Source organism: Miniopterus schreibersii (genome assembly GCF_964146895.1).
Source record: "Miniopterus schreibersii genome assembly, chromosome: 7".
NCBI lineage: Eukaryota > Metazoa > Chordata > Mammalia > Chiroptera > Miniopteridae > Miniopterus > Miniopterus schreibersii.
This window is the reverse complement of record NC_138108.1, coordinates 38,218,600-38,339,335: the sequence shown is the minus strand read 5'-3', so window position 1 is coordinate 38,339,335 and position 120,736 is coordinate 38,218,600. Positions and strand designations below refer to the sequence as shown.

At 34.6% G+C, this 120,736-nt stretch overlaps 1 protein-coding gene and 1 pseudogene across 3 annotated transcripts; both read left to right on the top strand.

Annotated features, from left to right (window-relative positions):
• The first annotated feature begins 1,008 nt into the window (after window positions 1–1,008).
• AGPS (alkylglycerone phosphate synthase) lies at window positions 1,009–117,215 on the top strand. Of its 2 annotated transcripts, XM_081143240.1 has the most exons (20): window positions 1,009–1,339; window positions 25,179–25,268; window positions 32,137–32,227; window positions 34,701–34,821; window positions 34,918–34,992; window positions 39,188–39,259; window positions 40,782–40,861; window positions 43,613–43,693; window positions 50,133–50,258; window positions 53,745–53,853; window positions 63,087–63,214; window positions 72,392–72,443; window positions 76,689–76,765; window positions 78,815–78,927; window positions 83,153–83,222; window positions 85,670–85,731; window positions 90,208–90,297; window positions 95,656–95,755; window positions 97,839–97,896; window positions 115,221–117,215. In XM_081143240.1, the coding sequence occupies exons 1-20, from the start codon at window positions 1,092–1,094 to the stop codon at window positions 115,340–115,342; spliced, it is 1,965 nt and encodes a 654-aa protein (XP_080999366.1). In that variant the 5' UTR covers window positions 1,009–1,091; the 3' UTR covers window positions 115,343–117,215. The 2 variants fall into 2 exon arrangements, with proteins under 2 accessions (XP_080999366.1, XP_080999367.1); XM_081143241.1 differs by lacking the exon at window positions 25,179–25,268 and having other exon boundaries at window positions 1,064–1,339.
• LOC308559905 (dolichyl-diphosphooligosaccharide--protein glycosyltransferase subunit 1 pseudogene) lies at window positions 102,925–104,657 on the top strand (annotated as a pseudogene). The gene has a single exon. The product of its transcript is annotated as a dolichyl-diphosphooligosaccharide--protein glycosyltransferase subunit 1 pseudogene (transcript).
• Window positions 117,216–120,736: the final 3,521 nt, after the last annotated feature.

Here is a 120,736-nt window from a genome sequence, read left to right as displayed (position 1 = left end):
TGAAGCAGTAGCTAAACAGGAGTTGGACTCATTGGTTCTAGAGCTGGACTAGACATTTAATGCTGAACTATCTCTTAAGATCTGAAGATTTGGCATAGAAATCATCACAAGAGCCAGTGTTAGAAAGAAGGTGGTTATTCTGAAAGGTGACTTCACTGGGCTTGTAATCCTCAGGGCAGCCCTTTCTCTTACCATTCCTAAGACATTGTGCACATTATGCAGAAAGGAACTTTACTTCTGATGGTCAGGTCTGAAATCTAATCCACTGCTGAAAACGGTTATGGGGACCTGTCCTATGAGATCCTCCTAATTTCACCAAGTGCCATTCTCCAGAAATGAAGTCAATCTGTAGATAAGCAAGAAGTTTTAGGAAACATGTTGGAGAATTTTATCTGTAGCAATAAAAAACTGCCTGGCAGGAATGGAAAGAGAACATAGACTAACTCAGCTTTAGCATTTACTAGCTGCATGACCGACGTTGGACAAGTGTCTCTGAGCTTATTTTTTCATCTGTGAAATGGGGATTACCTACTTCAGATCTAGCCTCATGCACAGTGGGAGGCGCGAAGTAGGCGAGGAGAAGATGACAGCTATAGTGGCTACGGGCAACGAGTCAGTTTTGAGTTACTTTAGTGTCACGGCAGAGAGTGAAGGCAGAGGTGGGGCAGTAGGAGCTTATTCGGATGAGGCTGGTTCTGTCAGGTCTCCAAGCCGCCCACGCCTCCTGCTCCAAGGCTTCTGGCCCCGAAAGCTAATTCCAGAGGCCCAGGCCACACCACCTAGGGCACTAGGGCAACTCGGGGGCGTCTGTGGTTGGGGTCCTGGTCCAGCCCAGTCCGCGCTGGGCCAGTCCCGGGGCGGTGCAAACTCACCTGCTTGGCAGGTGCACACAGTCCGTGGCGGGCCCGCGGAGGCCGGCGGGCCGGGTGGGCGGGAGCTGAGAATGTAAAGCTCAAGGCGCATGGCACCCGCAGCCCAGTCGCCGCGGTGGCTGCCGGGATGCGCCGCAGCGAATGGTCGCGCCGGGCGCCGTTCTGAGTGACCTTTCACCCGCGCCCAGCGGTCCCGGACGGCGGCAGTAGGCGGAAGCCATGGCGGAGGCGGCGGCTGCGGCCGGCGGGACGGGCGCCAGCGCGGGCTCGGGCTCTGCGGCGGACCGGGACCCGGACCGGGACCGCGCGGGGCGGAGGCTGCGGGTTCTCTCGGGCCATCTGCTGGGCCAGCCCCGGGAGGCTCTGAGTACCAATGAGTGCAGAGCGCGGAGAGCCGCGTCGGCTGCCACGGCGGCGCCCACTGCCACTCCCGCCGCGCAGGAGTCGGGCACCATCCCCAAGAAGCGGTGAGTAGCGGCTCGCGGGAGCAGGCTGGCAGCGAGGGAGCAGGCCGCGCCCTGCTGGAGGGCACGGGCCAGGTTGGAAGGGGGGTGCCACGGGCAGGCGAAAGGTGTCCGGGTCCGTGACCCATCTCGCTCAGGAGAAAGCGGACGGGACCCGGGACTCCTGTCGGGATGGGGGCGGGATGGGATCGTGGGTTTGGGTCCCTATTGGAGAGTAACAGACCCGAACAAGTCTTACTGAGGAAGCCTTTAAGAGGCCCCCTTCTCTTAGCTTCTTAATGCCAGCAATTCATTCTCTATCTTGAATTAATACTTTGGGGCCAAGATCTTGGAATGCATAGAAGGGGTTCTTTTTTGATCCTTTGAGGAGATAAAGCTTGTACTCGATGATGGATCTCTTCTAACTAGCGCAAGGGAGAAGTGGTGGTTCTTGAAAGAAGGCACTGACTGGTTTCTGTGGGGTAGGTTTCCTCCTGCTTAGGGACAGGGTCTTCGACTTTGAGGGAAGAAACCGAGGGGTGGGTCAGAAGCAATAAACTTCGGGTACTAGTTAGTGATTTTAGGGCGTGGTGGTAGCTACTGAACTCTGAAGCTGAAAGATCTTGATTTCTGACTTTTTGGAGAAATCTTAAATCTCTGATGAAAGCTGGAAGGAGAAGCTATTTTCTGAGCTGTGGCTTTGTCAGCCTGGGATAAACTTTGAGAGTGAAAAAAAATGTTGCTAATGTTTAATGTGTACTTTCATTTCAGTGTGCCAGGGATTGTGCTAAACCTATTATTTCTTTTACTCCTCTCCAAACAATGAGGTAGGTGCAGTTTTCTCCCATTTTACAGATGAAGAAATTAAAAAGATTTACAATGCTGCTGCAGGCTTGGCAGGTATACTACTGTGTGGCAGGGTTAGAATTTGGAAGCACATCAAGTTAACTTCAGGGTCAAGTTCTTAAGCTGTACTGCTTCTGGTGAATTCATTAATTCAACACTTATTGAGTCCTTCCTCTACTACATACTCATTGTACTAGGAATATAGAGATTTGAGGAACTAATAGCCTTGTAAGATAAAGTTATATAATACAGTGTGATAAGAAACTAGCTAATAACCATAGCAAATGGTCACTTAACCCAGTTTTGGGTATGTATTTGTTAGGGCAAAGGCTTTCCAGAATAAGGACTGTGTGAGTAAATCTTGAAGTTTGTGTTGGAATCAGCGTGCCAAAGGAGAAAAGTGTTCTTGGCAGAAAAAGTGAGACAGGCTAGGGAACTGCTGGGAGTTAAGTGTGACAGAAAAGGGTGAGAATGACAGGATGAGGGCTGGAGAGACTGGGTCTTGTTTGCACCATTTTATGTGAGGTAAAACATTACCTTTACTTTTTGGAAAGGTTACGTTGCGGACTGAATTGAAGAAAGTTAAGCATGTGGAAACATAGACCTGAGTTTGAATTTCTACTACATTGACAGCTGCATGACTTAGGCAAGTCACAGCCTCTCAGAGCTTCTGTTCCCCCATCTGTGAAAATGAGGACCATAACCCCTGCTTGGTAGTGTTGCTGTGAGAATTGAAAAATACAGGGTTATGTGATCAAGTGCTTAGTGCAATGCTGGTTACATAACTCCTCAACAAATGGTAGATGCAATTTTCATTGAGTCCAAAGACAGGGAGACCAATTAGAAGACTGTTATCCTAATGAGAAATGCTACATACAGTTGGGAATAGGCAGCCTCATTGAAACAAATAATAGGAGGTAAATTTTCCATGACTTAGTTACTGAATGGCGGGGGAAGGAGGAATCAAGGATCATATCTTGGCCTCTGGCTTCACTTGATATTAGATTAGCCGTCAGTGGGTTTAAAACTTAAGTTTTTTTAAACAGTTTCATGTACATTTATGTCTTTTCATTTGTATGCAACTGTGTGTGATTGTACACTTATGCAGGTTCACACTCTTAGAACTAAGTAGGTAGGTCAGGTGTATTTCTTATGGTTGGATTTAGAGGTCTCAGTCTACAGTACTTGGAGAAGAATAGTAAGTCTTGTAAGGCACATTGGGATAATGAATGAGGCTTCCATGGCTGAAAGTGATTGGTCTGGGGTCCCCTGTGTGGCTGCTCCATGGTCTGAAGTCACAGCTATAACCAATTGATGGCATAGATTACAAAGGGTAGAAAGCTCTGTCTGGCCTTTGGTTTAGGGCTAGGTGTGGTTAGTTGTAAAATCTAGTCCTATACAACTGTTTTGAAGTTTGCATCAAAATCTGAGGGAACACAAAATCTTATATTAGATGGAACATCAAAAGTTTCCTCAAGGAGTGATCTACTTAATGTATTGTTCATGTGCAACCCAGGTCTTCCATTTAAGGAAGGCAAATGATGGAGCCAGCATGTATATCTAATAAAGTGTGAGTGTGACTGTATGTCAGTTGTTTTGGAATTGTTTGGTGATGTGGGTTCTTTGTATAATTCCTCTTTTATTACCTTGGATAATGTTATTGGCTGTAACTCTTTTATGGCTGATTGTCGTCATGGAATTGGAGGAGTGACTTCTTGAAACTCCATGTTTTCATTCCTCTTAACAGAATAGTCATGCATATATTAATTAACTCAACGTTTATAGAGTAGTTGTTTTATGACAAGTATTGCCCTAGGCAGTGGAGGTAAAGAGATAAATAATAGGCCTTAGCCTCAAAGAATTCACAGTCTAGCAAGGGAGATACACATTCCAGTACAGGTCGAGTAAAGCCACTGTAGATACAGGTATGTATGTAGCACAAAGGAAAGAAAGTGATATACTCTATGTAGGGGGTCTGGGGAAGCTTTCTGGAGATGGTTTTAAAATGTGGGTGATAAGTGTGGCAAGTTGATTGAATGGTGAGGAGAGTTTGTATTCAGGTAAAGGAAATAAATGGCACATAGCAAAGCAAAAGCGCATGAAAGTGCACGTTGTATTTAGGTAACTAAGCAGTTCAGTATAGATAAAGGTGGGAGTAAAGTAAAACAGGTGGCCTCTGGCACGTCATGGAGGTTTCTGGCCTGTAGGTAATCATTCATTCATTCACTTATTCATTCACTCAGTCATGCATGCATGTTCACTGCAGCATATAACAGTGAACAAAAACTCTGCCGTGGCCTTATATTCTAGTTGGAGTGGAGGTAGTGAACAAACAAATAATATAGTACTGTATGTCAGATGGTGTTAAATGTGATAAGGAAAAATGAAATAACTGAAGGGACTAGGTGATGGAGAACTCTTGAAGGATTTGAGCTGGGAAGGAATGTGATCAAATTGGGTTTGAGTTTGAGAGAAATCACTCCAGCTGAGTGTTAAGAATGGATTGGAGGAGCATGAGGATGAATGTAGGGAGATCACTCAGTGTGGGCTGCGGTAGCAGAACAGGTGAGAAATAATGAAGGACTGAACCAGATGGTGGCAATAAGAACAGAGAGAAAAGGATGGATTTTGGTTGTGAAAGGTAGTGCTTTAAGTGATGCTTAAAATTATGTCACTAAATGCCATAGGGTTTGGAGTTGGTGAAAATAGAAAAGGGATAACAGAGTTCCGAGGAGCATGAACGCTTAAGAGGGCTGACTGGCGAAAACCCGTTGCACTTTTCACATGGTTTCCTATGAGTTGATTCTAATTACTCTCCAGGAGCACGTATTTTCATTATTTGAAGTTGGTGCGCAGAGTTTTGAGAATGATGGTTTACTTTTGGACCCTCTGTTTTTCTTTAAGTGCATGTTATTCTGTAAACAGTTTCTTTTTTATCTTGCTAGTGAATGCAGTTTTAGATTCTTAAAAATCATAGTAAATGTCAGTTTAAGTATGTGATACCTTTATGCCTCAGTTTTGGATTTTTTTAGTTTTTTCTTTTTTTAAAGCTATTGTTATATTATAAAAAAGAGAAGAAAAAAATCCCTTGTTGACATCCTTTGAATTTGTATGCACAGTGACCTAAAAGCCTTTGCAGTGTTCAAATGTTATTTCTAAACTTACAGGATTATTTCTGAATTTACAGGATTTCAGCTTAAAATTACGTCTGAAGTTATTACTCAGTTATACATTTTAAATTTGTTACAAGTCAGTCATTTTGTAAGTATATAAAAGATCAATTTTTGTTTAGCTTTCTAAAAAATTAACATCTGCCTTTTGATTTTTTTTCTCTTAAGCATTTTTATATTTCTTTCTGGATCTTTCTGTAGTTGAAATATGCTTCCTCATTAAGGAAGGCTGTTACCATCCTAGGTAACTGCACTTACTTTTGGCAAGGGAGTTTTGCCTCTTGAGTGAGTGGGATTTGGAGCTCTTGGAATCATCCTATCATTTGGTGACTTCACACCAAATGGGGAATGTTCATCCCAGGCCCTTGTAAACAAATAATATGAATTATTTAATTTGCTATGTTCAGTTTGTAACTTTCACTCAGATTGATTGTGGTTGGATTTTGCCTTTCTTCTAAAGATGTTTGAATTTGACAGGAATCCAGCATCAGAGATATTAAAATGATACCCGCTTGAATTCTGTTCTTCTGTCAACTCAAATTTTCTAAATCAGAAGTGTCCACTAGAGCTTTCTGTGATGATGGAAATATTCTTTAATCTGTGCTGTCCAATATGGTGGTCACTAAACACATGTGGCCATTAGGTACTTCAAATACAGCTAGTGTGACAGAGGAGCTGAATTTTAAATTTAACTCCATTTTAACTAATTAAAATTTAAATAGGCATATGTGGCTAGTGATACCATGTTGTACAGCGCAGGTGTAGATTAAAACCTAACTCATTATCCTTTTCTGGGCTTTCTTCCTTCTCTTAGTATTAGTACCAATCCTATGGTCACATCCTTCAACTCTTACTCCTGAACTACTTTTCATTCTTTTCTATTAATATTAAACTGTCTTTTGAATTAAGTTATTCAAATTAATAATTAATTCTTCGTCACCCTGCTGCTCATGTTTATCTCATCTGATCTTAACTATCTGTTTTACAGATCAGTAACTGAAGCTCATAGACACTTGCCAGAAAATAGTCACTTGCTGGCTAGTAAGTGGTAGAGCTTAGATTTGAGTCCAGATCTTTTATCTCAAGTCTAGAGCTTTTTCCTTGATACTGTACTGATATCACCAAGGTCTGTTCATTTTTCTTCACAATCTTTCTCACATCCATTTTGCGCATGCAATAAGAATTTATCAATTACTTGTGTTCTAGGTGTTTTGGCTGCATCAATGAACAAAATGGGCAAAGATCTCTGCACTCATGGAGCTTATATTCTAATTGGCGAAAAAAATTAACCAAACATAATAAATAAGTAAATTATTTAAGTTTGTTAAAAGGTGCTAAGTGCTGTGGGAAAAAGAAAAAGTGGAGCAGAGTAAGGAGGTTGAGTTCAAATTTCAAATAGGAAGTCACTGGAGAACATGACATTTGAGCAGATATTTGAAGGAGAGAGTTTAGTTATGCAGATATCTAGTTGAATGAGTGATCAGAGCAGAGGAATAGTGTGTGCAAATATCCTAAGGTGGTGTATTAGGAGAGTAACAAGGAAACAAGTGTAGCTGGAGTCAGTTCATAACCCCCCACCCCCAACCACTGTTTAAAGTCTGTACCTCTTAAACTTCGGTTTCTAATTTACCGGTCTCTTCTGTTTTAGGTTTCATTTTTCACTCACTATCTTGTATATAACTTTCTATGTCAAGAAATATTAATGTGCAATGTCATCTTCAGTGACTCAGCAAGTATTATATGTAGGTACTACAAATTTAATCAGTACTGTATTATATTTAATTGTTTTCAATTTTTTCCTGTTATAAAGAATGTTATGATAAGCTTTTTATAATTAAATCCTTAAAAATTTCCTTAAGGCACATTTTTAAACCAAGTTTTAATGAGTCAAAGAGCATTGGAATACATCCTTCATTTATCTCATTGGGCAGAGGCAGAAATAAAGGACAACTGCTTGTTTGGACTTAATTCTGACCAAGAACAAAGAATTGGAAATTATTGGAATCCTAGGTAAAAGATTGAGCAGGTTTATATCTTATAATTTAAGAAAGCAGTTTTCTAGAATTCAGATTAAAAAGGAAATTAGATGCTTTGGCCTGAGTTGCTAAAGGGAAACCAAAACATGACCACAGGGCATCTAGGAAACAGTGCTTAACCTTGCCTGGGCCTTTGAGGTGATGAGGAGAGCTGAGGCAACTGGCTTAGATGTGCCAGTTTAAACCACTTATTGTTATCAGTTAATAATGTACACTCCACACTTACTTTGATGGCTTATACTTCCTGTTTGGGCAAATCCCTCTATATGAGGCGGTGTACTTTAAGGATTATAATGTCAGCAGTTTTCTTTTCCCTCAACATACTATTTTGAAAACATTTAAACATATTGCAAAGTTGAATATTATAATAAACACTATATACCAACCATCTAAATTCTACCATTAACATTTTGTTATGCTTGCTTATTACATAACTATCTATTAACCTGTCCTCTTCTCTATCCAATATTAGTTCATTTCATTTTTGATGAATTTTAAAGAAAATCAATAGCTTCATTTTTGAAGTAAAATCTCCTATATTAGCTTTCACCACTATTGGGAGAACTTTAGGTTAATATCTCTAACTCTTTAATCTCCACTTTCACATTTTTAACTATTGGACATTTCTGTCTCAATGTCTTGGTGTTTTCACATAGTAATACCTTCTCTTTGAAATAAAATCTATAAATTATATATTTTTGAAGTAAAAGGTTCTTTCATTCTCTTATATTGGGCTTGATTTCCAAATAGTATTTTGTCTGCTTTGCCTTCACAGAGTATTTGTACCTTCACAACATAACTATTAGCCTGCTAGTCTGATTTTGGTTTTATTTCCAAATTTTTACCTGCTTTCTGCCACTATTTTCAGAAAGTACATTTTAGTTTGCTGTACTTGCCTTCAGATTTCATATAAGTGGTAACCATTTTAAAAAGGACTTCTTGTTTTTTAGTATGTGCATTGATTGAGACATTTAGTTACAAATATTAATTAATTTGAGCTAGGTTAAAGCAGAATAGGGGAATTTATTATATGAGTAGAGGGTCACCAGAGAACCTAAGGAGTGGAGCCTGGCCTCCATATGGAATTAGAACTAAGAACGAGAAAGCTATCAGATTTCTTATTAGCATTACTTCTGCTAGGATCTGCTGCATGTTTCCCTAAGCAGATTAGCCTTTTCTGCTCTTCTGTCCAAATGGTAAAATATAGCCACCCCTCTTCTCCAGGATATTCACCCAGTAGCGGAGAATTATTGATCTCTCGTGTTCCCATACCTGGGTCACATGTCTACATTTCTCTAATCAGCTATTGCCTGGAAAGAAATGGTGGTGCTCTTAGTATAAAAATTGTCCAGGCAGCTAAATGAGCTGAACTAGCTCTGGCCATCATGCATTGAAAGATGTCACAGCCAGATCATCTGCTCATATTTTTTGATGATTCCTCCCTCAGAATCTTGCTCCATGAGTTATCCTGTTTATTTTCCTATTGAGTCATCAGTCTTTTTTCCCCTTTATTGACTTTTCCTGCTTCTTAAAAGCATGTGCATATAAGTTTTTGAAATTGTTTTCTGTGTATATCAATCATTCCTGGAAATGGCCCTCTTAAAAGCCATTAATAACCTAATTATAAAATTCGTAGTCATCCTCTTAACCAATTTCCCGTACCTGGTAGGTATTCTTATCTCTTTCCCATGCTATTGCACTATCCTGGTTTTCTTCCTTCCCTTCCTACTTTTCTGGGTCATGCCTTTGCTGACTTTTCTTCCTTCCACTTCCTAAATTTACAAATCCTTAAGATTAATTTTCAGTTCTTTTATATTTTCTCCCTTAATAAACTCAGCTATTTGGACTGTATTAGCTTTTACCACTGTTGGAATTTTTAAGTTACTATTTCTAACTCAACCTCCATTTTTGCATTTTTAATTGTTGGGCATTTCTGTCTGAATGTCTTGCTGGTTTCTCCAGCCTGGATGCATGTATAATGCCATTATTTCAGTCTTCAATTCGAGAATTCCACTATTTCCATTTACTTCCACCATTGCTTGGATAGTCAAGCCCAGTGTCTCAGTTATACACCCTGCTGAGCTCCATTCCCTCTTCCTTATCCAGTCTGTTGACAAGTCAGAGAGATTCTCCCTGTTAGTTACGATTCTCAAGACACTTTTGTGTGTTTTTTTCTTCACATTGACACCAACCTAGATGAAATCTTAATTGTATCATGTCTAGTCTTGTCTCCTTTTATTTTCTCTCTTCAGATGCCTCTCCATTGCATTACCAGACCAATTTGTTCAGAAAAAGTGTGAGTACGTGCTGTCTGCTGATACTGTGCTACATTTTAACATTGCAAAATTGATTGGCAGTCTGATAGAGATATATAGACATATAGAAGATATGATATTGTAAATGCTATAATCAATGTATACAGAAGGAGCCATAAATTTTTTTGAGGAAGATAGGAAAGGCTTTATAAGAAAAGTGATTTTTAGACTGGTTCTTGATGGATAAATAGGAGTTCTAATTTAGAGAGAGAAGCACATTTCAGACAGGACATATAGCAAGTATAAAGACAGGCAGACATAAAAGGGCCTGGTATATATAAGGAGTTGTGATAACTTTTATTGTGGCTGCAAGAATAGCTGTTAAGGAAAGTGAAAATATATTTTGGAGCCAAATTACAAAGGACATTGTATGCTGTGCTAAAGGATTGGGATTTTATCTACATTGGAGGGCAGCAAAATTTCAGTGCAGTTACTCTTAGATTTTTACTTTTGGTGAGAGCATGGAACATGAGAACTACTGTTATGATCCTATTTTTCCCTATTGGCTACTGTAGTAGTAAAGTTCAGTACCTTTTATTATTTGAGGCTCTCTGCTTTTCTCCACAAATTTCTTGCATATGCTCTATGCGCTAGCCAGTTTGGGCTGTTTACTAGCATTGGAAAAAATCCTTTTGCTCTTTTGTTTATGCTTGATTATTGAATTTCTACCATCTTTGAAAAAACAATTTGAAATTTAATTGCCACCACTGTGAAGCATTCTCCTCACAGCTAGAGATGAACACTATGTTTTCTGTTTTTTTAGAATACTTTGGACTTGTGTGGCAATCAGTGAGTATGTTGAAATCATTGCTTGGTAAGAGGAGGGAAGATTCCCAAGCTCATTTTATGAGGCCAGCATTATTCTAATTCCAAAACCAGATAAACACACTATAAAGAAAGAAAATTATAAGCCAAAAAGAAATGCAAAGCCCTAGCCAGTGTTGCTCAGTGGTTAGAGCGTTGGCCTATGCACTGAAGGGTCTCGAGTTCGATTCCCAGTCTAGGGCATGTACCTGGGTTGCAGGTTCGATCCCTGGCCCAGGTCGGGGCATGTGCAGGAGGCAACCAATCAGTGTGTCTCTTTCACACTGATGTTTCTCCCTCTCTCTCCCCTGCCTTCTCCCTTCCACTCTCTCTAAATAAAAAATGGAAAAAATATCCTCGGGTGAGGATTAGCAAAAATCCTCAACAAAATATTGGTAAACAGAATCTAGCAATACATGAAAAAGATCACACACCATTATCAAGTGGGTTGCAAGGTTGGTACAGTATTTGCGAGTCAATTAATGTGATACACCATGTAAAGAAAATGAAGGATAAGAATCATATGATCATATCAATAGATGCAGAAAAAGCATTTGACAAAATCCATCACCCATTCATGATAAAAACTCAGCAAAGTGGGAATAGAGGGAATGTGCCTCAACATAATAAAAGTCATATATGACAAGTGCACAGCCAATAGCATACTCTGTGGGGAAAAAATAAAAGCACTTCCCTTAAGATCAGGAACAAGACAGGGATTTCCACTTTCACCACTCTTATTCAACATAGTACTGGAAATCCTAGCCACCGCAATCAGACAAGAAGAAAAAAAGGCATCCAAATTGGAAAGGAAGAACTAAAACTGTCATTATTTGCAGACAATATGATACTGTACATAGAGAACCCTAAAGATTCCACCAGAAAACTACTGGAACCGATAAAAGAATTCAGGAAAGTTAGCAGGATACAAAATAAATGTTCAGAAATCGGTTACATTTTTATACACCAATAAATGAACTATCAGGAAGGGAAGGTAAGAAATCATTGCCATTTACAATTGTATGAAAAAGAATAAAATACGTAAGAATAAATTTAACCAAGGACTTAAAAGACCTGTGCTCATAAAATTATAAGACACTGAAGAAAGAAACTGAAGGATATACAAATAAGTGGAAGCATATACTGTGTTCATGGATAGAAAGAATTAACATAATTAAAATGTCCATACTACACAAAGCAATCTATAAGCAACACAATTTCCTGTCAAGCAAAAAAATTCCTATCAAGATACCAATGGCATATTTCACAGATCTAGAACAAATATTCCAAAAATTTATATGGAACCACAGAAGACCCCATATAGCCACAGCAATCTTGAGAAAGAACAAAGTTGGACGTATAATCCTACCTGATACCAAACTATACCACAAGGCCATAGTAATCAAAACAGTGTGGTATTGGCATAAAAACAGACACATAGATCATTGGAACAGAATAGAGAGCCCAGAAATAAACCCATGCCTTATGGTCAATATTTGACAAAGGAGGCAAGAACATACAATGGGGTAAAGACAGTCTATTTAATAAATGGTATTGGGAAAATTGGACAGATATGTGAAAAAAAAAAAATGGACCACCTTCACACACCACACAAGAATAAACTCAAAATGGATTAAAGACTTAAATACAAGACTCAAAACTATAAAACTTGTAGAAGAAAACACAGGCAATAAAATCTCTGACATTTCTCATAGCAGTATTTCTTCTGACATATCTCCTTGGGCAAGAGAAACAAAAAAATGGGACTATATCAAACTAAAAAGTTTTTGCACAGCAAAGGAAACCATCAAGAAGATGAAAAGACAACCCACTGACTGGGAGAATATATTCACCAGTGATACATCTGGCAAGGGGTTAATACCCAAAATTTATAAAGAATTCATATAACTCAACACCAAAAAAACCAAACAATCCAATTAAAAAATGGGCAAAGGACCTGAATAGACACTTCTCCAAAGAGGACATACAGATGGCCAAGAGACATATGAAAAGATGCTCAAAATCACTAATCAGAGAAATGCAAATATTTAAAACCACAATGAGAGATCACCTCACACCTGTCAGAAACAGAATGACTATCATCAATAAATCAAGAAACAGCAAGCGTTGATGAGGGTGAGGATGTGGAGAAAAGGAAAACCTTCTGTACTGTTGGTGGGAATGCAGACTGGTGCAGCCCCTGTGGAAAAGAATATGGAGGTTCCTCACAAAACTAAAAATGGAACTGCCTTATGACCCAGCAATTCCACTTATGAAAATATATCCGAAGAAACCGAAACACTTCGAAAGAATATGTGCACCCCCTGTGTTCATTGCAGCGTTACTTACAACAGCCAAGATTTGGAAGCAACCCTAGTGCCCATCAGTAGATGAGTGGATAAAAGAACTGTGGTACATATATTCCATTTACACAATGGAATACTACTCAGCCATAAAGAAGAAATAAATCTTACCTTTTGGGACAGTAGGGATGGGCCTGGAGAGTATTATGCTAAGTGAAATAAGCCCCTCAGAAAAAGACAAATACCGTAAGATTTCACTTATATGTGGAACCTAATGAACAAAATAAACAAAATAGAAACAGGCTCAGAGATAAAGACAACAGCATACTGATGGTTGCCAGAGGGGAAAAAGGTGAAGGGATTAAGATGTACAAATTGGCAGTTTTAAAATAGTCACAGGGATGTAAAGTACAGCATAGGGTATATAGCCAATACAGCGGTACTTCGGTTTTCAAATGTAATCCGTTCTGGAAGACCGTTCGAGTTCTGAAACGTTTTGAAAACAGAGGAATCAACAGCCGACAGGTAGGACTCAGGATCTTGCACTCAGCGGAAGCCGTGTGGCATGTTTGACTTCTGAGGCCTGTTCGAAAACCGAAGCATTTACTTCCCAGTAATGACGAACTGAGGTACCACTCAGTTTGAAAACTGAGGCACCACTCAGTTTGAAAACTGAGGTACCACTGTAATATTGTAATAACTATGTATGGTACCAGGTGGGTACTGGAACTATCAGGGGGAGCACTTTGTGAAGTGTGTTATTGTCTGACCACTGTGCTGACAATACACACAATACGAATTATTTTGTATTGTCTGAAACTAATACAAAATACTATTGAATGTAAACTGTAATAAAAAATCAATTTAAACTCTAACTCACATCCGTAGAAGAAAAAAGAAAAAGAAACCATAGCTTGCTAGTTAAGAAGTGTTGGAGCCAAAGACCAAGATTTAAATCCTAATTCTATCATGTACTGTTGGTGTGATCCTGGACAATCTGCTGTTGGTGTGATCCTGGACAATTTACTGAATCTTTCTGAACCTGTTTTTTCATGTTTTAAATAGGGATAATAACACCTACGTCACTGGATTAATGTGAGCAGGAAATGAAATGATTGTAAAGCCCTTTTACAGTATTATGCAAAACTATTACTATGGCAGTAAACTGTGTAGAAAGGGGTAATATAAATCTAGTGCTGAAATATTTCTGAAGGTGAAAGCACAGTAAGAAGTAGGAGGTACTCAATGGCTACCATGGCATTTTAGTATAACAAATTTTTAGTAAATATCACCTTATGTATTAGGGAGGAAAGGAAGAAACCAAAACATGAAGAGCATTAGCAATTTCTTATACTTCCTGGTTGGCTGATTGCCAATATCATGCACACAGTGGTCACGGTTGTGCTATTTTTCATTTGCAGCTCTACTTGGTGGCTCTTAGAAGTCATGGGCTACTTCTCCCTCTACTTGGTATGTGGCCTTGGTGACCATATATGTTGGAATCTGGATAAATATTATTTTGCTAAAGACAAGTTATTTGATAAATCATTGTCTTTGTTTTTATGCTTTGTAACCCTTTTAACGTGTATAAATGGGGGAAGTTTTATAACAGATAAACTTTCCTGAAATTTAGATTCCAAAATATCTTTGTATAGCCTTCATTCTCCCTTCCTGGATAATCCTTTGTAAAATAGGGTAATAGACCTATCTATCTCCCCTGTCATGTAACCAAATCTCTATTTCCTGTTACCCCTTCCCCCGTCTTCCAGAGGGTGAGTGCTCCTACTTTGCCCTCTTGCTGACCTGTTAATGTTGCAAAAAACTCAAGTCCATTCTTTCCTATAGTGCAGTGAGTTTATAGGTGTTTTTTTCTTGAGGGAATTCAGTTCCAATCCCTTCTGATTTTGATAGAGTAACTTGATTTTATTACATTAAGGCTTTTTATCTCTTTGTGGCTATTCAACAAATGAGGCTTCTACTCTCACCTTTTCCTCATGTCTTAAGGCAGTGCTTACCCAATTGTGGTCTGTGGATGCACCACATCAGAATTTTCTGGGAGTGCTTGTTGAAAATGTGGATTCTGGCCCGGCCGGGCTTGGCTCAGTGGTTGAGCATCGACCTAGGATCCAAGAGATCGGGGTTCGATTCCTGGTCAGGGCACATGGCCGGGTTGCGGGCTGCAGCTGATTAATGACTCTCTCATCATTGGTGTTTCTATCTCTCTCCCCCTCCTTTCCTCTCGCTGAAGTCAATAAAGATATCTATAAAATTCTAAAAAAAAAAAAAAAAAGAAAAAAAAAGAAAATGTGGATTCTGATACCCTGCTATCAGAGATTCTAAATATTGACTAGGTCTAGAGTGACATCCAGAACTCTGCTTTTAAAATGAGTACCCAAGGTAATTATTATACTCCTAAGAAGTTTGGGAATGTCTGTTGTTGTGACTGTGTCCTGATTTAATTTTTCTTTTTTTCTCTCCCTCCCTAAACTTTGTTGGGTTCATTTTTTTGCATGTGGGTTTGCCAGAAGCAAAGATAACAATTCCAACTACCTCTCATTTAAAGCGGAAGGGGCTGCTACTGCTTATCATTTTTAGCCTTTGTTTTGTTAATGTGCTGTATTACATTGATTGTGGACACAATTTTTGATTCTTAAATTCGAGTTTTAAAAAGTTTCTTTAAAGTGTCAATTTCTTGCAAACTATAAAAAAATGTTTTGGAAGTTAAATATCTATTTGGTTTGCTGTATATTGAAGCTGACTCATTTTTTTTTTTTTTTTTTTTAATTTATCTTTGTTGAAAGTTACAGGTGTCCCATTTCCTCTTCGCCGCCTTGACCCCTCCACCTTGCTCCTACCCCCTCCCCAGGCCCTCACCCTATTGTCTGTGTCCATAGGTTATGCATATATGCATATAACTTCTTTGGTTAATCTCTTCCCACCCCTTGCCCCCTTCCCTCTTCCCTCTGAGATACAACAGTCTATTGCATGCTTCAATGTCTCTGGGTCTGTTTTGTTTGTAAGTTTCTTTTGTGCATTAACTTCTCAAAGAAGACCCTTCAACATTTCATATAATAGTGGTTTGGTGGTGATGAACTCCTTTAGCTTTTTCTTGTCTGGGAAGCTCTTTATCTGACCTTCAATTCTAAATGATAGCTTTGCTGGGTAGAATAATCTTGGTCGTAGGTTCTTGCTTTTCATCACTTTGAATATTTCTTGCCACTCCCTTCTGGCCTGCAAAGTTTCTGTTGAGAAATAAGCTGACAGTGGTATACGTGCTCCCTTGTAGGTAACTAATTGCTTTCCTCTTGCTGCTTTTAAGATTCTCTCTTTAAGCTGACTCATTCTTAATGGAATTCTGTTATTTTAAAAAAAACTACACTTGTTGAGATTGCTAAGAAGCCCAACAGTGGGTATACAACAAACCACTATGGAATTACTGTATATGTGTAAAAGAAAGAATTGTTTTCTTGGAACAGAGAAACTGCACTGTGATTCAAGGGCTCAGCAGCATATTTGCTTCAGGTTTAGAGTTGCAGTAATCATACTTATTGGTTCACAGCATTTGTCTAAGCAAATGGTAGGCCTCGCTTACTTTTATTTTCCTCCTTCTCCAGTTCCTAATCATTCCATTTTCCCCTTCCCATGGGCACCCCATGAATGTTCTTGAATACATCTATGTGTTTTGTAAAACACTCAGTGTTATTTAGTGTGTGCATTTTTAATTTGCTTAAATGGTATTATGCTGTAGATATTTTTGTTTCTCCTTTTGTGTTTACCAGTTTTAATAATCTCATTTCTGTATATCTACCTCAGTGTTTCTGATTGCTGCATAGTATTTCATGAAGCCACACTGCTAGCTGTTCATGTTCTTGCTAACAACTTTCTATCTTAAATCTTGTAATTAATCAATTTTATACTATAACATTGGCAAAAATTAGAAAGTTGATTAATTTATTACACAGAAGGGTCAGATTTTTATTATGGCAACTAGAGTTTTAAAACTTTAAATGGGGATATTGAGGGAAGATTGAAGTGCATGTTGAAATTCAAAAGTGTTACATAGTAATGTCCAGGTTTTGCAAGAAGTCTTACTGTCTAGAGGGCAGGGATATTATTTTGTTGACCTGTCTTGTCCAGAAGCTTGATCTTGTCAGGGTCCAGCATCAGTCATATTTAGGTAGTCTGACTCAGTGTTAACTACCCTCACTAGTTACCAGTTAATTAGAATACCAATAGACTAATTCATGATGAAAAAATAAAATTGTCAAGCCTCCTGGCCATTTCAGTTGGCTGGTTTTTCTCTGCAGGGAATAAAGTATAATTAGAAGAAGTAGCTTGAGTGAGTTTTAATCAGGACCGGAGGAAATATTCCATGATCTAGGTGATTAATGGTATCAAGCTATCAAAGCCTAATGGCATTTATCTATTTTCTAAGTCAGATGTTTTAACATCTTGGAACTATGAGATTTGTAGCAGTGTTAATTATGACATGATAATCTATCCATGACTTTTATTTGATTTTTTCTGGTCTTTATTATAAAAGGGCTTTCTCTTATAATACACATAAATTATTGTACTTAAAAGTAAGCTATTTAGATTAACTAAACTATTTGAAAGAGACTTAATTTCACTGTTAGATTGAGTCATAAGCATTGTAAATAGTTTTATAGGAATTTTGCTTTTGAGTTTTTAGAATTAATTTTGTAGGAGCTGTTTTTAAACTTTAAAGTTTAATTTAATTTAACTTTAAATTAAATTTAGAGTTAAACAGCATTCTATAGTTTTCTCCCCTCATTGAACCTTTATATTTCTAATGAGAACTTCAATTAAAAAAAAAAAGCCAGTAGAAATATTATTTTATTTACAGAATTTTTTGTAGTAGATCTTTTCAGAGATATATCTGTTTATCTTGGTATCTTTCTCATTACTTATTTTTCACTTTACTTTAGGTTATCTGGACCTTAAAATCATTAAGCACACAACCAGATAATAAGGATTTTAATTAGTAAAAAAAATCCTTGAAAGATATTTTTAGTTTTAACTTATACATATTATACTACTTGTGGAATTAATTTGAATTTAACTGATACTGAGCATGGCAGTTAGAAATTCAGCTTTGTGGCTTAAGTTTTATACTTCAGTTTTTATTTTTCTAAAGTTCTAAGCTTATATGATATTTTGTTGTTGTTTAAAATATTACAGGTGTCCCTTTTTCTCCCCAATGACCCGTTCCACCCCGTCCCATACCCCTCCTCAGTCCCTCTCCCCACCATTGTCCGTGTCCTTGGGTTGTGCATAAATGCATATAAATTCTTTGGTTAATCTCTCCCCCTCCACCCACCAGCCCTCCTCCATCCCTCTGATATTCGTCAGTCTGATCTATGCTTCTGTGTCATTGAATCTGTTCTGTTCATCAGTTTATTAAGTTCTTTAGATTCCATATATAAGCAAGATCATGTGATGTTTGTCTTTCTCTGCCTGGCTTATTTCACTTAGCATAATATTCTCCAGGCCCATTCCGTACTGTCCCAAAGGGTACGAGATCCTTCTTCTTTATAGCTGCGTAGTATTCCATGGTGTAAATGTCCCACAGCTTTTTTATCCACTCATCTACTGGTAGGCACTTGGGCTGTTTCCAGATCTTAGCTATTGTAAATTGCGCTGCTATGAACATCGGGGTGCATATATTTTTTCTGATTAGTGTTTCAGGATTCTTAGGATATATTCCTAGAAGTGGGATCACTGGGTCAAAAGGCAGCTCCATTTTTAATTTTTTGAGGAACCTCCATACTGTTTTCCATAATGGTTGTACCAGTCTGCATTCCCACCAGCAGTGTACTAGGGTTCCCCTCTCTCCACACCCTTGCCAGCACAAGTCATTTGTTGATTTGTTGATGGTAACCATTCTGACAGGTGTGAAGTGATACCTCATTGTGGTTTTAATTTGCATCTCTCTGATGATTAGCAACATTGAGCATTATATGATCTTTTCTTATTGTTTAAATTGGAAAAGATAGACGAAAATTTGGTTTTCATCTTAACTGAATAGTGAAGTGTCGTTTATTAGAATTTCAATTATTGGGATTGTATTGGGGGGAAATTCCTTTTTTAAAGTTATTAGCTAAACATTTTATTGCTAACCCAAAATAAAAGTTGGTTAAAGCATATTTTCTTTTTTCTTATTTTTTAATGAAAAATATTATGACTAGAAATAGTAATGGTGGAAATAAATTATGCATTTTATCAGAGTGCTTGCTGTTTAATATTTGACTATTCTGTATATGTACAGAGACGTAAAAGTGAAAATTTCCCATTTTTAAAATAAAGAGGAACTTTTTATGGTTTTCATAATAATGATGCTGCTGCTACATCTAAATATTTCAGGTAAAAGTTGTGTAAATAGCGCTGGGTAATGCAGAATACTAAATATATATATCATGGGAGAATACTGCCACCTTGTGTTTATGTGATGCTATTTTATTTCTCCATAAAATAAATAGCTGGCTTTTGTTATGCCAGCTCATACAGTTTTTTTCACCATTCGGTTCTGTGTTTAGATGTGTAAATGTGTTTAAAACGAAACAAAGCCAACACCACCAACAAAAAAACCCCACTGGGGTTTTTTTTTCATCTAGTAAAATCAAGCCAAATATGTCTTTTTCTTGCGAGGAGGAGGAATCTTACATTTTGAAGACATTGAATTTGGTGTAGTTAGATCTAACCGTTGGAAGATCTGAGATCAGCCTGGTTAATTGGTTAATTGATATCTGGGGTCAGTTGAGAATTTAATCCTTTTTTTGAGAGAAAGGGAGAGGGGGAGAGAGAGAGGAGAGGGAAACATCAATGTGAGAGTGAAACATTGATCGGCTGCCTCCTGCATGTCCCCTACTGGGGATTGAGCCTGAATCCCGGGCATGTGCCCTTTCCCGAAATTGAACTGGTGACCTTCTGGTGCATGAGATCCACTGAACCACACCAGCTGGGTGAGAATTGAATCCTTTTATTTGAATCTTATGGAAAGTTGGTGATTCTTTTATCATTCTTTTGTTCAGTGCTTGCAGTGCTTTGGGATCATTATTTTGAATGACAGAATTCATTATACTGTAGATAAAGGAAGTACAGGGCACTGGGCTTACCGCCACAACCATATTTCTCGATATTTAAATGTTTTTCTTTAGGTCAAGTACAGAACAGCTGTAATAAGGACATGTAATAGTGCTTTGAAAAATATTGATGTGATGAAAAAAGGGCTTCTTTAAATCATTTTGGTTACCTGGGTGAATGACTTAGTGGGTTTCAGGTATTACCTTTCTAAAGAGGAAGAATCACCAGACTGCAGGTTCACTTTCTGATGCTCCCAACTAGCTGAGTTGTGTAATCATGTGTGCTTCCCTGGGCACATGTGTCTCCATCTGAAAAATAAGCAGTTGAACTGGGTGGTTTCTAAGAACCTCTTTAGGCTTTAGAATTCTATGATTATGTAAAGTTTTACTCTCTTTTTAAAATGTTGATGCTAGCCTGGCCGGGCGTGGCTCAGTGGTTGAGCATCGACCTAGGATCCAGGAGATTTCGGTTTCATTCCCAGTCAGGGCACATACCTGGGTTGCGGGCTAGATCCCCAGTCGAGGGTGTGCAGGAGGCAGCCGATCAATAATGACTCTCTTATCATTGATGCTTCTATCTCTTCCTCTCCCTCTCCCTTCCTCTCTCTGAAATCAATAAAGATATAATAAAAATTTAAAATGTTGATGCTCTAGTACCCTTCAATGTACTCATTCTTAGTAGTTTGAGGGGATACATGTGTGTAAAAGTTTAAAACCTGAAGTCTAGGAAATATGCCTACTTTTTATTTAACACTGGGTACTTCAAGATTGGTTTTGGAGTAACGTAGATATTAATTGTATGCTATTCAAGCAATATAACACTTTTTGGGGAGTACAAATGCATTCCAAATACCTACATTTCAACTTCTGGGAAGGCTCTAAAAGTTGGTATAAATATGGTAAGGTCCCTATAGGCAGGTTTTTCAGATTGAGATGAAAAGAGTGAAAAAGGGATTTTGGCCTACAGGTAAAAACTTGGAAGTTTCTTTAGGATGTTAACCAAATGGAAATTTAAGGCCAGTGATTCTTCAGTATGTAAATCTCTTCATTTTTTAGTGTACAGCAGCAGATACTTCCTGCTTATCTTGATTCATTTTTCCCATCAAGTGCTAAGAGTGAACACATGTAATCAGGTTTAGGTTTTCACTTTGAGGCCATCTGGGGAAAATTTTTAAATTTAAATTCTAGGCATAATTTTAAGGAAGATGATTCTCATTGTTAAGCTATATAAACATGCCAAATTCAGTAGCTGTATTGAAATAATTTCCCAGTGCCTAGTGGTAATAATATTAAAGCAAAATGACTCTATAGATATTTTTGCATTTATTTTTTGTGTATGGGGCAACCTTTCAGTGTATGGGGCAACACTCCAACCAATCAAGCCATACCAGCCAGGGCCCAAACTACTGTTTTATAGAGTACAGACTTCATGACAGATTCACTACCTAATCAAATGCATTTCACTAAAAAAAATTATGCACATAGTATAAACCATTAAGTAAAGATGTTAATTAAAATGTACACATTAGTCTTGTAATGTAAATTGTTATGGATATGTGATAAAAATAAAATATTAAGTAAATTATACTTCATTTTATAAATGTGAAGAGAATATAATCATGAAAAAGCAAAGTGGACGATGACTTAATCTTTTTCTAGGAGGTGTAACATTAAGAAAATAAGTGTATCAGTGGTGACATTATTCATGAACTTTTCTATAGAGATTTTTTCAAAAGGTTTCTTCCAAAACTTCCATCTACAGTGCAGTAGGAATGTGAAATTAGAAGAAAATATTGGTCAATAGTTTGTAACAGTCTCACCTACAAATCTAACTGCTGGATTGTTACTCTTGAGACATTTTTGAACAGTTTATTTTTGTATACGCACTTTAGTTTTTCTTGATAGCAAACTATAATTTTAAGGAGAGTATTCCTAATTTTTTTCTTAATTTTATGTATAGATGAAGATTTCAGTACACAATTAATGACCTACATTTGGTTCAGTTGTATTGTGTTAGTGTTCCATTTGTTTGAAAAGCCTTTGAACTGGATGAAGAATTACGATTGTAATAAAAAATTTGCATGTAAGTTGTCATTTTCTTCATTGAGAAATATGAAGAATTAGAATGCATTCCAATGAGTATGTATATCTTTATTTTGAAATTAAAAAATTGAGATATAATTGACATGTAACATTATACTAGTTTAGGTGTACAACGTAGTGATTCAGTATTTGTATATATTGTGAAATGATCACAGTAAGTTCATTACCACATATATTTTTTCTCGTGATATATTTTGAAATTTAATGTAGTAAGTAAATAACTTTCTGTATAGGGAAAAGTTTTCTTTTAATTATTTTCATCAAACTGCAGAATTCAATTTGCACTAAGAAGATCATCATCACTTTATTTCTTCTTAAAAACTTTTTATTGAATTTAGTCAGGTGACATTGGTTAATATTATATAGGTTTCAAGTGTACAATTATATAATACATCATCTGTATATTGTACAGTGACGTTGAGAATCTTTTCATATGTCTCTTGGCCATCCGTATGTCCTTTTTGGAAAATTGTCTATTCAGGTCCTTCGCCCATTTTTTAATTGGATTGTTGTTGTTTTTTGGTGTTTAGTTGTGTGAATTCTTTATAAATTTTGGATATTAACCCCTTATTAGATGTGTATCATTGGCAAATATGTTCCCCTGTTCAGTGGGTTGTCTTTTCATCTTATTGATGGTTTCCTTTGCTGTGCAAAAACTTTTTAGTTTGATATAGTCCCATTTAAAAATATATATATATCTATTGATTTCAGAGAGAGGAAAGGAGAGGGAGAGAGAGAGATAGAAACATCAATGATGAGAGAGTCATTGGTCAAACCCACAACCCGGGCATGTGCCCTCATCGGGAATCGAACCCCGATCGCCTGGATCCTAGGTCGACGCTCAACCGCTGAGCCACGCCTGGCAGGCTTAATAAAGTCCCATTTAAAAAAAAAATTTTAATTTTGTTTTCCTTGCCCAAGGAGATATATCAGAAAAAAATACTGCTATGAGAAATATCAGAGATTTTATTGCCTATGTTTTCTTCTACGAGTTTTATAGTTTTGAGTCTTATGTTTAAGTCTTTAATCCATTTTGAGTTTATTCTTGTGTATGGTGTAAGAAGGGGGTCTAGTTTCATTTTTTTGCACGTATCTGTCCAGTCTTCCTAACACCGTTTATTAAATAGAGTATCTTTACCCCATTGTATGTTCTTGCCACCTTTGTCAAATATTAATTGATCATAAAGGCATGGGTTTATTTCTGGGCTCTCTATTCTGTTCCAATGATCTGTGTGTCTGTTTTTATGCCAGTACCATGGTGTTTGGATTACTGTGGCCTTATAGTATAGTTTAATATCAGGTAGCATTATACATCCAACTTTGTTCTTCTTTCTCAAGATTACCATGCAGGTGCTGACCACATGAACAGGAATTCACCTCAGCAGGATCTGGTTCCTGCTGAGATCTTCCTTTGGATATGCCACTTGTGAAGCTAGTTGGATCCTGCTCTGTTGTTGTCTGAAGCTGGCAACTGGATGTATTGGTTCTGGGGCCTCTTAGCAGGACTCTGATGCAGGTCAATATTAGATGCTGCCTGTGACTGCTTCTGGGCAACCTGTTTGGAGCTACAAAGTGATGCACAGTTTGTGGCTGCCTCTGCTGGGCCTGGTGTACATGGGAAAGACCAAACTGTGCACTAAGGCCAGCTGAGCCAGGGGTCAGGTCAGCAAAAGGCCCAAGGCCTCTGCCTGCCTCCACCTGCTAGCTCCCTGTTAGGCTTACTTACTGAAAGAGACTTTGGGAGTACTTGAGTTGCATGAGGTAGGTTCTCAGTGAGTCACCAGATAGGGGCGAATGGTGTTCACCAGATTGATACAGGTTCAAAGTCTCTTCCAGTTCTGGGTCTGAAGCCACTCAGCAAAAGTGCCAGGGTATACCAAGTCTAACTGCCACCCACTGGGTGCCTGCAGACCTTTGTTTGGGGCAGGGTCTGAAGGAGTCATCAGGGTGGGTCCAGCAGAATTTATCAGGCCCAAACAGACCAAGATTTGGCTGTATTAAGGGAGGGCTTCGCACCGGTTGGGCCTTCTAGGGCAAAATGTCCCCTGTCATGTAGCCACACAACTCAGTCTGTTTTAGATTCTGCTGGGGCGTCCTGTAGAGCCCAGCTCAGTAGGACGGGGCCCGTAGGAGTCAGGTGGGTGAGGCTAGTAGATGTGGCTTCTTCTGTAAATCCTTGGTTGTAAGACTTCTTGTTCAGCTAGTCTTCAATTGGTTATTCAGGTTGATTGTTCTATATTTTAGTTGTAATTTCAGTTTGGTCTTGGGAGGAGGTGAGTGTAACTTCCACCTATTCTGCTGCCACCTTGGATCTCTGACTGATAATTATCATCACTTTATTTCAGTAGCCCAGATATACTAGGGCACCATGCTAAAACATAATAAAATCTGACACAGCACTGAAATATGGTTGCCTGTTGTGTTCTGCACAGGCCTAGACCTATATATTCTTCTGTAATGTGCAAAATTGAATAAGTGAACTCTTTATTTTGATGAAAATGATTTTTAAAACTATGAAATACTGCATTTGGAAATTAAAAATACCATATTGTTTTGGACTACTGAAAACTGGTATAGTTATTGACTGTTACGTTAACATTAATATATAAGTCAAGGTAGAGATTGTAATTACATGGAAGTTGAAGTATTTAGAATGGTTATAGACACAGCACTCAGATTTTTAATATACTTTATTAAAATTTTCTACTACTAATAATGTCATTATTAGTGAACGTGCTTTGTAAATTGGTCTTTTTCATCAAAGCAGAAGGTTAATAATTATCATTTTTTTAATACATGCAAAAATTTGTTTCCTATTCAAGTAATTTATTTTAATTGTAAATTTTTTTAGGCCTCCTGTAATGTAAGCTTAGTAATGTACAAAATAAAGCATATTTTACTCAAGCCTACTTTTCTTCTTTGTTTTTGCTTCCTCCTTTTTCCTTTGAATGCATTAAATTTAGTGGTTTTAACCTTTTGTGAAACAGGTGCTGCTCATTAGAGTGATCCTATATTTGGAAACATTAATACATAAACATTGTGATACGCGTCCATTTTATTTAAACAAATATAATAGTGGGATAAAGTCTTTTGAATGATTGTGAAAGTTAATAGTCAGTGTTGCACTCTTTAGTTTTGAGATGTTTAGCATCGGTATCATTTATATATATTTTTTCTTATTAGGCAAGAAGTTTTGAAATGGAATGGTTGGGGATATAGTGATTCCAAGTTCGTCTTCAATAAGAAAGGCCAAGTTGAGTTGACTGGGAAAAGGTAACTCTGTTTATTCTTTCTTTTTTTTCCCCTCTTTCTATGAAAAATTTAAAACATAGCAAATATAACATGTTCAATAATAGACATACATAACAATAGAATAATATAACAACTCCTTCTTCAATTTAAAGGTTACTGGTGTTTTGCCATAACTGCTACTTTGTTTTCTGCAGTATTTCAAATTTTGACATTTTCATGGCACTTCTAAATATTTACATATATATCCCTTAAAAAAATGAGGCCAGTCATGTAATACCATTATCATACTCCGTAAAATAATAAATTTTGTAATATCTGATTATCCAGTCCACATTCACATTTTCCCAGTTGTCTCAAAATGCCATTTTTGTAGGTAGTTTGTTTGACTCAGAATGCGGATAAGCTATATTATAATATGTTCCAGTATTGTACTTCGCTTTAGTATCTATTGGGCATTAATATACTTAGTTTAATACATTTTAAACTTATTTAATATGTCAATATATTGAAATATCAGCAAGAAAACTTTTATTCCTTTGGAGAAATTATTCTTCTTTGCAACATAAGCCTTCTATATTTCTAACTTAAATATACTTTGTACCTGAAACAAAACCTCAGGAATAGTAATTAGGAACTAATTTTAATAGAGAGAAGGCAATGTGAGAGAGAAATATCAGTCAGTTTTCTCCCATGTGTGCCCTGAACTGAAATCAAATCCCTAAACTTTTTGTTGTATGGATGACATTCCAACCAGGCCACCATTGCTTTTTAATAAGAAAAATAAATATTATCTGCATTCTTATTTCCATTCCTTAATTATGACTGGGCAGCATGCTGATTAGAGGCTTAGTTGAGAAATTGTATATAATTCAGATGGAAGGAATTTCTGATGAAAATATAAATTTACCAGTGTTCTAGATGTTGACTGTTTTATGTTTTAAATGGAATAATGTCTAATACAGTAGAAACTTATCTATGTAGAGATTGGCTTTACACAATCTTCTGTGGGGGAAAAAGTGAATCTTCTGAACTTAGAAAACCAACTCTCAGACAGTGTCTTCATTTCTTTCTTTCTCTCTTTGGACCTTGAAGGTATAGCATCTTTGTTTTGTAGAAGGGGACAGATAGTCAACTTGTACTCCAGGAAAGTGCCATTGAAAGCAGAGAATTGATCAGATGGCATTAGACATTGGAAGATTGCTGCTAGTGCCACTCTAACCAGGATGGATTCAATAAAGGCCTCATTTCTGTGCATGGTTTACTCTTGAGTTAGTCTAGTGGGGGAGGGGGAAGAGAATGGGATGGTAGGGGACAGTTGCATCTAACCGGCAGAACCTGCAAAGAGAGACCAGGAAAGTGAATTTAGGGCACATTTGACTTACTGAAAGGCAGCCTTTGGTTCCCACTGAGACTCATCCAGAGGGTAATTCTCCATATACAGAAATGGAATTTAGATGGTCTGATACTAAATATGTACTACATAAAAAAATTCAATAACTAAAACTAAGTATTAGCTAAATAATATTTAGTTTTCATTTTGGTACTTCTAGAAGTACTATTACCTTGTCACAGATAGGAAAAACTGGAAATGGGTCATAGTTCTCTATCTAGTCTAGGTTCCTAGGGATAGTGGTTGATTAAGTAGATTTCTTTGATTTTTATCAGAAAACATTCATAAACTTAAAAAATATATATATATTTATTGATTTCAAAGAGAGATAGAAACATCAGTGATGAGAGAGTCATTGATCAGCTGTCTCCTGCATGCCCTCTCCTGGGGATCGAGCTGCAACCTGGGCATGTGCCCTGACCGAGAATCGAACCACAGTCTCCTGAATCATAGGTCAATGCTCATCTGCTGAGCCACGCCTAGCCGGGCCATAAACATTCTTGAAAATAATAACAGCTATTATTTATTGGTGCCTACTAAGTTATCTTAAAATAATCCAAAGATGGGTAGTCATATTTTCTTTAAAATAATGAGGAGATTGAGGATGAGAAGGTTAAATAGCTTACTTGAGGTCTCCTGCTCAGCGGGAAATTGGGATTAAAAACCAAGTGTTTCTAAGCTTCATTTTCAGACTGTTTCTATTATGCTATGCTTGTGAAGTACTTCTGCACATCACCCTACTCATCCATTGTATTGAGTTTATTCTCTCTCCAGCCTCTGGGGGTACTTCACAGTAGCCCTTTACACAGTATACGCCAGCATAATAGAGTTAGTCATCTTATAAAAAGTTACTGTGTGACAAAAATTTCCTATTGTTCCAGTAAGAGGCAAAGGGCAAAGGCATAAGAAGGTTATGATATTCCTAAAAGAGAAGATGATATCTGTGACTAGAAAGGATGAGTAAAAGAAAATAATGATTTGGCTGAACAGTATTAATTCACCCTTTTGTTATTAATACTAGATTGTAAGGAAAACTTTTGAAATGTTTTGTTAAGACTTTTTATTCTGGCTTTGTAGTGGACTAAACAGATATAGACACTTTGCCCTCTATAACTACACAGAAAACATGGATAAAATATCACAGGAAAGAAATATAACAGAGTCAGAAAGAAAGGAAGGGAAATCCTTAGGTGCCAGAAACTAATAGTGACTCTCAATGAAAATTTATGGAGATTCCCTTATTTCTGAGCCAATAAACATTGAAAAGGTAGGAAATGTGGTTGATTGTATATTTTTGGGGGAGGGTAACTTGGACATTTAAAACCTAGCCATTATATTAGAAGCAATTATTATAAGGTATTTTAGATCTTTGGGGAAAATTAGTTTTTCCCTGAACATAGTCTGTCTTCTGAACAGATTTGTAATTTGCCAGTTTATAAATCCCTAGATTTATAATCTTATCATTTTTATTTCTTTTAGATGTAGATGAATTTAGTCCTGATTTTAAGCAGCAGATGGTAATACTTCAGAACCAGTGCTATACATTCTATAAACTAAGATTTTTGAAAAATGTCATTCTTTGACTTTAAAGGTTGTATACATTAATTGATACAGAACACAAGTTAGTGTTTAAATGGAATTTGTTTGGGTTTGTTGCACATTGCATTTTCAGTGGCATATTTTTTCATTAAAGTTTTATCTTCAATTCTGAAAAGGCTATTAAATTGCTTAGCAGTTGTGGAACTCACTCTGATCGATGGTTGCATGTACTATTTTGCTGCCTCTGTGCACTGCCCCAGAGTGAGTGTCTCCCTGTCTAAGTCATCATAAATGCTGACATGTACTCTCTTCTTGGATATTTATGTCCAAAGAGTTTTCTTTCTATGTATACTGATTTCATTGGTCTTGAAGGCTTGTTCTGATTCTGTATCTTCTACATTATAGTCTACCTTGGTTTTAAGGAAAGGTGGTAATTTGATCTTTGTATTTTACAAAGAGACCATTTCTTAAAATTCTCAAACTAATCTTCAACCATGGTAAAGATCTATTCAGTAATCTGTTTCAACAATTGGTATAGGCATTTGGCTTTCTTCTTATCACATTTCTGATAAAAGTTATGTGTTTCCTGCTCATATGTTCACCCTACAAATTAAATGTCTTTGCAGCTTTGACTGAACTGGGTTGTAAGTTTCTTAAGAACAGGAGTCATAAGACCAGTTGTATCCTACAGTGCATAGTATAGTCCTATTAGTGTTAGATAAATGTTTGTTTATAGTTCTAGATATCAATCCAAATTATATTACTATAATACTCAAGTCATTTCATAGCTGTTTCTTAAGTTAAATACCTCTCATTTCTTTAACTTTTCTTATAATATTTCTAAAGAAATTGGAATGAAGGTATGGGACTCATAGATTAAACAACTAAAGATGAAGCCACTCAGCATAGCAAATGTTCTTCATTTTAGCTAAGGTAAAAGTAAATTCTGGGGGGTTGGTTATAATACACGTGCTACTACATGTTAATAATGTCCTTCAAAGCGACCAACTTTGGAACTACTAGGTCTTAATTACATGGAAGGTTTACTTTGTAAAAATTCATTCAAATATATACTTATTTGTTTTATGTATGTTATACTTCAGTATAAGTAAAATATAAAATTAAACAAAAATAGAACAGCTATAATACAGGGTGGGACAAAAGTAGGTTTACAGTTCATATAGAAAATAATACAATAATTAATAAACAGTAATACAAGAATAAACTGTGTTTTGTGTACTCACAACTATAAATCTACTTTTGCCCCACCCTGTATAGTAATTTTATTTGGCTGACCCATCATCGATTTTGGCAGGGGGAAGGGGGAGGAGTAAAGAAGATGCAAGAATATTACAGTAAAAAAGTTTACTGAATAGAGCTACTGTGATTTTATAAATGTCACTCATAAAGAATTTTAGTTTAATGATCTTACTAGGAATGGTGGCAAGGGAAGAGTCAGACTAAAGGCAGCATTGTATAGTGGTTATAGCACAGACTGACTCAAGCCTTATTCATAGTCTGATTCAGATCCCAGTTTTGTAATTTACTAGCTCTGGAACCTTGAGTAAATAAATTACTTTATTCCTTAAAGTTATTTAAGTTATTTAAGTTGTTTAAATTCTCTGTGCCTTAGCTTCCTCATTTATTAAATGAGGATAATAATACCAAACTCATATTATTATTATTATTATTATTATTATTATTATTATTATTATAAGTTAATATACATAAAACACTTAGAAAAATGCCTGGCACATGATATGCAATGTGTTTACTTAATAAAAAATGTAAAGTGCTGTTTTAAAACATTTAGACATTTGTTTTGATCTTTTACTGCTATTATAACACATTGGATTATTACTGTTTGCATATCAACCTTCTTCATTATACTAACCTGGGGTAGGATACTTACTTTATCTCTTTATTTCTAGCATTTATTGCTAGTTCTTATTTTGCCACCTTTGAGAAGTGAAAAGTTGAATCTCTAAGCACTTGAGTTTTCTGCATCAATCTTCTCATATAAAATTGAGGTTTTCTTACATATGTGAAATAATGTTGATGTTTTATATAAACTATTTAAATAGGGATTGAGATAAAAGATGTAGGAAACAAAATCAGACTAGCAAATTTTGTTTTTTTCATACTATATGCCCTTTATAGTGCTCTTTTGTGTGTTTTAAATGTGTTGTGCCAGTTCATGGAAAGCCTAAGAACCTTGCAAATCTACAGGTTTATTTTCTGTTCCCTTTTCTTATTATAATTGTCACACCATAAACTCCATGATACAACATTATGATTTTTTTTTTAAATTATATATTTTAAAGAAATTAATAAAGAAATAGTCACTTACATTTACCTACATATTTACTTTTTCTGGCATTATGTATTCCATCTTGAAGATTTGAGTTTATATTTCATGTTATATTTCCCTTCAGACTGTAGAAATTCCTTTAGCATTTCTTGTAGTGTAGATCTGCTGGCACCAAGTTCTCAAGGTCTCTTAGTTTTCATCTGAAAATGTTTTTATTTTACTTTTGTTTTGAAGGATATTTTCACCAGATACAGATTTCTAGGTTGATCTGTTTTTTCTTTTAGCACCTTAAAAACGTTGTTCAGTTGTTTCCTTATCTTATTGTCTGTGATGAGAAGTCAGTCATAATTTTTATTGTTATCCCATTATATATAATGTATCATTTTTCTCTAGATGCTTTTAAGATTTTCTTTCTCCTTCCCCTTCTCTAATTGCAGATTGGCTCTGTTGTACCTAGTGCGAGTTTCTTTGCATTTATCCTCTTTAAGTTTTCTGACCCTGAATTTCTAAACTTTTTCTCTTCATCAAATTTGGAAACTTTCATCCATTACTTTTTCAAATACTTTTTTTTCTTTCCTTCTTAGGACTCCATTTATATGTATGGTAGTTTTTTGTTATTGTTCCATAGGTTCCTGAAGCTCTATTTATTTTTTCAGCCTTTTTCTCTGTTCTTCAGATTGTATATATTTTATGGCTCTCTGTTAAGACATCTCCAATCTGCTCTTAAGTTCCTTCAATGAATTTTTATTTCAGAGTTTTAATTATAGAATTTCTGTTTTGTTCTTTTTGTAGTTTTTATTTCTCTGCTGAGATTTCTGTTACTCACTGGGAATATATTTCCCCTTTTGTCCTTCAGCATAGTTATAGCTGTTTAAAAATTCTTGTGTTCTATTTCTGGAATCTTGGATCATCTTGAGTAAGTTTCTGTTACTTGCCCTCCCTTGATTATGGATCATACTTTCTAATTTGTTCATGTCTAGTAATTTTGGAGTGTATCTTGGACATTGTTAATGATATGTTGTAGAGACTCTAGATTCTGTTACATTCTTCTGAGAAGACTTTTTTTTCTACATCAGGCAATTAACTTGACTGATCTCAAATTCTCAGTTTTCCTCTGTGGTGGCGAGCAGCTGAGTTATCTGTTTAGTTCTTTTAAGCTTAGTTGGGCTGCTTAGCGTCTGCTCCATAGATGTGTAATTCAAAATCAGGCAAACAGAGTTTATATATAGGTTCCTCTCCAACTCTTCTTTTCTGTGGTTTCCCTGTATGTTTTCCAGATTCTGTGCTCACTTCAAACACTATCCTCTAATTCTTCAAGCCAGGAAGACTAGGTCTTCTGCATTTTTTTTTTCTTTTAGTGGTACCAGCTGTGCTTCCCTTCGAGCTAAAGCCCGTTTAAAAAAAAGAAAAAGAAAAGAAACCGTGCAGTGCTGTTTCCTTCTCCTAAACACACTCTCTTTTTCCTGCTTTTGATTTGCCTTCAGATAGTTGAGTTTTATTTGTTTTGTTTTATTTTTGTTCAGAGTTTATAATTATATGTGAGGGGTTTGGTTTGATTGGAACTACTTCACCATTACTAAAGCAGAATCTAAGATTTAAATTGAAATGAGGATACCTTACTCTAATGTTTTACCTTCTTTGTACCTTAGGTACCCTCTTAGTGGCATGTGTTTACCATCTTTTAAGGAATGGATTGAAAATACCCTTGGAGTAAATTTGGAGCATAAAACTACCTCTAAAGTAAGCAAATAAGAACAATTACTAATATGCTTAACTCTGTGTGTATGTGTGTGTGTGTGTGTGTGTGTTTAATTCCAAATTAATTAGACTTATCTTTGTAATTTATTATAGTTGCTTTGATGCATTTGTCATGTTTTTCTGTTAAGAAGTTTACTAGTTATATTGACCTTGTTAGGGTGTAGTTTCACTTATCTGGAAGTAGGATTAGAAAACTTTACACTGTATACATATCAAACTAATGACATTGTATTTCTTTATATTATTATGATTTTTATTATTTATTATTATTTGCTATGCCATAGTATTCTGCATGTCCCTGTAACTGGATATAAGTTCTGTAAGTGCAGGGGCTATGGCTAACACTATATTCTCCATTATATCCACCATGTTATTAAGGACTGTAAGTATTTAGTGAGTACTTACTTGATTTATTTATAAATCCACTGATACATTTCATTTTAGTAATTAAATTAGGCTAAACAACTAATTCCTTCTCTTCCCAAACCAAATTCTTTTAACTTCTTAAAAGATCTCTTTTTTCATCTCCTTAATTCTCTCTTGACTATTTGTAATTACTTTTTTTACATTGATGCAATCTACATAACCATATTCAGAAATATCAGTAGTTTTATTTACATGCACTTTTTCTTCTGTTTTTGAGCCCTTTTCAGTTTTCAGTAACTTACAAAATAATAATCTGTATGTATGGTTAGGGTGTTTTTGGTTATTTGCTTCAGGGTGGATTCCATGAGGTCAAGATTTTTTTTCTGTTTAATTCACCACTGTCTCCCCAGGGCTTAGAACAATGCCTGACTTATACCATACACTCAATAAGTATTTATTATCTAAATATATAATAATCCTGCAGGAGATTGGTTCTAGGACCCTTGTGGATACCAAAATCTGTGGATGCTCAAGTTTCTTATATAAAATGCTGTAATATTTGTATATAACCTATTTTTGCATATAATCTACAGCAGGGTATGCCTACGTATCACTTCATTCGCAAGGATTCAGTGTAGTGCTTGACCTGTGTCAAATTAAAGTTTTCTTTTTGGAACTTCCAGGGATTTTTAAAAAAATATTTTTGATCTACCATTGGTTGTATCTATGTATGCAAAACTCACATATACAGAGGGCCAACTGTAAAATTAAAAATGAAATACAGGGCTATATAAATATCATATTTTTCTTTAATATTTTTATATTTTCTTTTTTCCAAATACTATGTGATGGTTAGTTTTTTCATAGCAAATTTGATTTGGGCAGCCATTTATACATCTCTTTCTATATGGTAGGTAATATTAGGTGCTTTTCACAAAAATTATCACATTTAACCTTCCATCCTATACAGCTAACCTTCTGGCAGCTGTATAAATTTGGTGGTGATAATGTCATTTAACAGATTCAGAAGCCAAAGCTCACAGAAGTTGGTTGACTTGCCCAGTGTCACATAGCTTTAAAGTTGAAGATTAATTTTTCAAGTTACCTATTAGTTGAAATTAAGTATCAAGTTTATAATTATGTTGTGAGTTTTTAAAGCAGTCTATAAAATGAGTTTTATTACTTATATTGTGAGGATTTTTGCTATTCATTTTAAAATTATAATTGGAGTATAGGAAATGATACATTTTATCTGTAGGTCAAGTATCTTTCCCCCAGTCTCCTTAATGTAAAGTTGAAGGTTTGAAATGTTGCTAGCTTTCTTGTTCTTTTTTTTTTTTTATATCTCCACCAGAGGATATTTTTCCCATTGCTTTTCAGAGAGAGTGGAAGGGGCGGAGAGGGAAAGAGAGATAGAGAGAGAAAAACATCAATGTGAGAAAGAGACACACTGATTGGTTGCCTCCTGCACCCACCCCGAGTGGGGCCGAGCCTGCAACCGAGTTACTTGCCCTTGGCCAGAATCGAACCCGGGACCCTTCGGTCTGTGGGCCAATGCTCTAACCACTGAGAAAACCAGATAGGGCTATCTTCCTTGTTCTTTTTTTTTTTTAAATATATCTATTGATTTCAGAGAGAGGAAAGGAGAGGAAGAGAGGGAGATAGAAACATCAATGATGAGAGAGTCATTGATCCGCTGCAGCCCACAACCCGGGCATGTGCCCTGAACGGGAATCGAACACCGATCGCCTGCATCCTAGGTCAACGCTCAACCACTGAGCCACACCCTGCCGGGCTATCTTCCTTGTTCTTGATTGCAGTCTTTAGAAAGAAGAAAAAGATTTGCCATAGAAGCAAAAGAAGAAACATAAGTCTTCTATAACTTATGTTACAGAATGTGATTAACCAGACCATTTGCAATTTGTTACTGTCACAAAGTTGATTTCCATACATATTATTTGGTATTTTTCTATGCTTTTGTCTTAGTTTGGATATAAACATTTTACATTTTATAGTCACTGTCCATAACAGAGGTATTCAAAATTTATTTTCTAGAAATAAGCCAAAGAAAACCAATTTTATTTTCTAGGCATCCTTAAATCCTGGTGATACACCACCTTCTGTTGTAAATGAAGATTTTCTTCATGAACTTAAAGAAACTAATATTTCATATTCACAAGAAGCAGATGATCGAGTATTTAGAGCTCATGGTAAACAATTTTATATAAGTGCTATTTATTTTTAATTTAAAAATTTTCTGTCATGTAAGATGTTTATGGTATTTTCTTTTTTAAACCACAAAACAGGTCATTGTCTTCATGAGATATTTTTACTCAGGGAAGGAATTTTTCATCGAATTCCTGATATAGTTTTATGGCCAAGTAAGTTCTTCTTTTTCTTGTATTCTTAATTTAGTATTGTTAAATTTTAAGTAAACTTTGTATTGGAAATATATAATTTTTAACATATGAGTTATAAAAAAATATAACTGTTTTTAGAGTTTAGTAAAGGTCATAAAGTTCTTTCTTGATCTGATCATCCTGAGCTATTGATTTTAATAATTGATTTTGTTGATGATCAAGTCTTCATTTTAAGTAAATAAGTAAATAAATAAGTAAAATATCATTAGGAGATAAGTAGAAATAAATATATTAGGTCGGTAGAAAATGTATTTTTGTTTAATTTGGAAGCTTAATGAAGTTAGTATCAATAATGATATAGTCAAATCATTAATTAAAATAATTAAACTCTTAATTAAAATAATTGATTACTGCAAACTAATAATAATTTGTTGATATCTGCTTGTGGGCTAAAAAAAGCCTGATGATGAGATGGTGAAACAGGTTGTTTTATAAACATATTGTCTTGGACATGAATAGTTAAATTTTGAGGAATTAATTTCATTCAGGAATTTGGCTTGAGACAGAGGATGTATGAGCTCTCTGTTATTTTGCTCTTCTGATGCACTGTATTTCTACATATGGTTTTTATATCCATCTCTTCTATCAGAAAATTTAAAGCAGAACAGGTATATTGTTCCTTACTGTCTGTAGTTGCCTTTTTAAAAAATGTTCCATTGATCTTCTTATCTTTTTTCCTCTTTACACTTTATAAAAGTAGACAGAATATCTTATTTTTCAAAAAAATGGCTTATTCATGGACTCTCAGTTCTTAGATGTGATCCTTCTACTTTGCTGGGAGTATCTGAGAGAAGAATCGTACTTTAATATGGGGATAGAGGGAGGTAACATACATAGCAGAAAAGTCCAAGATTATATGTAGCTGAGATGAAATTACTTTCCTGATACTTGTGATGTATATTTTTTGTGTATTTAGAAGACTGTGAAATAAGTCTTTTGTCTCTGGTAGTTTAGAAATTTAGCATCTCCTGAAATGAAGAAAAGGTATACTCAAATAGAAGAAATGCTTTTGTTTTGTCTGCCTGTTTTAATAGCTTTAGGCTACTCCTCTACCAAGATTTAGGAAAGGTTCATTCCATTTTTTTACTGGAAGGAATGACATGTATCAATTTTTATTTCCCAAAGGAACCTAATAGATATATCTTGAGTGGAACTTTCTACTGTGCCTTTTAGGTATTTTCTTTATATATCTGGGTATTAAAATACTAAGATAATTACCATAATGGTAATATATGTCTTGCTTTAAGAAATCCAAATATTTTTTAAAATCAGATTTTGGAAACATGGAGTTAGTTATTGCACAAAAGTTTCTTTCTTTTTTTTTTTTTTTTAATCCTCACCCGAGGACATGCTGAGAGAGAGAGAGAGAGAGACACTTTGAGGTGAGAGGGAGACTTTGATTGGTTGCCTTCTGTATCTGCCCTGACCAGGTATCGAACCTGCAACCCAGGCATGTGCCCTGATTGGGAATTGAACCGGCATCTTTTGGCGCCAGGGTGATGCTCAACCAACTGAGCCACTCTAGCTGGGCTGTATAAAAGTTTCTTTATGCTGCAAAATACTTCCATCACAACTTTGTCCTTCCATTTTATCTTTTACCATCCCAATTTCCAATTCAGGCCCTTATCAGTGCATATCTGGAATTTTGCTGTAGCCTTAAAGGTTGTCATGCCTCAAGTCTCTTTTTCCTCCAAACTTCCCATACACTCTTGAAAGGTTAATTTTAAAAAAATACTCCTTTTGCCATCTTGTTCCATACCACATGAATCTTTCTGAAAAGTGTATTGGTGCCTGAATCAAGATTATATTTTTAATTTCTTCTGTTGAATTTTCTAGTATGAGGACTTCTTGGGAATAGTTTATCTCCCAACAGGTTATCAATTCACTGAGGCCTTTATTTAAGTTTAATGTAAATTTTCTATTGATGATAAAGTTCAAGTTTTTCTTTGCATGAAGGCAAGTTTTGACACAATGTGGTAACCTGAGACAATGTGATATTTCATAGAGTGGAGGTGGCTGTCTCATCTTGCAGTTTGAATATGTATATATGCCATATATATAATATATATATATACATATCTAGGAAATCTATCATTGTAGATGTCTTTAAGTTGGGCTGTAATCTGAATCTGATTTCTAAATGTTGATTTAATAGAATATCTAGGGCTTGTCAAAGAGTAAGAATTTGTAATATATGTAACTTCTCTGATTTAGAGTATTCTTTAAAGCAGGATTTGTCACCATTCTGACCTTTACACAGTGTGGTTATCGCTCTTTTTTTTAGTTTGGACAAGTAGTTAGTGACTTACACAATGTGTTGTCCGTGGTAAGAATGCTTGTAAAAATAGTCTTTTTTAGCAATAACATATTTAAAAAATTATTTCACTTATTAAATTTAGTATTTATGTATTATTTTCTAAGTACCAAATATGAAAACTTTCAGGTCTGAAATCTAAATACCAAAACTTTAAGGTCTGTGAAAATATGTGCCTAGGTACTGTTCTAGGTATTGAGGATAAGCAGTGAACAAAACAAAAATCCCTGGTCTCAGGTGCAATACAGTATATTTGGAGGAGAGGGGAACAGAACAGTAAACAGATAAATATGTAATATATTGAGTGGTATAAAGAAAAACAAGACAGAAGATAGCAAAATAGGATAGGTAGTAGGATGAGGGAGTGCTCTGTCAGATGACGTGCTCAAGGGATAGCTTCTGATTAGGTGACAATCCTAGAAATAGTTTTGCCTTGTTAAAGGTTTTTAACAGACATATTTGGGTATGTTATTAATTATCAGTGGACAATTAATATTTAGTAAAAATTTACCGCAAACAGTAAAGCCTATGAGTTTAATCCGAAATCTTGAAAATGAATTTTTATTAGAAATTGGAATGATACAAATGACATATATTCCTAGCTTTGAGCAACTTTGAGAAATGATAATTACAGCTTTTATAGAACAGTATTTTTATATTCATAAAAGGATATTCTTTTGCATATTTTCCTTTGCATCCTTTTTTTTTTCTTTCAGGCCCTTAGCAAGTAATACTTGATTTGTGTAATACTTGATTTGTGCATGGTTTGCTTACCTCAGGTCTCTCTTTCCTTCATGTTATTTTATATTCCATAAGAAGAGTGATCTTTGTAAAAGACTTTTTGTCATGTTCCTCTCCTTGAGGCCCTATGGCTAGTCAGATTGATTCTTAGCACCTCTTGCTTGGTATTTAAAGTCTTCTCCAGTCATGTTTTTGTTATTTATAACTTTTATACCAATAACTGTGTACCTTTCAATTATGTACAGTAGAAAGGAATTCATATGCAATATATTATACATAATATTTTAAAATTTGTTTAAAAAGAATCATCAACAGATGCAAAAATTAGTGGGTGGAAGTATGATGAGAAGCATGGTATTTATATAGTTTAAGTATCCCACCACAGGATACATATTAATTATAATAATTTTAGAGAGGAGAAACCTAGCAGGTACTACATAACCAAAAGATGAAAATTAGCATTACCAGAAATGATACTTGTCTTCATCGTGCACCTCCAGACATCACATGCTGAGAAAGGCACATCACTTCTGCAGAATTCCTGCCAAAATGTATAACCTGAATTTAATCACGAGAAAACATCATACAAATCCAAATCGAGGGGCATGCTATGAAATAATTGACCAGTGCTCTTCAAAAGAGTCAAGGTCATGAATGTCAAAGTTAGACTGAAGAACTGTCTCAGATTAAAGAAGATTAGGGAGACATGAAGACTAAATGCAGTGTGTGATCCTGGTCTAGAAAAGAGGATAATAGAGGAACAGTTGGCCAAATGTGCATAAGGTCTGTAGATTAGTTAATAGTATTGTATCAGTGTCGATTGCTTGGCTGTGATCATTGAACTATAGTTACGTTGGATGTTAGTTTTGCAGCTGGGTGAAGGAAATTTTTTGTACCATTTTTGCAACTATTTTGTAACTATGAAATTATTTCAAAAAAGTTAAAAGATAAATCATGAACAATTTGTTTTAATATAGCTATTTCATGTGTTAATGAGTGAATAAATGAAGGGAAAGATTACTTTATAGACCCATATTTTTCAGATTTACCCAGATGTTATTCATGTTTCTGTGATTAATTTATTTTCCCTTCTTTCAACAGCATGTCATGATGATGTAGTTAAGATTGTGAATCTAGCGTGCAAATATAACCTTTGTATCATACCAATTGGTGGTAGGTATTGTGCCTTTTGAATTTTAATATGATATAAATTTGTTCTTTCAATTTAAAATATTTATACTTTAAATACTTGTGCCATCCCACTGAAAACAAATATTTTTGTAATTATGATAAGGTTATTCTGAAAAATTGTTGTGCTCCTCATTTCTGTTCCTAGTAGATCTACCTAAGATGTGATTGATGTACCTAAGAAGCCTTAATTCATGGTTTCTTTTTCATGTGGACTCTTGATGAAGCTGTGATTTTAATGCCTAAATAAGAATATATTTCTTCTTTAGTAATTTCTAATCTTTATCCTTATGGAGAGAATATTTTTCAAAGGTAAATATACACAATGTAAACCTTTGAGAAGGAATGCAGTGTGTGTAAATGATCAACAAGGACATTGGTGACCAAATCAATATCTTTTTAATAATGAGAACTAATACCTTTTCGCATCTTAAGACAGATTTCATCTTTCTTGATCTTTCATCAACCACGTTATTTTAGCAACTTTCACAAGGCAAAGGAAATTGCCTTCACTGACTGCATTGGCAGTGATGGAATGGAAATAAGACCCCAACATATCAGAAGCTTCATATTCCTTCTTCAGCTGATACTTCCTGTTGAATTCATACAACAAAGGCACTACAGTGCTACTTTTAATGAACAATTTTTCTGATTTCAAATAACTGACAAGCATAATAGTGGTTATTGAGCACAGGCATGTTTTTAACTGACAATTCATGGTTTCACCTTGTAAAATTAAGCTGAGTCTCATGTGTCAACACCCCTTATACTTCTTACCTTGTATCAAGGTGACTCCATGTTTTCTGTCCAAAACGCATGGAAGTACCAATTAAGAATTTATTCTGATGTATGTTGATACAGATATGGTTAAGAACTAAGAACACTATATTCTGTATTGGGTTCAAGAAATCATTTTTCCTTTGACAACAAATGTTAATGGAAAACAGGAGTATATTGTTTAAATACTTCTGTGTATTTATTTTATATTAAAATCACTTTTTCACCAAAGAAATTTGTTTTTGAGTATCATATAATCTGGGCAATTTTAACTTGTTTGTATTCTAATTTATTAAAGCCTTTTTGTATGAGCATATGAGATATTGAGTGATAAATGAATCTCAGAATTACGGCCGAAAAGAGGTAATGGTGTCTCTAGTTTTATAGGCTAGGTATTTTAATTTTTTATTTTAAACTATTTTTTCATAGTAATCATTAGTTTAGAACTTTTCTAATCATGTTTTTGGAGTTTCACAAATTGCTAGGGGCTTCACTTGAGTGTGCCCAGGGGATGGAGTGTGCCCATTGCTTTCAGCTCCATAATAGTTCTTCATTTTGGCATGCAGCATAAAATAAAGGTGAGTTTGCTTTTAGTGTGCTAGCATTTACAAATTACATTTTGCAAAGTAGATATAGGTATTACTTCCATAGGAGGCTTATTTGTATACTTTGTATATATAACTAAAAATAAAATATTTAAACATAAAGTTGTTGTTTTCTATTTTGGCAGGAGGTACAAGTGTCTCATACGGCCTGAAATGTCCTGCAGATGAGACAAGAACAATTATTTCTTTGGACACTTCACAAATGGTATATGCTTAAGATATATTTGAAAATAGTATTTGGTGAAAAAATTGTATTCATGGCTCAGTCTTCTTGGTCATTAAAGAGTATATTGTCCACTTTGTTTTAAATTAGTTTCATGGTTATATTTTACCCTTGTGTTCTGGCCAGGGCAAAAAGAATTTTTTTGTAACTTTAATTTGAAATTCTTTTAAGCACCAAAGTAGAGAAAACAGTATATCCATTCTGTAGATTAGGTAATTATTAACATTTTGAGATATTGGTTTTATCTTTTTTTCTCTCTCTACTTACTATTTTAAAGCATATTCTGATATTTTGCTGCTTTGCACCTAAATATTTATATGTAACTCTTTATCAGAGGACATTTTCTCACTATTTTATTATCACTCCTGGCAAAGTTAAAAGTAAATCCTTGTATCATTTAATGTCCATCCAGTCAACATTCACATGTTCTGATTGTCCCATAATTGTCTTTATTTTAAGTTCATTTGTTCAAATGGAGATTCATATGAGGCCCACGTTAGCTTTGGCTGTTTCTTAAGTCTCATTTTAATTGAAGCCCTTTTCTTCCTTTTTGAATGCTACTGACTTAGAGAGAGAAACTAGGTTATTTGTAGTATAGAATATGTCATATTTTGAGTTTGTTGCTTCTTCTTGGTGTCATTTAACTCTTCTTTTAGGCTCTGTATGTCCTCTAAACCTGAAGTTATATATAAAATCCAGTTAGATTCAGGCACAGCTTTAAATATTTTATTAAGCAAAAATATCTCAAAGATGACGATGTGTGTTTCTATGCCAAGTCACAAAGAGAGGTACTTAATAGCTAGTTACCCACTTCTAGTGTTGCTAAAATTGATCAGGAAGTTCAGGTAGTGACAGCCTAATTATTCTACTACATTTTACCCAAAAACCTTTTTCCCTTATCCCAGAGTTTAAGAAAAGGTAATTTTTTGTGAAGACAGCTTAAAAGTAGCCTCTTCTGGAATAGGCCTTGGAATATGTTTGAATTTCTGGCTTTTTACCTAAATCTGTTACTGAATGTGTAAAATTGAGATAGTAATACTATGGAAGTTTACTGTGAAGATTAAATGAGGTAATATATGTAAAAATATTAACATCGAATAGGTGCTTAAAATTCTGTTACAGAATTTTAAATGCCGGATTTTTAACCACTTATTTTGGTTATACTCACTGCCTTTAACATCGGACTCTCAAATATTATAATGGATGTGTGGTCTGTATAATTGTGATTTGCATTGAAGTCAGTAAGCTATATCTGTGCATGGTTTTGCACAATGTACTTCTGATGCAATATGTACAAAATACAATGAAAATTAGTTATACGAGTTTTCTACTTAAATATATATAATAATACTAAGACCTATTGACCTTGAAAGTTTTAGTTTTATTGTTGACTTGTATGGGGTAGTGTATAGTGGAGGTAATAAGGTAGCTAATACAGTCTCTTTAGGTTTCTCTATAAGTATCTATAAGGTGGTTTTTAAATTTGTCTCTTTAGTTTTTTTGTTCTACCTAAAATATGTCTGGACTCCTGGTAAATACAGGGTATATAATTAGCACAAATATGTAATTGCTTCAAGAATCAGCCTACTAGGGCAGAAGATGTATATAAATTATTATAATATTAGGTTCCATCATATTATTAAATTTTGTCTTTTAACTTTACAGTTTAATACTTACTTTTGTTTAGCTGCTATGGCATTAAAGAGCCTGATTTTGCCATAGTTATATTGAAATCACTATTGTTTTATTTTGAGAGTATAATTATAATGATAGTTTTCTATAACATAAAAAGGTATATTCACATACATCATCTTATTTAATGTTTATCATAACCCTGTGAATTAAGTAGTGCAGTTATTTGTATGCATTCAAATTTGGAGTATATGCAGCCTGAGACTGTTATTTTCATATTACCTATTGTGTTCTTTCCTTTTTATTATTTAACTAAACTTATGTTCATTAGTTATTGCCATGAAGTTGAACATATCAAAGTACATAGAAAGCTTCTGTGGAATCCAGAAGAAGATGTTACCTGATTGCTCAGCCAAATAAAAAGGGAATGGAGTCTGCTCTTAATAGTAGAAGTAAATTCATCAAGATTCATATGTATATAAATTAGGTCAAAAAAGTTAAAAACATTTTTTTGACAGGCATACATTTGGTAATTTGAGCCAGATGATAGTTTTTTTCTTTTCAGCAGGAGGCAGGGATGTGCTTTTTGCTTTGGAGAAAAAATAAAGTAGGAATGTCATTTACTATATTCAAATGTGTTTGCAGGTATCTTTTTAAAATCTCACTGTGGCCATCTTCTGATATTCTTAAATTAGATATGATTGCTAACTGTTAACAGTAGTGTAGAAAGTATTTATAAAATGACAGGAACTGTGTATGCTAAGCTTTTCATGTGTAGTAGTATCTCATTTAATTTTTATAGCAACTTTGCAAATAAGGAAACACTAAGCTTAGACAGTTACCTGATTTGCCTAAGACAAGAGGTATAGTTTAATTCAAATTAAAGACAGAGTCTGTGTTTAAACCTGCTCCTATGTACTATACAGCCTATGTTAATATGTCTGTCTTGTGTATTCAGGGATAAGTGGAGCTTTCTGGTGTGGGTAACCCTATTTGCCTAATTACTCTCTTGTCACTTACTGCTTCCAGTTAGGAAGTTATATTTCCTGAGGAAATGTCAATAGTTCACAGAGATGAAACTTTTTTATTCCTTTGCAACAGAATCGAATCCTCTGGGTTGATGAGAACAATCTGACAGCTCACGTAGAGGCCGGCATAACAGGACAAGAGTTGGAAAGACAGGTATGTTATTTCTTTAAGATTTTCAAAACTGGTATGTATCCCTTCCTTGAATGAAGTACCTTTCACAATACATTACACTGAATGAGTTTGTTCAGTTTCTGTTGTGGGTCAGGCATTGAGCTGGATGCTGAGGACACAGTAATGAATAAGACACCATCCCTTACCCTTGGATAGCTTATGTTATATTACAACAGAAAGGTCAATAGACTATTATTCAGAGTGAGAATTTCTGGGTAAAGGTTAAATTTGGGATATTGTGATTCATCAGATGGGGTTAGGAGGAAATGAGTTGGGCAAAGAATGTATCACAGACAATGCAGCATTTAAAATGAGACTTCAGGATGAGTGAGAATTAGCAAAAAGGAGATGGAGTTGGGGAGAACAGTCCATTTAGGAAGCAACATGGACAGAGGCTTTACAGGTAGCTGTTGCTTTTGAGGGACTGCAGATAGCTGACTATGGCTGAGCTCTAGTGTGTATATATGGGAGAATACACATTCTGGTGTTTGTATATTGGGTACCTGAACATGTTGTAGTGTTAAAGGATGAAGGCAGAGAAATGCAAAGAGTTGAGACCATAAAGAGCCTTATAAAGCCCCTTTTAGAAGTTTGAATGTTATTTTTGTACTTGGATAGTTCTGGCTACTGTTTGGAGGTTGGATGGGGCACATAAGGGTAGGTTCAGAGGATGCTGCAATAATTCAAGCAATTGCTGATAGTGACCTGAAATAAAGTAGTAAGAATGGAGCAAAATGGTACAAATTGGACATAGAAGTTTCAGAAGTTGATGATAACTTGTATTAACTGGGTAGATGTTGATATTTGCTATTTATTGAACTTCTCAATGTATAGTTTCATTGAAAACTGGTCATCTCATGTAGTTAGTGAAACTCTGGGAGTCCTTATGTACTTTTTGGGGAACCCTAATTAATTTTTTGAAAACTTTAGGTTCCCTTTATGGTTTCTAAGCGCAGGTAATTATTAAAATATATTGGTTCCCTCAACCTCCTCAAACATGGGTAAGATGTTATAATTCAGCTTTTATAAACAAAAATTAAAAAGTCTAATTTGTTGGTGATGTTCTTACCACTTTGTTCAACTTGGGTTACAGAGACACCCCCTTTTTCTTCTTCTTTTTTCTAGATACATCTTTATTGATTTCCGAGAGAGGAAGGGAGAGGAGAGAGAGAGATAGAAACATCAATGATGAGGGAGTTATTGATTGGCTGCCTCCTGCATGCCCCCCACTGGGGATTGAGCCTGCAACCTGGGCATGTGCCCTGATCAGGAATTGAACCACAATCTCCTGGATCTTAGATCAGTGCTCAACTCCTGATCCACACCAACCAGGCCCCCTTCCTCTTTTTAACAGGACATGGAGGGAGATCTGACATGCTTATTGATCTTACTTTTCTTGTCTTTTTCCTTCTTTCTTAATAAAGAGTTGAATGAAATTATTAAACTATTTACTGTCTTTATTTTTAATTTAATGCAGTAAGATCAGAGAACTGGAATAAAATTGAATATATTTATTGAGGCAGTGTTAAAGATCTTCAATAAGTCAAGGTTTTATATAAGTCAAGGTAATTAGATTTGTTTATTATAGTTTACAGTGAATGTCAGTGGGCAGAATAATAGTATTTAATGAAAAAAAACAACCTGTAAAAAGTCCTGTATTAGTCTTCCATTATGCCTGACTGAGGCATTATTAACACAGCAATTTTTTTTATAAGAGAGGATGGCCTTTCATGTCTCCCAATTTTATATTTTTAATCTTTTTTTTTTTTTAATATATCTTTATTGATTTCAAACAGGAAGGGAGAGGGAGAGAGAGAAATAGAAACATCAATGATGGCGGAGTCATTGATTGGCTGCAGCCCGCAACCCGGGCATGTGCCCTGACCGGGAATCGAACCCCGATCTCCTGGATCCTGGGTTGATGCTCAACCGCTGATCCACGCCCAGCTGGGCGTATATTTTTTATTATGGTATTTGATGTAGTGTTTTAACCATTCCAAGTTTTCTTTTTTTAAAAGGTTAGATTTAAAATTCAAGGAACATATTTCCTTGAAATTTAAATGACATTTTCTTAGACTAGGAACTTCCGGTATTTTACCTACTAGTTTATTTCTCTAAATATGGATATAGAACTTATAGAACTTTCTTTTTGCCTCTACTAGACTATAATATGGTCTAGACTACATCTGTTTTGATCCCAGTTCAAGTTCTTTCTCATTAAACTCTGTGTCTGTCAATTTCTACTTCAGCTGAGGTAACCAGCTTAAAATGCCCTGCTTTTTCCTTCTAGAAGTTTTAAAATGACACATATATAGTAGTTGGGTAGCACAAATTTTAATCTTCTTAATTTGTAGGTTACATTGATGTTAATATATATAAAATTTAAGGGAGGTCACTAACATGTCAATTATGAATTTTGGGAATTTGTTTTTTAGGCTTATTAAATCTTTGGCTACTTCACTTTATTAGTTAATATCCTGGGGAGGTGTGACTTATGTTTTTTCCCGCCTACAGACTCATTTCCCTATGCCTCAGTGTCTTTCTTCATCTATAAAATGAAGATAATAATTCCTACTTCATAAGGTTTTTGTTAGAATGAAATAAGTTAATAATGTAAAGTACTTAGAATTTTTATCATTTCACTAATTTTTATTGGGCACTGTCTGCTTCACTCAAGCACAGCTGACTTTAAATATTCCTTCTACATGCCAAAGACTCCCAAATTTATATCATCACCTCATACTTCTTTCATGAATTCCAGACTTATATATCCAGTTTCCTAGTTGAGGTCTTGACTTACATATCTAATACACATTTTAGACAAAATGTCTTAAACTAACTCAACATTTTAAAAATTGAATTTCTATTTTTTTCCATAGTTAGCTTATTCTGTAGCCTACTCATTCTCAGTTGATGAAAATGTAGTACTTTCAGCTGCTCAGGCTAAAATCCTTGGAGTCATTTATTTTTATTTTGTTGTTTCATAAAAGTTTTATTGAGGTATAATTGTCATGCAATAAATTGCACTCATTTAAAATGTGCAACTTGAGAGACTTATGGTTAAGATGGCGGCACAGATAAATGTGGTACTCGAATTCTTCCACAACCACATCAAAATGACAAACTACAGAACAACCATCATGCAAAGCCACCTGAAATCTAGCTGAATGGAAGCCCTAAAACCAGGGATTTAAATAAAAAGCTACATCAAGACAGATAGGAGGGGTGGAGACATGGAAGCACTGGTCCCATACCCTTATGTGGTGGTTTAAAATTGGAAAGGGTATCTTGGCTGTGGAGGTCCCTGCTGAGGATTGAGGGGTCCCAGCCCCACACCAGACCTCCCAGCCAAGGGTTCCAGAGCCAGGAACAGAAGTTCCCATAATTTCTCACTGTAAAAACAAGTGAGGGTTGTGGCTGAGTGAGACAGAGGGCTCCTGGTGTCCCAGGCAGGTCCTCTTAAAGGGCTCATGTGTAAACTTACTCATACTTACTCACTCAGCTCCAGCACTGGGGCAGCAGCTTGAATGGAACCATGAACATATGGGAAAGAACTGAATTGTCTTGCATCAGGGCAAGAGCTGGGGACACGCAGTGTTATGCCAGACAAAAGTGATGGCAGAAGCCATTTTTCCTTTTCTGAGACCACCCCTACAGAGCCGGCAGGCGGGCACCATATTTGAGTCTCCATCAGCCTGGCTCACACTGTTCACTCTGCCCTGGTGATTCCCCGAGACCCTGCCTCACCCAACTTGCGGGCCAACCCAAGCTGTTTCCAGTGACTTTTCTGTGATAATAGCTTTTCTTGGCTCATGCTTCAGACTTTCCTAAAATCTCAAGCAGCATCTGGCCTCTGTGTACCCTGTACCTCTTGATAAATGGCCCCAGGCTTGGCACTAGTGGAAGCTGCCTTTGGTTCACAGCTTGACCTCTCCTGGGCACCTCCAAGCCCAGCACAAATAGCAGCCATCTGCAAATCATGCTGTAGCTTGTGCCAGTGGCCCCAGGGCACACGCTGTGGCTGACTTTGCACTTCCCAGGAGGCCCCGGAGTCAGTGCACCTGGTAGACAGCTTCAGACCACCTCAGATTACAACCCTACTACCTCGACGAATGACACACTCAAGAGGTGGACTCAGTGAACACCAAAGCCCCACTGAAGCAAGTCCTGCTCCATAGGGTCAGCTCCTGCACAGCAGTTCCTCCACTATAGTCATAGCCGGTCCTTGCAGCTGATCAGTCTGGGGTCAGTCTCTCCCAGTGACACCAACAGCAATCAAGGCTCAACTACAACAGGACAGTGCACACAGCCCACACAGGGGCCCACCTGGAGCACCCAGCTTGGGTGACTGATGAGGCTGTGCCACTGGACCCTACAGGACACGTACTACACAAGGCCACTCTACCAAGTTCAAGAGATATTGCAGCTCTACCTAATACATAGAGAGAAATATAGTGAAGCAGCCAGAATGTGGAGACAAAGAAACAGATCTCAAATGAAAGAACAGGAGAAATGTCCAGAAAAAGAACTAAATGAAATGGAAGCAAACAAACTTACCAGATACAGAGTTCAAAACAGTGGTTATAAGATGCTCAAGGAACTTACTGAGAACTTCAAGGAACTTTAAGTTTAGAACTTTAACGCATGAAAAAGGAAATAGCAACCATAAGGAAAGAACCAGTCAGAGATGAAGATTACACTAACTGAAATAAAGAATAATTTACAGGAAGCAACAGTAGAGTAGATGAAACCAAGAATCAAATCAGCAATTTGGAGTAGAAGGAAGCGAAAAACAACCAGAACAGCAAAAAGAAGAGAGAACCCAAAAAATGAAGATAGTGTAATGAGCCCCTGGGACAATTTCAAATGTACCAGCATTCGCATCATGGGGGTAACAGAAGGAGAAGAAAGAGAGCAAGAACTTGAAAATCTATTCGAAAAAATAATGACAGAAGACTTACCTAACCTGGTGAAGGAAATAGACATACAAGTCCAGGAAGCACATAGAGTCCCAAACTCTGTATATACCTATAGAAATAATTTAAATGTGTATTTAATGACTTGCTTCTGTATAGGCAATGTGGAGATTTTGTCATGAGAATATATGAAAACTATCTTTTCAGTACCTAGCACATCTAAACCCTCCATGAATATCTTTTCTTTTCCTTCTCTAATTTTAGAAAACTTGAGTAACAGTAGTCTTTTGAGAGTAAATAATATGATTATAAATTGTTTGGGAGGGAAGAAATATAGCAGTCTGATAATCTTTATTTTAATCTGTTCAGTCATGAATTTAAGCTACCTACTTGTGGGTGGTTATTAACCTTAAAATTAAATAAATGTATTAAATATTTAGTGAAAAATCCTATTATGTAACAATTGATATATTTTAAACCTTGTTTTCCTAGCAACAAAACTATAAAAGGTAAATAAATAATTTGCATTGCTTGTGTGGGAAAGCTAACAAATTATATTTAACCTAATTGGCTCTCAAATTTTGAATTACAACTTTCATACCATACTTAAATATGCGGATATGAACATAGCTGACATATTCTACATCTGTGCATGGCTTACTTGAAAAATAGAAGCAGTTGCTTAACTGGATGACTATCAAATGGTCAACACAGATTGATGGGCTTGAGTGCAATAGACAGTGGGTATGCAGATGGTGGTGTCTGTACTGTTTGACATGAGATGGCTGAGTCTTTAAAATGATTTCAGTGGAATGGCTTTGGTGTTGTTACAGTAAAGGGCATCCATTCAACCTCAGGTGCTGTGCAGATGGCAAAGCCAAGCTAATATAGAAAAATGAGAAACAAGTGACTATTTAATGTACAGGAATGCATGATCTGCATCACAAATAAATGACAGTATTACATGCAGGAAACCTAGCCAGATGGCTGTACATTAAAACACATGACTCCTAGAGAGAATTAAGTACAGGCAATTTGCTTGGATTTTCTGCAGGCCTGCTGCATATTATATTAGGGTAGGGAGAACAAGAGATTAAATGCTTTATTTATTGAAAGTGTTTAGGTGAAGTTGGCAGTTATTTAAACATAATCTGATCTCCAGAAGTATTTAAATGGTCTCTTTGTTGGGGGAAAAAAAGTAGGGAGGTTAGTTGACTTTAACGTAAAAAGATATAAGGAGTAAGACTGGCTAGTGAACTTGTGGAAAATGCAACTATCTTTTGGACCTCATTTTTTAGTTTTATAAAGTTTTACTCAAAGAAAAGCTTAAAAAAAATTTGGGACAAGTATGATGAAAGAAATATTTCTTTTTTTTTAACATAGGTTTTAATGAGTACAAATTCCAGTGACATATGGGAATTTTAAAGTGGAAAGAGTTAATGTGTTGAGTGCTGTGTGAAATGGGACCATTTTCACTAGTAAAACATTACATTTTTGTTTTTCAGCTTAAAGAAAGTGGTTATTGTACAGGTCATGAACCAGATTCCCTGGAATTCAGCACTGTGGGAGGATGGGTATCTACTCGGGCATCAGGCATGAAGAAGAATATCTATGGCAATATTGAAGACTTGGTAAATTTTTTATAGCTATTATGTAATAATTGATTAATATATAGAGATTATTATAAAGTGATGAATGCCTTTAAAAATTGATTTGGATAGTGGAGTCTCCTCAGAAATATGCTTCTTTTGATTATGGTAATACTGTATATGACAGAAGCAGGTAAAAGACACAATGGTCATTACTTAAGGTTGTTCTTTTTCAGGTGACTAACATTTAAGCTTTATAAATGTTTCATAGTATCTGACTTATAAAATATAGAAATATTATTTGATAATCCTCATGGAGCTTCAGTCTTCATCTCTACCAAAATTTTAGTCAGTTTATTTAGGTGATCTCGTCATTGCTACTCTTTTGCTTTAGGAGATTTTTATATTTATTTTTCTGAAAAAAAATTTCTATATAAAGAGCCTGAATGAAAATGTTCTAGTAAGTGGCAGTATAACCTCTAATGTCTTATGCACACACCATTTTGTTTTAGCTGACCTGGTGCCAGTGCTCTGGGAGTTATTTTGATAATAGTGTAATAACTATGCGCATCCTGGTTAGTAATTAAGTATCACTTGTTCCATTTGTAGCTTTTAGTAGTGTGACCTAATAGTTATGTCACCTTGTGCAAAATGGTTCGCCTTTCTAGAGAAATTTTCTCCTCTGTGAAACAGAACAAGTAATGTTAATTGCTGTATAGAATTACAAGAAGTAAAGGACATAAAGTGAAAACTCTTAGCAGTTCTGGTATGTAGTAGGTGCTTCAAAAGTATTAGTTGTCTTATCACCAATATTTTGATAACAATTTTAAATAACTTTATAAGACTATTAAAATGATATTCTTAACATTATTCTTAGAGCTATTTATCTTTGCTTTTCAAATCTAAAGATTCAACATTTTCATCAATATCTTCATTACTTGAAATTTTAGTGAATTGTGATTCTTTATAGTTAACACCAAGCAATTTAAGACTTTAAGTGTCTATATTATGAATACTTTTAAAATGCTTACATTATCCTGTTTATTTTATTTTTACTGAGGATATTTTAGAAATCAAATTTTTGTTTTGCAATTAAAATAAATTCAGTTTCAGAGAGAGGATTTGATCCTTTTGCTATTGGATTATTGAGAGCTTTATCAGAATTAAATAAATATTTGACAGATTGCTCCATTTACTACTGCTAAGCATGTAGTTTACTTTAATCCTTTTTAGAGATATTTAAAGCATACATCCTAATGTATTTATTTGCATTAGTGATTACTTAGCATATTTTATTTTTAACATAAATGTCTTTACAGCATATAATTTCCACTGAAACTGTCTTAATTTACATTAGTTGCTTTTATGAAAACTCTAATGAAGTTGATATATTATTCCTTTATGTGGCTAGAGTAGAACTCATGAAAAACATTAAACTCTTTGAATGTGTTAATATATTTCTCTAATCAATATTGGTGCATATTTCTTTGAAGTACAATAAGTAATGATACTAATACCTATTTAACTGTTTGAAAAAAGCTGAAGATAGTTGGATAGTATAAAATTTTAACATTATAATCTGAAAATTGAGATTTCTTAGTGCTTTCTGTGTATGATGGGATAAACTTTTCATCTTAAATTCTGGTTGCTACTTGTTTTCAAGGTCATTTTAAGGAGTTCTAATTATAGTCCAACTCAAATATTTTTAATTTAGTGAAATGATTTCCTGAGCATTTCTGATTAAATGATTATGATTTCTTATGGTATGCTATAAAGTTGAAGCTCTTAGCCATTAGCAATAATCCATTGCTTCTGTGAAAGAGTCCTTAGTATACTTTTCAGTTATGAAACACAGAAGGAAATTCAGATATGCTATGGATATTAACTACATAAAATAATTTTTAACACTTTTAACATTTTTGTTTTTATCCTTCCAGACCATTTTCTAGGCATGCTCACAAATGTGTATATCTGGTTTTTAATATAAAAAGAGATCACACTCTGTTTATTCTGCTTTTTAAATTATCAACATGTTAATACGTAAATGAATGTAGTTTTGCACCATCATTTAAATAGAGTGCATATAATTCACTTATTGATAATTCTTAGTTTATTAAAGTAACTCCCTATTAGTGAATATTTAAGTTATTCTTGACTTCAAAATTATAGAAAACAAAGGGGAAAATAACTACTTAAGTAATCTTTTTTAGCGTACATCTTTAATTGTTTGTTTGGGGGCTAATAAGTTCCTAGAGCTTGAATTGTTGGCCAAGGTGCTTATATATTTTTAAGCCTTTGGATCCTTCCAGCCAAATTGCTCTATAGGAATTTTGTGTCATTGACATCCCACTAGCGTGAGAATCTTTATTTTATTGGACTCTTTATATTTTGTCTTAATTTTTAATTTCTTTAATTGCTAATAAATGTAAACTTTTAAAACGATCTCTTTGGCAATTTTTATTTCTTATTTTGTAAGTTGCTTATTGATGTTCTCTGCTCATTTTCTTCAACAATACATAGACTATTTTTATTTATTTGCCTGAAAAGCATTCTGAAAATGTGTTGGATTTTTACCTAACCATTTTTGATTCAGATCTCAGGAACAATTTTTGAGTGACCCCCACCCTGCCACTTCTCCCCCTGACACACACACTGTACACTTACTTTCTCACCTGTGTGAAACATATGTCACTGATTTATCATACACATGTCTCCCTCCCTCTCTCTAACTCAGTCACTGGATCTTCCTCTTCATCCCAATTTTGACCTGATCATAATTAATACTTTATTCTTTTCACTCTTTACTACTAAGTAGGCAAGTTAGGTAAGGTGAAGGAGGGAAAAAGGCAAGAAGAATGTTTTTTTTTTTAGAATTCTAAGCAGTGTTTGACATGAATAATAGTTTCATAAATATTGTTAAATAAGTGAAATAATGAACCTATTATATTATGATCATTGCTTATTTCTTCTGTCCTTTATTTCTTTGTTACATAGATAACCTGAGACTAAATTTGGTTTAAAGAAATGTGCTTAAGGTGGTCTTTTTTTTTTTTTTTAAATATATCTTTATTGATTTCAGAGAGAGGAAGGGAGAGGGAGAGAGATAGAAACATCAATGATGTGAGAGTCGTCATTGATCGGCTGCCTTCTGCAAACCCCTGACTGGGGATCTAGCTCGCAACCCGGGCATGTGCTCTAACCGGGAATCGAACGGGGACCTCTTGGATCCTAGGTTGATGCTCAACCTCTAAGCCATGCCCAGCCAGGCTTAAGGTGGTCTTAAGGTAATGAATATACCTAAACCAATAAGAATTTTAAATTGATTTGTCTCTCTTTTAAATTTTATAAAGTTTATTTTTAGTCTAAGAATTACTAAAAGATATTAGCATTCTGAAGGGCATCAACATTTATCACCTAACCCAATATTTAAAAAGTAGTGTTTTATATAAATATATGGATGTGTGTACACACACACACAACATTCATTGACAAATGTCTAGAATTTACATCCTCCATTGTATTAAACAGGTGGTTCATATAAAAATGGTAACACCTAGAGGTATAATAGAAAAAAGCTGTCAAGGACCTCGTATGTCAACAGGCCCTGATATCCATCACTTCATCATGGGATCTGAAGGTAAATATAACTGCAAATTTATTATGAAAAAATAGAGGTTAGTGCTCAGTTTTGTGAAAATCTGTGATATTGTGATATCAGATCTTTGAAAGAAAGAAATATATATTTAAAGATGGTGATTTTTAAAATGTTTTATTACTTTAGTACTTCATAAAATTTTTATTATGAGAACATCTTATTAAACTTTCTCTTACATTTTACTTTTTTATAGTTTTAGAGACAGCTTGGTCTTTTTGGTTTTATTTGATTTTTCTTTTAGAGTTTTTAATATTATAAGAAAAATAGTAGCTAGGCTTAAAATGGTTTGCTTTAACATTTTATATTATTATATGCTTTAATGTCTGAATAATTAGGGAGAAAAGACTGATAAAGTGTTGTTTTAATGTCTGGTCTTTCTATAATTATATCTTTTGTTATTGCTATTTGCTTTGTTTAAGAAGCGGAATTTAAAATTCTGTTTATTTATATTTTTTTCACTACTTAAGTAGTAGCCTTTGCTAGGCTACTTGATTCTGTGTAGATTAGAATGTAGTTATTTTATTCCAAATATTTAATTACTGTACCAATCAGAAAAAAAACACACTAATCTCCCTTCTCTTTTGCAAGCTAACTGTTATGTAGGCACTGTGAATTGAAGGTGAACATGGGCTTATTTTTTAATTCTTAGAATTGTAGCGAGGGATACTCCATTTCAGAGAAATCAGATAAAACAGGGTTTCTAAATTAGCAGAGGAACTCATTACTAACTTAAGAAGGTGATACAAGCTGAAAAAAAAGATACATCCTGGAAATATTTAGCTAGATGCATAAATGTATTTTATATGGATAAAAGCAAATTATAATAAACTAGGGTAAATTCTAACCTTTGACACTAACGTCAAGGAGGGGAAAAACAAACTATTATGTCTCTTGGGACATGCTAGCGGTCAGCTACTGAGTTATGATCAGGGGAATAATTTAGATCTTTTTCATGACAACCAGTGACAAACCTTTGTCAAGATATCTCCCAAGTTTACTCTGTTATTTTTTATTTTTTAATATATATTTTTAATTAAATTTATTAGGGTGACTTTGGTTAATAAAATTTTATAGGTTTCAAGTGTACAATTCTATGACACATGATCTGTATATTGCATTGTGTGCCCACCACCCAAAGTCAAATCTCCTGTCACCATATAGTGACCCCCTTTATCCTTTATAACCCACCCCCTTTCCTCTGGTAACCACCATACTGTTGCTGCCTATGTCTGAGGTTTTCTTTGTTTGTTTTTCTTGTTTGTTCCTACTCCATTTCTAATTGGTATACTCTTCTAAGGAAGAAAAGAACAGTTTTAATGAGAAAAATAAAATATTAAATTCCTTTAAATCATATGGTTCTCTATTATTATTTTGGAACTTTTTATATACTATTGCATCAGCTAAAAGTTAACTAAAAGTATATAACTTTTTGCTATCAGATGTCTAACTTAATAACAATTAGGTATTAAAACTTATAAATATAAATTACCTTTTCAAGTGACCACTTCAGACATTTTTTTAATCCCATTGATTAGCATTTTTAAAATTCTGGTTGCTAGGTACTGTGCTGGCACACTCAGGACACAGATAATAATAGACCAGTATAATAAAGTCTATGATAGACATAAACACTGGAAAATATAGACAGAAGTTCTCATTAATGGGTATTAGGAGAACTTACTGAAAGAAGCCATGCCTAAAGTGGTCCTTGAGGGTTGATAAGAAGAAAATAATTTCTGACAGGGTTGAGGGAATTACCCTGAAGAGAAAACTGCATGTGGACAGGCTTAGAAGTGAGAAAGAACCATGTCTGCTTTATGAAGCTTTAAGTTTTTCAGTATAATGGGGATATAAGATTTAATTGTAGGATGGAGTGGGCAGCAGGTCTAAGGGCAGAGGTTATAAGATGGTTAGAGAGATAAAGTGGTCTTTATGCCTTTTTAAATAGTTTTGACTTCATCTAGAAGACTGGACTGCCTCCCTCTGGTCAATTATTGAGTAAATTTAAAGAAGACAAACTCATTAGTATAAAAATGTATATTCTAGGGTAAATCACTGTATTTAAATGAGATTTTATTATAAGCGTACATGCAGAATGCCATAATTATTTAAGGGCATGATCTGTGAAATCTGTCAGATCTGGATTTCAGTTCTAGTTTCACTACTTATGTTTCTGTGACTTGGTGTAAATTAAGTGATTTTCTATGCCCAGTGTCCTCAGCTGTAATATGAGGATAATAAAGTGATAATCTTCATAAACTTTTTGTGAGATTTAAATGAGATTATGCTAAGCAGTTTATAAACTTGTACTGAGTACTCAGTAAATGTTAAATTTATCACTATTCTGACTTTATTATTTTGGCATTAATGATCTTTACAAGTATACTTATGGTCCCTAATCTCCATTTCTGTATGTATGTGGATGTAGAGTCATCATAGTATAGGCCAAGAGACAGCATGATTGAGGAAATAATTTTATGTGAAACCGTATTCTTTTATAAAATGTAACTTATCTACTATTTTGAACTAAATCACCTTAAATGTGAATCATAAACTTTTCCATGAGCTTTAAAATATTTTTCTTTTATTGCAGTTAAATCATTTGAGGACAGTCTTGAAAGCATTACCATTAAAAAGCCTATTTCGTCCTATCCTACTAAGTTCCACATGTGACTAACCACTTTAAGTTTAATGTTTTTGTCTTGTTTTGTGTTAAGAATCTCATAATTTTTTAACAGGCAGCTTCTCATTTTAAATGCTCTAACATGATCAATATAATGGAAATTACAATAAGCAGTCAAAGCATTTGAAATGCTTTGCATTCTTTTCCTATGTATGGCGTTTACTAGTAACTTACAATGATTTGCTCTTCCATTTGGAAAATAGTTAAAAGTACTTTTAAAAACAGACATGACCCCCTTTTAGCCTTTTCTGTAAGATGAAATGCTTATTATCGGTTCTCTTTTTGTAGTTTTACTAGTCATCTTTTGGTTAAATAAAGCTCATCCTTTACTGGATTCCTCAGGAGAGGCACAGTTGTATATCCCATGAATTCTAGAATGTTCTAAACTGTTTTTCTGCAGCCTTGATACTTGGCAGGGCAGCTTGAGTGGATGTGATATTCTTAGGTCACACTTTCTTTCCTTGTTTTTTGAAAATGCAGCTCTACTGTTGGTTTGGTTTTGTATGTTGTTTTCAAGAAATATGATGCTAGCTTTCTTGGCTTTGTAGCTTGTTTCCTCTTTTTGCCTGGAGGCCCTGAGTATTTTTTGTTTCATTATTGTTCAAATTTACTGCTTTTACAACTCAGAATTTATTATCCTGTGTCATTCTGCTCTGGTACCCAGTGGACCCTTTCAATGTGTATATTCAGATCTTATTTTATTTGTGGGAATTTTTTGGGGTTGTAGTGTTAAATATTAGGGTTTTTTTCCTTGTTTTGATTTTTCTTCTTCTGGAACACTAATTATACATATATTTTACTTCCTTCGCTTGTTTTCCATTTCAACTACTGTTTCTCTGATCTTTTTTCTTGACTTGTTTTATTTCATTTCCATTCTTTTGGTTATTTTCCTGCCTTTCTTCAATACCCTTTTTAAAGATTTCATTTGAATCTATTCTCTGTTCTCTTTTGGATACCTTATAACTTAGCCTTCATTTTTTATGTTTTCTGTTGTTGTTGCTATTCTATTACTTTCCTGAGTTTGGTCATCTCTTATTTTATTTCTTGTTTTTTGTCCACTTATGATTTGCTCTTCTGATTGAGGTATTTTTAGTGTTTATATTTCTGATTGAGGTATTTTTTTATATCCCCAGGTACTTGTTTGACAATATTTAATTTAGTTTGAAATGTGTTACAGTTTTCTTTAGGATCATGATTGGTTTGGAGGAGCTTTTCACCTGCAGAAAAGCTTTTGTTTATATTTTCTGACCTTTTTGCAAGGTTTTTATGGATTTGGTTTGCTTTTCTCTGTTCCTGTTTATTACTTGGAAAGGATTCCTACTATGAGAGTTTTTTCTGCTCTTTCTACCCTCTTTTGTGCTCCTTGTTTTATGGATGGTGGCGGTTTTGTTGGTAGAAGGCAGGGCATGTTTTGTCTCTCTTTCATTTCTGTGAGATCTGTAATTTTTATTTTTTATTTTATTCTTTCCCTTCACAGCTTTGTCTCCAAGGACTACCACATTCTTCTAAATATAATGCTCCCCTGAAGATATTCTGCTTGCTTCTCCAAGGCTGCCATTTCTGGTTCCTCCCATTTTCAAACCCCTCCATATAGCCAGGGCTATGGATTACCCAGCCTTGTATAATATTTTGGCATTTCTGTTGCACTTTTACATTCTGGGGTTGATTTTGTCTGCTTCCTCTAAGTCTTGTGCTACTCTCTGATCTTTCTTATGCAGTCTTTTAAACCTCCTCTTACTTTCTGCTCTTATAAGCTTGTAGTACCTGGAAGGCTGTAGAAGGTTTGTTGGAATTATTTTTTATCTCTACTTACAAGTAGTTTAAAGGTCATAGCATTTTGTTGGGTTTTTCTTTTTTTGGTCTCTTAGTAATTCCTGTGTGATTTTGTTTTCCTTGTTGATTTTTATGTTTTGGGGGGGGGAAAGTAGAGGGAGAGGATTCAGAATCAAATGACTGCCAATCTCTCAATCCTGAAGTCACCTGAAAGTGTATTTTCAAATTATGGAATATTTTATTTACTTCAAGCAAATACTTGCATTTTATATTAAATAACAATTGATGCATTTAATTTTTTTAAGAACATATTTGAAAATTATAAAATTTATTTGTAACATTTTTTATTAAAACAGAAAAGTGAATGGCATATTAGCCTCTATTTTGTCATATTGCTGTGGAGTTATTTGTAAAAAATTACATTAAGTGGATATACTATATTGATATAATGTGCATATATAATCAAGTGATATATAATCTTGTATCAAGTGATAGGTAATCAAGTGTTTTATATCATGTCACTGACATAATATTCTCAGAGCAAAAGAATCAATAAATATGATAAAACCCAACCCAAGTGAGCCTTTTTATGAAGTGACTTTAGATGTATCCATTTGTGATTGGTTTAATTTGAATATAAGTCTTAATGGAATATGCCCTCTATCAGTCTGCATTTTGGACCTGGATGTATTTTGGTGTCACAGTGGGACCTCCCTGCATAACTCATAGCTGGATAGTTAGGCAAACTTGCTGTGGTCATTTCATTAACCTTGCAATAATGCAAAGTGTCATTTTACTAATTTAAAAAAAAAAATCTCACTTGTAGTTTTATGCTGGGTTTTACTACTTTAAAGTGCCTACTATACATATAAGGCAATTTGGGTATATGTACATACATGTACAAAATTCAGGAGGTACTGAAGAATTTTTAGGGGAAAATCTGCCTCCTCTCCCTGTCTTTCAGACATCTCCCTTCCCCATAGCAAACACAATTGCTATATATAAGCATATACTGTATGTTGTCTTCTCACTTTGTTGATGGTTTCTTTTGCTGTGCAGAAGCTTTTTAGTTTGATGTAGTCTCACTTGTTTGTTTTGATTTTGTTGCTTGTGCTTTAGGTGATTTCTAAAAAATCATTACCAAGATTGTTGCCAAGTAGCTTTCTTCCTATGTTTTCTTCCAGGAGTTTCATGGTTTTAGGTCTTACATTTAAGTCTTTCATTCATTTTGAGTTAATTTTTCTGAGTAATATAAGATAGGGGTCAAGTTTCATTTCTTTAACATGTGAACATCCAGTTTTCCCAGCACCACTAATTAAAGACTGTCTGTTCTTCATTGTGTGTTCTTACCTCCCTTGTCAAATATTAATTGATTGTATATACTTGGATTTATTTCTGGGCTCTGTATTCTGTTCTACTGGTCTATTTTTCTGTTTTTATGCTAGTGCCATACTGTTTTGATTACTGTAACTTTATAGTATAGCTTGCAATCAGGAAGTGTGACAACTCTGGCTTAGGGTTTCTTTGTCTATTCAGAGTCTTTTTGTGGTTCCACCACCATGAATTTTAGGAGGTTTTATTTTTCTGTAAAAAATGCATTGGAATTTTGATAGGGATTGCATTGAATCTATAGACGGCTTTTGCTAGTATTGGCATGTTAACAATATTAATTCTTCCAATAAATGAACATGGGATAACTTTCTGTTTACTGTATTTGTGTTTTTGATTTCTTTCATCAATACTTTGTAGTTTTCAGAGTAGGGATCTTTCATCTCCCCTGTTAAATTGATTTTTAAGTATATTATTGTTTTCAGTGCTGTTGTAAATGGGATCGATGTATTTCTTTTTCATAAAATTCATTGTTAGTGTGTATAAATGCTATTAATTTTTGTATATTAATTTTGTGTCTTGTAAAACTATACTGAATTTATTGATTAGTTCTAAGAACTTTTTTGTTGAATCTTTAGGATTTTCTATATATAAAATCATGTCACCCACAAATAGAAACAGTATTATTTCTTCCTTTCTAATTCTGATGTCCTTTTCATTCTTGCCTGATTGCTCTGGCTAGGACTTCCAGTATCACACACTGTTCCTACCCAGGGAAGCTAGCTGACCTGCAGTTTTGCTTGCATCTCTAATAAGTTTACCTTTGTCCTTTCAATTACCATTTACCGCATTCTCTGCTATTTTACAGAGTTTCATTACATAGGTATGATCGATTAAACCATTGACCACTGAACTTCTCCATACTCTGTTGTAAATAAAAGAATTTCCTTTGGAAAGAGATTAGGAACTGTTTTATGGCTTGTTTCTCCCCTCAGGCAAAATCTCTGAGCCATGGCTCTGGAAGTGTGGGAAGAGGGGGGAACAATGGCGTGCTTTTCTTTGAGAACACTCCAGCTTTAGGAGCTTAGTGCTGGGGGAAGGAGGAAGGAAAGTAGGTCATCTAGGTTTGCTTCTCCTGGTAAGATAGCAGCCCTTTACAAGCCAGGATCAGGGTGATTGGGGCCCCAGTATTAGCGCACTACTCAAAGTAGAGTCTCTGCCCCACCAGTTAAAGCTGGGTCCAAAAAGCGAGCTTCTCCCCTGCCCCCCGACCTTTTGGCTGCACTTACCTGAAACTTAGCCTCAGTCAAAGGTAGCTGAGGGCCAGATGTTACTTGGAATAGGATAAAAGATTATCCTGAAATTAAGAAAGTCTCCATGTACATATCCAAAATAAAGGAAAACAGTGTCTACGCAGTAACTGGTACACATGTATTCTGGTAGCATTATTCAAAGCAGCCAAAAAGTAGAAACCTATGGAACTTTCAGCCACACCCTCTGACCTCTGGAGAGGAAAGAGAGGCTGGACATTGAATTAATCACCAGTGGCCAGTGGCTTACGCAATCATGCCTATGAAAACTCCATAAAAATTCCTAAAATAATGGGTTTCAGAGAGTTTCCATGTTGGTAAACACATGGAGGTGCTGGGAAGGTGTTTATCTGGAGAGGGCATGGAAACTGTACCCCTCTTCCCATATTTTGCCCTATGCATCTCTCCCATCTGGCTGTTCCTGAGTTGTGTCCTTTTATAAGAAACTGGTAAACTAGTGGGACAAAAAGTGGAAGCCCAAATGTCTATCAACTGATTAATGGATAAACAAATTGAGTTATTCCATACAATAGAATAATACTCAGCTGAAAAGGAATGAAGTACCTAATACATGCTATAACATGGTTGAACCTTGAAAACATTATCTAAGTGAAAGAAGCCAGTTAAAAAGACCGCATGTTTTAAGATTCTATCTATATACAATGTCCAGAATAGGAGAATTTATAGAGACAGAAAATAGATTGGTGGTTGTCTAGGGCTGAGGTAGGGGGTGGGGAGGGGAGCATGGAGAATGATTGTTTCATAGGTTTCTTTTTTGGAGTGATGAAAGTATTCTAAACTTAGATTATGGTGATAGTTGTATGTATCTGTGAATATACTAAAAACCATTGAATTTTATACTTTAAATGGGTGAATTTTATGGTCTATGAATTATATCTCAATAAAAATGCTAAAATAAAAGAAAGTCTAGTCACTTTTGTTGTCTCTTAAAATGTACAAGACACTTCTTTTAAAATCAGATATTAATTGAACCAAACTTGTAGAGCTTTGTGATTTTACAAGTCATAATAAGGGCCATATTTGCTATCTTGGTAGGAAATCTCCTATATTGATGAATATATTGTGATCTAATGTAATGTAATTTTCTTTTTATGGACTTAGTAGTTTTTAATCTTGTATTGTACATTGACATTTTTATTTTAGGTATATTATAAATTTATTGGAAACTTTGATCTTTGTGATACTTTTTATTTATTTCTAGTGTTGTAATTAAGCTCTACAGTTTCAATGATTTCCCTTTTTGTTCTTTTTTTATGATTCGCCAGTGGTTTATTGGTAGTATTAATAATAATTTCTACCATTTGTACTTCAGAAACCACTGATTTGAAAAGCTTGGCTTGTGAATACAATTGTTTTTAACCATATCTCTTTAAATATTTTAGCATAGATATTTAGGTCATGTAGTTGTATTTAACCTATTTATTTCCTCTGATTTGTTCTCCACTCCTCCATGTAATAAAGAAAAGAACATTTGTTTCATTGGTGGTCCTCTTGTGCTATATATTTATGATAAGTTTTGTCTCTGAAATATCTGTTGTGGTTTTTTTGGTTTCATACAAGGGCGGGCATCTCCCTTACCTTCGTCTTTTCTTTGTATGAATTCTTAGGAAAAAAGGCAAGGTGTAATAGTTCCTCTGATTTCTTCCATTGTCTTAAGTTCTCATGGAAAGTTAAGGTTTTTTTTTGGTCCCAGTAAATTGTTCTCACAGTAAGAATAGGCACAAATATCAAAATCTACTTTTGTATGAATGCATATGAAATATAAAATCTGTTGCTTTTCAATATGTTTTTCTTTTCGTAAGTTGTAATACTTTTAAAACTACTTAAAAGTAACCTTCTTGGAGAAAGGTTACCTTAAAAATGTTTTAAAATACTTACATATAACCAAGAAAAATGTATTCTAAAAACTTTTTTAGAAATTAGAAAACCTGTTTAGTTTTTCTAGAAAAACTCGAGTAGCCATTATTCCCACTGAGTAGATTAAATAGATTTAAATATGAATGATAGAATAAATTAACTGAATAAATAGATAAATAGATTTAAATATGGTCGAGAAAATTGGCATGTGATATATTGGATTATTCCCCCTTCTTTTTCAGGAACTCTTGGTGTGATAACAGAAGCTACAATAAAAATCAGACCAGTCCCTGAATATCAAAAGTATGGCTCAGTAGCTTTCCCTAATTTTGAACAAGGAGTAGCCTGTTTAAGAGAAATTGCAAAACAGGTAAAAAAACAAAAACAAAAAACAAAAAAAAACAAACCAAACCCACACATATATACTTATATTCTTAAAATTCTACTGCATAATTGATTTTGATATGTCACATACAATCTTCATATTTTATTGTGTTATATTTGTGGTTTTTACCCAGTCCTATATGAAAAGGTAATGTTGTAAACTCATCCCTTTAAGTGCAGTTGCTATTTAAAAAAAATAATTATATACCTATTTCTTGGTTTAAAGAGTGCTGTACAGTTTTAAGCCAAGGTAAGATATATACTCGGGTTGATGGCTTCTAATGACTTTGCCTTTTATTTAATGTTATGTTTTCTTAAGTTATTTTTGGGTAAGATGTTTTGTGATGAATTGAAGCAATATTTAATTTTTCTTAATACATTTGTTGAAATTAAAATAAATGGCTGAATATTAATGGCCCAGAAATTAGAAATTATATATAGGTTGTCAAACTTTATCAGTTCTTAGAATGTGCTCCTACTTTGTTTTATAATAGTACTTAATCTATAGCTTAAATTAAGTATTATAATATAGTATAGCATGCTATAGTATATTTGACTATAAGTAAAAGAATTCCAATTTTTTCCCTTTTTTTTTTTTTTTTTTTATAATGCTCACTCAAGGGTATTTTTTTCCATTGATTTCAGAGAAGGAGTGGAAGGGAGGGAGAGAGGGAGGGAGACGTCAGTTGGTTGCCTCCCACACGCTCCCCACCCGGGGCCAGGGATTGAACCTGCAACCCAGGTATGTGCCCTGGCCGGAACTGAATCCATGGCCTTCCGGTGCACGGACAACCTGCACTAACACACTGAGCCACTCTGGCCAGATTTTCCTCCCTTCTTGAAAAAAGGATATATTTTCAAGGGTTTTTGAAAGACTAGCTAATGCGAAGTAATTTTATTTCTGTATTTAGTTTAGTGTATCAGTGTGAAAATTCTTGCATTTCTTTAGGCGTTTGACTCATTGTTTGAACTACAATGGTTTGTGAAAAATTCTTTTTCAACATTTCCTAACAGGGGTAAGTTAAAGCAATATACTTCAGCTTCTTCTTACTTTCTCCAAACTCCTGGAGTTCTTTAATACTTCAGCTATACTGGACTAGAATCTTGAGGGCAAGGGAGCTTTCTAACGTGAACTATCATAGGTTATCATCCAGTTTTCCAGAGCAGAATGGAGGGAGGATCTGATGAGGGAAAGGAATTTTATCTAGCAAGTACTCTATATTTATTATAGACTCTGTAAGGTACTGAAATGGAAAGTAGTGAGGAGTCCTATCTTCCAGCTATCCCAAGAGAACCACTATTAATGTTTAAAAGAAACTTAAAACAAGCAAAAAATAAAATGTTATATGTTATATTTACCGTTTTCAGTGCTCCTTATTCCATACACTCAATTTCACTTTCTGAGACACTCATTCTTTCTGGTAGTTTACCACTTTTAGGAAGTCCAGCTATTTGGACTTACCACCTCATGTAACAGTTGACAAGGATAATTTTTATAATTTTCAAGTAGCTTCACTTACTTTTCGGTTAGATTGCTTCTCCCACCAAGAATTAGCCATAGACTCCTGAATTTTGATGGTCTTAGTCCTGGGTGCAGGGGAGAGTTTAAAAAGAAGTGTAGTCCTAGAATGAACATTCTTGAATTTGTGCCAGGTTGTGTTGGTGGGGTTAAAGTGTAAGTGAATGTTAAGAGCTGAAATCCTTACATAAGTACTTATAACTCACTAGAACTTTGGGGATAAATAGTAAGTATTATGCTATGTTTGCTAAAATAGTGAGAAGGTAACAGTATTGAAAAGTAGGATGATTTAATACAGGAGGAGTGGAGGTAAGCTTTAGGAGTAAATATTTGAGTATTGAGTAGTAAAGTTCAAATGTGTTCTGATATTTACTGCTAAAACCTGCCATTACTTAATGGCCAAGGATAAACTGATATAATTTTATTAACCAAAGTCACCCCAATAAATTCAATTAAAAAAATAAAACTAAGATGGATTACCAAGAAAAAAAAACTTAAGATACCCCAGGTATTGAGAAATAAATAACTTGCAAAGCATTATGGTTTTCCCTATGAGTTAATACCTAGAAAAATGGGAAGCTAAACAAAACTGAACATTTTCCATACATAGATTATATTTTCTTGTTAATTTCAAATCTTTCTTAATGAATCATTTTTTTATTCCAGTATTTTTACTTTGTATTGTAATTTATTCTTTGTGTTAAATACTCTTATTTTTATTTACTTTTTATCTTTATCCAGCTTGACTATTTTCCCCCAAAAGCTTTATTATTAAAGATATAGTTCAGATTCTCTCTCTTGTTCAAGTTTCGAATGACATCTTTTTAATTGACCATTATTGCCTTCATATTGCATAGCACAATAAACATAAATACCAAAATAGATTTTAAAAATAATTATACAGTTTGTAAGACTAGTCTGATTTGTATGTATTTTTAACAAAAGATCTCAATGAGGTCACATTCGGTCTGTGTTGGCCAACTCTGCCCCTGCACAGTATCTCCACTGTGTGGAACCCAGATTTAGTGTTGTTATATGATCTTTGGAGCAGAGGTAGACATATTTTATATGTTCCTGAGTGCTCTATCTGCTTTTCCACATTTCAAATGCTCCCATGTAAATATATCTAGTTTTCATTAATGAGAAATAATGTATAAATGTATCAAAAGTTTATAATTTCATTACAGTGGAAATGTTGGATTTAAACATAAATAATTGGTACAATCTGATGTAGTTTTTGTTACAATTTAATATGCCCTGATAGAAAGTAGCAGAGAAGAACTACTTGTGTTAATAAAAAGCAGAGAATGAAATTTTCCTTCATCTTTGCAAAAGTCAGTACTAATTGTTCTTTAATTTGTTTAGAAATTACTTGGATGTTCACACAATAACTGTAATCTAAAGTCACTACACAGAAAACTATATTGAATTATCTTGGTATAAATAAAGGTGATGGTTGATAGAAAGTGCCACCCTGAGGTTAAAAAGCAGATAAAAAAGAAAGCTCCTTTCTGATCTATAGTTTCAATACTTTTTTTTTGTATTTAATAATAGACAGTTTTTAGAGATAAGTACCGTGTGACTAGAAAGCTTGCCCTACATGAAGCTAATTAAAAAGCCTACATAGATGATATTTTATTCTCAAATATTGCTCTTATGAATGAAACAATTGAGTTACCTCACTGTTTGGGGAACCTACATATTTTACTCCTATTATAGTACACATGTAGAGAGGCATTATTGTTTACCTTCCCTAGAAATGGGCAAATGCTAGCATTATGGTGTATGGACATTTACATGTTAGTTTATAGAATATACAAATGTCAAGAATGTTACTGTATGTGCTTCCCTGCTTTGTAACAGTATTCTCAGGCAGGGAAAATTGAGAAAATTACCAGGTTTTGGCACTAGTCATTGTTCAATTTGCAAGTTGGATTTTCAGCCGATACCAGAGGAATTAAGATCCATTAAAATAGACGGTACATGTTTTATGATTCTGCCAAATTCCTGATTGAATAATGAGTTGGCTGCTTGTAATTCCTCACTGTCATTTCATAGCACTTCCATTTTTGCAGTATTCTCAGACTGAAGTTGCTTTTGAAATGGGAAACTATTTTGGATGAGTATCTTTTAGAAAGGAGCATATATGATTGTTCACAAATAGCAAGGTGGGTATATTTTCATCACTGTTCTTGCTGAAGGAAATAAATTGAGCAACGTTATACTGGCAGCGGAAGGATCCTGCTAAGTTCTCTCTCACTTGATCTCTGTCCATGTGAGGAATTGTCCTCTTTCAGTACTTCATTACCTTGTGAAGAGCTAGAAAGGAAGATTTAGCAGAAGATTAATGTGATTTTATCTCATAAATGGCAATCCAGTATAATCTTCATCTTTACTCAGTAGATGGGTAAGTGACTTTTAAGACTTTCTCAGAAAGTAGATTTCCTTCTAAAGCATCTCAAAAGGGAGAAAATTGTGTGTTTTGATTACAAGATCAATGTCAGATATAATATTATTCTCTTTTATTGTTTGTTTAAAAATGACTTGAAGGAAAAACTTTTGAAACAAGGTGAAAAGCAATTTTTGAAGTTTGGGATTTCCCCCCCCCCCCCAATAAAAACTTAGGAGCTATGCCCTATGGTATTGAGAGATGAACATTTGTTCCACTAAGAAGGAAACACTGACTATGTGTGGCACTGATTAGTATGCATTACTCCAAAAACTGTCTTTCTCAGTGTGAGAACTAGGTTTTTAGAATTATAGATTTAAAAGGCAGCTTTTTCTATTACTACCTTTTGACAAGGGATGGCCCTTTCTACCTACCATCACTTTTGTTTTAAACAATTTTAAGCTAATAGGGTGTTTTTTTTCTAGTGAGTGTAGACCATAATTTGTAAAAAAAAAAAAACACATAGTTTATATCTCACACCTTAGAATGTTGTATACCTACCTCAATTCTGAATTGTTTTGTTTTCAACTTGCTATATCCTGGAGCGATTCAAATAAATGGAAAGGAGTTAAGTTCAGCATTTATAAAACAGTTAAAAGTTTGTTATATTCAGTGATAATTCTTAGAAATAATTTGTTACACGTAGAAAATGAAATTGTTATTTTAAATCATATTTTGGAAAAAATTGTATTTTTCTCCCTCTAAAGCAGAGAGAACAACATAGCCATATGTTTCGTTCATTGGATTTACCGTGTGATCCAGCAAAATATGCTAAACTTGAGGATAGTTATAAGACATGCTCTTGACCAGAAGCTACTCAGAACAAGTCATTATACCTTTACTAGACTGAAAATATAAAATTATGACCAGGAGGCTGTTTGGCATTAACTTTTGGCCCGTTCCTCAATATAAGAGGAGGGAAGTGTCTACTCTATAATATGTATTATTTTATTCTTTAAATCAAGAGATAATTCTCATTTAAAAAGTTTCTGTTGTTTACAGTGTAGACTCCTAGTAGTAAGCCAGTATGTCATTTCAAGTAGGACCAGTTATACCAATAGCCTTAAATATTGTATGGTTTCATCTCTGTTACCAGTTCTGATTTATTAGTGAGAGGAAGAACTAATTCTGCCTACACTTTAGGCTTTTATATCTAGAAATTTGCATTTAATAAAATTCTTTTTCACATATCCTTTTTTAACTTTTATTGTTTCTTTTATGTGGGATAGTATGGTCTTAACTTTATATACAACACAGTACAGTGGATATTATGTAAGTTAAATAGACATGGTTCCTGGCATCCAATAATCACTAAGGATGTTGCCTAGAAAAATAAACTTTTTAGTGTTTAAATTTGTGTATAGCTATGTACAAGGGGTGTGGTTTTGAAGCATTGGCTTCTGATATAGTATGAGATTAGTATACTATCTCCAGAATAGTCTTATGACTCAGAAGTTTGGGCTGCTCTAGAATCTGCACAGAAAGTTTTACTCCTTGAAGAAATAAATCTTTTCAATTCAAAGATGATTCATTCCTTAACCATGATACCAGAGATACAGGACTGTCATCTAGTGCTTATCTTTTATGGTTTATCCTTATGAAATCAGAACAGTAGAAATCCTGCAGACATTTAAAATGTGTTAAAAGACACCTTGAATAGTGTGTCTCATCTCAAGAAGACACCTTGAATATTGAATAGTGTGTCTCATCTCAAGTGCAAGTTCTGCTTTTCTCTGTGGCAAGAAAGATATGACTTGGCTCAATAAAAACAAATTTTGCAGAAAATTTTTGATGCGTTTCTCACAGGAACTATTTGGATAAAATGATTAAATTGAGAAATATGTTGCTTTTTAAGTTAGTTCTGCGAGTTCTAAATAAATAGGACTAATCAGAGTGGCTTTTTTCCCCCTTCAGGTTACATATTTAAGTGAATGCCTGTTTGTAGCATCATTTAAGGGAAGAAATTGCCAACAATTTGACTTAGGCAGTTTTATACGCATGCTTTGAGGCCAGTGTGGTTATTTATTTCTTCTTTGCTCAGATCAAACAAAGATACTGATATTTCTTTATTAGTCCATAATGATCAGTTTCTCATATCTTTCCAGAGTATATACTAAGTATAAATACATGTTACGTCTAAGTCTGGTGATACTAGAGATTCTAGTAAGGACACATTTATCATAGTAGGAAATAAGTCAATTATTTCATTAACTTTAGTTTGAATAAGCAATTTTTGCTTGAGTGTTCCTTAAATTCCCTGAATATATTGTTAACTCACCATTGAACTTAATAAAAATATTCCCTCTCAGGTTAGTTCTTACCACCTACCACCAGGGGTCACTTTAACTCAAGGACCCTTTCCCCCTTTCCTAATCTATGGAATATTCTTACAGCATGGGAGTGAATTTAGAGCTCAGATTCTCAGAATTTGTGATGTCTCTTAACTTTTAAAGGAAGTATTTTGAGATTTTTTTTTTTAACCTACCAAATTAGTTTTTGTAGCAATTGAAACATAACCTAATCTTAGCTACGCATATCATAACCCAGAATGTTGTTCTTTTAAATTTGTAGTAACATTATTTTGGTCTTTTGATAGGAACTTCTATTTCATTAGCTCTGTAGTGACAATTTTAATTTAAAATTCTAAGAAACTTTTTCTGCTTTGTATTTTTAGAATGATACATGATGATTTATCAATTTCCAGAGGATCATAAAGCAATCTAGATGCTGTTTTAAGTGCTTTACTTGAGAATTCACTTGTGACAATAACTGAAAAGCTCCATTTACTGACTTTTTAAAAAATGCAGCACTATTAAAACATGATACTTAATAACGTTGTTGGTTTGATTTTGATAATTTTTAAAAGTCAGTGTTGAAAACTAATATTCATTATCTAGATACAAAAGTATTTCTTTAGCTTCTTAATCTTTTTTGATAATATAAGTCTGCAACTATCTATTCTACCTTAGTGTAGATAGAAACAATGACTATGTTACTCAGCTGTCAACTTAAAATCATGTTCTATATAATTGAATATCGGTTGCTACACATAGCAAGTAACAAAGCTTTCTTATTTTTCCAACTTTTTAATTTATAAAATTTAAGCATACAGAAACTTTGAAAGAGTAGTGCTGTGATTACCTGTATACCTGTCTTGTATATTCAACAATTGTTAACTTTTTGCTCTGTTTTATGTGTTTGTGTATGTTTTCTGGACCATTCGAAATTAAGTTAGAGACTTTATATGACACTTGACCTCTAAATACTTCTAAAAAACAAAGTGTTCTTCTTTATAACCACAATGCTGTCATGCCTAAGAAAATCATCAGTAATTTCTTAATGCCATCTAATATTCATTTTATAATCAGTTTATTCCAGTTGTCCCCAAGATGTAGTTTATGGATAATGTTGTCAAACTAAGATTTTGTCAAGGCCTGCATATTTTAGTTGTTTCAGAGATTGAATTCCACTAAATGTTTACTATACTAAATGTCATATACTTTCCCCCCATTTTTTGATGTATGTATGCCTATGTTGGTTGTTTTCATTAATAACAGCTCCTATAGATACAGGTGAAGTAGAATCTGGGTGGCAGTAGGAGGTGGAATTTACAAGTTGCTGGTGGGAATTTAAAAGGATTTAAAAAAAATAATGACAGAATATCTCTGAATTCTTTCTCATATTTTACTGGTGTGCTTAAGCCAAAACATATAAATATGTATGTTTTATGATACTCTATTTTATGAAGAAAAGAATCTTGGTTTAATCAGGCTTCATGTGTTTTGTTAGAAGTTGATGTGCCCATTTTAATAAAAACATTTTGGGAAAATTGATTTTCCTTTGGTATTTTGGAAACTGGTAACATTTTTAGAAGCATTAACCCAACTACCAAGGTACCTTTATACCAGTATTTGATACCTTTATACTCAGGTAGTAGATTTTTTATTTTATTTTATAACTATACTTTCAATAAGATCAGGAAATATCAAATAAGATAATTTTCATATAATAATTTTGTTTCAAATATTACTTTAAAGCTGTGTGTGTGTGTGTGTGTGTGTGTGTGTGTGTGTGATTTTTTTTGGAGGCTGTGTGGTGTATTTGAAATATTGCTCATCTAGCAGTCAGGATAGCTTGATTCTAGTTCTATCTTTACTGTTTAATAGTCACTTGACCTTTGAAAGATCTTTTCATCTGTCTGATTCTTGTGTCCTCACCTGTAAAATGGGAACTGCTACCTTGACAGGGTTATTTCTTATATTAAATAAAGACATATGAAAGCAATTTGGAAACCATAGGATTCTATAAAATGTAAAGCAATGGGTTATTGTTATACTGTTTATATAAAATTATCTAAATTGTTTCTTTAGATTTGGCAGTGACTTTTTAATATAGATTGATTATCTCACATTTAGTATCAAAGCTGAGTAAGTAAGTTGTATAGTATTCAAAATAAGACTCTTAATCATTTTGTTAGGTGAAAAAGATGTGTATTATGAATCGTTTTAAAAATTAAGTATTTGTCCAATTGAAAGCAAGTAATAGCAAAAATGTTATAATACACAGTTAAAGTGTATATTAAGTTTGATTCTTTTGAGTGACTCTCATAAATCTCAACATTGTGTTGGTACGAATTTTATTGATAAGTGATAATACTCAGAAGATAAATGTTTTAAAAGTTCATGACATTTATCAAAATTCTATGGTCTGAAAGTAACCTCTTGGTAGCAGTTTAACCATGTTAAAAATTTGCATAGAAAATAAAAATCCCATTTAGGGTGCAGCTCACTTTAATTCTGTGGGAAAATTGTAGCTAACTTAAACCTTGCCAGTGTTTGTATTGTAATGTGTTAGCATCACAAAATTAATATGAATATCTGCTTTCCTTATTTTTCTTTTGTGTTTCAAATGCTGCTTTTATTGTGTGCCAAAGTAAACCTGACACTGGTGCAGTTTTAGATGTTTTAGATACATAATCTCATGCTTCAAAGTTTTGTAGCTGTTTTCATGCAAATAATCTTGAAAGATCTTAGAATTCTAGATACTTTCTGATAGTTTTTCTATGGATTATGAGAAGGGATAGAAAGAAAGAACAATTCTTAGACTTATCTATGAAGAAAGATGACATTCATATATTACTTGTCTAGTTTCTTTCCTTATTAAATTTGTATCACATTTTTTTCTTTTTAAAACAGAGGTGTGCTCCTGCATCTATTCGCCTCATGGACAACCTGCAGTTTCAGTTTGGTAAGTAAGAAATGGTGATTTTTAAATCTGCTCATTAAGCCACAAAATTTATGAAATACCAGTTATGTGCCAGTTAGACTACTGAGTTCAGAGCTAGAGTGATGAACATCATAGTTCCTATCCTTCAGGAAGCTCTCCGTCTAATGAGAACAGAAAAGTATATAAATGAATGAATGCAGGAGCGATGGAGGTACTGCAAAAGACTACACTGGCTACCCTGGTATGTAAGTGAGGGTTGGTTGATGGCCCACTTGATTTTGCTTGAGGTTTGGGTGGAAAGACAGAAAAGGCTCCTGAAGGAGGGTGATTTTTGAGCTAAGTCTTAAAATGTGGATAGAAATTTGCCTGAGATGGTCTCTTTACCTCTCTCCTACCAAATATGTCATTAAGGTTTTACAATTTCCTAGTTTTTGCTGATGAAAAAATATGAAATTGTAAAACTTTAGTGACATATTTTAGTTCTCTGTGGTTAGAGATTAGAGTCAGAGTTGTTACAAGAGAAAGGTGGATGGGTGGAGTAGGATTTTCCAGGATAGATTTGGATTTTATCTTGTCAGCAAAGGGATTTCTTTGTAGAGGAAATAAAATAAATCATCTTTACATTTTAGAAAGCTCATTCTGCTAGCATTATGCAGGATAGACTGGAGTGATGCAAGCATGGAGGAGGAGTTGAAATGGTTCAGGAGGCAAATTTTGCGGTTCTTGATCAAGGCAGCAGCAATGGAGATAGAGAGTAAGGGATAGATTTTTCAAAGACCAGCTTGCCAACTGGATGTAGAAGGTTAAATAAAGGTATGAGTTGAGCGCAACTCCCAGATTTCTGACTTGACTGGATTGGTAGAATAACAGCCTAGAAGGGATGATGACTTATGGGGAAAAGACATTACAGTGGGTTGTTTTTAAGGTGCTATTGGAATATTTAGGTGGAGAATTCAGTAGCAGTTACCTGTGTTTCTTTTTCTCCATTTTTTGCTTAAAGTTTTAAACTTTATAACACAACTTCTCATCTTTTTTTTTTTTGAAGAGGGAGAGTGTATGACTTTATTTTATTTATTTATTTATTATCCATTGTAATTCTTTTTGTTTGTTTGTTCAAAATATCACAGATGTCCCTTTTTCTTCCCAATGACCCATTCCACCCTGTCCCACAATTTCTCATCTTTTTAATTCTAGTTTTGCTCCTATATATTTTCCATAAATTTCAGTTTAGTTGGGATTTAAGTTTATAGAACTTAAGTACCCTCAAAACAGTCCTTGAAACAGTCCATTGTGGGAATGATTACTCAATAATAAATATAAAGGCTGAGATAGGCTTTTGTTTGTTCTGTCTATGAGGAGCTTGGATTTTAATTTAGGTAAGAATGGTTATTATATAAAAACTTGCCCGGGCAGGCGTGGCTCAGCGGTTGAGCGTCGACCTAGGATCCAGGCGATCGGGGTTTGATTCCCGGTCAGGGCACATGCCCGGGTTGCGGGCTCGATCAATGACTCTCTCATCATTGATGTTTCTATCTCTCTCTCCCCCTCTCCTTTCCTCTCTCTGAAATCAATAAAGATATATTTAAATAAGAAAATAAAAAAAATAACTAAGGAAGTTGGGTACATGACATATCAAGAGTTAGTTTTAATTAAAGTCGTCTATGTCTATCACAGGCTTTTATTTTCAGTAAATTACTTTTATTATTTTTTTAAGTAAATTACGTTTAAAGTACTGTACTACTAATAAAACTTTAAGATAAATGTGTTCTATAAATAATGAAATAGTTAAATCAAATGAAAATCAGGCCTAAACATTATTTTGAAGTGATATATATCATTGAGTATATCAAAATGATTTACAGACTTCCATAAACTAAAACTTGTCAAATTTAGGGAATATTTCTTATTCATTTTTATATCTCCTGAACCTATCACATAACAGGCACTTACATGTTGACTGACTTAATCATCAAGTTATCAAAAGAGGGTAAACAGCTTGGATAGCACATAGCATAGTGCTAATATTAAGCACATTATCAATAGCACAATTTATCAAACATTTCCTCACAACTCTTCCTTAAGATGGTCTTCCTAGTTTATAAATTACTCAAAGGCTTAAAATTTCAGTCCAAGTCCATAAGTCATACATAGTAGACCAGATGTGTCTGATCCACTGTCTCAGTTACTTCTTTGAAATGTAGATGTTTATTAAATCCTTTTCAAGTATTTAACGCTGTTACAACACAAAAGTCACTAATCAAACTGTCTGGCTAGTAAATTTGGAAACTAGTTGGTTTGTTTCCCATAAAAGATAAAACACAATAGCTGGAATATATTTAGAATGTAATCAATTTGCTAGGCATCAATAATCTAAGAATAAGTAAAAGATAATATGCTCAATTAATACTAATGTTTAACCCACTTAAAAGTTAGTACCACTGTTACAGCAGTATGCTTTAAAGCTATCACATCAACTCAGTATTAGGAATATGTAACTGACTCCCACTAGTGTTAACAGAAATTGTACAGTGTGTTAAGATATACCTTTAAGGATTATTTCACATCAGAGTAGTAACATTTAGAGTCTTCATACCTTGTGTAAAGATTATGGGGATCAGCCCAGCTGGCGTGGCTTAGTGGTTGAGCATCGACCTGTCATCCAGGAGATCGAGGTTCGATTCCAGGTCAGGGCACATGCCTGGGTTTCAGGCTCGATCTCCAGGAGGGGGCCTGCAGGAGGCAGCTGATAAATCACTCTCTCATCATTGATGTTTCTATTTCTCTCTTTCTCCTTCTTCCTTCTTTTCTCTGAAATTAATAAAGATATATTTAAAAAAAAATTATGTGGATAAAAGACTTGTTTGAGGAACATATTTCAATTTCTTACAAGAACACAATATGCACACTCACATGTTTATGTTTATATATTTATTTCCAGTTGTTAAAGTAGAATGAATTCCATTTGTGACAGAAAGTGAATACTTTGATATGTTATTTCTAACTTTATACATGCTAGAAATGGTTTCTATAAAAGCACTGGTTATGCTAGAGAAGTATCTCTGACAGGTTACAATAAAAGAAAATTAAACCCCCAAACAAATCTCTTACTGTGATCAAGGAGCTCAAAAAGATTGCTAGGTTGATTTCTATTTAATCTGCCCTTCATTTTTGTTGTGTTTTGCTTTGTTCAGTTATAGCATGATATCTAACTCTTAGCCTCTGATGAAGACTTAGTGTTAGCTGGTCTTTTATGTAATGCACTTTCCAAATCAATAAAAATGTAATAAATATTACAGATTCAGATTCTCACTTAAAAAAAAAAAAAAGTAAGTGGGGAAGAAAAGACTGCGAGTAATAGTTTTTTCCTCAGAAATTTTGTTTGTTTTTCAAAAAACTAGTTTGCTGTGTGTACCTGTTTTAAAGAAGGGGCCCACACTTTACAAAATCCCAAAACCTTAAGCCCTTTTTAAAAAATAAAATTTTTATTTACAGATAACTTAAATTTACTAGAGGCTTTAAAGTTCTTTATAAAAATTCTGTATAAATGTTATGCCACATTTTTCTGAATTGGTCTCATATCACTAATGTCAGATGAATGACTCTTAAATATAACAGTCATGAGAGTTAAGAAGTTGCTACTCTGAAAACAGTGAGAAAACAGTAAAAGACTCTTACTCAATTAAGCTCAATCCGTAGGCAATGTTGTTAATTTAACAGACTCTGAGACACCATTTATGTTAGTTTGGCAATTTTAACTCTCCGGGTGTGATGAAGGAAGCAATTACTAGTTTTATGCCAAGAATTCTGGATGAATTAAGAATTAATTAAGAAACAACCTTAAATGTGGTAATGACTTCATATTTGGTTATAGTTCTGAATGGTTTCTGCATAATTAAAAAAATAAAAGTAAAACCAGTCACCATTGGTGGTCTTAATGAAATAAAAATTAATGAAGTGATTTTACTATGTATAAAGTGTACCATCGAAAGATAACCTAAACTATGTGTAGTATTAATTACATAGAGTAATTTGAGTTAAAAAAATCAAGAAGGGGTTTTGTAAACAAAAAGTTGTTTGTGACTTTTGAAAGAAGATAAATAAAAGATGTATATCTTGATCAATATGTTAGGTATAATGGGCAGATTTAGAAAAGTAAGATTATGAAAACATTCACTTTTTTTTTAGGATACTAAGTTAAAAGTAGCCTCTTGATCTTCTGAAAAACATAAAATTTGTTATTAATTTAAAATACTTTTTTCTTTTTAGGTCATGCTCTTAAACCTCAGGTTTCCTCTATTTTTACATCATTTTTGGATGGATTAAAAAAGTTTTATATTACAAAGGTAAGAATTATTATAAAATGTTAAAATTTTAAGTGCTTAGGATATTAATTGAATTTGTTTCCTGTCTTCCCCCTCACAGGTACCTTTTTGAAGTATGTTTCTCCATGTTGCTGTGTATATTTCATAATTATTATTTTTCATGTTGGATTAGATATTTTATCAAAGTAAATCAGTGATGCATTCAATTTCAGAAATTAAATTATCTTTTCAGGTTTGAAGTTTCTAAAAATAACACTGCATTAAACAGTTTCAAGCATATAACACTTTTTATAGTTTGAAGTTTTACCTTTATAGTAGATATCTTGAAGTGAAATAAGAGTATGGGTTTTTTAAAACTATTGATTGCTGACTTCTTTTTCTAAAGGTTTATACTAGCTTACACTGCTGCTGGCAATACATGTGTGCCATTTTTCTGTTGCATCCTTGCTGTTACTAGTGGGATTTTTGTTTTATATTCTAAATTTATTTAATCCAGGGGAGAATTGGTACTTTATTTTAGTAGATGTGTCTTGAAACTCCAATGAGACTGACCATTTTCCTGTATTTCCTAGATAAGATTTTTATGTGAATTAGTTGAATATGGTTATTTCTCCAGAGGTGGCAGCTTCATGTTTTTTTTCTTGATGCTTTGGTGTGTGCCCTTTAAGTAATGAAATTATGAGATGCCTTTGTCATAAATGATGTAAATAATAATTTTTTCAGCCAATGAATCCTTTTCAAATAAGGGTTTTTCTTTTTGGTAAAAGTTTCAAGTTTTTATATCCTTTTCTGTGATTATTTAATTGCTTCTAAGCTTAGAAAAGCCTTCCTTTCTCCAGATCTATGGTTAGGACCATTTTCTTCTCTCTCGCTATTTTGTTAAATGGAAATGAAAAATTTTTTAAATCTTTATTACTATTTGAATTTTTCATTTTTATGATGTAAGATAAAGATCTAAATTAATCTTTACCTCTTTCTCCACATATTGCTAACCAGTTGTGATAGCACCATTAACTAATCCCTGCTTTTCTTATATTAATTTGCCATGCACAAGACATCTTATATACTTATCCAAGAAATAAACTCCATTTTAACGTATCAAATTGTTTTTAATGAACTTTTATTCCTAAAAAAATAAATGAATTCTAATTGCCGTGTGGCATATTTTTTTGAATTTTCCTTATTATCACTGTTACCTACCTGTTTATTAGCCTAAAATATTTTAGAATCTCTTTACCATTTTAGGAAGTCCATCAAGATTTTTATTAGAATTAAGATAAACTAGTTTATTAATTTGGGCAAAAATTAACAGGTTTTATAATACTTAGTTTATGCATTCAGGAACATATTTTTTATATTTTTAAGCATGTTTTTCTAATGAAGTTATATATTTTCTTTTATGATTATTCTTAGGTGTTTTGTATTTTAATTGCATGTAAGATCTCCTTTGAAAATATTATTTAATAAGTTATTGTAGTATGTAAGGATGCTGTTAGTTTTTACTCCCCCCGACATCCTTTATTGTTTTCTATCATTTTGGTAGTTTTATTGGATTCTTTATTATAGTTATAATTCTTACGAGTTATTTTTGTGTTTATATACCAATATGTCATTGTAATTGATTCCGAGGCATACTTTGAAGTGAAGTGTTTTTTCATAGTTCCATTATATTGTGATAACCTGAATAGGTGCATCAACTGTTCTGTTTGATTGCCATGTGATTGCCATGTGAAGTTCCAAAGTTCACTTAAAAAAAATAAATAAATCATTTTTTATTTTTCAATTACAGTTGACATACATAATTATGTTAGTTTCAGCTGTATACCCCAGTGATTAGATGTTACGTATCTACGCGATCATCCCAATAAATCTTGCACCCATCTGAATTATTGACTATATTCCCTATGCTGTACATTATATCCCCATTTCTATTCTGTAACAACCAAAGTTCAATTTTTAAAGAATTGGTGTGTTTGAGCCCAGATTAAAAGGAAAAAAGGAGCAAAATGTATTTTTATTTACTATTTTATACGATAAGATTTATCTGTAATAATATTTTATTTTTTGTAGTTTAAAGGATTTGATCCAAATCAGCTAAGTGTCGCTACATTACTGTTCGAGGGGGACCGTGAGAAGGTTCTTCAACACGAAAAACAAGTATATGACATTGCTGCAAAATTTGGGTATGGCTTTCAGTTCATAATACCAAGAGGAAGTTAAGCTAAAATTCTGATATCTTCGAGCAGTTGTTAATGTTCCCTTTCTAGTATTGAATTTGTGGTAATATATGATAATCAACTTAAAATGTTGTGTTTACTTTAAAAATTTGTAGGAAGTTAAATCGGTCTGTTGCTCTTACTTGTGTAATCATATGTATGATTATATTAAATACTATATTTTTCTATTAATGCTAATTTTATAACATTTGCTGTTGTGCTAGAGTGAAATAGGAAAAAATTCATAGTCATGTTACTATTTAGTGGTAATAATATGTATATAAAAATGCTGTTAGTATGTTTTTAAAAGGAAATTGTGTTTAATCAAAAGTATTTGATGAATTACCTATACTCCACCCCCTGTCACTTACTGTTTTGTGCTGGTATAAAGAAACAGAAAACATTTCACATCTATAACCAACTGAATAATGATTGGGTGGTTTCTGTCTGTCTACTTGATGGATTATAAGATTGATCTATGGGAACTATAGTGGAAATGCCATTTATCAGGACTACATTTATTTTCCTTTCCTTTTTAAGTACATAAACTAACAATTTTCTGGATACCCGTCGTCTTTTTTATTCCAGAGCTTAAAATATATCATACACATTGTATTTAATCTGAGTTCTTTGTGAATATTTGTTTTTATTCCTGGTGTATTTTAATCTTTAGGTATTTATCAGAATTATTTTGTCAGATTTATTTAATTTGAGCCACCAACTGTCATGAACTGTCTTTTCATGTAATGCCAGTTTTGTTTTTCTCTCTTAACACCAGCCATTTACAACTCAAAAGTAAGAATGAATCATCTTTAAGATGAATCCAGGTCTTTTTACATACTGATACTGAGGCCCCAGAACTATTGATTTAATTCTAGCAGTTTGCTTATAGGAAACAAAACTTGTATCAAATTCACTCATTAAAAATAGGTTATGGAAAATGAGCTATCTATTTAAAGCAAAGGTAAAGTATTACTACTTCTTAGTTATGTTATAATTAGCTTCTTAGTATACTTTCATCCTGGCTCCCTTCCTTTCAGTGCAGAAAGATTCTGTATTGAACAACCCAGGCTGTCATTAGGCACATGACATAGGGTTCTTTTGATTTTTTTAATACTTGGAAATATCTTCGTGTGGTTTTCTAGAAGTCCTCTTTTGCCCCCAGTTCTCTCTAGGGGCTAGTTCTTTGTTCTAATCACTGAAAGATTCAGGATTAATTTTCGTTTAGGATGCCACTTTGCTAACCCTTGTTTCTCAATCATTTCTCCTTCTGCATAACTACATGGGAAGAAAGCACCACTAAATTTCATTCTGCTAAAGTTTTCATTGCTGGTTTAGCTAATGTATTTTATTTTGAATTAGGGTATTATTAATCTATTCTTTATTTTCTGGTTTTTTGAATCCTCTTTTCCTACCACCTCATTAGCTTTAAATTGATAGTTTTTAATGCAGTATTTCTAACAGTTTAAAACATTTTTATCTTAGCCATTTTTCAACTCCTTGTCTTCCACCTCAACCCAAACACTGTTAAATACCTTTGAACACATACAATCAAATAGAACATAGTAGCCAAATGTTGAATAATCATACTTTGGTTGTTTATCTATGTTGGCTAGTAGTGTACTTTAACTTCTAAGAGCTAAGCAGAATAAACATCACCTGTCAGCAATCATGACAAATTATTGACATTTTACCATACAGCTTCAGGTAATATGTTACCGTCATTTTTAAAGTATGCGCTTAAGTTGTTTAATTCAACACGAGAGTGATTAGGTTCACCAGATGGCTCTTTTATGTAAAAAGATTGTCTTTCATTCCTCTTTCATTAGTCTTCCCAGTCCTTCCTCATGAAATAGCTTTAAATTTGTTTAAGAACCTTGTTAATTGTTGTTTGAAATTTGTGGTAGGGAGCAGGAGGTGTAGGGGATGGATGTTGCTACTTTAATGTAAAACAGTTTGAATCTTATTTTTTTGGGATGGCTGCAAAAGTGTCAAGTTAGAAGCATTTAATTTCTAAGCCCTCTTGTTACTTACATATGGTATCTTAAGGTAATTCTGGCTAGAAGATAGATAGCTCTGAAAACTGAAAAAAGAAGAGAGAAAGAGAGAAGTTCCAAAAGGCTAAATTTGCAGGGAAAATGTGTGATTCAGAAAAGCAAACCCAGAATGACTTTTCTTCTCCTTTGGTTTATGAATTCGGAATGAACATCTGATTTCTTCCTGCTCTAGATAAGAAAATGCATGGTTCTGTGTGGTTTGTCACATCTGTTTCCAAAGTAGAACCAAGTCCCCTCACCCCGCCAGATATTAGAAGAGTGTCTAAAGAAAAATGGCTTGACTGGGACTGCAAAGTAGGACTTTTTCTCATGCTAATATAAGAGAGACAGTCCCTACTGTTACTTCTCACCATATACACACTTAGAAAGCGCCTTCTCAAAGATTTCCAGTGCAGATGTTCTGCATCCTTTCCTAGTCTTCACTGTCTTTCCTTTTCTTTCCTTCCAGCACTAGGCCCAGGATGAACTGTTTATGTTTCCTAGATCAGTAGTGTTTTTTTTCTCTCTTGGACTGTGTCTGACTGTTTCATATCTACCTGAGATATGGGCTCAGCTATTTTGCTCCTCACTTACACAGCAATTTTCTGACTAGCTTCCTTTTTGTTTTGGAACTTTATTTGACTGCCTACCCCAACCTCACATCCATACACATCCAACCCAGAATTCTCTTCTATTTCTTACTTTCACTGTTAGCTAGCTAGCTGACATAAGTTCTCTCATCCTCACTCATTAACATTCTAGTAATATAAACAGCCTTCTTCATTTCATCATACTCTGTCCCCTAGTAGTTGTAGACTAGAGCTGCCCTATCAGTCTTTGCTACTCCTCTGGATGACACTAATTCCAATATATCCAGCTATAACTCTAAGTCAGGAAACCTGATTTAGCCCATATCCTAGCCTAAAAGTGCCTTACAATATTTGTGTAGACCAAGGGTACATCTACATTGCGTTATTTACTTAGTATCAAATCCAAGCAAAATTTCGGGGGAAGGGGGACGATTTAACTATAGGGTGTTCATTGAAGCCATAAAGAGAAATGATTCTTCCAGAAGAGGCTCAAGTCACAGAGTCTCAAGACCCGAGCCTTGAGCAACACCATGGTTAAGGGCTCAGCATCCTGAGAATAAGGAGGTACAGTTAGGCTATTGAAAAGAGAGACATAACAGTTAATTATTAATTGTAACCCAATAAAGTCACAAGGAAAGATTTTTTTTATCTAGTTTTATTGATTTTTTATGGGTACTTTGAGAGTTTGGGATTTTATTTAGTTGACTAAGAATAGTTAAAATTTAATTTCTGCCTGATGATGGAAAGAAGCAAAAATAAAAAGTCTTTACTGAAAGTAGTGGAAATCAATAATCATTCATAGTCTTTTAAAATAAGAATGTCTTTCACAAAGCAGAACACTTAGACTGTTATATGGATTAATGCTAACTGGATCACTGAATGCAATTTCTATGGATAAAACTACTTTCTAATGGAAATGGACAGTTCATGTGTCCATAGTATTAAGACCTTACCTGTTGGACTAATACTTGTCTGTATGTTGCTTCATTAACTTTAATATTTCTGTGTATGTTTTCTATCATTTAACTCGTAAGTTCCATAAAATAAACACCATGTGTAATACTCCAAATACTATGTGCTCGAGTATTCAAGAAACGTCTTTGTATTTGGAAGATCCTAGTCAATCACTACACATTTTTATATATGAATAAAATATATTCACATGAATATATGAATCAGAATATAATAATAAAACAAGAGTATTTTAAATTTCTCAGTTTTATTGTGAAGATTATTTAGGTTTGTTTCCCATGTCTAATTTTCTTCTGACAATGTAGATAGAAGTAGTTGAGTTCATGAGTCAGTTTTATTAGTGTGGTTGATAAAAGTTGGAAGTTAATGACCAAACTGAAATATTAAATGTGCTTTCAGTGTTTTGTTATTGAAGCTTAGTCTCTTGATGGTCCTTTGCTATATTTATGATAAATGAGAGTAAAATAAAAATGAGATGCAGTGTAATATATGTTAATCTGTTAAGCATTTATCTTAAGGTGTCATATCAACTTGGTTAGTTTTATATATTTTTAATAGTTCGTTTGATATTTATTAACAGTTCTTTAATTACAGTGGATTGGCAGCTGGAGAAGATAATGGACAGAGAGGTTATTTGCTGACCTATGTCATTGCATACATTCGAGTAAGTTATATTTCCCATGTCAAATTATTTACAAACAATACTTTTTCTTACTTTGAATGAATAAAATTGTTTTTTTAAATTTTAACCAAGTGTAAGTAAGCATATCATTTTATAGGAACAAAGGATTAGCTGCAAATCTACCTCAAGTTCTCCCATAGTAAGCACTTTAGTGTAATCCTAGGTAAGATATAAATTTCAGATTGCAGTGATTTGATAGGTCCTCCTGCAGCCCACTCCCCCTTGCCATGCCTATGTGCTGGGGTGAAATTGTGATTAACAGATTTACAGATCATGAAAGGTAATAGATGATTTTAGGTCTTAGAGATAATTTTTGTTTATTAATTAAACCTTCCACATATGCTTTTGAGGAAGTTAAAGATTTTGAGTAGGTCTTTCTGTTCTTTAGAAGAATGGAGCCTTTCTCTGTCTGAAAGTTGAGCATGCTGTTCCTAGAATCAAGTTTTTATTTAGCAGCATTCCACAGTTGATCCATAATCTGTTAGTTATATAAATCTTTCTTTAACTGTCTTTAAAAGTTGATATTTAACTTGATTCCAAGTAGTTATTGATTCACTGGTGATGATTACTGTATAGAATGAAAGAAATAATTTGTGTATATTTGAGTTCTAAAATTTTTCTAATTTTAGATTTTCTATTTGTGAGAAACTTGATTGGTCATGTTAACCACAAGAGTCTTCTATATGTTGATATGAAAGTGTTCTTTTGAAAATTTATTTACTCATTTTTTCATGTATTTTGTTTTGTTTTTCTGCTTTGGCTGCAACAATTCAAGCTTTTAAATTGTTTTCTGCTATTGCTAAGGTTACTTTTTAAAAAATACAGCTTGTTATGTAATTTAAAGGGTCTTGTTTTAAAAGGTCATTTCTCAGCTATCCTATTGAGAATTTGGCTTCCCTAGATACTGAATTTTCTCATTTTTTCACTTGGAAATTATTTTGAAGGAAATATTTATATAAACTTATATAAAATTTGTTTTTACTTCTCTAAGAAAGCTTGAATTGTGTTCTCATTTAAAAAATAATTTAATCCTAGGTAAGATATGAGTGTAGTGAATTTGAAGCATGTAGGTCATCTTATAGTTTCCCCCCTTCTGCCTCCCCCACCATTCTGATAACGAAAAGTACATTTCTTGCCTGTATACTGCGCTAGAGATTGTGATGAACAGATTTACAGATTGTGAAAGGTAATAGATTATTTTAAGTCTTAAAATAATTTTTACCTCCATAGTCTGTCACTACCTCAAGATCTCCCATAATAAGCATTATGGGTATACATAAATTTTGTTTGTTAGGCATTTTCTCTGAAGATATTGGCCATTTTCTCATAATACTAAATTCATAATTCTAGAAAGTGAAATGTAACTGTAACAAGTACAGTGTAGACACAGTTTGAAATAAGTTTCTTAATTATTAAGGTTACAGTTAATGTTAAAACTTAATGAAAAGCAAGTTAGAGATTTTTAGGGAGAGGAGGGATGGAGATTATTTGTTTTATTTTATTTTTATTTTCCCAGTGCTTAATACTGTTGTCACCAAATGTATGTTTACTGAATAAATGAATGCATGAGAGAAAAACACAGATTTTAGATCAGTAATTTTAGGATTTTTTCTGTCAACCAGTGGTAGAGTTGAAGTGGTTCATTTTACTAGTAGTGAAAACTTAATGTGTATTGATTCCTCTGCCTTATAAAATTTTCTTTCTTTTCTTTATACTTCTGTGATGGCTTGTGAATTGCTCTTTTCAGTTTTGAAACTACAGAATTGTACTTTGGGTAAAGAAATTAGTATCGTAAGTTACTTATATGAACATTATATTTTCCATGGTATAAAATATATATAGTCCCAGCAGTGCTATTTCCAAATGTTCTGTTTATTCAGTCACTGCTGAGAGAGGCACTATATTTTCTAATTTGTTTTTAAAGAAAAGTTGCTTTTAAGAAAGGGAAATAGCTTCTCCTTCCTCTAGTCTCTCCTTCCTGTCTCCCTTCCCCCCCCACTTTCCTGCTTCTCTGCTCCTTCTATCCCGATGGCCTTTTTTGGGTAATTGATTAATTTGTTGATTAAGCACTAAAAACCTGTTCTGCTAGTATTCTCTGCATGCACATAGACAGTTCCTGGATAGAGACTCCATTTATTGCAGAAATATTTGAGTTCCTATCATGTGTCAGGCACCTTGCCTGGTGCCAACAGTACAGAGGAGAACAAGGCAGACAAAGTCCCTGTCCTCCTGGAGGTTATATCTCACTCTTGGGGCCACTTTCCATTGCTCTTATGAGGTGAATAATAAATATCCATGGAAATTAAGGTAGAAACATGTAATACCGACAATTACATGAAATACTAATGTTGAACATGAAATATAAACAATATTATTGATTCTTCTACATCTGTTGTAATTTCTTGGTTTTTGTGTATGTGTCTTAACAGGACTTGGGTTTGGAATACTATGTAGTAGGAGAATCTTTTGAGACTTCTGCTCCCTGGGACAGGTAAAATGGAATAAAATACCTGCTATTAAAATACACTACAAGTTGTTCAAGTAATGTCTGTGTGTGAATATGTAAACTTAAAATTTTATAAAGAAACATTGCAATATCATAAACACCTTTATTTAAATTATTATCTCCATCAGACTGTCATATTTGCAAGCCATTTTTTTGTTTTGCAGCAAATTTGTTCATGTCCCATAGAAGGAAGCTATTACTGAAGTTAATAATTTAAACAATCTTACTGAACACTAAATGTCACTGTGTGGTTTTACTTAACTTTGATTTGAATTCTTAAATGGTGAATATGCTTACATGTTCTCTAAAAAGTGCCCCCAAATTATAAAACCAGTTAATTTTTTTTTGATATATCATTTAGCTTTTGATATTTGTATGCATGCTATTATTAAGCAAGACCTTAACTTGCATTTAGTTGATATCTGAAAGATATCCAATTTAAAAAATTATGTACTGTTTTTAAATTGCATACACATATACATACGGATATTGGTTAGGGAATTAATAATAAAAACGGATTAGGAAATGTGAAGTGGTTTTATTAAAAGTGAACTTGTGTGCCCTGGCTGGTGTGGCTCAGTTGATTTGGTTGTAGCGTCGTCCTGTGCACCAGAAGGTCATGGGTTCAATTCTCAGTCAAGGCATGTACCTAGGTTGAAGGTTTGATCCCATCCATGGCTGGGGCATACAGGAGGCAAATGATCGATGAATTTCTCGTATATTGATGTTTCTCTGTCTTTCTCTCTCCATTTCTCCCTCTTTAAAAGTCAATTTTTAAAAAGGTCCTCTTAAAAGAAAAAAAAAAAAAAGTAGACTTGTGAGTTAGCTCATTTTTTGATAAAAAATTCTTAAGGAGATCTTAGTACATTTTATTCTAGGATGCCTTACATTTTACTTTTTCTTTATAAAATCAAATTATTTTAAATCTACAAATCCCCGTGAATCCATCTTTTAGTTATTACATAGCTTAACATTTTGTTCTACCCTAACCTCTTTTTTCTTCCCCCAGAAAACTTTTTACTTTTCTACATTCAGTCTTCATCTATTATGGGTTATGACTTTGGGTGCATCGATGCTCATATTGCATGCATTGTAAGATAACCAGGTTGTGTAGTATGGATCTGTTAATCACAGCTTTTGGTGATAAATTTAATTTAATTTTAAGGGGGAATAAATCTTGTAAATAAAAAGAATTAACCAACTCATTGACATTTGACACTTTTGAACAACAGGTATAGTTTGGCAGCTGTTCACAGTTGTCTCAAATATACCATTTTAGTGTTTAATACCTTTCCTTGTAGGGGAAAGTAGGTTAGTGTAGTGTTACTTCTTCAGTAGTATATATTTTCTTGTCACCAGTTATTACTAACTGATGGTTGTCATTTTGTCTTTTTATTTTCCCCACTGTGGAAGCTAGACATGCGCTACCTTTTATTTCTCTTTATCCTTTCTTTGTATATACTTATACATTTACGTAATTGACTCACTGGCGATATCTGTTTTATAGAGAAGACTACATATTTGGTTTGTTTTCATTTAAAGCAACTTCTTCAGCTGAAGTTTTAATAAATAAAATTAAGGGAAAGCAGCTACATTCCTGACACAAAATTTTGTTACCCATTTAGCACTGGTTTTTCTTTCAAGCCTTTAACTGGATAGAGACCGTGTTTAGCAGCAACCCATGGGATCAGGGTCTTCAACCCTGAATTATTAGGTCACTTGGCCTTTTTATACATAAATCTCTTAAGGGATTATTGGTCTTACTCATCTTCCTAGTTTTGCATATTCCTCAGTGGCCCTCGCATGACTGCACCTGGGTGCTCAGTGAATAGCCTGCATAGAGTTCTTTGGAGGTGCCCTAGAATAGTGTTAGAATGCAGCCTGTAAAAGTAGTGATCTAAGAGGGCCAAGTGGAGATTTAAGGATTTTGGATACACCAGCATGTGATTAAAACCAAGGGAGCAGATACAAACACAGATAGTATGGATGAAGAAAAACAGGCCTAAGAAAGAAATCCAGGGAACCTCAACATTTAAGGGATAGTCATACAAACAAGAGCAAAGGAGACTGAGGAATACTATCTGGAGGATTTGGAGGAAAACCAGTAAGGTGAGAAGCCCAGGGGAATTTTTTTCAAGATGGAAATGGTCAATGATGTTACATTTGCTAATAGATCAGGTGAGAATTTAAAAGTATACACAGTTGTGAGGGGGCAGGGCAGAGGGGGCCAATGGGGGAAAAAAGGAGACATCTGTAATACTTTCAACAATAAAGCTAAATTAAATAAATAAATAATAAAGCTACTGTAAACATTTGTATACAAGTTGTATAAACATGTTTTCATTTCTCTGAGATAAATGCCCAGGAGTGCAATTGATGTGTTATATAGTAGTTGCAGGTTTAGTTTTTTTTAAAAGAAACTGCTAAATTATTTTCCATTTGTGGAATGGAAGTGGCTATAAAAATAAAAGTACACAGTTATGTTTATCTCCTATATGATTGGTCCAAGTGGACTGTATCGACCTTTGCACAAGTTTTGTGAGAGAGTACTTTCAGAACTCCCTTCCTACAAATCATTTCTAGAGAGTTTCACATTAAGGGTTATAACCATTCAGTTTTGTTCTTTGTCCCATCTCCTTTTCCTCATTATTATTATTTGTTATTATTACTGTATAGCACTTAAATTCTATTTTTAGAGTCATGATAAAGAACTTGTTACTTTCTCCCACTGGGTGTGGCTCAGTGATTGAGTGTGGACCCAGGAACCAAGAGGTCACGCACAGCTCGATTCCTGGTCAGGGCATATGCCGAGGTTGTGGGCTCAATCCCTAGTATGGGGCGTGCCGGAGGCAGCTGATCAATGATGTTTCTCTCTCATCGGTGTTTCTATTTCTCTCTCTCTCTCTCTCTCTCCTCCTCTCCCTCTAAAAGTCAATATAAACATATGTTTTTTAAAAAGAACATGTTATTTTTATAAATTTGTAATATTTATTAACCCCTATAAATATTAAAAGATTAGTAGGTTTTATTTACATTTTAAGTATTTGTTTTATAAGTTGGATTTTCAAAATAAAAACACATTAAATTTCAATAATCTAAATGCTTTACCAGAGAGTTAAGAAAACATGCATTCTTCCCCTGTTCGGTGTGGCTCAGTTGATTGGAATGTTGTCCCGTGCACCTAAAGGTTGCTAGTTCAATTCCCAGTCAGGGCACATAGTAGGTTGCTAGTTCAATTCGCAGTCAGGGCACATAGTAGGTTTCGAGTTTGACATCTGTTGGGAGTGTGTATGGGAGAATTGATGTTTCTCTCTACCTTACCCATTCTCTAAAAAATCAGCAAACATACACTCAGGTGAGGATTAAAAAAACCATGCAGTTTTACCATTCCATAAATGAAGCATAGATAACATTGATAAATTGTGTTTGCTTGCAGCTCCCATAGAATAAAGCAGAGTTAACTTAAGAGCACTGTTTTGTTAAATTAGAATTTATAAAACTTTTAGGTACTGTATTTATAAAAATAAAATTTGACATGCTAATAAAACACTAAACTCCTTTTAATATATTTTAATCATATATTCTTCTTATTGGAAATTTAGATAACTTTAATGTTTTATAAAGCATAATTCATTTAATGTTATTTTTATCACATTGGTCAAATCAGTCTTGAGACTAGAAATAGGTCATCCTTCTAAGTTTCTTTGGTATCTTTTCTCATGATTCTAACCAGACCAAGGTTTAAAACAGAATCAGTGTCAGTACATAGCCAGGATATTTATTGGAGAATAAAATGGCTTTTATATACCTTAAGAGTTTTATTTTCCATATGAAACAAAGTATGCAGTTATAACAATGTGTTACACCTCACATTAAAACATTAATATTGTTAAATATTATTAATTGTCCCTCACCGTTTTCATTGACTTAATATCATACAGTCTAGCCTAGCTTTACACAGGGTTACATGTCCAGTAAGTCATTGTTGAGCTGGATTTTAGCTCAGTGCTTGAGAATAGGCTATGAACGTGTGGTATAACATCATGATTATTAATTAAATTATTTTAAATTAAGGAAAACTTTTAGACATGGATATAAGATTGGTATTTCTATAATCTAGAATTGAATTTTTATTAACATGTTGCTTATAGCTTTAAAGCTTTTAAAATTGTGAAATTAAATTTATTTTGAAATTGAATTTTCCTAAGTGTAGGGAACTGTCTTCCAGAGACTTGAGTATGCTCTTCTGTCTTTCCTATGGCAAAAAAAGAGAGGACTTTGCTCCCTTGAAAGTTATGAATGGAAAGCTCAATTTGAATGATAAAGCCTCTTTTTCATTTTTGAAGGAATAAATATTAAAGTTAAGAGAATTTCTGACTTGGATGCCAGATAAAGCAGCATTTATTAGAATGTTTGTAACTTATTTGAAAACTTAATATGGTATTCAATTATGTTTTCTAGGGTTGTAGATCTCTGTAGAAATGTAAAAGAAAGAATAATAAAGGAATGCAAAGAGAAGGGTGTTCAGTTTGCTCCTCTTTCTACATGCAGGTGAGTTTTTTTATTGTTCTTATACTTCTTATTCTGAAAAAACAACAATTTTTTAATTAATGGAGAAGTGTAATTGGCCAGCTGAAGAGAAGCTTGCCACCTTGTTAGGATCGTGCCACTAGCACTTACAGCAGCCCTGACCCCTTAGGTGTAGAGCACCCCTTCTGCGAGTGAGCCTTGTACCCTGTGTGGACAGCATGATGGTGAAGACCCAAACGCCTGAGCTCCTGGAATAAGAGAAGACCTTCACTGAAACTGTAAATTACATATATAGTCAGGGAACTGTAAGTTATATACACAGGCAACTTAGCTTTCTCTTCAATAGAGAAAAAGCACTTTAAACATTTTATCTATTGTTAATTAAATGAATGGGTGAGGAATTAAGAAATGAGTGGAGCAAAAGACCCAAATGAAGATTAACTCTGCTTTCCAATAAATCTTCCTGCAATAATGGAAATGTTCTGTATCTGCCCTGTCCAGTATGGTTGCCACAAGGCACATGTGGCTGTTGAGCTGATGAAATGTGGCTAGTGTGACTAGAACTGAATTTTAAATTTTATTTGATTTTAAATAATTAAAATTCAAATTTAAGACACTTGTGGCTAGTATCTTCCATTTTGGGTAGTCATGACCCATATTGGATCATGTTTAACTGAAGGTCTTGTTAACTTTATTAAATAGCAACAGCTCAGATGGAAGTTTTCTTGAGAAGGGGTGCTTTGTACTACATCTTTTTATATTAACTTTCCATGTAAACACCAGAAGATTAAATGTATTAAGATTGAATTTATGTCCGTTTTTCTCCTCATTGACCCGTTCCACCCCGCCTTCCCCCCCTCCCCAGTCCCTCACCATCCCATTGTCTGCATCCTTGGGTTGTGCATATATGCATATAAATTCTTTGGTTAATCTCTCCCCCTCCACCCACCCACACCCCTCCTTCCCTCTGACATTCGTCAGTCTGGTCCATGCTTCCAAGTCATTGAATCTGTTCTGTCCATCAGTTTATTAAGCTCTTTAGATTCCACATATAAGTGAGATCATGTGATGTTTGTCTTTCTCTGCCTGGCTTATTTCACTTAGCATGTGTAATATTTTGAATTAAAAAAAAAAGTTTTTTAAAAAGTTAATGCTATTGAAATGTCAAATAAAAACTGCAGCTTTATTTAAACAATTTTATAATTTTTTATTCATTATTATCAGATTTTTCATGCTTTAAAAAAATAGATTTTCTTCTAAAAAAAGATTGACTTGAGCATTTGAATTTTCTAATAAGTTATACAATTAATTGGAATGGAGAATAAAGAGAAGTTAGGACAGATCATGAACAGGGGAACTTTAAAGTAAATTTATTGAACATTCGGTATTATATGACTGCCTCTCTTTTTTCCGCTGTGTGTGTGTGTGTGTGTGTGTGTGTGTGTGTGGTTTTCAAGACTATAACCCCAATATTCATTCTAGAAACCAAAATCGATATAAGCATGAATAAGAGTTAGGTAATTTTGGAAATAATGTAATATCTTTATTATTAAATGCACCAGATGCTGGGCTCGGAAACAACAGTTATACTTGAGCACAACAGCATTTTTCTATACCTGACCCTTGTTTTTCTGATTTCCTTGGAATCACTTACTCTCAGCCTGGGAAGGCAGACCTGTGCCTGTTCCAACCCAAGGGCCTGTACTTGTCCTGCCTGCCAGTTGTATCACCATGACAACTTCCTGCTTAGTTTTTAATTTCTTTGTTTTGTAACATTACATATGTCTGAAGAGTGAAAGTACTGTTCCACTGTTTATTAGTAATTTAATCTCTTTGAGCTCTAAATTTATCATTAGTAAAGTAGCGGTAATATCATCTGCCTGATGGGACTATTGTACAAATGAAATGAGAAAGCATATGAAGATTTAATGTAAATACCAAGATTGAAGTAGACAATTCATACTAGTATTAGGGAGGAAAGTTTGGATATTTCGGTTTTCTTCCCAAAGACAAATCCTCATAAAGGCATCCAATTGTTAAGCCCTCTTGATATTTTGACATAGCATGATAATTTGTGTATATTTGCTTGCAAGACTAGAAATACTTCTATACTCTTTAAATTGCTATCTCTTCTGTGATTTTTTTCTTCTTTTCTCTTCTTTTTTCTTTTACATCTCTCATCTTGTACTTCCCTACTGCCATATTTTGTTTCTTGGTTCTACTTATTGCTCTCATTGAAACAGACGTCTTTTAGAATTTGATAAATTGTGCATCTGCTGGGTAAAAGAGTAAAATCCTAACATGAGATGAGGGGAACATTAATGTTCATGTAAATCGGGATCCTTTGATATAGTCTTTTCTGCTTCTGGTGAGAAAGAGGATTTGAAGAGCATTTCAGGAAGTACCAAATCAAGTCAGTATTAACATGCAGAACATGTATATTCAGGGTAGAGTCAAAGAAGTGAAAGCTAAAAATGTGGATTTAGAGCTTATTCGCTGGGCATTTGTTATATCTGAAGAAAGGGAAATAGGGGGCCTTGTTATGTACAAGGGTTATAATAGCAAAGCTATTGATGGCTTAGTGACTGATCTTGGAGAGAACCTTTCCAAATAGGAGTGTAAAAATGTACTTTTTAAAAAATTTAGAGGCATCTTTAAAACAAATTTTTTTCTTAAAGTCCTTAAAGTCTACCAAAAAAAAATGTTTTGTGTTTATTTATATTATCTACCCAAATTGATACATCAAGTCCTCACTTAATGTCAATAGGTTCTGTGACTTTAAGCAAAATGAAGTGTAATAAAACTAATTTTACCATAGGCTAATAATATAAAAAAGAGTTAAGTTCCTGCTGCATCTCATCAGACATCTCATCAACCTTATAACAATATTGAATGAAACAATGTTATTGAGCACCTGCTGTACTTAATTCTTCTCATGACAATCTGGTCTGTCAGGCCTGTTGTTATTATACTGAAAACAAACCAGGCCTAATAATCCAAAAATCATTTGTTACCAGTGAAATTTGAAACACTTAAAATAATAGAATCTATTCTTGTGTAGTTAAGAAGTTTTTATTCTTTTGTTTTGTCCAGTGGCAACGTAACAGATTTTATCTCCCCTTTCTCCTTCTGCCCCACCTCCCTATTCAGCGTCCCTGGAGACTTCTCCCTTTCCATTATGAAAATATTGTGATAAACCACTGCTTATTGAAAGTGATTGGGAAATAAAATATACTGCCTTAGGACATCTTCTATAACAACACTTAAGTCTTGGTTCTTCAGAAGGTACTCACAAGACCTAAGGATCTTCATTATGTATTGTAGATAGGTAGAATTGGTATAGTTAGACTGAATTGGCCATATGTCATTAATTAAGTAGCTGGTTTTATAGAAATAATTTTCTCAAAAGTTTAAATGCTCAACTTCTGTGATCATCTTATAAAACCAAAGTTTAGAATGTGCAAAGTCTAATTATTTGAATGGTTTTGATAAATAAGAGTTTTAAATATAGTTTTGTAAACTCATACTTGATTAAACCAACATTTAACAAGAATTTGATTTTAGTTTAGTTTGACTTTAACTGCTCAATAGTTTCTGTTGAATGTAAATGTGTGAGATATATTTTTTAAACTAGTTTTCTAAAAAGTTATTTCAAAATTAATTTAAAATAATTATAGATATCATTGAAATTAAAGATCCCAAGGTAAATAATTTAGCTGTAGGGTGCATTTATTGAGTTTATTTCATTTCTGTTTGTTAAAAGGTATTTTGTCTACTGGAATAGAAATTCCAACCCTAAATTTTCTGAAGAAGTTCTATGGAAAAGAATTCCTAGCAAGGGAATCTGACACAAGTAAAATACTCCAAAAAGTGTAGAGCACAAGCTCTTTTAGAAATTTAAAGAATAGTAGAATAACTGGCAACCACATTATCACTTATCAAGATGATTTTGGAATCGGTTAGTGTTTAACTTGTCTTAAGTGATAGAATTGATCTATTAAAAGGTGTTAGATCTGAGTCATTATCTGAAATGGACCCAAATGGTAGTTTTCTAAAAGATGTTTTCATGATTTCTACTTTGCCTTTCTTTGAGATACTGATCAATCAAGCTCTGTTGTGATTTTAGAAGCTTCTTTATCTACTGAAAACTGAACTGTGTAATATTGATTCTGGATTTGTTGGAAGGTGGCAATACTCTATTAATATTTAGTTATTTTTTCTATTTATTGATGATAACTATTCATAAGAATAGTGATGTATATTACTAATTTCTATAAACTCATTTCAGTCTCGTACCCTTGAAGTTTATTTAAATTTGAAATGATAATGCTGTCATAGTTAAAATGGTTCTCTAGTTTTTCTTAAACTTTGTAAATCTGGTACTTAAAATGTAAACATTCAAGGGATCTTTTTTATGGGTGCGAATTAACACTAGAAAAAACACAGCTGGCAAATTGATAGTACCATTGTTAAACAGTTCATTTCTTCTGTTCTGAGGCACCTAACATTTGGCCTAAAAGGCCATTAAAATTTTAGATTAGATTCTATTTGTATTGTGTAGTAAAAAGAGTATTTCCTCTGTATTTGCTCCTTCTGTTGAATTAAATTCTTTGTGGGAACCTCTGTAAATTGCATTCAGAGATTTAACTATGATTACGTTAGCTCCCTTTTAAATGATTCACCTAATTGCATTTTGAAAGCCCAAATATATATAGTTATATGATTTAACGATCTAACATTCTAGGTATCGTTTGTAAACACCCGTGTAACATGTACTCATATGGGGCCCAGAGATGCTATTTTAAGGCCATGTCAGTGCATTTGATATGATCATTCACTTTGCTTTCAAAGTCCCTACAAATTATCAATGTGAACTCAGTGAAGATGTATTTTACCTAGTCTGATCATTTTTGGTATTTGTACATTTCTCTTGTTTCCCAGTTTTAAGGTCTTGTATTTATTTCTGTTAATTTTGAGGAAGTTTAGAAGACTTACGGTAGATTACCAAGTTCCAGGTAGTTTTGGGCTGTTTTTAGCTACAATATACTTCATAAAATAAAATAAAAATCCCTTCTGAGAAGGTGGGGCTTTTGTTTATTTCAGACCAATTGGAGAAACATTTACATTGTTTTTAAATTTTTAAACTTTTGGGGGCTACTAATCCAGATTTACCAAATAAAGTTGTAAAAATAGTACAAATAGTTTCTGTATAGCCTTCATCCAAGCCCATCTTTGTTCCTTTTATGGAGTGGGAGGCTGGGTAGAGAATGAGATTATGACTTAAGCAAATCATTCAGATGATCTTTTAAGTTTTCAGACATTAAATCTGATTTCATTTAATTTAAAGCGTTGTGGGGATTTTGTCTGTTTGTTTTTTAGGGTGACGCAGACTTACGATGCAGGTGCATGTATCTACTTCTACTTTGCCTTTAACTACAGGGGAATAAGTGACCCACTGACTGTGTTTGACCAAACCGAGGTAATTTTGCGTACGTGAATATAGCTCTTACATTCTTTTATTAATTTTGGTAAACTTTACCATCAATTTATGAATTTTAGTTTGACTCTCTTTAATCACTTGTGGCTTACTTGATTGATATCCCATAGAAATGAGAAGCATGTTTGTTGCACTAGGTTGTATACTGAATTGAGTCTGAAATTAATATTCTCTACATATATTACAATTAATGTTCTAAAATTAATATTCTTTAGCTTGTGATTTTTTTTGGTTGTTACTTATAGTACATAATACCAGATGAAATTAAATAACAAAGGACTATAGAAATCCTTGATATCACTTTGTCAGCCCACTCATCTCCAGATGGTGGCTGCTGTTGAGGTCAGCAGCCCTAATGCTCTTGGTCTGTGTTGCTGTAATATCCTTACTCTAGGTTTATAATTTATTTGTTTGCTAGAGCTGTATGTAGGTCATTGAGGTTCATTTGCTAGCAGTTTTACTACATTTCTTAAATGGCTTTAAGCTTCTAATTTTTATAAAACGTTCTGTTTGATGGTCAATATTCCTTGTTACAAGTACGCCTAGAGTTGAAGAAATGGACTAGAATACAAAGGAACTGGAAGAAACAGACTAGAGTACAAAGGAACTGGAAAGACACTGAGATTTTTTAAAACCTCAGGTATCCTAATGTCTCAATTCCATCAGGTGCCTACCAAAAATAGTACCACAAGATCATTTTCAGTGGACACTTTTAGACCTAAGTCATAGATAAGATTTGGTTATCTCTCACCTATGCCTCTCCCTCCAATCTAACTTTTTAATAGCTTTTTTGAAATAAAATTGAAATACAGTAAAGTGTACAGTTTGATGCATTTTGATGTATATGTACACCAGTGAAATCATCCCGATCAAAATCATGAACATATCCATCACCCTCAAAAGGTTAAATACTTTCCCATCATCTTAACTTTTCAGCGTTTTTGTGTTGCTCTCTGGCTGCCCAAAGCCCCTTCCCTGTAGTACTACAAGAGTGAAATTATTTCTTCTTTCCCAGTCCCAACTGCCATTCTTTAAGTGCTACTGGTTTCAAGTAGTTATTGCTTTATTTAAAATAATTTGTTAGAGGATATAATCTCTTAGAGCAGGGGCCATATTTATGATTCATTTGAAAAATGCTAAGTGATGAGGGTTCTTATAAATTACTTTGCAATGAGACATAGGCTATCTGTCCCACATTCCTGACAATTTGTACAACCTGAGTAATTCTGAGAGGCTCAAGGCCTTGTAGATATTTCCCCTCATTGCTCTGCCATACTGATGAATTTGATGTAATTTCAGTTTCTGTTACCCTTTTTTAACCCTGTGCTTCAGCAATCAATTCTTTATTTGGGTTTTGGTGTTTCGTTTGTCTTTCTCACCTTGGTGCTCTGTGAGGAGCCTAGTCAGGGCAAGTGTGCTAGGATAAAAGGAGATGGGGGTTTCGAGCTTAAGTACCCATAGGAATGACAGGTAATTTGCCCCTTGGGGCTTTTATGGTTGATTCCTAATAGCTTTGTAAGTAATCTGGAGTCTCATGCCCACTGTATGATACTAGGTTGATAATTTAACCACTGAAGCTTCATTTTCTTTATCTGTGAAATACGAGTAATAGTAATTATTCCATAAGACTGTTGTAAAAACAAACGAGTTATTGCAGGTAAATTGCTTAGTGCTTTTCTGGACACACAATAAGCAGTCAGTAAATGTTAGTTACTAATGTTTATTGGTACAGTGAGATGTTTACTTCAGAGTAGGACCTCGCTTTGTCTTTACAAAACTTTTTTCACTATTAACAATCTAGTACTGCTAAATTGATTATTTTGCCTTTTTTTTCTTTTCTAGAATCTAGAAGTGACAATTATAGATATTTTGACTATTCACTGGAAAAAACTACAAAGCTAGGCTATATATTTTAGTTGCTTTTTAAATGCAGTTAACCTAAGAGAAAGGAAAATTAGGCTTCTAGTTTATTATTTAACTCAGGAAGTATGTGTCTCCTTTGGGAGTTGGATCTTAACCCTCACTTCAAAGTGAAATCTATTTGTTGTATTGTTTCCAAATATAGGCAGCTGCTAGAGAAGAAATCCTCGCTAATGGAGGGAGTCTGTCACATCACCACGGAGGTATTCTTTTTTAATATCACTAATGTAAATTTATGATATTTCTAATGTAAAAAATGTTTGATTTGATAAAATGCTGGGAAGAGTCGTAATATGAATAATATGAGAGCACTTGAGATTTCTTGGAAGTGTTTATCTGTCACCGAGGTAGGTTGTGGTCGAAACCAACAGGAGTCTGACTTGACAAGCCTGCTTAGATGTGAACCTAGATAGCCTTCTGAGTGCTCAGGGAACCTGATGTTCCCCAAGATCACCTAGGTTGCCTCAGAGGTATTTGACCATTAAAGCAAAAGTTTTTAAAGGGAAAAAAAGAAATATAAATGTTTTTCAGCCACTATTGGAATGTAGCTGGACATTGGTTTAATACCATATATTGAAGAGCTGTTCTGCCCACTGAGAATTCAGTAAATTAATCAAGATAGCATGTGAAAAAAAAATTTTTTTTTCAAGATTTTAATGCTGTTTTGTTACTTGGTGACTATTGTAATAATATTAAGTTTTATCAGAGAATTTGTCACATCACCAATAAAAATTAGGATATGTCTACCTATGTACTAGCAGGCTTATGAAAGTTATATGAGGCAGTTTTTTTAAAGTGAAACAGTGGCTAGTCTGTCATTAAAATTGTAATTTTTGAGGTTATCCACCTGTCCCTCTTAATAGAAATTTGTTCTGAATATATCCCTCAATATAATTTGCTTAGAAAAATAGATATATTTAGATTTTAAATTTAAAAATATTTTTTAGGAAGGAGCATGAGGATAGATGACCACCAAATTAAAAAATTCAGCTCCTATCCCTGACCTGGATTCTCTATATCCCTCTTTCCCTGTTTGATTTTTCACCATAGCATTTAGCATTATCTAACATGCTATGTATTTACACTTCTCAAAAGTAGCTATCTCCTTCTATTGGAAAGTGAGAATTCATAGAGAGGAAGTTCTGTTTTGTTTGTTGTTATGTACCGGCACCTAGAACAGTGCTACTCCCAAACCCCCATCCACCCTCCCTACATGTGTGTAAGATGAATGAAAGAATTTTGGTAGAAAAACAGTGGGCTATAGATGATCTGTACTCATACAACATTATTGCAGCCAGACCTGGAGAAGATTGCTGATGTGGATGACTGGACTAGAAAAACAATTTCCAGCATTGTTGTATCGTTATAATATTTTGCTATCACGTTACTTTTTTCGTAACCCCTACACATAAATTTCTAACTTAGCTGACTGATAGGATTAAAGTCGATGAAGTTGTTCTGTTCTTCTTCCTTTTATTATCTTTTGATGGAGATTCTAATGAATGTTAGAATGACAGAAATGAAGGGAGGAAAATGAAATTAGAAAGCTCTCAAGTGCAATTAAAAGTTTCTTATTAATCTGGAAGTCTAATTTTGGAAATTTAAACATGAGGTATTTCATAAAGACACTTTGGTTTTAGCACCTTCCTTTAAAATGCTCAGAAAGCCATATACATTATTTTTAAAAAAATTTATATATTCTGTTTCAGGATGCCACTGTGTTAATATGTAACAGACTTGTAAAAATAGATACTATCATGCAGTAATGATATGTTCTTCATTCTAAATTGGTTGCATGGAGAGAGGAAGCAAAGTAATTTAGCTATAATTACTTGTTTGAAGAAAAAAAATTCCTTTCTGTAGCCAATTTTGCCTTTTGGTACGTGTCAGCAGCCAACAGTGAACTTTTTCATTTAAGATCAGGAACTATAGGTTCCACATTTATGATGGTAAATATGAGAAAGGTGATTCTGCAGGAGGTGAGAACAGCTGAATCTTGTGTATGGCAGGAAATAGCGGATTAATTGTCATTTAGGTAATTGGGTTTTAGATATTCTATTTCCTTTAACACTTGGATTTTGTTACTTGTGAAAGCTATGGTAGTAGTCCTTTGTATTAATCAATACACACAAATAGAAGTTTAGAAAATACAGTTCGACAGATGTAAACCTTAATTAACCTATAAGATCACAATTCAATTCTCAGTCCCAAGGTAAACAATGTAAATAGCTTCCTGTGATTTTTTTATACAAATTATGTTTAGTGCCTTTTAATATTGTTGCATGTTTTCCACACTATAAATATTATTGGTCCACTAGGCAATAGGGTTTCAAAGAGTTATACAGTAATTCTTTCTCTGAAGAACCTTATAGTCCATTAAGGTAAAATATTATAAACATCTCTAAAGGCCATTGATCAAAACTGATAGGATTATATCATTACCACTTTAACCAAGGTAAAAGTTTCCCATTTTCTTTTAAAAGCACTCAAAAGGTAACTTTAATAAACATGTAAATACTACAGATGTTGAAACAGTGAAGGGAAGGGAGATAGAATAGGGAAAGGAATTATCATTTATAAAGCTGTAAATATTTGTAGGTGCTCTGCATAGCTTAATCTCCTTTAATTCTGCTCAAGATGCCTGTGGAGTAGATATTATTTCTGTCTTTCAAATGAAGAGATGTCAAAACTCTCGAGTGTATAGTAACTTGCCCAAAGGTATGAGCAATAATTGTTAGTGAAAGAATTTGAATTTCAGTGCAGGTCCTCCTGCTTCAGTGTCCCTGTTCTCTTGCTTAAGAGCCTAAAAGAGCGAAGACAGGCAAAAAGCTAAAAAGAATGAAATGAACAGCCTTCAAAAAGAGACACAATTTTTAAAAGTGTATGAAACAAAATACTAAACATTGCTGTTTTTCTTTTAAAATACAAAACCGCTTTTTTTTTATTTTGACACTAGTTTACTTGCCCTGCTTTAGATGTTAAAACAAATGAATCAACAGTTTTAATTCCCTCATCATAGGTATTTTGTTGTTTTCTCAGTCCTTACACATAAGTCAGTTTGACTTTCTGGTTGTTTTTATACTTCCTCCTTGTAGGTTTCTAGCATGTCGGCAGTATCAGGTATTAAAACAAATGCAGGTCAGATCATGTTACAGTAAAACTCCTTGTATAATTTATGTGCATTTTCAGGTTCTAGGCTTATTAGGCCTTTATTTGCTGAAGACTCTCAAGTTTCATGAAATAATTTATTTTTAGAAATTATTAGCTTTAACTTGAATGTAGCAAGGTTTGACTGCATATTAATTTATTGAGAGGTCCTGCCTCATTTAAATAGAAATCTTTTATTTCTATCATATTTCTCATATTTTTATTTTCTATGTGGTCAAAATATGTCTACAAGGAAACAAACTAAACTACCTGGTTTCATTTGTTTCTTAGAAAAAACTAAGAAAGTCTGAATACAAAATATATGTGCTGGTAAAATGGAGATGCTTTCCCTTTGCTAGCTTATCTTCTAAACTGCCAGACATTGCAGTGCTCCAGGGCTCAGCCCTGAGTCCATTTGTTCTGTGTGTTCATTCACGCCCTTGGTGATCGCCTCAGTCCCCGGACTTAAAACACTATCTGCATGCTGCTGGCTCCCAAATAGCAGACAGCATCCACCACCACTGCCACCGGGGCTCCTGTAAAGCCTCCTGACTGGCCTGTGTCTGCTTCCATTCTCGCTCCCTCCTACTGCTTCTCTTGCTGCCAGAGGAATCTTGTTAAAATTCAGTGTTTCTCTTCACATTCAGAATGAAATACAAAGTCCTTCTCAAAGCCTTCAAGGACATATTGGTGTATGTTTCTCTCTGTCTTCATCTCATTCCTTTTCCCCCCTAGCAGTGTAGGCCATCTTGCTATTCCCCCGATGTAGCAGCCCCTTTTCCCTTCCAGGCCTTTGCTGTTTGTTCACTCTTTCTCTGATGTTCTTTCTCTTGTTTTCTCCCCCCAGATACTTGGCATGGCTTGTTTTCCCCTTCATTTCGATGTCTGATAAAAATGCCACCATCTTAGAGGTGCCTTCCCTCTTCTCTCGCAGTTTCTCTGCTCCTCGTTTGAACAAGTTCAGTCAGATTACTGACTTCATCTTGTTCATCACTGGGATCCCCAGTCCCTAGAACGGTGACTGGCTGTTCTGCATAGTAGATGCTCCATGAATATGTTAACTGCATGGATTCGTGCTCACAGAATTGGGGCAGTTTTGCAAATTATCAAATATCTCTGAATTTTTCATATTTGAATGGCATTAGTCTCATTGCTAATTCAGTTTCAAATGTTTAATAATCAGGCCTTGTTTGACTATGGGGTCGGATCATGAAAAGGCTCAATTCCATAATATTCCTGGGTAAGAGAATTAACAGCCATTCAGTGGAAAAGTAGGGTAAAATAATGTGCTTGCTAGCTCTACAAACACGTAATACCAGCCATTTTAGTGTTCTTCCTAGGTGCATTACGTATGTAAGAGTCCATTCAAACTTGGTCTTAAAAAAACAAAAGTTTGAGAGTTTTATAGCCCGGCTGGGCGTGGCTCAGCAGTTGAGCGTTGACCTAGGATCCGGGTGATCGGGGTTCGATTCCTGGTCAGGGCACATGCCCTGGATGTGGGCTCGATCAATGACTCTCTCATCATTGATGTTTCTATCTCTCTCTCTCCCTCTCCTCTCCTCTCTCTGAAATCAATAAAGATATATTTAAAAAAAAAAAAAAGAGAGAGAGTCTTATAAACAGAGGGGAAAGACATATGCTTTGGAATCAAATCTGTATTTTACTCCTGACTCTGCACCTAACTAGCTGTGTGACCTTAGGTTAATAACATCTCTGAGCTGAAGTGTTCCCACCTGCAAAACTGGAATAATGGTACCTACCTCACAGATTATTTTAAGACTTAAATGTGATAATTGTGTAAAGCATCTAAAGTGTCTTGCATATAGTAGGTGCTTAAAAAATAGTAGCCTTTAAAAAAAAAATAAAAGCAATAGACAGTATCAAGTGAAAGTATGGTTTGTATTCTTTTTTAAACTTTTTTTTTTTTTTTAATTTCACCACCACCATCACCCCCTCGGCCCTCCCCCCAAAAAAAGAAAAAGAAAAACTACAAAAACCATTAGAGATACACGTGTTACTCAGCTTGAAGTAAAAGGTCTGGGAAGAGAGAATTAAAATTTTTTTTTACCTGGTCATAGAGGTCCCTGCCTCCACCTGCTTCTGCTCCTACTGCTTGGGGCCCCTGGTGTTGCTGGTCAGCAAGGACATGAAGCACACGGTGGACCTGAGCAGATATCTGGCCAAGGTGACTGCCAAGGTGGTCCTGATGCACCCAGGTGATGGCTTCACATCCCATGCTGCTTCGTTTTTATTGGCCTCAGTGTTAGAGCTTGAAGCACAGCTGGCGCACCTCTGTCTGCAGGTGAGGAAGAGATGACGAGAATAACTGTGGGAGTACAAGAAACCAAAATCAAGGGTGAAAGTGAGAGGTTCTTCACCATCAAGCTCCCAGTGCTCTCGATCCTGGGACCAAGATTGCAGTCATTGTGGAAACAGTTTATGCCCATGTGCTTCAGCCATATTCAACCCAGATTGCTCAGTCAGAGAAACAGTGTTTGTGGTGTTTGAAGCCAACCATTCTTACTCTCCATATCCAACAAAGACAGAGACAATGCACGTGAAGTTTGCTTCCTAAAATGTGGAGAACTACACTAAGTTGGGGAACCCCACACAGTTCGAGAACCTCCTAGATTATGGACCTTTCAGAGATGCCCCTGCCTATAGTCAGGATACTGTTAAAGTACATTATGAGAACAACAGCCCTTTCCTTAACTATCACCAGCATGACCTGAGTCATCGATGTTTCTCAAGGGGGTAATACTGCTGCGGAAGAAAGTGTGGACTTGAAGCACATAGAGACTGTGCTGAAGGGCCCTTTCCACGCTGATTACCAGAGCCAGGTAGTGGTGTATCCGCCATTGGTTCTTTAAAGACCATCCCCCTGCCACTGCCCAGGATGTTATTACCGGGATGAGACTGGCAGTGTTTTCTCCAGCCTCCTCCTTATTTTGGGTGACTCTGTAGAGATGGAAATCTGGCCTTCTCTCTTTTTGATGGGTGGAAGACCCATTACATCATTGACTACAACCTCTCAAGCTGTGATTTAGGTATGACCAGTATGTACTGAAGATGAGGTTTGTGGACCAGGTGTTTGATAAGCAAGTGATAGATTTTTCTGACTGTGGAGATCATCTTGCCCAAAGGGGCAGAAATATCCAAGTTGACAGTCCTTATGAAGTCAGCCGTGCCCTAGGTGAGCTGTACTGGACCTACCTGGACACATCTGGCTGCACTGTGATTGTGGCCTACAAGAAAAATCTGGTAAAACAGAACATTTAGGACATCGTGGTGCACCACACATTCAACAAGGTGCTCACCTGCAGGAGCCCCTGCTGGTGGCGGCCATTTCTACATCTTGTTTTTCACAATCATCATCTACATCAGGCTGTACTTTTCCATCGCAAGGGATCCATCCACGGAAGCCAGGATGAAGGTGGCCTGCATCACAGACAGGTCTCAACCATGCTCACTAAGAGCATAGGTCTCTACCATTACACTGATGAGACTATCAGTAAGTGTAAGCAGTCCTTCAACAGTGGCAAGAAGAGCCTGGAGATGGAACGCGATGCCTTGACCAGTGAGATTGCTCTGCTGCGGTCCAGGCCGAAGACAGAGTGCTCTGACCTGTACAACAAAGTGACAGAAATGCAGAAACTGGGTACACAGGTCAAGGAGCTGGTGCTGAAGTAAGCAATGGAAGCTAAGCAGCTGGTGGTTGGCAAGCTAAAGAAAGACATGTATATCGGGAAAGAAGCTCATCTCAGAAAAGCGACAGGAGCTGGTTACCAAGATCAGCCACATCCTGGATGCTCTGTAGCCCCTGCCAGTTTTCCCAAGGGTGGGTCTAGAGTGTTGTGCTTACAGATAGCAGGTGTGTGGTGGGAGGAGGCGGGGGGTTGAAAGAGGCAGTAAACTTCGAGGCCAATGAATGCTAGCATCTGTGTTTTGCAAAAGGCCTTCAAGGAAGAGAAGCCAGGCTCTGCCTCAGGCAACAGAAGCAGCTTAGTTTTTGTCCCTAAAGTGTTTTTTTAAAATAGCCCCAAAACTTAAATTCCATTAAAAATAAAATATCTGTGTTTTGAACAAAGAAATTTTCAGTATTTGATTGCTTTTGTTTTGTTCTGAAGGCTAAGATATTCTTTCAAGCCTATAAGCTTCTTGTTTTATGCCCTTCTAATTCCTGATGTTTGGGTATTTTGCAAGTGTGTGCGTATATTTTAAAGCATGTGTGACCAAAAGAAAATAAAGCAAAAACTGTGAAAAAAATTTTCTTTCAATTACAATTGACATACAGTATTACATTAATTTCAGGTGTACAACATAGTGATTAAACGTTTATATACCTTACGAAGTGTTCACCCCAATAAGTCTAGTATAAGGTTTGTATTCTTAAACTCTTGCCCCAACCATTGAAGAAAGGGTTACAGTTTATTTGAAAAAGATCCAAATTCAAGGGATATGATTCAACAATTGTCTTAACATATTTTCTTCCATGACTTGCAGTTGGTCTCACTCTACAAGAATTTCTGTTACAATCTATTTGAAAGAGAAATAATTTTCTTCACGCTATTGACTACAAAATTTGATATAGAAAAATGTCTATTTTCATAAATGCTTTTCTGCTGAAAGTTAATAATCTAATTTATAAATTTCAGATATTCGTGCTATTCAGTATGGTTCATAAAGCAGAAATCTTTCTATATAAATTTTAAAGATTGGGTTTAATCGTCCTGCTAAATTTAATAATAGAGCTTTTGAGAGACTACTTTATGTGTCAAAAAGATTTTCCTTAATTTGCATCCAGAACTTAAAACTCAAGTTGACATTATAGTAGCATCTTTATTTACTGACCTTCAGGCAGAGTCCTGACACTCTCAGTACCATTTTTGAGTTCAAGAGAAGAAGGGCTGGGGGTTGTGAGGATATTGATGCAATTTCTCTTAGAAGGTTTGGCCTATAATTGTGATTAATAACAGTTGCTTTCGCTATCTGGAAACAGACAGTCTGGTTTGTCTGCCCACAATCATGCTGTGATAAATGGAGCTATTTTAACTCTGGTTTTGTGTATCAAAGAAAACAGATGTAGTCTGGAACTGGAGGCTATAGGAAATATAAAGCCTGCTTAACCTAATCTTCATAGTGCTTGTTTTTGTAACTGACGAGCTGGTCCGTTTAAACAGCAGAGTTTATGTCAACCACGTATTTAATTTCAATTTATGACTTAAGTTTTTAAATTGTTCATTTGCTAAAATTATACCTAAGTCCTTGTCAGGAAGTAAAAAGCCTTGATTAAATTTAATCAGTCTTAGTTTAAATATTGGTATCTTTGCCTAACCAAAATTATTTACTATTATTCAGAGAATAATTATGGGGCAGCTGTTCTTACCTATTTTGTGTGGTCTTAACAGAATCCAATAGTATCAGAAACTTTAGAAGTAAAAAGAGACTATTCAAAAGAATGAGCAAAAGATCAGCTTTGAGGCCATTTGTTAAAAACCTATATTGTGAAATAAAAGATTGGAAAGAGAAAGAAATAAAACTGTTGCTAGTTATAGATGACATGATTGTCTTCATACAAAATCCCAAAGAATCTACAAAAACAAGCTGAGCAAGATTACAGAATACAAGAGTATACACAAAAATCAATCACATTGCTATGTATTACAAACATGTGGAAACTGAAATTTAAAATACAGTTGCTTCAAAGAAAATGAAATAGGCACAAATCTAACAAAATATATACATACTTAGGCACAAATCTAACAAAATATACACAGGTTCTGTATTCTGAAAATTATGCTGATGAAAAACAGCAAAGAAGACCTAAATAAATGGATTGGTAGAAAATTGGACATAATAAAGATGTCAGTTCTCCCCCAGATTTATCTGTTTAATGTAATTCCTACCAAAATTTCAGCAATATTTTTAGTAGATATAGAAAAGATTATTCTAAAATTTACATAGTAAGAAAAAGGAACTAGACCACTAAAACAATTTTGGGGGGAAAAAATGAAATCAGAAGAATCAGTCTACCTGGTTTCAAGACATAGCTACAGTAATCAAGACTGTGGTATTGGAGGAGAGACAAATTGATCAATGGAACAGAATAGAGAACCCAGAAATAGACCCACGCAGTTATGTCCAGTTGATTTTGACAAAGGTACAGAAACAACCCAATGGAGGAAGCATATAGATTGTTCAACAAATGGTGCTGGGATAATTGAGTATCCGTAGGCAACAACAACAACAAAAAGAGCCTTGGCCTTATACCAAAATTAACTCAAAATAGATAATGGACTTAAATGTAAAACATAAAATAATAACTTTTAGGGGGGAAAAAAAAAAGAAAATCTTTAGGATCTAGAGCTAGGCAAAGAGTTCTTAAACTGGTCACCAAAAGTACAATTCATTAAAGGAAAAATTGATAAATTGGATCTTGTCAAAGTTAAAAATGTTTGCTCTGTGAAGGACTCTGTTAAGAAGATGAAAAGATACCCTTCAGAGTGGGAGAAAATACGCGCAAACCACATCCAACACAATACCTATATCTATAATAGATAAAGAATCTCAAAACTCAATAGTAAAATGCAAACACCTATTATAAAGTTAAAATTTAAAAATAGTGACAACATCAAGTGCTGATGAGGATGAGGAGAAGCTAGGTCAATCATGCATTGCTGGTAGTAATGTGAAGTGGTACAACCCTTCTGTAAACAAGTTGGCAGTTTCTTATAAAATCAAACATGCAACTACCGTTCTACCCAATAGTTTTACTCTTGGGCATTTATACCAGGGAATTAAAAACTTATGTCCACAACAAAAACCTGTACATGACTATTCAGAGCAGCTTTACTCATAATAACCCCACACCGCCTAGATGTCCTTTAGCTAGTACAGTAGTCCCCCCTTATCCGTGGTTTCACTTTCCGAAGTTTCCGTTACGCGCAGTCAGTGATGGTCTGAAATAGTAAATGGAAAATTCCAGAAATAAACGATTTATAAATTTTAAGTTGTAGGCTGGTCTGAGTAGCGTGATGAAATCTCATGCCCATCCTGGCTGGGATGTGAATCATCCCTTTGACCAGCTTATCCACACTGTTTACACTACCTGCTAATTAGTCACTTAGCCATCTCATTTATCAAATAGACTATCTTGGTATTGCAGTTCTGGTGTTCAAGTAACCCTTATTTTACTTAAAAATGACCCCAAAGTGCAAAAGTAGTGATCCTGGCAATCCAGATATGCCCAAGGGAAGCCATAAAGTGTTTCCTTTACATGAAAAAGTGTGTATGTTTAGGAAAATACATAGTATATATAGGGTTTGGTACTATCAGTGGTTTCAGGCTCCCATTGTAATGTATTCTCTGAGGGTAAGGGGGGACTACTGTAAATGGCTAAACAGTGGTATGTCTGTGCCATGGGATATTACTCAGCAATAAGAAGAAATGAGCTATTAATGCATGCAACCACATGGATGAATCTCCAGGGTATTCTGCTGAGTTGGGGGGGGGGCAATCTCAAAAGATCTATGTGATTCTATTATAACATTTTTGAAATGACAGAATTATAGAAATAGAGAAAAGGTTAGTGGTTCCAGGAGTCAGGTGTGGGGAGGGGGTGATTATAAACAGGCAACACAGGGTTCCTTGTGGTGATGGAACTGTTTTGTGTCTTGACTATGTCAGTGTCAGTATCCTGGTTGTGATTTTGATTATACCAGATGAGTAGAGCTTTTCCGATACTGAATCTTTATCAGATAACCATAACTTCTTTGTGATTGGCTTTTTCCCCCCACAAAACTTGTAAGTTGATTATAATATTTTTCCTCTAAAGCAATGTTGTAAATAGTTATATCCCAAGACCAGACTATTAAGCCAATTTAACCCATAATTTAGCTGAACATTTAACAATTTCAGGTATATTGTAGGATAGACAGATTTAAGAGGTGACAGAAAATCTGTTGTAAGAATGTATTGATTCCTATGCCTTCTCACTCATGTAATTACAGATGCCCAGTCCAAGAAAAAGAGGCAAGGGGCACCACTGTGTTTGCCATCTCTTACCATGTGCTGTATATACCTGTAGCAGCTTCCTGTCTCAGGTGTATCACCAGGAGAGAATAGATGGGTTGGCTAATACTACTTCTCTTTGGATCTTAAAGAGAACTTTTTATTCCCAGCAATTTTATGTCCAAGGCTCTTCTACACTAAATGTTAGTCTGAGAATACCTGTACTACATTATTAAATTGTCACAGAATAATTAACCTTTTATAGTTAGTTTTGTGTGATTAGCAACAGTTAATCCTAATAGATATTTTTAAATGTAACATCTGTCAAAATTGACTTTAGGTAAAATTTATTTTTAATGTTGTTCTGTGTTGTCAGACACAGAAGCCACTGTGCTATCTATGGCTGTTTACATTTAAATTAATTAAAATTAAAAATCCATTTTTTTTTCATTTACAGTAGCCACTCTTAAAGTGCTAATATTCATGTGTACCTAGGGGGCTACGAAGTTAAATAGTGAAGATACAGAACTTTTCTCTCATCACAGAAAGTTCTGTTGGACAGTGCTGTAAAGCTTTATTTTTTATATATTTTTACATATTGACTGGAAAACTGGCCAAAACAAGTATGTTTTAAAAGTTTTTTCAGTAGACACTAGATTCAAGTCTTTAAGAGTTAACTTTTAAATAAAGTATGTTTGCCACTAATGGTTCCTTTTTCTCAGTGGTACAGTAAATAAAGTCTTAGAATTTCTTTTAATTTGGGCAGTAGCCTCAAATTTAGAGCAAGGTCACCTTGTAATGGCAATAAGCCATTTGCTGCTAACCCAGTTGGTTATAACAGTGAAGGTATGTTGCCTGTATGGAAATTGTTCAGCTCCTAGGAGATGGACACCTGGAAGCACATAGTCCAAGATTTCTTGGTTTGGGCACTGTTGACATTTTTGGCCAGATAATTCTTTGCTATGGGGACTATTCTGTGCATTGTAGTATGTTTAGCAGCATCCCTGGACTCTACTCACTAGATGCTGGTAATGTTGCCCTAGTTGTGACAACAAAGAATGTCTCCAGACATTGCTAAATGTCCCCTGGGGTACAAAATTGCCTCTGTTGAGAACCACTGATGTAGCCCAGAGTCCTAGAGATTTGAAGGAAATAAGAGTTTTAGGTTCCATTACATACCTTCTCCTGTCTTAGTTTTATAGAATAGCTCTAAATATACCCCAAAAATAATGTCAGAACATAGGGAATGCAAGACAGATATAAAACCAAAGTAAACTAAGGAAATCCGGATTGCTTTTCCTAGATATTTGAGCCCCTACCCCTATCTGAAATGGTTTATAGATAACTGTGGTTCAATGTTTATTTTTTATTTCAATTAACATTTATTGAACTCTTACTGTGTGGCAGACACATTTTATGCAGTAGGGCTACAAAAATAGATCCAGAGACATGGAAGCATGCTACAGACTGATGAATCTCAGGAAAGGGGAGGGGAGAGATTAACCAAAGAACTTATATGCATATATGCATAACCCATGGACACAGACAATAGTGCAGTGAAGGCCTGGGGAGGGGGTGGGAGCAGGGAGGAGGGTGTTAATGGGAAAAAAATGGGGATATCTGTAATACTTTCAACAACAAAGATAATTTTTAAAAAATGAATAAAACATGGCCTCGGTCTTCAAGGAGCATATGATGTTTCCTCTCCTTGTCTGCCCTTATCTATCTCATGTTATTTGACCTGTTGACTTGCTTTTGACTTTGTTGTATATGCATTAATTTTCACTGAGTTTAAATTTCAGGTGTGTCAAGCCACCTTTTGGGGATGTATAGCAGAATTAACAGATGATTTTGTTTTGAAGACAGTTTGAGTCCAGCTCTTGTGATCTGTTATTACCCTAGTAATTTATACTTTTTTCCTGTTTCATAATCTCTAAAGAAAGTATACATAAGATCTCAGAGCTGTTGTATAAACTGCACAGTTGAAGCCTTAGCATGAAGAAAATGGACATTTTAAATATTTTTTAGTTGGTTTGAGAGAGAGAGGAAGGGAGGGGGAAGAGAGAGAAACACCGCTTTGTTCCATTTATTTATGCATTCATTGGTTGATTCTTATATGTGCCCTGACCGGGGATCGAACTCGCAACCCTGGTGCATCAGGATGACACTCCAACCAACTGAGCCATCCAGCCAGGGCCAACATTTTAAATATTTAATTTAATAAGAGAAAAATCTTATCAGATATTAATTGCTTTGTTAACATGGTATTCATGAATTTGTCATCTTGATATCAGAAGTTTCCATAGTAGAAAATAAGTCAGATAACTTAAAATCAAACATTACTTTAAGTATCCCCTAAACATTCTATTAGACTTGTGAATAGTCATAATCCCATGTCATACACCTTTAAAGGCTGAGTGTTAGCATTCCTTAGTTGGAGATTGGTTGGCTAACATTTAGCATGTACCTCCACCAAATTCAGACACACAAAAATGTGCTTTATAGCACAAACAAATGGACAACTTAATCCTCTTTTTGGGTTGAGACTCAGGCCCCTTTTAAAAAAACATCTTCACAGTCAGGTCACCAGATACCTCAAGGAGTGGAAATTGTCCATTGTCCTCTCTTTTCATCAGTACCTAGTAAGTTTTATAGTTTACATAATTCACTAGTAGTGTAGTTACTTAAACTTGAAATATACAGTCAATGCTCAGATCACTATATCTAGCTAAAAGGAACTCTGGCTAGTAGAACCTAGATTTATCACTTTTAAGATAGGATTATTGGGAAGTTTCTGTTAAGTCTCAGTCCCTTAGAACACAAAGGAGTAGTTCCAGATAATTTTTTATGGCTAATCTGACCACCATGTCCACATTTTCCACACACAGCATATTCACTACACATCCACCCACCCCCATACCCTGTTGCATGCATATCTGTTCATTCATTAATGCTGTTGATCATACCACAAAATGCACTCTTTCTTGGAGCTGGTAACATCCAAAGGGGATTGTTGAGCCTCTGGTTTCAAAGAGTATCCCAGAAAGCTTCATTTTTCTCTGTTCCAAAAATAAGTTTTTTAAAATGTACTGTATATTGTGGAAGAACACAAAATACTTGTTTTATCCAGTCTGTGTGTACAGAAATTAAATTCTAAAAAAGTGAACTCCACTTTTAAGCAGATAAAGAATTTCCACCATTTGTTTTCTATAATGTTTCGTATTTGGCTGGCCTGTGTTTTTGTATCTTTAAAAATGCCTCTAAGGCTCTTAAGTACCTGGCTTTAGTACTTTGGGCATTATATATTTAGAATGATTGAGAACTGGGGAATACAGGGTCTCTATCTTGTTTTCAGTGGTGGTGGAATTGACTTTCTGTAGCTCCAGTGTTACCTCTCAGGCTAGGTTTATATGTCTAGAATATAAAAAGTTAAAGGAATATAGTTGAGTCAATGTCATGAGTATCCCACATGAGATAATACAGGTCTGGAAAGAGCATTAAGCTTCATGTGATGTGAATGCACACATGCCTTTTAATGGATAACTATACGTACAAGGAATGTTTCAGTCTGAGGCTACCTAATTTTGCTGTTTTTATTCATCTCTTATGCTTTCTTCCATTGTGACAGGCTACATAAAGGTCAGAGTATCATTTCCATTTCTGAAAATGAGCTCTACAGATGTTTCAGCAGCTACTGTAGAGTTGTGCACATGTGTGTTACATGTGTCCAGATCAGTATAGTCAGCTAATTTCTAAATGCCTTGAAGTACAAATAAAGATTGGACAAATGGCATCATTATTATTATTTTTGGTCAGCTCTAGAGTAAAAATTTTCTACTTTGAAGTGTGATCTGTCTTTGAGATTAGGGCCTTAGGTCTGTATGTTTGTTGGTTGGTTTTTTAATTTATCAATTCATCTGAGACAACCAGAGGAGGTTCTCTAGAATTTTATAAAGACTATTTCCAGTAATTGTCTTATTATAAAGACTCATTGAACATTTTTACTTAAATTGTGTTTTTGTTTGGACACTTAATCCTTCAATGTAGTTGACTTACATTGTTAAGTAAAACTAAAAAGATTCCTAGTCCCTTTAATTGCATCAGCTAAGATTCCTGATCTCAGTTCAAATTCTATTATCACTGACAGAAGAAGCTCACAGACCTCTGCCATGAAGGGGTTAAATTCTTTCATTAAGTATGTTTATGAGGGACCACAGCTATGCCGCCTGTACTGCCTTTTTTAAAGCTTTCTAGTTCACTAATCAAATGTATGTTAGATTGATTATTGTAAAAGTATAAACCATAGAAAATTTGACAAGATAGATGTGTAAATTATCCTTCTGACAGAACTAATGATGCACTCCAAGCACCTTCTGTTTTCCAGCACTTGGTGAGCGACTTCATTAAATATGCAATGGCTGTTGGGTGGCTTCTCAAATGATGGTTCAGTTCCTCGTGGAATTGCATTATTACTAGAGGTGTAAAACCAGGCAGACAAGCTCGCTGTTGGGCATCCTGCTGAGGTTCTAATGCGCTCCATCTTGTTGGAGCAGTTGTTAGCAGTCTTTTCAGGACAATTAGATCCATAACCACAGGACACATTCAGTGAAGCTATATTACAGATAACAGTGGAGACTGGCATTGACTGCTCCTCACCCCTCTCTGTGGAGCCGCCTCAGTGTGGGGAGTTTATAATAATGCCACTTCCGCCACTCACAGAATACTTACTTTTTTTTTTAATCCCTTGGAGCAAATCTGGAAATAACTGATTTGTAACTTTTTTTAAAGTTCTTAAAATCATAGGATATTTGAGGTGGAAAGACTTTATAGATTTTAATCCCTTTGCGGATGAGAAAAGTGACCCTGAAGCATTGTGGTGAGTTGTCCCTTAAGGAGATAGTAGGAGGTAGAGATTACAGGAATAGCTGGTAGAGATTATATGAATAGGAATTTGTACTGTTTGGCTTCTAGTTTTAGAGCTCTTTTAAATAAAATTTTTTGTTTTTGAATTTAAGATTTTTGTTCCTGCTGTACCTTGTTTTTCCCCATCTTAACACGAGTAATTTTTATTTTTTTATTTCTAGAAGCTAAACAGAAATATATTGCTTTCTGAGGACATCATGTTGTTATTTTAATGGCAATTTGATGGTTTCCTGGAGAACTGGACACAAAAGATGCTTTGAATTGAGCTTGAAATGGTATTTAAGGTTTCCAGAAGGCAGATGCTGTGGCGTATCACTGCAGCCTGATAAATGGGAGTGCATTTTAGAATGACAGGCTGAATACTTCAATGAAGGAAGGTTTCCCGTTTCCATTGGCCAATTAAATCACTGTTGATGACTTTAGATCGTTAATGAACATTCTTGGAAAATGACCATTTGAATTCAGTTATTACAATAATACATTTGAAAAATACTAACCACAAATAGACCTATATGTAAATTAAAAGATTTATTCATTTCACTACAGATAAGTCAGCATATTGCTTTGCTTTTTGATGCCAAAGCAAATTGATATTCTAGAATTCTTTTACAGATTAAGTACATATCCTTTCTTACAAAAGTTCCACTTAGAAAGGTTATTTTTTTATTGGGTACCTTTTAAAAGATGATATATGCTGCTAGCCATTATATTACTTCATTATTTCAGAAAAAATTAGACCAGGAACAAAGAAGGGAAACATTATACAGTATATAAAAGCAGAGGATTAAGTTTAAGATGGATTAGGTGTTTGATTTATTTAGTGCCTAAAGAGATCCCTGATTTGGGGAAAACAACAGGAAGAAAGTAACTATGCAAGTTTATTTAAAAGTCATTTGAAAAGAATATGCAAATTGAAAAGCTACATAACCAGATTTTTTTTCTCCCTAAATCCAAGGTTCAGATTGTCTTAAAATTTTTAAAGCTTTTGTTCTCCTTGGAATATTTTTTGGGTGTGTATCCTGTCATTTTTGCTGTATTATACCCAACAGATTCACCTGAATATGATGTTTTTCTTGAGTTAACTTCATTTTCTCTGAAACTTTGGCTGTTTCGGTTGTTAAAACAGGAGGTGTGTTCTTTTGAAAAACATGTTTTTCTCATTTTGTTATTTGTAAAATGGGCAGTAATGTCAGTCCAAGCTTTCTTCATCTTCATTTTACAGTTTACAGAAAAAGGAGACACTGCGGAGCACAGGCTTCCCCTGGGAGTACATTGCGCTTAATGAGCTTGATAGTCTGGTGGGCTCAATAAATCAAATAAAGCAAAACATTTCTCATTTTTGAATAAAAGCATTTATCACACAGTGTTTGTTCATTCGTGGTCACAAGATTGATTGGTTCCCAGCATCACAGTGTATATTGAAGCATTTTTTATTTTGTTTTTCCAGTGGGCAAGTTACGGAAGCAGTGGCTAAAGGAAAGTATCTCTGATGTCGGCTTTGGGATGCTGAAGTCTGTCAAGGAATATGTGGACCCCAAAAACATCTTTGGAAACAGAAACCTTTTATAAACCCATTACTATTGTTACAAAAAAAAGTCACTTTTTTTTAAAAGTCTTCAACTATGGTTATGCCAGTAATCATATGTATCATGGACTGTATTTCAGCTACATTTGTTTGTTGATTTAACATAAGTTTGTTTCATTCTGTAGTTTGTTTTGTTTCTACATTTATGGGTTGACAGATGGTATTCCTAAGTCTCTCTCATTTGGTTGTCATTTCTAATTTTAGTCAGGCAGCGAAAGTCTGCCAGTTGTTATTTCAGAGGAAGATGCTGCCAGGTGTTTTGTATTGATGTTTCCTCTTGGGAACAAAGGCAGATTTTGGTGTCATCTATTGGTTTTTCAGCCTCTTTTTAAAAACATTTTAAAATATCTCTGGGAAGCAGATCTTTTGGGCAGGATTCCACTAGGAGTGATACCCATGTATGTTTAAGAGCGCATTCTAGTGTGAGTGGGCCTGTAAGGGAGGATACTCGTGAAACAGTATTGGAAGCCTGTTACTTACGATGCTCTCAGTTCTGTAAGGTGCTTGGCCTACCTTTTTTTGAAATTAGTATACAATTATAAAACTTTAAATCATTAATATACAAATTATTCTGTTTGGGGACACATTTTTGTTCTCCATTTTTCTGTTTCTACTGAAGTATGAGCTGTATTTGTATCACCGAGATAACCTATTGTTATATCCTATTTCATTCATAATATGTTTTATAAGAAAAGCTGACGTATTACTCATTGTATGTGAAGAACAGGTTTACCATGAAATGTATGCCTTTATTCAACTTACAGTCCTAATGTTTGTGATTTCACATTCTTGTTGCTGAGATGCAGAAGCAGCAACAGGAGAGAAGGAAGACTCCTTACGCCCAATGTCTCCAGTTCAAAGAATTGTTTGGCTAAAGAAACACAGTCATCATTCAGCTATTGAATTTGAAAGCCTCAACAGTTTCAATGATAAATTCTTTTTTTTTAAATTAACCCAAACAACATGATAGGTTTTCATATAAAAGTAAAATTTCAGTTTAGTTTTTAATAATGGTTTAATGCCTTTTTTGAATTACTGGTTTAACTTAAATTTTAAAAAACTGTAATGTATTAATATACATGCATAATCAAAAGTTTGAAATATCATATTTCTTAATAGAACATTAATCACATTTAGCAAACTTTTACATTCAAATCTGGGTATTAAAATACGTGAAATGATTACTTTGAATCACTGTCAAGGTTCATGATACACATTTTGAGATGGATTCTTTTCTTAATGCAATACCTAACTTTTGATAATTTTTTAAAATTAGTATTTGATCAGATAATGTAGGTCAAAACGCACATGATCCTGTAAAAGGACACGCTGTCTGTCTGTGTAGCAACAGCTCCAGAATATTTTTGGGCAGTTTGATACATTTTATATCTGAAGTAGCCTTAACCAGAAGAGTAAAAATTTAAAATTGACAAAATGGTATTTTTAAGACTTCAAAATGATAAATAACTTTTAATTAATAAAATTGGCTTCAAACTAATAAGCTTAAATCTGTAAGAAAATCAAAATTAAATATTAGTTTAACAACATAAACTAAATACTGATGTATTAGAAGCTGCCTCTTTACATTCGTGATTTATTTTTAATTATAAAACTTCCAGCAGATCTGTGCTTAAAGCCCTTGATATTTGAAATAGTTGAATACTTGATGAGGAAATTACACTTTATTTGCCTTTAGAATTATAAAAATCTCAGCTTTATAAAATGCATCTACTCATGAAAGTGATTTCTCTAATTGGTAATAAAAATGTAAAATTTAATATGCTACTAATATCTCACTGGAGTGTATACATGTTTCTGAGTAATTTTTAAAAAATAAAACTTACAGATTCATAAGCAGATCCATTCCTTTGCATGTGATTGTTATAACATTCTTTCCCAGGGAGTTCAGATTTCAACAACCTCAGAAATCTGTATTTGATATTAGGAAACTATAAATGTAACACCTGAAATTGTTGTGTTCACTGTTCTACATGAACCTTGTGGAAATCAGTGATTTATGTCTTTGTTTTTCTTCTCCCTTGTTTGCAGGACTCCCCAACCTTGATTTTATAGTGATGACTACATTTTGTAGTTGGGGTCATTTCTATGGGCATCATTTTGAAACACAGGAATACTCACCAGTGCTGTTTCACTCTGATTTAGTAAATCAGAAAGCCTTTTCCCCACTTTCATACCACACAGCTGAGGGGCGCCGCTGCATCTACTTAGTGTCTGTGGAGAGCTTTTTCTTGACTATGCACAGAAGCACTGAACCTTGCCTCGTATTTCTGAAAATGGCCTCATAAAAGTTAAAGCCCGGAGAACGTTGTTTCTGTGAGGCTTCTTAACTCATTTTGAATGCGTTTATTTAAAATTTTAAAAAGTTGTGCCCTATTTGGTTTTCAGTACTACGTAACACTGACTTGTCTTTCTTAGTCGTGTTTCTAATATTTTATTTGATCCATGTCACATTTGGGTTGGGGTTTTAGTGGGAATGGGAACTTGCTGCTAGTGAGAAATGGCACTGAAACTAAAGACTCAGTGTGAACAGGCTTTATTGACCCTTAGAGTAACTTGCCTTAATGTTTGGTGCAATTTATAGCGCATAAGTGAATTTAGTCCTAAGCTGAGTAACTTGAGCTCTTTTAGTTTAGTAAGAATTGTAAAAGCCACTTGCTTATTGTGCCCAGCATATTACTACAAAGAGAGAGGATTAAATTCTTTCCTCTCCCTAGGAATTGAGTTTTCTCCCCAAATGCTTACATATTATATATAGTGCAGTAACTTAAAAGTTATTGATGAAGCTGGAGCTTTCTGCTGTGCGTAGCCGTGTTGTGTTTTGGAAAACAAAAGTAAAGGGTGCACTTCCATCAGTGTGTACACCGTGCCGGATACAGACTTCCAAGGAAACCCCTTATAGCATATTCTCTTAGAAACTGCTAAATTCTAGCTTGCATTTCTGAAAATTCCTTTGTGCATGTTGGCTCCAGAGATTTTCCTGTGCTATATTCTTTTATACCAACAACTTCTTAACCATAGCTGATCAGGGAAGCTCAGCACACCCAAGCAGAAGCGTGTTGTCTTGGCTGTTCAAGTGGGGCTGGGTTTGTTGAGCATCTGTTCTATATAATGTGGAACACAAATAGTTATTTATTATGAATTGATGCACAAACTGCATGCGCTGGTGCTTGAGGCAGCCAAAATGGAATATTGTGGAAAGCATATCTACATTTTAAGAAACACTGAGATAGGAATTCAAGACAGCTTTAATAGCTTTTTGTTTACCACTTAATATTTAGCAACTTTGATTTTAATTAGGGCTTAGCTCATGGGGTGGGGGACAAAAATAACAAGTGCCAGTTAGTATTGAGAATCCAGGCTCTCCTTTGGCTTCATAAGTTATGGAATCTTCACTTTGCCCAAGGCTTCTTTTTCCCAAATGAGTCACATGACTGTATATTCATTTAATTTTTATTAATTCCTGTTTCCTAAAAAGGAAACAACATAGACTTTGATGCTAAAGTCCAGAAAGCATAAAAGATTTTTTTAAACTATAAAATATAGTGTTTGAGGATATAAATTACTCAGCTTTCTGCTTCTTAAGCCAAACAGTGTTTGTCTTTAGTATAAAGTTTAACTGTAAAAACTACTTGTAAATGTCAACAGATTGTAGAAACTTATATTACTAATAAAATGGACCTGGGTCTAAGGTTTTTTTTCCTTCAAAGGGAATGTGAAGCTGTTTGTTGTTCTGTGCATATGGGTTTTTCTTTCAACTTTAGTTTTTCATCTTCATGTTTTCACTGATTTGAAAATGAAACTTTCATAATTTTTTTAATGAAGCATAACCAAGTACAACCTAAATATAACTGAATCCCTTTCGATTTATAGCTGAGTGTATAGTTAGCTAGGTTTTATCACTCTGTTTTTTAAATCAATGTTATATTCCTAGGAGGTTGTTAGTCTCCTGTGAACCTGAAGCATTCCCCATTTGGATCTTGGAAAACCCTCAACGAATGAGCACTCATGTGCTCTTCTAACTACAATTTCTTAACAAACGTGAGTAAGGACCACTCATACAGAACACGCTAAAAAACCATCACAGAATTAGGCACTTTAGTTCTGTGAACATGATAAGATTTCTTTTTTGGTTCTCAAAGGAGATTATTTTTCCTTAAGGAAAATAAACTAATGCATTAAGTATTATTAGGAACATTTTTCAGAGACTGAACTTCCAAATCTAAGAGAGAGAAAAGGGGGAAAAAAAGTTTTAGTGTGGATTTCTAAGTAGCATACATATTTTGTGTGTGTGTGTGTGTGTGTGTGTGTGTGTGTGTAACCCTCACTTGAAGATATGTTTACTGATTGGAGAGAGGAAGGAAAGAGAGAGAGAAAGAAACATCAGTCAGCTGCCTCAAGTACTCTCCCTGCTGGGTACCAAACCCACAACCTAGTCATGTGCCCCTGCTGGGAATCCGGCCCTTGACCTTTCGGGGTGGGGACAATGCTCCAACCAACCGAGCCACCCGGCAGGACCGTGTATGTTTGTTTTTAAGGCGGCTTAGTGTTGGCTGAACAACACGAGCTCCCTATGAAACACGTTTAACCCTTCAAGCAGTCTTGTTGACATATCCAAAAGGACAAGAAATGCTTGTACTAGTAGTTTCTATAATTAGCTTTTGAGCTTCTTAAAGAATATCCCCAAAAGATCACAGTGCCTTGTTGGGATATTTTTTTGTCATGAAATAGCCATTATTTAAAATAAATGGGAGATAATAAGTCTTTAAAAGACAGAGATTGTTCAGCAGTTCAAGGCTCTTCCTTTTCAAGAACATGCCAGAAATTAAGTAGCCGTATGTGGAAATACTGAGAGTGTTTCCCACAGTGTCGCTCCGGCTCACCTACTCGGGCGCATGTGACTGCCTGTGTGGTGGCCGGCCTCCCCCACGCAGCCGCTCGGGTGGCGGGGTTTCTGGGGGTTTTCGGCCTTCCATTTTCATTCCTCCTGCCCGAGGGGGGGCGGCGCGGAGCCCCGGAGCCCGGGGCGGCGCCCTGATGTTCGCGTGCACAGCTGCCCAGGAGCGTGCGCGTGCGTGTGCATGTGTGTGCGTGTGCGTGTGCATGTGTGTGCGTGTGCGCGTGCGTGTGCATGTGTGTGCGTGTGCGTGTGTGGGGGGGGCGTCTATCTTTCACGTTGTGTCAGTCCTTTTTTGTGTGATAGTGCCTTCAGAATAATGAATATTTCTGTTCCTGGACAATGATGAATCTTATAAGAAATATGTGTAGGTTGTATTTAATTTGTGTCCTTTTTTGCTAAGTGTGAAACTCTGGCTCTGATGCAACTTGACTTGAACAATATCCCGAGTCTTCCTCCGAGG

Bases quoted from the DNA above. Each gene is read 5' to 3' on its own strand.
- AGPS (XM_081143240.1), top strand. From the start codon at position 1,092: ATGGCGGAGGCGGCGGCTGCGGCCGGCGGGACGGGCGCCAGCGCGGGC. The intron at 50,259-53,744 runs GTAAATTTTTTA...TGTATTAAACAG, and splicing joins ATGGCAATATTGAAGACTTG to GTGGTTCATATAAAAATGGT. The intron at 53,854-63,086 runs GTAAATATAACT...CTTCTTTTTCAG, and splicing joins CTTCATCATGGGATCTGAAG to GAACTCTTGGTGTGATAACA.